Source organism: Polypterus senegalus, chromosome 17, assembly GCF_016835505.1.
Source record: "Polypterus senegalus isolate Bchr_013 chromosome 17, ASM1683550v1, whole genome shotgun sequence".
Lineage (NCBI taxonomy): Eukaryota > Metazoa > Chordata > Cladistia > Polypteriformes > Polypteridae > Polypterus > Polypterus senegalus.
In genome coordinates, this window is record NC_053170.1 from 93,219,974 (window position 1) to 93,358,974 (window position 139,001).

The window sequence follows — 139,001 nt, forward strand, 5'->3', positions numbered from 1 at the left end:
ATAGAGACAAGTTTGTCAACTTTATTTTCCACCTGGACAGCACCATATTAAGTGAAATGTGTTAATTTTAACTTGGAGAGTTGACAATAAGAGTGGTTTTTGCTTTTGCTGTTTTTGCTGTACTGAAACAAAGCTTCCCATTCTTAGACTGCACTCCGCTCGAAATCAGCCCACACATGCATCAAGGACTGCAGACGTTGTTGGACCGCTCTTCCAGATAGCTGGGTGACAAGCTTCCCATGGCAGGCTTTGGAACTTTTTTCTGGATTGATTCCTAGAAGACAATTACAGTATGTGCCAAAGTCACAAAAATATGAAATCAAATAAATACAAATAACTGTTGTGTCCAATTGTTAAATTATTGTTTTTACTTAAAGAGGCTTTTGTTATGATTTCCCAAACAATTACATTTCATGTAACTCGACATGCCATTATGAACAAGTCTTTTGACAAGAAAAAGTTCTGTCAGAATAACACAGAATATGCTGAACCAAACAACGAGCAAAAAAGGAAGACTGAATAGTTTTCATCCATCCATCCATCATCCAACCCGCTATATTCTAACTACAGGGTCACAGGGGTCTGCTGGAGCCAATCCCAGCCAACACAGGGCGCAAGGCAGGACACAAACCCCAGACAGGGTGCCAGCCCACCACAGCTGAATAGTTTTGGCACCCCTTAAAAGTGCAAAAACATCGACACGAAAATCATATTCTTCTAACCTGCTGAATCCGAACACAGGGTCACGGGGGTCTGCTGGAGCCAATCCCAGCCAACACAGGGAACAAGCAGGACACACAAACACACCAAGGCCAATTTAGAATCGACAATCCACCTAACCGGCATGTCTTTGGTCGGAAACCCACGCAGACACGGGGAGAACATGCAAACTCCACGCAGGGAGGACGCGGGAAGCGAACCCGGGTCACCTAACTGCGAGGCAGCAGCGCTACCACTGCGCCACCGTGCCTCCGCCCAATTAGGAAACTTAATATCAATTTTTAAAACTCCGATATCTTGTCATTATCAAATTCCAAAGACTTACAATATCAGAAATTTTTATATCAAGAAAAACGATTCAATTCTGAAAAGGCTTCCCATATGCGAATCCCGTTGTCCGCACCAGCGGCAGATGACTGGCAGCTTTCTCCACCTCCTCTAAATCCTATTGGATAGTCTTAGCAGCCTATCGGGTTCTAGTACTGGGCTCTGTAGTCCCGCCCCCTATTCGCAAGTTGGGTGGGTGCAGTCGACTACGTGAAAAATTAGTGGAAAACGGGCTCACCTGTGCGGGGGGCGCCGCCTTCAGCCTTTCACGCTGACCGGTCAGACGAAACGCTCTTTAATGTTTTTGCTATGAACTTTAGAAGTTTTGCAAAATTATTAAAGTTTAGTTGTGGAGAGACGGTCGGGACCTGCTTACTTTCCTAATTTTTAAACAAAAGCCAGAAGCAAGAAGAATTCGGGTCACGTCAGCAACGCGAAACAGGTAATTGTTGTTATTATTATTTGTATTATTTTGTAGTATTACATTAACTGAGTCAGATGGAATTCTGCATCATCTCCTGTGCTACTGTGGTTGTTGAAGCTAATAGAAGGCGCTCATCCGAATGAGCCGTCAGCACGGAAGATCAGGTGACAGGTGACAGCCCACGCAGAGCTGCAACTGAGCATAATAATGTAAAACTGGGACAAGTGGACAAATGTCGAGTCTTCTGGCTGGCACGCATTGTTTCAGTCACATGGACGTGTGTGATGTGCATGACAGGCATGCCGTTTAGTTTTGAAGGGGAGGTATTTCTCTCCCCCTTTGTGTTAATAAGGAAGTCTTCTTTTTGGTAACGAAGCCGAAGTCTTAAATTCTGAGTTATAATCGTGATGACGCTGTCCAGAAGACCGGTATTTGTCAGTGGACAGGTCCGAGCTGTTAGATCTCGAGTTGTGTTTTTGAAGTGATCGTTCCAGGTTCCACTAACCCTGCTCTGCTGAACGAGACACTTAAGGTGGGTTTCTACCCACAGTTGCCAATTTGGCATACGAGGGCAGAGGCCGAGGTCAACTTACTGACTGGAAAACTGTAGTTCGTGTATTGTTACAAGGTAGTAATCCAGTCGACATGCGACATCCCCCGTTTTGAGGGCCCCCACACCGAAGGGGAGACCAGTCACCACGTACTGGGACTCCTCAATTGAGCACACCGCTCGTCTTTGTGAGGCACACCACCAAGTTACGGGAGAACATGCGGAGTGCACTCGGATCACACTGTGTGTTCGAGTCAAGACCCCATGAGCTCTGCCTCCTTCGAGATTCCCTGGACTTGTTTCTGTTCAAGTTGCTTCGCCGCGTTAGGAGCTTTAAATAACGGGACTGTTTAGAATGTTAATATGTTTTATTTGAATGTATCATGGATGGGAAACAATATTTATAATGCCGCACGTTCATGATCAACCGCTATTGACAAACATAACAATTTTATAACCCCCTTCATGCTCTAGTGCCTGTGTTGTCCTGTACCAGAGCGTATTAAATGTGATTTAAATGATTTTTGCATCAGCTTTTTGTGTACAGATTTTGTGCCGTACGTTTTCTACCGACATGTGACACAAGACACTAGCGGGAAAACCTAACATTACAGTACACCGATGTGCTAAGCTTGTGTATGACTTCGGCTTTAGTTGTCCCCTCTAAGTGTTAGTTCAGCAGGGGGCGTTTCTATGTCAAAGTTTAATTGGATGTTGGCGCAGAAAAGGGCGTTTCTGTACGTCCATCTGCGAAGCCTATTGGAGATTCGAGTAACAGGCGGGTCTTTCCTTCTGCTTCTAAATTCTATTGGATACTGGACTAACGGCGTTTGTGCTCCGCCTCTTTTGGCTGTCAGTAAAACGCTGACTGCGCCAATAAAAGGGAATAAAAAGGCGAAAAAGAGCGAAACGCTAGGATTTGAACAAATGTTTGAATCGGGCTGCTGTTGATATTCGTTTTGCAAAAACATATTATTATAATGAGTAAGTAAACAAGGAGGAGCTGATTGAGAAGTATTGAGCTGGATGTTCTGTTTTGTTAATTAATCATCATAAATCATTTTGAAGAGAAGAACAAGAAATTTGACAAACGAGAGAACACTCGGTCCATCGAGCGCGTTTGTTTAGCTAATAGCTTGTTTTCCAGTATTTATCTTTTATTTAGTGTTTTACGTGGATGTTATTTTGTATCTAATATTGTGTATTAACTGTTGCTTTTTCTAAATTCCTGTAAACGCTCATTGAACATAGGAAAGGTGATATATAATTAAAATGTATTATTATAATTTTTATAGTTTTTATTTACCTCACTTTACAAATGCATAATGCTCAGTTTTCTTATTATGACTAACTATTAAAAGTAACTTTTGGTTTCTGTTTTTCAGGTCATATTTTCTTCTGATGATGGTAGGAGGGGGGATTCGAGCCCAGTGCCTGTTTTATCTTGGTTGGTGGGCCTGAAGATGTTTATCCCCAAGAGCTACTCTTCGAGCCCTTTTCGTTTCGGAGTTTCAGCACTTTTAACAACTCCTCTCTCTATCCACACGTGAAATAAAAGAGAGAGTCTTTCTGGATCTCGACTCGGGGCTCCCCGTCGGTCTCGATCGCGGGGCCGACTCGGTCTTGGCTCATGGGGGCGTTTGCTTATTTCCTATGCCACCACGGGGTCCCCTTTAGAAAAAAGGTATAGAAATCATTTATACCGTTAATTGTTCGGTGGCCACAGCAAATAAAGAGGCTGCCTTTTTATTTTAGATGCTGCTATGGTTTGGGGGTAGACTCGAACCCGCACTTTTCCAGCTTGATGTGAGGGGTCTAACGGGTTGAGCTACCGAGTCTGACAGGTTAGCACGCCGACCAGACGCATTTAATGTTAGCAACAGGCCTGCGGACCCCTTAAATAAATGGTTTGGCCCCTTTTGTCGGTGGAAGAGGACGGGGCTCGAACCCTGCACCTCCCCTTTCTAGCGGGAGAGCTGAATCGGCACGTCTGGCTCGGTGAGCTAATCCTCCGTCGAGAAGTATTCAGAAATCTCTTATATCATTAACACAATGGAGGGCGCTGCAAATAAATAAACACTTTGGGCAGCTGACCCCTCCGATGGTGCTTCGGGTTATGCAGCTTCTGCACGGCGGTTGGTCGTCTCGATCTCGGGGCCAACTCGGTCTTGGCTGATGGAGTCGCCGGTTTTCTTGTTACGCCACCACGGAGTCATCGCTCGAAGAGTGATATAGAAATCATTTATACCGTGAACTCGTCGGTGGCCACAGCAAATAAAGAGGCTATGGTTTGGGGGCAGACTCGAACCCGCACCCGTCCACCTTGCGTCAGCGGCCTAACGGGCTGAGCTACCGAGTCTGAGTGGCTGCTACGATGACCAGACGTATTTAATGTTAGCAACAGGTCTGCGGACCCCTTAAATAAGTGACTTGGCCCCTTATGGCGGCGGGAGAGGACGGAGCTCGAACCCTGCACCTCAGAGTTTCAGCTCGTTTACCTCGGTGAGCTAATCCTCCGTCTGGAAGTAACCCGAAATCTCTTATATCATTGGCAGAATGGAGGGCGCTGCAAATAAATGGACAGTTTACGTGTCTTTTCACGATGTCGCACTGCCTTTAGCGGCATACACTATAAACAATTTCATTTGCAACCCCTTCTAATAAAGAGACTATCGGCTATATTAATATCCCGTTATGCGGGTTGGGGTTCGTACTCGCACACCTCGTGCTCGGGTGGGTTCCATCAGTGGTCTACCCGGTTGAGCAATACGGCAACAGACTCCCACGCTGCCGGTCACTCGTGCTTTATACCTCAGACAGGTCAGCGGACCCCTTAAATAAAGGGGTCCTCTACTACAGAGACAGGCCGATATTGTAGCGCTTTCTTGAATTAGCCCGTTTATCGGGGGGAGCTAATTCCCTGCTGCGAAGTCTTAAATATCATCGGAAGTTGGAGTGCACTGCATGTGAACTGGCAGTTAAGAAATAATTTGAAGTAAATCCTCCATGGCCGGTACGGGCGCTTGAACCCGGGACTTTCGTGTCGGAAGGAGCGCTTATCGTCCTGCGCTACACGCCAACTCTCAAGTAACCTCAACGACTCCCAAGTGTTGTGCGACACCGGAGGACACAAAGGGCGCTCAGCAGGCGACGCGGGCACGAAATCCGCTCGTTATTATCAGTTCATGTAAACCGAATAGCAACGGCAGACCGAGGTAAACAATCCTAGCGTTTTGCTTTTTAAACTGGTCAGTCAAATAATAACGGATAATACGCCCGTTGTGGTGTTGTGCTTACAGAATCCCACTTTCACATTCCGTCCATCCCTATGGTTGTATGAGCGCAAACCCCCCCCACTAATTTTGTGGGACCCCCAGCGAGTGAATTCAACTGCCTGTGCTGCAGCCGAGGAGCCAATTGTGTGTCGAGTTCATAAGCTCGCCGGCCGACGTTCATGATGAAGTCAATAAGAACGAGCTGATGGAAGAACAGCACAGCCGGCGCTTTTGTTTTTAATCCATTGTTCATCTTTGTGTTTCTTATATGTGTGTTTATTTAGTGTTTTATGTGGATGTTGTTTTGTATCCCATTTTATATATTTCCTGCTGTCTATTTTGTAAAGCACTCTGTGCACGGGAAAGGCACTATATACACTCACCTAAAGGATTATTAGGAACACCTGTTCAGTTTCTCATTGATGCAATTATCTAATCAACCAATCACATGGCAGTTGCTTCAATGCATTTAGGGGTGTGGTCCTGGTCAAGACAATCTCCTGAACTCCAAACTGAATGTCAGAATGGGAAAGCAATTTTGAGCGTGGCATGGTTGTTGGTGCCAGACGGGCCGGTCTGAGTATTTCACAATCTGCTCAGTTACTGGGATTTTCACGCACAACCATTTCTGGGGTTTACAAAGAATGGTGTGAAAAGGGAAAAACATCCAGTATGCGGCAGTCCTGTGGGCTTAAAATGCCTTGTTGATGCTAGAGGTGAGAGGAGAATGGGCCGACTGATTCAAGCTGATAGAAGAGCAACTTTGACTGAAATAACCACTCGTTACAACCGAGGTATGCAGCAAAGCATTTGTGAAGCCACAACACGCACCACCTTGAGGCGGATGGGCAACAACAGCAGAAGACCCCACCGGGTACCACTCATCTCCACTACAAATAGGAAAAAGAGGCTACAATGTGCACGAGCTCACCACAATTGGACAGTTGAAGACTGGAAAAATGTTGCCTGGTCTGATGAGTCTCGATTTCTGTTGAGACATTCAAATGGTAGAGTCAGAATTTGGCGTAAACAGAATGAGAACATGGATCCATCATGCCTTGTTACCACTGTGCAGGCTGGTGGTGGTGGTGTAATGGTGTGGGGGATGTTTTCTTGGCACACTTTAGGCCCCTTAGTGCCAATTGGGCATCGTTTAAATGCCACAGGCTACCTGAGCATTCTTTCTGACCATGTCCATCCCTTCATGACCACCATGTACCCATCCTCTGATGGCTACTTCCAGCAGGATAATGCACCATGTCACAAAGCTCGAATCATTTCAAATTGGTTTCTTGAACATGACAATGAGTTCACTGTACTAAAATGGCCCCACAGTCACCAGATCTCAACCCAATAGAGCATCTTTGGGATGTGGTGGAACGGGAGCTTCGTGCCCTGGATGTGCATCCCACAAATGTCCATCAACTGCAAGATGCTCTCCTATCAATATGGGCCAACATTTCTAAAGAATGCTTTCAGCAGCACCTTGTTGAATCAATGCCACGTAGAATTAAGGCAGTTCTGAAGGCGAAAGGGGGTCAAACACCGTATTAGTATGGTGGTCCTAATAATCCTTTAGGTGAGTGTAAATACAATGTATTATTATTACATTTGTGTAATTGTTAGCATTTAATGCTGTCTGGCCTGGCCGGCCGTCAGGGGGTGTCACTTCACGCGGACCCCCCCCCAGGACCATCTTCTTTTAACAGGCCCGTTCAGGGTTCCGACAAAAACGTTGTCACTCCTTGCGACGTGTTATTGTTGATTTATTATTTTTTTGTGAGATCTTGATGGGCGATTTCTTTTCTGTTTAATGACGACAGTGAGTGTATCATGTGCTGTAAAGGGGGTCCCACATCCTAATGGGGTACTTTCACAGATTAAAAAATAAAAAATCTTTTTAGGTCCCTCATCCCATCCCGTGATGGTTCAGTTCCCTATTGCTGCGATCGGCATGGGCGCCTCTGGCTGGCCAGGATAAAGCAGGTGTAGACGATGGATGGATGGGTGGTCCCTGTTCGTCTCTTGGGTTCCCATCTTCTCTCTGTGTCTTTTATTGCACTACTTTGAACTGGCAAAGACGTTATGGCTGGAGACACCAGTAAGGATGTAGCCTGCCAGACGTTAGCTATGCTTTGGAAGCAGTAAGATCACCGCACACATAAACTCTTGTTTTAGATTTATTTTTGACTAGCCATGTGCGCCCAACTACGTTGCGCGTGTTAAAGTTGTCTGTGAAGGGCTCCCTGTTTAAACGCCACTGGCAGTTGTGATCTGGGCCCTTCGTCACACAGCATTATGATTTTTTATAAGGGAAACAAAATTACAAAAGAAAACCCTTGGACATTGATTGGATAGGGACGGCCTACTCGGAATCACTGTCCGAATCGTAATTATGTGCTGGTGTAGGAGCATTTCTGCTTCTGTCCGTTCACAGTCCGTCTCGTTTTCACAACGCTGTCGTTTCCTCTCACGATGTCTTCTCAACCTTTCTCCAATCTCGCAGGTTGCTTTGTGGCAATCCAAAGAGTAAGGCAATATACACGGAGCAATGGTTATAAAAGGGGGACACATAGGTATCGAGGCTCTTTAAAGCATAAAAAGGGATCACTTCACTGACATGTGAGCAAGCCACAGTACAACTGTGAGACACGCAGCACTCGCCGGCTACAACGTAACTATAATCATTTCCAGACCGTGCTGTTACATTGTCATTCATTTTACCCACTGTCTGTCTTTCATTCATATGTTACGTAGGCACGTACCTTTTATCTTCGGCAATCTCATTCTCTAACCAGGCCTCAGGAGCTAACCAGCGTAACACTGCCCACCACCCCTTTCGTTATTCCGGCGCATTGTTGACATCCGTGAGTAACAACAACGTACTAAACTGGAAGGTGGTCTACGCATGCGTGGAATTCGCGGACAAACAAAGATCAAGATCTAAATGAAGATTATATATAAAGATTAGTTAATTTAAAGCCCAACAATTTGTTTAGTTTGAATGTCTGTGTTTTGAGGTGTGACTGGAGTACTACAGTCTTCAGTAGTATAAGCCTGGAGGAGATTCTTAATGCAATGCCTATGTTTTAGCTGTCTCTCTGCTGCCATCTAGTGCTTCTTCTAATTCATTCGCGGACAAACAAAGATCAAGATCCAAATGAAGATTATATATAGAGATATCTCCAGATGTAGACTGTACTTAATCTATCCATTCTGAAACTTTAAAAGTGTATTTTTTTCAGGGAAGTCTTAGTTTTGCTTTTTTTTTTTTTAAATACCGTTGAAGGCCCAACTTGAACTGTGTTAATAACAACAACAGCATAAATAAAGATTACAGTTTTATACATTGCGTTTATACAACCATTCCATGTACGTAAAATACTGAACATCTCTTACAGGCACGCCAAGTCAGTGAGAGAGACGTACAGTAAGCGCATCTTCAAAAACAAACACAATGAAGAACAGTATTTATGTACTCGATGTTGTATATCTCGCCCTGTGGTGGGCTGGCGCCCTTTGTTGGGTGGGATTGGCTCCAGCAGACCCCACCCTGTAGTTAGGACATGGCAGGTTGGAGAATGGATGGCTGTTCAATATGTTGAAAAAATTGCCTGTGGCAAGCATCCAGCGTTCTCCCCTCATCTTTTTGTAGCTTTTTAGTCCATTATCATTTCTGGCCATGGACTCTCCTATCTTCACCATTTATTTAGACAAACATGAGGGTCTTCACCGGCCTATTCTGTGTGGCCAGCAGCTGCGATGGGAGCTCTGGCTTGTTTGTCCTTATTGTGCTAAGCATTGTTGCCTTCCTCTTGAGGAGCTGCTGTCCCAGTTTGTGTAAAAGTTATTGCATATGGCGTTGTGGCCATGCAGCTTATGTCTCATCCAGGGCAACCCGCACAGGAGTTCCTCCATCTGACTTCCCTTTGTTAATGAAATGACGTCCTCTGCTCTTCTGCATCTCTCTGCTTCCCCATCAGCACGTTCAGCATAGCTTTGGACTGGCTTATCATTTTATGCACATGATGCTTAGATCAAGTTTGGTGTTAAAAGTGCCACCTCATCACAGCCTTCTCAGCTCGGTGAAATTAAATTAAAATGAAAACCGGAACAGAGCAAAACTCTTTCAAATTAAATTGCAACCTAACTGAACTCCTGCAAAGTGGCACTCAAGTGTAACTTAAGAATCTCCTCTTCAGCCTTTCTTGGTGATGATCTCATCAGACCTTCTTGGTGTCACTTTGAGTCCATGTTAGCCACATTAGGAAGGGTCCACCTGTGTCACATTTCTTATGTTTGCTCCTTTTCTAATGCTGAGAATCCCGTCCCTGCTTTTATCTCATCCCACATTGATTATTGTAAGTCCCTACTGGCAGGGGCCACTTGGCATCTTCTATCACAGCTCCAGCCGATTCAAAACTCAACTGCAAGAGTCCTGAGACGGACCACCAACAGCGAGCACATCCCAGCACAGCCATCCTTTCCCCATCACCTCAGGTCAAGAGTCTGGGTGTCATCCTCGACAGTACTCGATCTTTCTAATCTCACATTAATAACATCACCCGGTCTGCTTACTTCCACCTACGTAATATTAATGGCATCCGGCCGTCCCTCACTCCCCATACCACTGCCATTCCTGTTCACAGTCTTGTTACTTCTCATCTCTGGACTCCTCTTTGGTCTCTCTAATAAATCTCTCCATAAGCTTCAGCTGGCACAGAATTCTGCTGCTCACGCCATTACTTGAACCCCGTCTATTCACCATATCACTCCGGTCTTGCAGCAGCTTCATTGGCTCCCGATTTAAGTTTCAAATTGATTTTAAAATTCCGCTGTTAACATTTAAGGCCATTCATAACCTCGCCCCTCCATATCTGTCTGACCTTCTTCATGTTGCCATTCCCTCCTGTAACCTTAGATCCTCTTCCTCCGCCCGTCTGACCACCATGTGGAGCGGAGCTTTCAGCCGTTCTGCTCCCAAGCACTGGAACTCATTACCTGCGGATCTCCGAAATATCAAATCATATTCAGCTTTCAAATGTAAACTTTGTTTAAAATGGCCTTTTCTTCTTCTTCCTGATTATAGTGGTTTTGTTTGGTTTTAAATTTTAGATTTTCTGATGTTTTTAAGTTATTTATTATTGTGTCTTTTATTTATTTATTGTTTGTTTGGTTTCAGCTAATATCACATTATAATGTGACCTTGAGAGATGCTCTGGACACAGTGGCTCCCCTAAAAACAAAAGTGATCAAAGCACATAGAAACTCTCCCTGGTTTAATGAAAATACTCGAGCTCTTAAATTAGAGTGTCGAAAACTGGAGCGCAGATGGAGAACAACAAAGCTACATGTCTTTCAAATTGCATGGACAGAGAGTGTTAATAAATATAAAAAAGCTCTCTTTAAAGCTCGCTCAGAATACTATTCTACATTAATAGATAGCAATAATAAAAATCCTAGGGTACTTTTTAGAGCAGTGGCTAAATTAACAAATGGGAATTCAGATCAACAGTGCAAAATACCAACAGATATTAGCAGTACAGACTTTATGAACTTCTTCAATGAGAAAATTAAAAATATAAGATCCCAGATCTCAGCATCACAGTACAAACCAAATACTAGCTTAGCAGACCCTGCCTCACATTGCATTCAGCACTTTAATAATTTTAATCCTGTAACTCACCAGGAAGTCTTAACTTTAATTTAAAATGAAGCCCACTACTTGTTCCCTAGATCCAGTGCCAACAAAACTAGTAAAAGTGCAATGGATGTTCTTGCAGCCTATTCTAACCATTATCAATAGTTCATTATTGCATGGCACAGTACCTGATGCACTAAAAGTGTCAGTCATTAAACCTTTACTTAAAAAGTCAGACCTAGACCCACACATACTAAATAACTATAGGCCTATTTCAAATTTACCATTTCTCTCTAAAATACTAGAGAAAGTAGTCGCCAGTCAGCTTCAGTCACACCTTACGCATTACAATTTATTTGAGAAATTCCAGTCTGGCTTTCGCACTGGTCATAGTACAGAAACGGCACTAACACGGGTTGTAAATGACATTCTGATATCCTCTGATGAAGGAAATTCCACTGTAATTATGTTGTTGGACTTAAGTGCAGCATTTGACACCATTGACCATTCTATTTTACTGCACAGGCTAGAAAACGATGTTGGGCTTACAGGCCCGTGCTCGCTTGGTTCAGTTCTTATTTATCAAATCGATTCCAGTATGTACAGAAATGTGCTGACAGTACTCCATCATTATACACAGAAGTTCAATATGGTGTCCGCAGGGCTCAGTACTGGGACCTTTACTGTTTTCACTTTACATGCTTCCACTGGGATCTCTCATTAGGAAACATAATGTTAATTTTCACTCGTATGCAGATGACACCCAGTTATACCTTTCATTTAAATCAAATGAAGTTTCTCCGATGTTGTCTTTAATTAGTTGTGTTAGTGAATTAAAGGAATGGATGAATGAGAACTACTTGTCTTTAAATACAGATAAAACAGAGATGTTAATTGTTGGAGGGAATGACGCTGATCACAGCAATATTTTGTCGTCATTTAACTCAGTTGGAATCCCAATTAATTTTACTGAATCAGCCCGCAATCTAGGAGTTATCTTTGACTCTAGCATGTCATTTAAAGCGCATATTACAAAGTCGTCCAAAACCTGTTTTTTCCATCTTAAAAATATTAGGAAATTAAGGCGCTTTCTAAATAAACAGGATTGTGAGAAATTAATTCATGCATTTATCTCTAGTAGGATTGACTACTGCAATGCGGTGTTCACTGGCTGTTCAAACTGTTCTCTATACAGCCTCCAGTTAATCCAATGACGCTGCAAGAATTATTACAAGAACAAGAAAATATGAACACATAACCCCAGTTCTTAAATCTTTACACTGGCTCCCAGTTAAATTTAGGGCAGATTTCAAAATCCTCCTTTTAACATATAAAGCATTAAATGGCCAAGGTCCGCTTACTTGTCTGAACTTATCATGACTTACAAACCTGAGCGCACATTAAGATCTCAAGATGCCGGTCTGCTTAGGATTCCAAGGATTAATAAAATAACAGTGGGAGGTCGAGCTTTTAGTTACAGGGCCCCTAAACTGTGGAATGGTCTTCCTGCTTCCATAAGAGATGCCCCTCGGTCTCAGCCTTTAAATCCCGGCTGAAGACTCACTACTTCAGTTTAGCATATCCTGACTAGAGCTGCTGATTAACTGTACATACTGCATCTCTGTTGTTAGTCATTAGCACTATAACATAAGTAACATGATAATTATATTTGAATACTAACCCTCACCTATTCTGTTTCTTTTCTCGGTACCCAAATGTGGCCATTGGTGCCACGGCCCACCTGCCAAGTTGTTTGCCTGCCTATGGTAAAGTCATCCCTGATGGAGGATCACAGGAATCATGGGAAAGAGGGGTCCTTTCATCGGAGCAACGTTTCAGCCGTGGCATGGCCAAATGGGGAGGCAGCTAGATGGATGAGGTCTCCAGGACTCTAAAAATATCCAAACCTAATTATGTCATATCATCTACTGTTAAACCGTAATTCTAAAATTTTTATTATGCTGTCTTAAGGAATTGTTCTGTTCTGTGTATTGTATTGTATTGACCCCCTACTTTTGACACCCACTGCACGCCCAACCTACCTGGAAAGGGGTCTCTCTTTGAACTGCCTTTCCCGAGGTTTCTTCCATTTTTCCCTACAAGGTTTTATTGGGAGTTTTTCCTTGTCTTCTCAGAGAGTCAAGGCTGGGGGGCTGTCAAGAGGCAGGGCCTGTTAAAGCCCATTGCGGCACTTCCTGTGTGATTTTGGGCTCTACAAAAATAAACTGTATTGTATTTCCTTGAGTTCTCTGAAAGGCGCCTTGTATAAATAAAATGTAGTATTATTAGTATTATTATTATCATCCTGCTGCACCTTCACGGCTCCCTGTGCCTTACAGGACTGAATATCAAATTCTGTGACTGACCTGCCACTGAGGTCTTCTCATTCTGTGCCCCCCACTACCCTGCACTCTGGGGGGACAGCAGGACCGTCAGCTCTATGAAGCGCCCTGACCTCCCTAACTTACCGACATCACACACACCTGACATTCGGCCCCGTCCGTCCGGGTACTCGGGGTTTGAATTGTTGTCACAATTTATGTTATTTGTTCAAGAATGTTTTGCAGTATTATACAGTATGTTGTATTTTAGTCTTTTATTCTATTGCAATGGTTTGTATATCCTCTATTTATCTTTATTTAGTGAAGGTATTATCTGCAGCCAACGTTCTATCGGTCCTGTTGTTCTTTCTGAATTTTGGGCATAGGAAGGTTGCTATATAAATAAATCGTGTTATTAGGTGTTTAGTATTTTTCTTTTTCTTTCTTTTGATGGCCCATCGTTTATAATAATAATAAGTGACAAAAACTAGAGCAGTTCTATATAAGGCAGTTCATATAATTCAGTGTAGAATATGTTTTGCCGTTTTCTTCACATACATGTTTAAAAATATCAGATTGGCTTAAATGTTACCGCATCTCACAAAGGGGAGTCCACCCCTGACATTTTTGTAAATATTTTATTCTAGATATGACACATTGATCCAATGTACAGCAGTCCGTGTGCAGCTCGTATCACGGTGTGAATCTGCTGTCCCCTCAAAACAAGTCAACACGCAGCCATTAACGTCTAAACTGCTGGCAACAAAAGTGAGAAGACCCCCAAGTGACAAACGTCCAACTTGTGCCCAAAGTGTCAATTATTTCCCAGCACTGCCTTAACTCTCTTGGGCATGGAGTTCACACGAGCTTCACAGGTTGCCACTGGCATCCTCTTCCTGTCCTCCATGATGACATCACGGAGCTGCTGGATGTTAGAGACCCTGCGCTCCTCCACCTTCCTATGTAAACGATACTGTTTTAAATGTTATTGTTTTTTCATCAGAAAACCCGGTTTCCACGTCTACCTCTATTAGTTTAAATGGCACTTTTGCCACTCGCAATATGGCGGACGCGCCGACGCATCATGTTGACTGGGCAACACAGTGAATGCGGCGTCTACCTATATATGTCTGTGTCTACAACTGCGGTGACGTATGGTGCTGTGGCTCTGCAAGTGGATAGTATTGGGGATAAACAGGCGGGCAGGAGCGTGTTGGAGAGCCGCCGCAGTCTTTTGACGTCAGTAAGGCCCCTCCGTCTGCCTAGGGGGACTTTCATTAATTGATTGACTGATAAGAAGGCAGTTTGATTATGGAAGGCCACTGTGGTACGTTTTCATCTATTCTTCAAATATCATGCCGTCTATAAATTAATATGATTTGCATTTGTAAATGAGAATTAATAATGGAAGACTGTGTTGCCAAGTTCAAAATCCAGCCTCGTCAAGTTGAAGCCTCAACAGTTTTCAAAGAAAAGATTTAAGAAAGCGCTCAGGGTGCCATGCTGACCAAAAAACACAGCTATAACATTTTCTTAATATGAAGAACGAGTGCTTTAATTTATCACTGTATGGAGGCATATACATTAAAATATGAAACAATTATTGGAATACATTTGTTAGATCGAATTAACATTAACATTGTTAGTGGCAGGGATTACTGCTGACCTCTGGGAACAGGCAGTTCAGAAAACCAGGAATGTTGTGATGAGAAGAGGCCATTTGACCCAACAAGCTTGTGCATCCAATTTACTGAAATTCTCCAAATCAACATCAAGTCGCGATCTGAAGGCCCCTAAAGTAATAAAAGTAGCCGCAGTATTTATGATCTGGTCGGGTCGGCAGCCTGCTTGTTTTCAATGGCACTCGAGCCAAAACAATTCATCTAAACACTCAAATTAATAGAAGTTTTAAAAAGCAGCAACTGCACAGTGTGAACATCTAGTTTGGTTGTAACTCTTTTTATAACCTTCAGATAATATTGTTTTGATACAACGCACCAATCAGCTTCACTCGTGCTTGCTGGAAATCTATGGAAACCAAGAACTTTCTAGGCTTTTGTCCTTGCAGAGGTAATATAATTTCTCCCAGACTGATGCAACACAAAGGTGAAAGGAATAAGCAAGAATGAGTGATACATCTCTCTCTCAAATATATATATATATATATATATATATATATATAAAATCCGACATCTGTCTGTATGTCGGTCTGTCTGTCCACTTTCCATGAGAGAACCACTTAACAGATTTAGATCATTTCTTTTTTCTGGAATGGCTTGAACATTCCAGTTGATTTTGCGACTTCTCTCATCGCACTAAGTATCAGAGTTCACCAGCAGGAGCGACTCAATTTGCGCTAATCTGAGAGAGAGGCTGCGGGCCGAGGGGAGTGGGCAGCCGGGCAGGGCAGGGCAGGGCAGGGCAGGGCGTCCTCGCTGTCCTGTTTCACTTCGACGCGGGTGAAGCCACAGGGGACGGTTAGTTAAACATATAAAAAGGAACAGCAAGCAATGTAACATAACAGTATTTAGGAAAGAAGATTGTGCTGTGTGTTAGTATTGTTTTAAAGCTTTATATAATTTGTTGCTGCTAGGTTCTGAGATTTTTCAGGTATAAAACACAGACGTTTCACAGTAATTATGGCAGCAGAGAGTGGTCATGTAGTTTGAGTGTTGATAAGGACAAGCAAGTAAGAATTTCACTCTACTATTTACAAGAGTCATCCTGAGCTAGTTAGTACAGCGATGTGTCTGCATGAAGGCCAGAAGGTGGTGCTGTTGTGCAAAAATGTAATAAGTAATCCCCCTCATAATTTAAAATATTAAAAAAATATTTATAGCAAACTCAATTTAGTCATCACAATCCGATTTTCCCAGTTTTCCACAATAAGCTCAATGCAATTTCTTACCTTTAAAATATTTCCTGTTGGAGTAAGACGTTTTCTTAGCGTCTGGTGCTGCTCACTTGCTCCCAGTTTGCTCAGGTAGGCGATTAAAATCTGCAGGTGTTCTTGTCATTCCTTTACTCGGATTCAGCCTCAGCTTTTCAGTCCTTCCTTGTTGCTGAAAGACTGTGCCCTTTAACGCCAATCCATTGATTATTTTTTTGTGACATTTGATAGAACATAAGAAATTTAGCAAAAGAGTGGAGACCGTTCAGTCCATCAAGCTCCGTTCTTTAGCTAATAGCTAAGCTGTCCCAGTCTTTCATCCAGACACTTCTTAAAGGTTGTCAGCTGTGTGACGTTTGTTCCCGATTCCTACCATGCTGTCCATAAAGGGTTAGAGGCTACAGGAAAATCTTATGTTGGCCTAGCAGTCGAACTATAGGTTATCCTGAACGTTTGAATAGAGCAGGACCAGCCTGTCATCTCCTCAAACGGAACAAGAAACAGACTGATGGAAGTTGGTCCTTTCCAAAGTCACGTGTTGGAAGTCCTTGCCTATTATAACTGCATGAGCCAAATGATTTACCATTAGAGTGTTTGTAAGAGAGGATAGATAGATAGATAGATAGATTTTAGCGTAGTTGGCAGGATTAGATAGATAGAGAGCTGACCTAAACCTGATATGCCAGACGCTGTTTTAATGGCGGACAGATTTCGTCTTATTTGAGCAGGCGGAGACCCAGCGTGGTGTGGAGAAAGACAGGAGGGGTCTGGTCATCTGTGTGAATGTCGAATGGTGTACGGGGGAGCATATTACAGTTGAAAGCACAATTTGTAATTCTGATCACTGGAATTCCTCCATGTTTATTTGCCCAGCAACATAAGTTATCCATCCATCATCCAACCCCGCTATATTCTAACTACAGGGTCATGGGGTCTGCTGGTGCCAATCCCAGCCAGCACGGGGCACAAGGCAGGAAACAAACCCCGGGCAATGCAGGGCACACACACACAAACACCCACTAGGGCCAATTTTGGATCGGCAACGCACCTAACCTGCATATCTTTGGACAGAAACAGGGAGAACATGCAAACTCCAAGCAGGGAGGACCAGGGAAGCGAAACCAGGTCTCCTTATTGCGAGGCAGCAGCGCTACCCACTGCGCCACCCTCACCTACTGCGCCACAATTTCCACTTAATCAGTGACGCACTCCCTGCTGCTTACTTAATGCAAGTCAAGCTCTTGAAGGATATTCAATGAGAAGAAAGCAGAATCCGAGTGTTAGACCCCCCACTTTCCAATACCAGCTTTAACGCTTCAGTGAGTTGACCCTAATCACCCCTAGAGAAACGACTCTTTATTTGAATCTCGATATAATAGGAATGTTACTTCAAAGTGAGAAATGTCTCCTCCATCACAGTTTTTATCTTTTATAAACTACGAAAGCCGAGGAAAGGTAAACAGTTATTGCTGCCCTCACCTCAGTGCTGTGCTGCTTTTTATCTGTTTAAGCAGCGAGTGTATTTCTGAAACCGCGTAGTTTTCTGGTTTAATTTGTACATCATCTTTAAATGAGAAAAAGCAATGTTGCCTCATTGTGTGTCTGTATGTTTTAAGCAAGTCATTCCCACAAAAAGAATACGATGATATAGAGCTTATGAAAATGACAAAGCAGGGTACTTTGAAGAAGCTACAATGGCTAGGAGACAGTATCCCGCACCTGGAAGTTTTTAAATTGTATTGTGCTACCCATCTACAAGTTATCGATGTAGAGCTCCTCATGAACATTTGCAGTGCGCCATCTATTGGAATGCATATAGTAATAACATATAGGGTGGTCCAGATCTAATCATGCAATATTTATTAAAGTTTATTACATAGAAAATCACCCGAAAAATCCCAGACCATCGAGAAGTGTGCGAACTGACGACATGAAGAATCGTCTTCGCGCCGAACTGGAGTCGTCCCCGCATAAATCAAAGTCATCCAGATATCTGGATCTGCATAATTAGATCTGGACCACCCTGTACATTGCATTGGTCATTCCAGCAGATGGCGCATCACAAACATTCGTACTAATAAGGTGCATTACTGTAAATGTTTGTGACGCACCATCTGTTGGAGTGACAGAGACATAGCAACTGGACCGATGCACAGACCCTTAACTATTTATTAAGGTGGACAATATTGAATCATAGGGGCTTAGTGTCGCTTTTTTTAACAATGGTTAATAGAAAAAGTGAAAAGCTCTTTGCAGAACGGTCTGAATTAATTAAAAATATAAAACACAAAATAACTAACTACATAAGTATTCATCCCCTTTAAAATCTTCCTCTTTTGGCTACTCCCCTTAGGGGTTGCCACAGCGCATCATCTTCTTCCATATCTTTCTGTCCTCTGTCTCTTGCCCCAAATTATCAATTGTGCACCCAATTTTTTTTTAGCGGTCCGGTGCCGCTAAGATTCACACCGTCGGTAAGACTGACATTTATTTATTTCTTGTTTTGGTGGCGATTCCAGGGACGCACTCGGCCTCGGCCCGACCCGCAGACACAAAAAAACAACCGGTAATAAAACAACAATTAAAGAATGTATTAAACACTAATAAACAAAATACAACCACACACTAAACAATCCCACCCCAGTTCCCCTTACGGCGACGTACAACAAACACAAACACACACACCACTCACTATAACGTCCGTGGAAAACAGCAACGGATGAAATGCAGTGATGGAGTTAGATAGTCCAGAGATCAGCACGTTGAATGGGAATGTACAGACAGTCCTACCGGTATTTCCCGATCAAATGAAGACGGGTGACTGGGACGAGGAGCACTCTGTTCTTCACTGGATGACAACAAATCCTCGGACAGTCCTCACGAGCAGGAAGACACCAGACAGGCCACAGCCCAGAACAAGAGACGACCGAGAAAAAAAACCGAGAACCCACAGGTATCAGACCAGAAGGGAGACTTCCACTCTTTTGGTATCACTGGCCCTCCTTGTACCCAACAGCCCCTGCACCCTCAGTAGATGACCAATCGGAGCCACTGCAGGGACTGCTGGGAGCTGAAGTTTCAATCTCCAGTAGCACCGCTACAAAGTCACACCATTAGTTCAGTGGAGATCACCTGCTTTGGGGTTTCAGGTGACGCCGTGTGAGGAAGGCCCGTCCAACTTGTGGTGAAGTCAGTATTGTGGCCTGTCCTACACAACGACAACAACAAGAACACTCCCAGTACGTCCGTGAAAAGATTTAGAGAACAAATGTCAGGGAATGGATTGATACAAGAGCATATCCAAGTCACTGAATCAATCAAATGCCCCAAGCCACTTGGCAGACATCAACTGTTGCTCGGGTGCTTCACCAGTCAGTTTTATGGGAAAATGGCCGAGAGAAAAAAAACAAAACACGTGACATCTCAGCAGACTTTGAACTCAACCTGATGAAAGTCCTACGGTCTGAGAAGAGCAAAACTGAGCTTTTTGGCCAGCAGACTAAGCACCAATATTATTACAAGAACCGTGAGGCATGGTGGAGAGGCAACATCAGGCCCTGGGCAGCTTCTGAGGTTCAAATGAATCCAGCAAAATACAGGGGAACGCCTGATGGAGTCTGCAAGAAACCTGCGCCTTGGGAAAAGATGCGTTTTCCATCATGACAAGAACCGCAAGCGTAAAGGCAAAACGACACCTGAATGGCTTCAAAGCAACAACGTCAATGTCGTGAGGTGGCCGAGTCAGAGCCCAGATGTTTGTGGCTGCACTTGACAAGGCCGTCCGCTCACAGTCCCCATGCTGCCTGACAGAGCTTGAGCAGCTTGGCAAAGAAAAAACGGGGAAACAAATGAAGTGCTAAGAACTGCACACAGACTCAAGGTTGGCATGGCTAGTGGAGGTGCACCTACTAAATACTGGCATGAAGAAGGTGAATATTTATGTGATCAGTCATTTTGTGTTTTATATTTGAAATTCATTGAGACCACTCTGCAGAGATCAGTTTTTACTTTGATATTAAAAAGTGTCTTAAGTTAAACTAAGTTCACTGGGATTCAGTGTCTCTCTACAGGGTGGTCCAGATCCAGATCATCTGGATGACTTTGATTTATACGGGGGACGATTCCAGTTCGGCGTGAAAACGATTCTTCATGTCGTCAGTTCGCACTCTTTCTCGATGGTCTGGGATTTCTCGGGTGATTTTCTATGTAATAAATTTAATAAGTTAGAGTGTAATGAAAATTGCATAATTAGATCTGGACCACCCTATATTATAATAAAAAAAATCTTGGGTCGAGACGCGATCTTCTCAGAAAGACACTTTGACGTCCCGCGAGACTAGACTTTACAACCTTTGGAAGCAAGACACGTGAGACGGTGACTTTTGCACGTCACGCCCGACTTACAAACAATTTAAAACAAGATCACGGACATCTAACTTCTCAGTTGTTGAAATGCTTTTGGCAGACACACTTCATGTACTCTCAGTTCTTAAAAATGTTATACGTACGTTCTAGATGGCACGTCATACGACTAAGCGAAGAAGAAAGAGTAGTGCGTCAAAAAGAGGCACAAAAGAACAATAATATAATCTATGTGCAAATTCAGAAAATAAGGAAAGTTAATAATCGGCCTGGACCAAGTGGAACCGAAAACTTCGTAGGTCCAATCGGGGTCAGAAATAAAAGATTTCATGAAGACGTTCAAAAACGTTGGCGCGATACACATGCAGAGCAAGTTAAAGAATAGGAAAGGAGTAACATTCAAAAGTATCAGAAATAAGAAAGTAAAGATTGCATTAGCGCAAAGAAACAGAAACTATTACTCGGTGAAATAATGGAACAGCAAAAAGAGATTGAATATATGGACATAAGTGATAGGACAGAAGTATGTAGATATTGTTCGGCTTTAGACTTGAAATCTTGTAAATCGTCTAATTCGTGTTGCCATCAGGGAGAAGTAGTGTTGCCTCACAGTGAAGAGGCGTATCCGCGAGAATGAAAAGATTTGTTGTTGGGTGAAAGTGAAATCCACAAACACTACAGGCAAAACAGCCGAGTCTACGATAAACTTTTCGCGTTCGCATCATTCAATGCTCAAAACGTAGATTTACACACTAATGGACCATACGCTATGAGAATCTGTGGTCCTGCAACAATTAAAGCGGCACTGTAAAAAAAACAATAATAATAATAATAATGTTACATTTACGGTAGAATACTGGTAGCTGGGTTGCCAGAATTTTACTGTAATAAATAAGGTGACAATATTTTTAGGTCTACGGTATAACTTTGTAGTAAAAACTGTTTTTTCTTTGTAACACATTGCAACAGAAGGGAACGTTTAACCATAGAAATTCATGCAGTGTAATAAATATGCCAATCAATAAACCATTAGAAAGAAAGTACTGCCAGGGTCAAACCCCAGTGCACAGCCTGCATCAGTAAAGTAACGTCAATCAACGGCAAATAATGCATTATTTAATTATGTATATTGAAAAGAATTCCATTTTTAAGGAAGCTATGGCACATTGTCTGATGGGGAATTAAAGTTTGCTTTTGTGGTGTATGGTGCCCTACAGGCGTGCCAGCTTATTGAACACAGCCCACCATAAATCAGCTTCCATAACCTCAAAAAACCTTCAGCACGCAGGGACAAAGACGCCTGCTAACTGTGTTTAAGTTTTTTACCCTGTTATTCAAAGGTATGCGCTTCACCAGGAGCAATATGGGAAAAGGGGGCGTGTCCTTATGCAAATACTGTAACTTCAGTTTCACTGACACAGCGTTTCACGGTTGTTTACCTTCGCTATTTAACAGTTTTACACTGTAAAATTAACAGATTTTTTTTCAGTGTAATTGTCATTAGTAAACGGTGTTTAGTATATGTTGAAGGTAGAAAAATATCGATTTTACAGAACTTGGCTGTAAAAAATAATGAAATGTATTGTTTGAGATATACAGGTAATTTTCAGTAGGTATCTTTTCTTTTTTTCCAGAAAAGGTCTTTTACTTTACCCATTTACAGTTTTTTTACCGTTAAATTTACTGAAATGTTTTACAGTGTACGACAAGTTTAATTTCGAAGAAACCACAATTCGGTCGGCTGTATGCTTATGATCACAGAGAAGCGATGCAACATAGAATCGAAAGAGTATGCAACAGTTCCCATGAAAATAACAATCTCTTTAAATTATTCAGTATATCCAGTTAACCAAACCCAGGGGTGGGCGAGTGAAGCGATCAGGGGGCTGAGCTCCCTAGTTGTATAACAAAAAAATGTTAAAACTCCCAAAGGGGAAATGACTACAGTGATCCTTCCTCAATCGAGAGAACCCAACCCTGCAAAAGGTAAAAATCCGCAAAGTAAAAAACATACGTTTATATTGTTATTTTTATATTGTCACGCTTGGGTCACAGATTTGCACAGAAACACAGGAGGTTGTAGAGACAGGGACTTTAAAACACTGCAAACAAACATTTGTCTCTTTTTCAAAAGTTTAAACTGTGCTCCATGACAAGACAGAGATGACAGTTCCGTCTCACAATTAAAAGAATGCAAACATATCTTCCTCTTCAAAGGAGTGCGCGTCAGAAGCAGAGAATGTCAGAGAGGCAGAGAGAGAAAAGCAAACAATCAAAAATCAATAGGTGCTGTTTGGGCTTTTAAGTATGCGAAGCACCGCCGGACAAAGCGGCCGCAAGTAACGGGAGCAATGTGAAGGTAGTCTTTCAGCATTATTTAGAGGAGCGTCCGTATCCTCTAGGCCAGGGGTGTCGAACTCCAGGCCTGGAGGGCCGCAGTGGCTGCAGGTTTTCATTCTGACCCTTTTCCTAATCCGTGACCAGTTTTCACTGCTAATTAACTCCTTTCCCCTTCAAATTAATAGCCCTGGTTTTAAGGATTCAGTCCTCTGAATTGATTTGTTTCTTCATGAAATGGCAGCCAAACAGAAATGAGACGTGAAACGAGCCAACAGATAACCAGCTAAACTGGGATTTCAAACTCCAAACCATTTCACTCCAGCCAATCTATTAACGAGAAGCTGATTCCTGCTGTTAATTAAGCCCGTTATTTCATTTTGTGGCCTGTTGCTGCTCTCATTCTGCCACAGCAGACATTTCCAAAACTGTTGATTTTATGTTCGTCAAAGTGTTTTGGCGACCTAAGACATCAACCTTACCGAGACCTTCACTTTTCTTTATTTTCAGATATTGTGTGATGGGCACAGGTGAGCTGGTCATGTGGTTGCTCATTGTGTGTCTCATTATTGTTTGGCTGCCTACTAAAAAAAAGAGACAACTAAGGGGCCTGAGTTAAGTTAATTAAAACTAAAGCAAAAGAAGTTAATTAGCAGCAAAAACTGGTCACTAATGAAGAACCAAGATGGTTAGAATGAAAACCTGCAGCCACTGCGGCCCTCCAGGCCTGGAGTTCGACACCTGTGTTCTAGGCCAGTGGGTGAACAGCCCGACCGTCAGGAGCAGAGAATGTCAGAGAGAGAGACAGAGAAAAGCAAACAATCAAAAATCAATACGGGCCGTTAGAGCTTTGAAGTGTGCGAAGCACCGCGCGGGAAGCATATCATATATCATTGAGGAGTTTTATTTAATACGTAATACGTGCTCCGATTGGGTAGCTTCTAAGCCATCTGCCAATAGCGTCCCTTGTATGAAATCAACTGGGCAAACCAACTGAGGAAGCGTGTACCAGAAATGAAAAGAGCCATTGTCCGCAGAAACCCGCGAAGCAGCAAAAAATCCGTGATATATATTTAGATATGCTTATATATAAAATCCACGATGGAGTGAAGCCGCGAAAGTCGAAGCGCGATATAGCGAGGGATCACTGTATTTATAGGCACCGTTATCTTTGTTTCTCAATAAATGAACACCTTCAACTCACATTCGTTTTGGCATTTGACTTTTATTTGAATTCACGTTTTTGGCTCCCAAAAAGAAGTATGCAGCATTACATACACTTTTGCATCAGCCTGTTCAGTGCCTCCCTTGTGCAAAGAATTCCAATACAATGCGGCCAACTTTGAAAAGTACACCTTTTGTAGGCTAAGAATTAAAGTTAAATCCGTAAAAAGATAACAAGAGAAAAGGCAACAGTCAGAGCCATACTATGCCCGAGAATTTTCTCTTTACAGGCAGCTATAGCCTTTGTAACTATGGAGATTGTGCATTTGTCACAAAAAAAAAGCAGGAATTGAAAAGCTGCAGTACAAAAGAACTGCCTTGGCAGCATGTAGAATTGAAAATAATTGCATATTCGGAAACCTGCGATTAAGTTTATCCTTACCTTCAAGCACTTGGGGCTCATTTGAAAGTGAAAGCTCTCTGCCTAAAAAGCATATACGGTACTTACAAGTTGAAGCTCTTTTTTTAAGGAATACTTGTTATTATTCATATTTATTCATGAATGGCACCGGAAAATACTTTTTAAAACCGATGAACTCGCTCCCTGCTGCGCTGCCTAGCCTTTTAAACACTTGAGCTCTCCTCACGACATAATGGCACATAAACAGCTGATGTATATTTAAAAGATTGTGTTGTGTTTTCATATCCTTTGGTCCGCTTCTGCTCCATAAGAACGTGCCGACGTTTTCGCTTAGTTTCACACTTAAGGAGTTGTGCTCATCTGTGACAGGGACGGCCTTTATTACACACGCAGTGATTTACAGGTAATGCTGACACTCGCACTTACAGTACTGTCTTCTAGGGGCAGCTGAGGGGCTCATGATCAGCTCTCATTTTCTTAAAAATGCCAGTCCAGCCGTCTCTAAGAAGAAGAAAAGAGCAGGTAGACAGAGAGAGAGAGAACAACCAAATCCCTCTGTTTCCACAGACTCAATGCCGGGGTGAATAAGCCACTGAAGGGCCTGGCCTGGCCTGGCTGTCACAAAGCCTTGGGAGTGTGTGGCGCACTCGGAGTTATCAGAATATGCATATCAAGCCGGAAAAGGCAAAAATTACAATCCCGTAAAACAGTTCTGTTACCCTCTTTGTTGCCAATCACATTTGTGACGATATTTCAAGGATGTGTCTCTCTCAATCTGAATCTCAGCAATAACTATTCACTGGCAGTGCCAACAACGGCTCCCGCTCATCTTATTTTTCTTACCCCGCAGGCGAAGACGACGGCACTTGTGTCTCCTCAGAGTGGAAAGCAGCGAACATCAAACAACATGCCAGCTGATGGGGTGAGGTCTACACAGCGTGGCTCACTTCCACTTGGCACCAAGTTATCCCTCTGCGACTCCAACCAGGAAAGAGCAGGTACTGTAAGACTAGCGAAACGCAACTCTGGAAAAAAAAAGAATTCCTTTGCAGGCTGTTCTTCACAATCCCAAAAAAAAAAAAAAAGAAAATGGCGCATTCTAGCTGAGCACCGATACTTTCATGCACAGAGCAACCCGAAGGATCGCGTGTGCTGAATTTATAGAAATGCAAGACCTTCATTCTTCATTTTACATTTTATAAAAAAAACAAAAATCATTTGCTTCAAGAAAAACAAATAGCAGCAAATGTGCTTTTAAAGATCCTTCCACTTATTGTATATTGCACCGAATTAACCATACCACAAAAATGACTCCAACATAAAATTGAAATGCAAACTAAGTTTACAGAAAAAAAAATATATATATATATATATATATATATATATATATATATATATATATATATCTCAACTTTTCAGCTAGGCTCAGAAAAAGAAAGCCTAGAAACGTGCATAAAAGAACACAAACCACGCTGTCCTGCAGAGTGGAGTATCTATGGGAGTCGCTTCCAGTTTGAAATTTGAATTTCCATTCAGATGAATGAGCTCGACATCTGCAGACACCACCCTGTGGCATTGGTCACCTTGTTCCTCCAAATTCCTGATCAAAATAATGAAAATCTCGATTCTTGCTCTCCTGGAGATCCCCAGTGCTGCTGTTTTTGTCTTTATGGTGATTTTTAGTTTAAATAACTTTCTCATTGCGCTATATACAAAACTTTTATAAATTAAGTTAGTTCATTTTCATCTCATTCTAATTGCGAAAAAAAAAAAAAAGTTTTATGGAAACGGGTTCAGACATCTGGGTGTGGACAGAATGCTTGACATCACGTTCTCTTCTTGCTTGGGCACCATTCAGTATCTGGGTAGAGACGGCAGTGGATTGTCTTGAACCTGGAAAGAAAACCAAAGATATGGGTCAATTCTAAACGAATGACATCAAAATCGATTCAAAAAATAAATTAAAAAGACAAAAGCATCAGAATATAATTAAAAACAATTTTGCCTGCGTCAAACCAGTATAGAGTCAAACAGAGAGTGGAGAGGTTAGGATCACCCGTTGTGGCACCCACCACAAGACAAACCACCTGAGGATCCCAAATCAGGACTCGGGTGCAGCCATGCAGCGGGTGACACCTCAGCACCACACCAGTTCAGATGGAGTGGAACAGTGGGAGGTTGTTTATGGTGGCTGGAGTGCCAATAGTGCCACCAACCCCCAGGTTTTCCCTGCAGGTTGGAGGGCCGACAAGCAGGGCTGGATGCAGATTAACGTCATACTCTGGACAGAGCGATTGCAGGTTATGGGCCCAATGGAGTAGAGTCACTTTTGCCGTTTATGGGATTCAAAGCGACAACCTTCCTATTGCCAGTGCAGATCCCTAGCCTCAGAGCCAGCACTCTGCCATGAAACAGGATGTGTTGACAAACGTATTCTAAATGTTACAGCCAAACGTCCATCCATCCATCATCTAACCCGCTATATCCGACTAACTACAGGGTCACGGGGGTCTGCTGGAGCCAATCCCAGCCAACACAGGGTGCAAGGCAGAAAACAAACCACAGGGCACGCACACACACACACACCAAGGATAATTTCGGATCGCCAATGCACCTAACCTGCATGTCTTTGGACTGTGGGAGGAAACCCACACAGACACGGGGAGAACATGCAAACTCCACGCAGGAAGGACCCGGGAAGCGAACCCCAGGCCTCCTAACGGCTACCCACTGCGCCACATTGTTGCCCACAGCCAAACGTTTTTAATTAAATTCAGGGTCACAAGGGGGCTGAAGCCATTCCTGACAGTATGTTTCTGTTCAATAAATGTATATGATCAATTATTCAAGTTAAAGAATGATATTCACTTACCTTGAAGGGTCCTCCTGCAAAGAAAAAGCTCCTCCTATGCTGACGACATTTCTCCTGTTTTCAATGCCACCATAGCTTAGCGTTACCTGCAAAAGTATGAAAACTCTGGCGTTAAGTAAAACTCACACTAGAAGTCCATAATATTAAGAGGAGATTCAAAGATGATCAGAATAAATCCAGTTGAACAGAATCGGCATTGGGACAACAACATTAGCTGTAAGTTTTCCAGTCTGTTCTTCAGAGGTTATTTTCTGCCCTTATAAAACGTAGACGTTTTCTTTCCCATTCAAGTTCTGAGTTTTTGTAGACTTTGAAAATGCCTTTACTGTGAAAATCAACTACCAGCCAGGTCATGCAGGTGACTTTGAGTATACATGAATAAACGTATTTTATGACTTATCGTAGATACTCGCGTATAAGTCGGGTCTTGAAACCTGAAAAATCGATCATAAAATCAGACACTGACTTATACGCCCGTTCAAAAATGCAACACTTTTTTTTACATCTTTGTGCCTCCTCCGATCTCACATCAGTTTCTCAAAAACATCGAATTTTGTTGCAGCAGCTCAGTTACCGATTTCTTTCACCACTTCAATGACATTTAATTCAAAACCAGCTTCATATTTTCTTCTGATCGAAGGCTCCATCATAGATAAAGGAGTATGAGGGTGTGAGATACAAAAAAAAAAAAAAACAGAAATCATTGCAAACCCCAGTCCCAAAGGTATCACGTCCTGGTGAGCTGAATGACTTCCGGCTGGTCGCTCTGATGTCACATGTGATGAAGACCATGGAGCGGCTGCTGCTTCATCACCTGAGGACACAGGTCTGCCACGCCCTCGACCCTCTGCAGTTCACATACCAGGAGAAGGTGGCAGCGGAGGATGCCATCATCTATATGCTACACCGATCCCTCTCCCACCTGGACAGAGGCAGTGGTGCTGTAAGGATTATGTTTCTGGACTTCTCTAGCACCTTCAACACCATCCAACCTCTGCTCCTTAGAGACAAGCTGACTGAGATGGGAGCAGATTCACACCTGGTGGAATGGATTGTGGACTCTCTTACAGACAGACCTCTGTATGTGCGTCTCGGGAACTGCAGGTCTGACATTGTGGTCAGCAGCACAGGAGCACCGCAGGGGACTGTACTTTCTCCGGTCCTGTTCAGCCAACATATATCGGACTTCCAGTACAACTCAGAGTCCTGCCACGTGCAAAAGTTCGCTGACGACACTGCTATGGTGGGCTGCATCAGGAGTGGGCAGGAGGAGGAGTATAGGAAGCTAATCAAGGACTTTGTTAAATGGTGCGACTCAAACCACCTACAACTGAACACCAGCAAAACCAAAGGAGCTGGTGGTGGATTTTAGGAGGCCCAGGCCCCTCATGGACCCCGTGATCATCAGAGGTGACTGTGCAGAGGGTGCAGACCAATAAATACCTGGGAGTGCAGCTGGATGATAAACTGGACTGGACTGCCAATACTGATGCTCTGTACAAGAGAGGACAGATCTGACTATACTTCATTAGAAGACTGGCGTCCTTCAACATCTGCAATAAGATGCTGCAGATGTTCTACCAGACGGTTGTGGAGAGCGCCCTCTTCTACGCGGTGGTGTGCTGGGGAGGGACGCCTCACGCCTGGGCAAACTGGTGAGGAAGGCAGGCTCTATTGTAGGCACGGAGCTGGACAGTTTGACATCCGTGGCAGAGCGACAGGCGCTGAGCAGACTCCTGTCAGTCATGGAGAATCCACTGAACAGGATCATCTCCAGACAGAGGAGCAGCTTCAGAGACAGACTGCTCTCACCATCCTGCTCGACTGACAGACTGAGGAGACCCCACACTATGTGACTCTTCAGTTCCACCCGGGGGGGGCCAAACGTTAACATGATACAAAGTTATTGTCTGTTATACCTGCATTGTTATCACTTTTTAATTTAATATTGTTCTTTATCAGTATGCTGCTGCTGATGAAGTATATAAATTTCCCCTTCGGATTAATAAATCTATGTCACTTCAGAATAGTTTGGGTATCACCGTGTGGTCACAATACATAGAAAACAGTGCCGTGTGCTCCATGTTTCGGCTCTCGGGTTGGCGTTCGCAGATCATAATCCTTTGGACCAATAGCGGGAGTTTTCTTCATTCGACTTATATGACCGACATTATAAAATACCAGAAATTATCCGGTAAAATCAAGTCCCGACTTATCCGTGAGCATATACGGTACTTAAAAAGCTATTCGCTGATAGCTCTCAAGAAAGCAAATCTGCAACAAGCTAGTTTGGATAAACAAAAAAATGACCGAGCTTCTCTTATGCAGGATGCAGTTTTATCTTCAAAGAGTGTCTTCCAGTTTAAAAGCTATTAAGGTATTAATAAACATCCACAAAACACATTTCACTGTTCCTCCTGAATCCGAGGGACTATCCGGCGGACCCTCCTCTCCAGAACCCCGAATAGACTTTTCCAGGGAGGCTGAGGAGTGTGATTCATCTCAACCAAGACAGTCCTACAACATATTTGACCACCTCGGTGACTTCAGTTTACTTATGTGCATATACTCTGCGGTACCTATAGCTGCCTCCAGAGACCCACAGGACAAAAAGTCCTATAGGAAGCACACAGCTCCGGTCAGCCGCCTCAACAATAGAGGCACGGAACATGGGACTCAATGTCCCCACCTCCCTCGGGGCGTGGTTGAACGGAGGTGGGAGTTGAAGCTACTTCTGACAGGGGACTCTGCCAGCCGTTCCCAGCAGACGTTTGGGCCTACCAGGTCTGACCGGCATCTTTATATCAACCTGAGGCCTAGGGTGTCCTGGTGCCAAGTGCACATATGAACACCCTTATGCTTGAACATGGTGTTGTTAGAAGTCTCCCAGCAAAGCGAGGGAATCCCAGAAGGTATGCCCTCTTCAGAGACTCCAAAAGGGTGGATACTCCAAACTGCTGTTTTACGCACAAACAACAGTCAGGACCCTTCCCCACCCGAGGCGGAGGGAGGCCATGTGCACAGTGGGGGCTCACTTATGAACACTAAATTATAAATAAATAGAGAGACAGATATTGACAAAAAAAAAAAAGAAATACAACATACCATCAATGCAATACATAGGGTTGAAACAAGAGCAATGTGTGTGTGTAGATGGATTAAACAGAGTAGATTGTACTTTACTTACCCCAAAGGAGAAATGTAGCTTTTGACAGAAGCTGAATGCATATTATAACAAAAAAATAAAAAAATAGGAGTCTTGTCCTCCTCCACTCCGGACTCCAGCTCGGGCGGAGGGACTTCTTTACAAGACGTAACAGTGTTGTATCTGGGAAGCACTTCTGGGTCAGACGGAACGGCCATATGACAGGGGAGCTCCCTACTGTGACACCCAACTAACCCAATAAAACTACAATTCCCATGGAGCCTTGGGTTGTCCAAATGTGTGCTCCTCCATCAGATCGATCCTGTCACCTGATCCAGGGAAATATATAGTCCCGGGAGGCAGTCTCCCACCATCCACCCGATATATTGCACAAGTGGAAAACCATCACCATGGCCCAACCTTGCCTTCGATGGCTATAAAGTAGATTTATTATTTATTGCACGCTCATACATATTGGGGTTTTATATGCAAATGTCAAATGCTTTTGGTTAACTGAAGAGAAATAAATTCTACACAAACAATACCAATTTAATATGGATGACAGACAACTTAAAGCGTGTCAGTATTATAAACTTACGTGAAATAACCTTATTTAAAGCAAATCATACAGACAGAGGAAGCAGTTGATTGAGGAGTAAATGTAATTCAGTATAAGAAACAAATAATATTACACACTACTTAGTGTCAAAGATTCCATAAGTAATTAGCTCAAAACAGATCATGTAATATAGTAGTAACAAATGAACCTAATAATCACTAAATAATTTCACTGCAAATATAAACCGCAGTCTGCAACTGAATAAACAGGACGGATGGATAGCATAACAGAAACCTGTTAAGCAGTTATTAGTAATTGGTGTCGTTTTGTTTTGTCTTGTGTAGAAAGCGTGGCACGGTGGCGCAGTGGGTAGCGCTGCTGCCTCACAGTTACGAGACACAGGGTTTCCTCCCACAGTCCAAAGACATGCCGGTTAGGTGGATTGGCGATTCTAAATTGTCCCTAGTGTGTGCTTGGGGTGTGTGTGTGCCTTGTGGTAGGCTGGCGCCCTACCCGGGGTTTGTTTCCTGCCTTGTGCCCTGTGTTGGCTGGGATTGGCTCCAGCAGACCCCCCGTGACCCTGTAGTTGGGATATAGCGGGTTGGATAATGGAGGGATGGATGTGTAGAAAGTACAGTGAACTTTTCACTTGATTATCCAGCCAACATGTCGGACGTTACCGTTCTCAGGCACCTTGATAAACAAGAATGTGCTCCGGGGGAGTAAATGCTAACATTAATTTTATTTGTTTCATTTTTATTACTATTTCATTTAATATTGTTTCTTTGTATCAGTATACTGCTGCTGGATTATGTGAATTTCCCCTTGGGATTAATAAAGTATCTATCTATCTACTGTATCTATCTAAAGTTGCTTCTTAATGAGAGGACTACATAAAACCCATTTAGTATTTTTACAGTGTATGGTTTATTTCGGTATAAGAGACTTTCCGCTGAATGTAGCACAATAAATAGAGTGGTCATTAACCTTAGGCATTTAAAACGTTTAGGAAAAATGAATAAAGATTTAACACTGCAAAGTAGATAAGACTATTCCTCCACATGGATTCACCGCCAGTAAGGAGGAGGGTGGAAACTTATGCCAGGCAGATCTGGACTGGCAACACCTTGGCAGTGGAAACTGGCTCATGGAGAAAACACACACGGCCTTATTAGAAGGGAAGGGACCGGATCTTGTGTGGGAAGTTAAACAGTTCCACCTAAATAAGGAACAGTGTGACTCATCTGCACATCATGTGCTGGCTCTGGGACAAAGCTCTGTATCACAAGCAGTCCTAAAGGAGAGACTGTGAGCAGGTCTTCTATTGCTCAGATGTGCCCTTCACTAGTGCCATACTTGGAAGATTTGTGTTGGACCCTAACAGTCACAGAGTAAAAATTTGAGTGTAATTTTAATGTACGCACCTAACACGTACAGTATTTAGAGTATCGGGCCTTCTTCATGCTTGCAATGCTTAAAAGGGTACCACACTGTGAGGGCATGTATAACTGGTGTGGTGGACGGCCAGGACTCCCCTTCGCTATATGCTCAGGGGGAGCAGCCATGGATGGTGCAATACCTCCCCCTGGACACTAGATGGCCACCCCCCTGGGTTGGAGTGGTGCCCGAGTTTCCTGCAGGGCTCCATGGGAATTGGAGTTGGGTGCAGCCATGTTGGGTCCCGCAGGTGCTGCCAGGGGGTGCTGCAGCTTGAACTCCTGGGCCCGTATGGACACTGTATTCGCCGCACCCGGAAGAGCGAACCCGGGTCTCCTTACAGCGAGGCAGCAGCGCTACCCACTGCACCACCCCCTTCGGTAATCTACTCTACTGTAATTATATTGAATTTTGAGCGATCGAACAGCTCAACTCCAGACAGATATCCTTCATTATTTTCGTCTGCTTGCAAGGGTGCAAACCCAAAACACATTTCCGAAAACTTCAGTGCTGGGGCCTTTTTAAGATATTGTGTTGTTTTATATAAAAACAAAAAGGCAAACTGCTCAATTTCTGACCTGTCGAAGTACAGCCTCAGTGGGAAGTCGCTGTAGATTCTCCAGGTGAGAGTGGAAGAGATGACTGTGAATCATTTGAACCTCCAGTAAGGCCTCAATAATGTAGCCAATGGTGCAGTCGTCAGGAAGCCGAATTTTCTCTGCAGTGCTGATAAAGTTCCCCAAGCTGCAAGGCAACACGAGACATGTTTTATGGCACACTAAACCTTAAAAAAAGCAAACAAGTGCAAACAGACACAATGGCCGTCAAAGGTTCAAGAGCAGGAGAACTGGTTTTAAAACTGACTTCCAAATACGTTTTCTTCCTTGATGAAGCTTAGCAGCTGTTAAATTGAGACGGGGTTGCCGTTTGTGTCAGGATTCAAAATCAGCTTCTAATTGATTCTCACACGTGCAGAGCAGAGTGAAGTTCTTACTTGCAGATGGCCAACAAACCCGTGAAAACAGGACATCTTTACTCCACCCAGTGGGCTTCTTCAAGGACTTCTCCCTGCCAGTCTCTCCCACGTACAATAATCATGACTTTATCTTGGCGGACATCACTGAACGTTCTTGTTTAAAACGAGGGCATATCAGACTAGAGACTGACATTACATCCAGTCGATAGCCTCATCTTTTTCACTGATGTTCAATGACAGAAATTTCTCAAACTTATTTAATGTGTTTTGGAAAATGGAATTGTTACCTGGCCCAAGGACTCATTTTTAGGGCCAATCCACGGCTTATGCAGAATCCAGCACCACCTGTTGCAAACCAGAATTTTACCGATACCTGTAAAGTGAGGGGGAAAAATGCAAAAATATTAATAAAAATTAATAAAGAGCTATAACTGTAATGCTTTGAGTGGAATTAAAGCATTTTCTTCTAAATTAAGGAATCCAACAGGGTGTTTGTTGTGGAATTATTTACAGTGTCATGATGGGCAGAAAATAAAAGTTGCCTCAAAAAGGTATACACAGTATAGATTTTAGTATTTCATATAAAATGTAAGAGAATGATAGCATTTTGCTGGTAAATATCTTAATTGTTTAAAATATCAACAGAATGGCATACACATTGATGTCACAGGTCATGTGGCCTGGTAGCAAAGGCTCTAGTCCCAAAGCCATTTACCGTATATACTCGCGTATACCCGTATAAACCTGAAAATCAGACCCCGACTTATACGCCTGTTCAGAAATACAACACTTCATTATTACTAGGCTGACCCGACTTTTAAGTTGACCACTTCTTAAGTCAATTCAATATGTAGATCAATTTGATATTTTCTACAAACTCATTCATTTGGTTATATTGCATTTGAGCGTTATTACTTTAATACTCGTAGTTTCTGTTATTTTTGTGATGAAATTGAAACTTTTTTCCTATATTGAGGTCGCCCTTTTGAACCCCCCTGATATTTACTACGCGGTGAGGCATTTGTACTCCATCAACATTAATTATTTCCAGAGACATAATTTTGTCTATTTTTCCAGCGCATCGCGCACAAAAGCAAGGGAACGATGGGAGCACCAGAACTCTGCTCACATCATGTCGCTTCGTACCGCAAATAGTAAGTGTATGGTAAGCAGAATACCGCTACGCTTTCCGCTCACGGGACGGAAGGACAATCCCGACCGCTTTTATATAGTAAGAAAGAAGAAAAAGATATCGCAAAGTCTGGAGTAGAAAATCATCTTTTACCTGGACAAACGAAACTACAAATCCCATCGTGCATTGCAAAATGGATGGGGCGTGTGTGAAACTCCACGCCTGCGTAGGACTCACGGGACGGAAGGACACCCGACCGCTTTTATATAGAAGGATTATTATTATTATTATTATTTTTACATCTTCTTGCCTCCTCTAATCTCACATCAGTTTCTCAGACGTATCGAATTTTGTTGCAGCAGCACAGTTGCCAATTTCTTTCGCCACTTCAACGCCATTTAATTTAAAACCAGCTTCATATTTTCTTCTGATTGAACGCTCCATCGTAGATAAGGGATAATTTACGGTAAAGGATCATGAGGGTGTGAGATACAAAAAACACAAAACAGTGCAGACGTCACTTCACAATAGTTTGGGTATCACCATGTGGTCACGTAGACACAATACGCAGAAAACAAAAAGGCAGTGAGTTCCGTGGTTACTCTCTCAGGTGGGCGTCAGCATATCGTAATCTCTTGGACCAATAGCAGGAGTTTTCCACATTCGACTTATACAATGACATTATAAATTATATGGTAAAATCAAGTCCCGGCTTATCCGCGGCAGAACTTAAACGTGAGTATATACGATAACCTTTTAAGTCCATTTGTACCACTATAAAAGGTGCTCTATAAAATAAACGTGGCTTGTTGCTAATACATACTGGAATGGTTCGGAAAAAATTTCAAATGCATGTTTCATGTGTAAGCATCGACAAAGTTCTTTACATCGATCGATAGATAGAGAGATAGAAAGATAGAAAGATAGAGAGATAGATCGATACTTTATTAATCCCAAGGGGAAATTCACAAAATTAGTTAGTGTCTAAACTTGGAGCTGGAGAAACCTCTTGCAGTTATTAGCAATAGTAATTTTTAATTCAGCTGATGCCCTCAACTAAGGTGACTTAAAAGTAAATCCACAACATCAGTAATTATAAAGTACTGTACGTCGCTTGATTTAGTCATCCACCAAAGATGAAGGAGTTTTAATTCAGTTCAGAATCGTGGAGTGCCAGCCAGAGACAATTCCTACAAAGCAGGAACCAACTGGTGACAGGGTGCCAATCCATCACAGGGCATTTTACATTTTAGTGCCGACCTAATCTCAACTTTGACATTAATTGAGCACCAACCACAGTATCCTTACATAAGTATTTTTAATACGATTATTTTAAAATACATTTCCCATTGTTTGCTTCCACTGTATTATTTTTACTGTGTTTTAATAATTAATTGCAGTAGCAAGTTGGGTCAAGATATAATGTTAAGGTCAGCTAACATAGGCGGCATGGTGGTAGCACCTCTGCCTCGCAGTTAGGAGACCTGGGTTCGCTTCCCGGGTCCTCCCTGCGTGGAGTTTGCATGTTCTCCCCGTGTCTGCGTGGGTTTCCTCCCACAGTCCAAAGACATGCAGGTCAGGTGCATTGGCGATCCTAAATTGCCCCTAGTGTTGTGGGTGTGTGTGCCCTGCCCGGAGTTTGCTTCCTGCCTTGTGCCCTGTGTTGGCTGGGATTGGATCCAGCAGACCCCTGTGACCCTGGAGTTAGGATATAGCGGGTTGGAAAATGACTGACTGACTGATACATGGATGACGGCCATATTTACACAGGGGTTAAGATTTTGAGAATGAGGGAGATGACAAAAATACTAGAATAGGAATAGATCAAGTTCAAGCACTTTATTGTCATTGTGTAACACAACGAAATTACTTTTTGTGACAGCCCCAAGGTGCATTTAAAGAGAAGAAAAGTCAGATAATTAAAAATATGTCATATACAGTGTTAAGTGATCAAGTAACCAGAGCAAATTATTATTGCTCAAAGTACAGCAGCATAAATTGTAATTGCACCTGTTAATGAATAGTACATTACATATTATATATTGTACTAACAGACTACCCAGTGGCTTCACTCCCTGAGTGGAAGGGGAAAATGTGTGGCTCTCATGAGGCAACGGCATTAATGACCCAATTCTATGATAGATTTGCTCCCGCATTTTAAATGTCCACATAAAGCCAGACTCCACGGTAGCAGCCATGGTGCCAAACGATGTCATCTGAAAACACGAATTGTACTTCCTAAGGTTCTGTAGAAAATGAGTTGAATGTGGATTTGCATCAGAAATAAGAGACAACAACGGTTCAGGTGGATGGCTTAAAGGTGTTAATTTCACCATGCCGTCAGAACAACGCATCCCACGTGATTCAAATGTAACCCTCTGTGCCTGGCAGTACTCACACATGATGTCCATTTCTCTTATGGCAACTTTTGGATGTAGGCAATAATCTTTTTCAATGTTATAATTGAATCCCTCCATATACAGACCCTGACCCTAGTGTGACATGGTAGCCTGTGTATACTGCATCTGTCGATTTCAATTCTGTTCAGCATATTGTTCGGGTGTTTGTGAGGCCGTCGATTGTGATTGTCGTATACGCTGATCAGCGGGCCTGCGAGCCTTCTCTCTCGATCTGCTTCTGCCTCACTTTCTCTGTGTAACCTGACTGTTGTGGTCATACGTAATTTCTGTTTCAAACGCGAGTGCATTATAATATGTTCTGTGGTCAAACGGAATTCCTGTTTCAAACACGAAAAGAATTTTATATATATAGATTACGTTAGTATATTGCACATTACCAATACGTATAGCTTATTGCACATGTTCAATTAAAAATGATCTCAGACTGAGGAGATTCTGAGTTCAGAAAGTTTATGGCAGATGGAAAAAAGCTATTTTTGAGTCTGTTTGTGTGAACACGGATTGACCGAAAGCGTCTTCCTGACAGGAGGAGCTCAAACAAAGAATTTCCAGGATGAGTTTTGTCCTTGAGAATCTTTTTGGCCCTTCTCACACAGCAAGTCTTATATGAGAGTTCGAGTAATGGCCTCTGTTGTTTCTAACACAATAATGGTACAAGTTTATCATTGCTGTAGGACAGGTTTCTCACCAGGCCATCACTTTTGACTCTTTCCGGTGCCTCTATGGGGTGATCCAGGCTGGGCCGCCCAAGATACACATCTTGAGTGTGGGAATACCTGGAGAGTAAGCGTATCAGACTGACCAGGTTGACGTAGTTGTCATCGTCCACATGGCAGAACCACCTACATGGAAATAAAAACAAGTATGGTCATACTGTGGCAACTCATCCTCACTCATAATTTGCTACAGCATAAAGATATTCTGTTTGTTTGCTTTTTATGCAGGTCACTTGGGAAGAATTAGCAGCCAAATGCTTGCAGGTTTTTCAATTTTATGGATGTGGTTTTAAGACTCTTTTAAAACAGAAGTATCTTAATGGGCTGGGGGGAGATGATTAGCACAAGTTGGGATGTGACTTTTCCCCATGCATATATTTTTTTTCTTATAGAATGAAATGGCTATTATGTGGATCAAGAATAGATTCTTCTTTGGCCGACTCCTGAATAGGCTTCATTTAGGGAATAAACAGCATTCAATGTTAAAATTCAGATGATAAAAGAATCAGTCCAATGTAGAATAAAGGTGGCATGATTTGCATTGCAAACTGAATATATCAAAAATTTAAATACAGAAAACACTTGCTGCATCTGAAAATAGAAATGTTTGGGAGTGTGTATACATTTACCGAGTGATCACTTTATTAGAGCCACATACAGTTTGGTTAGATCCGGAAACGTGCTTGTAATCCAAAGCACTCGTATATCAAAGCGAATTTCTCCATAAGAAATACTGAAAACTCAGATGATTTGCTCCACAACCCAAAAATATTCATATAAAAATACAAAATATAAAGTAAAAATACATAAAACAAATTAACCTTTGAAAAGACTCATGGCTGGTGTGAGGGACACGAGAGAGGAGGGTTATTGTGTAGGACGACATTGATGCTAACTAACTGAATCCCTGCTATCGGTTGGCTCGCTGGAATCTTCTTTTTTTTTGCAACTTTAACAGAGAGCCTCTCCAATGACAGTTGTTTTTGCCTGAAGAGTCGCTACACTTTGGCACAAAATAAAAAAAAATGCTTTACGTACTGTAAGATTTCTAAACTCTTTTGGGATTCCAACCAACGGGACGACACGCAGAAGAGCGTCCCGAAGCAACCGCAGGCTCCCAGCACTGTAGCAGTTCGCCGTAAAAGCGAATCTGAAAAGATCGCGGACATGCTACAGCACCCGTCGTTGATGGGTGACACGAGGAATATTATAAATGCAGGGCACAGTATTACTTGGCCACTAACCTGGTCACGACCCTGCCTGACTGCTATGTCTGTGTACAGGAGAGCGGCAGATCCCGCTACAATAAACAACCGTGCTGTTCCCATTTCACGCTGAATAAAGCTGGTGTTGCTAAAGTACTGAGACTCAGCTTCGTGTTTTGGGGTGCAAGACAGGGACTCACATGTCACAACACACACACGCGGTCAACATGCTATGGTAAACAGTAAACGCTCATACGAGTGAGGCATGCTGACTGAGAACGAGTATGGGAGACAATTACCCACAATCCCGCAGCGAGAGAGAGAACCATCAGCTCAGTTGTGATCACGTGATGCTCGGCAGACAAAGTGTATACGTACTACTTGTATTGCAAGACCGCGCTCGTTTATCAAGTTAAAATTTATTACAAATTTTAGCTTGTCTTGCAAAACACCTTCGCAGACCAAGTTACTCGCAATCCAAGGTTTTATCGTACCGAATACCAGGAGAACCCATTTACTTCAAGGAACAGCACAAAAAGTGGCTGGAAACAAACGTTTTTAGTCTATGCTGATTCAATAAAAAAAAGTTTCAGCGAACCTTCTTTTCTGTCCAAACTGAATTGAGATCGGGGTATTGTTCTGGCCATTGGAGAACACTAAAGTCACTGTCACGTTTGTGGAACCAGCTTGAGATGATGTGCGTTTTGTGAATGGGGACGTCACCCATTTGAAAGAAAGGTAGACTGTGACCATAACAGGATGGTCAGCAGCAGTGCTTAGGTATGGCTGTAAAGATCATTTGCTATAAAGATGCCAAACGTTTGTCAAGAAGACATTTCTTACACCATTGCAATGCCATCACCAGCCCGCACTAGTGACACAAAGGGGGATGGATCCATGAATTCAGGCCTTTCAAACTCTATCACCTGCATGTTGCAGGAGAAATCAAGATTCTTCCAACCAGGCAATCCTTTTCCAATCTTCAGCTTTCCAGCTTTGGTAATCATTTGCAGTTTTGAGCTCACTGGAGTGGAGTGCTGTATGGCCTTCTGTTGCTCAGGCTCACCCACTTCAAAGTCCAGCGTGTTGTGCATTCACACTTCACTTCTCAACACCACTGCTGTAAAGTATTTGTGGTATTTCTGTAAGCTTACACTCGTGTGACTGCTCATTAATAAGTTGTTTTTGCCTACACAACTACGTACCTCTCACTGGACATTTTGCGTTGATCATACTATCTTCTGTTTGCTCTCCGAGATGATGATGCACACTAAATCCCTGTTCTTTACAGCTTTTACTTTAAGTTATTGCAGCCTATAATGTTTTCAGAGTAAATTATCTTCATGGAGAGTCTAGTTCAGTATCTTGTCTGTAAGATATATATTACTTTTATTTGTGAAATTACAACTAGCTTCTACTTGGTTAGTTGATTTCTCTTTGTTAACATGTAACGGCCGACCCCTCACCCAGCCGGCAGCTACACTACCAAGACCTGTGGCCTGGATGAATTACTGAGGCAAACCTACGGTTTCCTCCCACAGTCCAAAGACATGCAGGTTAGGTGCATTGGCGATTCTAAATTGTGGCTGTGTGTGCACCCTGTGGTGGGCTGGTGCCCTGCCTGGGTTTTGTTTCCTGCCTTGCACCCTGTGTTGGCTGGGATTGGCTCCAGCAGACCCCCCCCGTGACCCTGTAGTTAGGATATAGCGGGTGGGATAATGGATGTTGTTCTGCCAAGTATGGTATGAATTTCAAAAATGAAAGGTGTGTAGTAGTAGGAGTAGTAGTAGTGTAGGATACACAGGTCCAGTATAAACTGACACAGCCCATCAAAAGTGTGGCTCCTGGCAGCTTCTTTGGCATTTTGTCTAACGAGTGAGCAGCGAGTCCCTACCTGTGATACTCACTTTTTCCCAGATTCAATGAACTTGTCGTATTCCACAGACATCTTGCAGCACAGGGCCTGGCGAGTGTGAGCAGCTGAACAGTTGGTGTTAATCAGACGATCTCCTGCACAGGAAGGGAAGCTGGTAAGTGGATGCATCTACTGGAATAATGTTAGCATTAATATGAGACATATTTACAGAACTAGGGTGTTGTACCCTGTTAGCCTTTATGAATGTAGTGAGAAGTCACACAGAATGACCCCTTTTATTGGCTAACTAAAAAGATTACAATATGGCAGCTTTGGAGGCAACTGAGGCCCATTCTTGAGGTGAGATGTAACAATTAACATTGGATTACATGGATTACTTCTGGTCTGAAGAAGGGGCCCGAGTTACCTTGAAAGCTTCCATATTGTAATCTTTTTAGTGTGTCACTGAGGTTGATTTCTTCCCTCTTCAGGCAAAGATGGAATGACATATTTACAGAAAGATCTTTCTTGCAGTTCAGGGACAAGAAGAAAGAAGAGGATACTAAAACCACCTTTGATCAATTTAATGAAATCAACTAAATGATAACTACTTGCTACCCATAAGACATATTAAAAATCATTGAGTCTATTTCTCATCTAGATAATTCTAAGTGGGATCATGTACTGCACAGGACAAACAAAATCAGACAGATATGTGAGAAGCACCATCAATGTACCATAATGCTTCAGAATGAAGATCCTTCATGAATTAGACTTATTACATTGCTGCTGTGCCAAACTTTTCACTTAAGACCTAGATCAGTAACTAACTCCAGGCTTGGTCTTTGATTCATGATGCATAAAACAAGAGAGGAAAAGGTACTGCTCCATGAGGCTGATAATGACCTACTGAAGTCAAATTCTGTCATTCAAAAATGTCAAGGCCATGTGTTTACACTTGTCAATTATATGTAACCATCAAAAAAAGCACCCTGGTAATTTCCACCAGACATCCTAAATATGGGAAAAAAAAAAAAAAAACAACAACTGACATGCCCTGCCAAACTGTTAATTAAAAAAAAAAATAAAGAGTGCAAAATCCACTGGTGCCTCCACCACAGAAGACATTTACTGTTTCTGACCACTGACTGGAGAAGTAACGACGCCTCAGAGAGACAGAAGAACTTCTCTGTGGTGATGACAGTGAAAGCAGGAGGGCTGTGAATTATATTTAAAAATTGTACCTGCTTTTATTCTGAGGTCTTTGTCTTCTCCATCTGTAAATATGAAAGTCTGAAATAAAAGAGAGAAGATAAAGTTAAAGGCAGAAAAAATGTATTTATGATAGTCCAAAGGCTCCTACAGTGCAATTCATATGTGGGTGCCATTTAAGGAAGACTTCAGGGCTGTGGAGTCAGGAGATAAATCCTCCGCCTCCGACTCCTTAGTTTGCGGTACTCCTGACTCCTCTGTATTTAATATACTAATGTGTTTTCCGTGTTGATTGAAGGGAAGCAACACACACATCGTCCTTTAACCACCGAACAACTGGCTAGGAAGCGGACTCTCTACCGTATTGGCCAATTTAAACGAAAGACAAGAACCCCTGAACACACATCAGGCCACAGCACACACCTCCACCCACGTCATTACACTTGTTTACACTCACATGAACTTGTTAAACACATTATATCTGAAATACAATTAAAAAAAACACTTTTTGTAATGTAATCCAGATTACAATATGTGAATGTCCGGTTGTAGAATCGCTCAGCTGAACTCCACACCAGTAGTAATACAACTATGCACTGGGCTTTATTCTTACACTAGCAAAATACCTGCACTTCACAGCGGAGAAGTAGTGTGTTAAAGAAGTTATGAAAAAGAAAAGGAAACATTTTAAAAATAACGTAACATGATTGTCAATGTAATTGTTTTGTGACCGTTATGAGTGTTGCTGTCATCAAGGATTTGATTCTCATTACTTCTTTCAATGAGGTTCGTATTCGGAGGATGTGTTGTGTTCAAGTTACATTCCGTGTTTGTCAATCGTTGTAAAGATGACAGGTTTCATTCATCGAAGTGTTCACTACCCAAATCGCTACTCGTGAATCTAAGATGTTTAACAGGCATTCCCGGTATTAAGTTGTGGATTTGCCTGCGAATATTTAGCGGCAGCGTGTCTATGAACGTAATTTAAACTTAAGCTTTACACCTTGCTTTCCTATGGATATGTCTACAAATGCTTGTTCAGATTCAGAGGGTTGTTCCTTTCCTACTGCATCAATAAACAGCTCGTCTTCCTCTTTATCTGAGACATCACACACCGCATGCACGGGTTTACCTTTCCCAGTCCTGCAAAGTCAGTTCACGTGAGCTGCTTGGAGTACATGCATCGAAGGTTCTCAGCTGTGCTTGTGCGATCTCGTGCGATCTTGCGTTGTCCACGGCTTTATTTAATGTTAGCTCAGACCCGGCACTTAAAAGTTTCTCTCGCACTTTCGCTGAGTTTGTGCCAAACACTATTCTATCCCTGACCATCTCATCTTCGTTTGCAGAAGCACAGTCCTTCACCAGCAATTTTAACTTTGTTACAAAGTGATGAAAAGTCTTTATACCCTGCGTCCTCTCATTAAAATTGTATCTCGCGAATATCATATTCGTCTTAGGCATGACAAACAGCGTGGGAGCGTGTCTTTAAACTTAATTTAAATTTAAGGTTTCCACCGTGTGCTTTGTTTCCGCAGTAGCTGCACTTATGAATATGCTTGTATGCGTCACTCGCTTCATATTCTTTTGCTGCCTTCTCAATTGTGTAATGTGTTTTTTTGTTGAGCGCTCTTTGGAGGTCTTGCTTTTTGTCTGCGTACTGCATTCACAGTCAGTTCATGTGAGCCGCTCGGAGTACATGCATCGAAGGTTCTCACCTGTGCTTGTGGTATCTCGTGAGATCTTGCATTGTCCACGGCTTTATTTAATGTTAGCTCAGACCCGGCACTTAAAAGTTTCTCTCACACTTTCGCTGAGTTTGTGCCAAACACTAGTCTATCCCTGACCATCTCATCTTCATTTGCATAAGCACAGTCCTTCACCCGCGAATATTTAGCGGCAGTGTGTTATTGGATTGCTGCTGACGGACGGCCTTATATGGGCAGGCACTCAATTACGTGGGAGGCGTGACGATGAGGGAAGCAACTCCACCTCACACGGCAACTGAGCTGCAGGCTATGGCCGTATATATGTATGTAAGTAGGTTCCCGTTATGACCGTTACGTGTAGAATTTCGAAATGAAACCTGCCTTACTCTTGTAAGTAAGCTGTAAGGAATGAGCCTGCCAAATTTCAGCCTTCCACCTACACGGGAAGTTGGAGAATTAGTTGTGAGTATTGTGAGTGAGTCAGTGAGGGCTTTGCCTTTTATTAGTATAGATCAGAGAAGTACTTCATTAGGACTATATCACCTGTCACATGGCTGCACTCGGGTCCGAATCTGGATCCTGAATTGGTTTGTCGTGTGGTGGGTGAGGCAATGCGCTGTATCAGTGTGTGCTTCTAACCTCAAATTGTTTGTGAAATGGGACATTTGAACTTGCTGTATTTTTTTTTCATTTCAATTTAAATTTATTAGGAGTTGGCATCAGTACATTTTTGACGACTCCGACTCCAGGTACCCAAAATTGCCTCCGACTCCACTGCCACGGATCTCTTGTCAGAACCCTGGATAGTGATAGAGTGCGTCCATCAGTCCCCAGCTTGTTGCTTGTTCACCCAAAAGGGAAAAACAAAATGCTTAAGTTTCACTCCATAATTATAGCTATTACTGTTATATTTCTTTAAACAACCAATGAGATAATAACCCAGCATTATAGGATGATCCATCCATCCATCCATTATCCAACCCGCTATATCCTAACTACAGGGTCACAGGGGTCTGCTGGAGCCAATCCTACCCAACACAGGGCGCAAGGCAGGAAACAAACCCCGGGCAGGGTGCCAGTCTACCGCAGGGCCCACACTAGGGACAATTTAGATCCATTAAAGTATTTTAAGTATCGCAGTATAAGAGAAGACTAAAAAAAATAGCCTAATCTATTAGGCCCTTGGACACAAGTTCACTACAAGGCACAGATGATTCTGAATTACGCAGGCGTTAATTTAATATACACAACTGTGGGACAAAAGAGCAAACTGGAACACTTACAGAAAATGTGTGCAAGCACAAAGGATACAATTTCATATTATATTCTTTGTCTGCTTGGATTTTTTTTTTTCCAACCCATTTCTTTTGATCAGATGCCCGCGCCACCTCATCTGAGTCTTCTCGATGCGGAGGAGCAGCGGCTCTACTCTGATCTCCACCCAGATGACTGAGCTTCTCACCCGATCTTTAAGGGAAAGCCCAGACACCCTGCGTAGGAAACTCATTTCAGCCGCTTGTATTCGCGATCTCGTTCTTTCGGTCACTACCCACAGCTCATGACCATTGGTGAGGGTAGGACCGTAGATCGACTGGTAAATTAAGAGCTTTGCTTTACGGCTCCGCTCCTTTTTCACCACGACAGACCAATGCAGAGCCCGCATCACTGTGGACGCCACACCGAACCGCCTGTCGATCTCACGCTCCATTCTTCCCTCACTCGTCAACAAGACCCCGAAAATTAATTTACAATATATTAAAACAGATAAGGTGCCATTCAAAAATGTTTGCATTTTCATTTGAAGCTGTTTTATGTTTTAGAGTAGAGAGTTCAAGAACTGGCAAATTGTAAACAAATTGTAAATATGTGAAAGTACATTTTGAAATGTCTTAGCGCAAATCTGATTTACAGTATATGGTCAACCTTTTTAATTTATACAGTACGCTCAATTTTTAGATAAAGCAACTTGAAGTTCGAACACTCTATAGACGAGCACAGGCCATTCAGCCTAACAAAGCTCACCAGTCCTCATCACTTATTTCTTCCAAAATAACATCAAGTCAAGTTTTGAAAGTCCCTAACGTCTTACTGTCCATCACACTACTTGGTCGCTTATTCCAAGTGTCTATCGTTCTTTGTGTAAAGAAAAACTTCCTAATGTTTGTGCGAAATTTTCCCTTAATAAGATTCCAACTGTGTCCCCGTGTTCTTGATGAACTCATTTTAAAGTCACCGTCTCAATCCACTGCACTCATTCCCTTCATCATTTTGAACACTTCAGTCAGGTCTCCTCTTCATCTCCTGTAAAGGCTCAGCTCTTTTAATCTTTCTTCATAACTCATCCCCTGTAGCCCCGAATCAGCCTAGTCGCTCTTCTCTGGACCTTCTCTAGCGCCGCTCTGTCCTATTTGTAGCCTGCAGACCAAAACTGCACAGAGAGTACAAATTGCTAATTTTACAGAGCCAGTAACCACAGCAGCATCAAACCCAGGTCCATAGTGTTGTGAGGCTGCAGTACTCACGATTACTCAGACATGCTGCTTATATGAAAAGCTGAGTGTGCCAGACTTTCAGTGCCATGCAAGCTCCTTTCCGAAATGTGATTATTTTCTTCTTCTTCAAACGTTTGCCACAGATGTCAGAAACATCTTATCTGCAAATGCATACTTTGTTAGTCTCCCAAGTCAAAGCTCAACGTTTTTTTCACAGCAGCTTCCTTTCAGCTCAGTGCAACTCATTCTTTCACTTGTTTAACTTTAGTTCCTGGTCTGGAAGCAGCCTATTAATCATGTCCAGAAAACCAGCAGACATTAAGCATACAGAAAGCTTTCCTAATCAAATATGCTTAAAGGAGACGTGGGAACAATGCCGGCTAAACAAGGTTTAAATGTCAAAAACAATCATGTTTAACATTTATACGACGTACTGTAGGTCACTAAACATATTTCTACATATACAAAGTACAATATACAGAGTTTATAAGCTTGAAGCACCTGCCATGATCTGGTATTGTTATTGCTGCATTTGTGCTTGACACACAGGAACGCGTTTTTGGAGATCTGTTTCTTTTTGAAGTTAAATTCACATTTCTTTACTATTTAATGTATGCGCCTGCATCCGTGAAGTCAAAATATAAGACAGGATGAACGCAAATCCCGTCCCACTTTGTTAAAAATTATTAGTTTCAGTTGCTCTGTTTGACAAAACAAGAGCTAAAAAAAAAAACAATTTCAAGGTTTATTTACCTTTTTCTGCTGTGCAAACAGACTTTGGCTTTTCATTATCATTTATTGCTTTTTCTCTACTTTTAGACATTCATCCTAAAGCAGCAGATTTCGGTGCACTCAGTCTATCTATTATCTACTGTGAATTTCTCCTTGGGATTAATAAAGTATCTATCTATCTATCAGGAACCCATTTTTTCCTTTTCTTTTGAATTTAATGAATTTTAATAATTTATTGGCTTATTAAATATAAAATGAGTTTTTAAATGTAGAGAGCAAAACGGCACGCGGTTTTGACCTGGAGACCATGCACATTGAGGAAACTGGTTTTCTTAACTATACAGACATCTTGGATGAAATCTTCAAATTAATTTTTCCCAAGCATCCACTATAAGTTACTCATTATTTAATAGTTTATTATCTTCTAAATGGAAAAATCTAGACAGCAGCAAACAAATTTGACCAGATTGACCATCGAGTTAGAAGACCTGGGATCGCTTCCCGGGTCCTCCCTGCGTGGAGTTTGCATGTTCTCCCCGTGTCTGCGTGGGTTTCCTCCCACAGTCCAAAGACATGCAGTTTAGGTGCTTTGGTGATCCGAAATTGTCCCTAATGTGTGCCCTGTGGTGGGCTGGCGCCCTGCCCGGGGTTTGCTTCCTGTCTTGCGCCCTGTGTTGGCTGGGATTGGCTCCAGCAGACCCCCCGTGACCCTGTAGTTAGGATAATGGATGGATGACCATCAAGCTTAAGAGAACCAGCATGTTCTACCTGCACAAAGTAATTCATATAAAAACAAACACATACAAGTGAAATCTTGGAACATATTTTAATGTTTAATGACACATACAATAACCGAGCTTAAATGAATACTTCGCTCCAGTACAGGCTTAGTTAAAAGCTATAACACGACCAGTTACACAGAATTTGATTTGGTGAAAGTCACTGCAATAAAACTTCAGCTAAAATGAGAATTTTAGAGAAATGACGAAAACAGGCCATTCAGCCCAGTAAAGTCACGCCCTAGACCCTCTGCAGTTCGCATACCAGGAGAAGGTGGGAGCGGAGGATGCCATCATCTATATGCTACACCGATCCCTCTCCCACCTGGACAGAGGCAGTGGTGCTGTAAGAATTATGTTTTTGGACTTCTCTAGCGCCTTCGACACCATCCAACCTCTGCTCCTTAGGGATAAGCTGACTGAGATGGGAGTAGATTCACACCTTGTGGCATGGATTGTGGACTATCTGACAGACAGACCTCAATATGTGCGTCTTGGGAACTGCAGGTCTGACATTGTGTGCAGCAATACAGGGGCGACGCAGGGGACTGTACTTTCTGTGGTCCTGTTCAGCCAACATACATCAGACTTCCAATATGACTCGGAGTCCTGCCACGTGGAAACGTTCGCTGATGACACTGCTATCGTGGGCTACATCAGGTGTGGACAGGAGGAGGAGTACAGAAAGTTAATCAAAGACTTTGTTAAATGGTGCGACTCAAACCACTTACACCTTAACACCAGCAAGACCAAGGAGCTGGTGGTGGATTTTAGGAGGCCCAGGCCCCTCATGGACCATGTGATCATCAGAGGTAACTGTGCAGAGGGTGCAGACCTTTAAATACCTGGGAGTGCAGCTGGATGACAAATTGGACTGGACTGCCAATACTGATGCTCTATGTAAGAAAGCTCAGAGCAGACTATACTTTCTGAGAAGGTTGGCATCCTTCAACATCTGCAGTAAGATGCTGCAGATGTTCTACCAGACGGTTGTGGCGAGTGCCCTCTTCTACGCGGTGGTGTGCTGGGGTGGCAGCATAAAGATGAAAGACGCCTCACGCCTGGACAAACTTGTTAAGAAGGCAGGCTCTATTGTAGGATTAAAGTTGGACAGTTTAACATCTGTGGCAGAGCGACGGGCACTAAGCAAACTCCTGTCAATCATGAAGAATCCATTGGATCCACTTAACAGGGTCATCTCCAGGCAGAGGAGTAGCTTCAGTGACAGACTTTTGTCACCGTCCTGCTCCACTGACAGACTAAAGAGATCGTTCCTCCCCCACACTATGCGACTCTTCAATTCCACCCGGGGGAGTAAATGCTAACATTAATTTTATTTTTATTTTTTTTAATTTTATTTTCATTTTTATTACTGTTTAATTTAATATTGTTTCTTTGTATCAGTATACTGCTGCTGGATTATGTGAATTTCCCCTTGGGATTAATAAAGTATCTATCTATCTAAAGCCTGCCAGTCCTGTCCACCTAATTTCTCCAAAATAGGCTAACAGGGGTGCTCAAGTCAGACCCTGGAGGGCCGCAGTGGGTGCAGGTTCCTCTTCCTGCCACTTTCTTAATCATTGACCAGTATCTGCTGTTAACAGACTTATTTTCCCTTCATTTTAATAGTCCCAGTCATCGGAGTTGCTTTTTCTTTAAATAGGGAAACATTTCCAAAGCAAAAATTCAAAGGCTACAAAAAAAAAAAATGATTCCAAATTGTGATTTTTGCCAAGGGGCTAAACTCCGCAGGGTGTCCAATCTTTTGCAGATGCCACGTTTGCTTTGATTTTTTTTTTTTTTTACATTTTTCTAGTTTCATTTTTGAAAAACTACAATATTTGAGTTTATCTTGAAGCAGTCAACAAAATATGTATTTTGGCCAGGGGTGTCCAAACGTCTGCTTGAGACTGTATATGAACCCATTATTTTTCACCTTTTAGAGATCTTTACCTGAACTCCATTATCTAATGGCCGTAACCACTACAATGGACAGACATTGGAAAATGATTCTATTCATAAAATAAAAAGTTTATTTAAAGACTTTCACAAGACATCTGTGCAAAAGTGAAATGGTTTACTCTGAGTCACACAGAAGTGAGAATTGATACAAAATCCTTCTGGTTTAAAATGCCGTTATAGGACACTGCAGGCCTGATGTGGCTGTGCTCCTTGTCCGTTTCATGTGGCTTTGTCGTTATTAACTTTAGACGCAGGCCATTTTCTCTCTTTTTTAATATGTATTCTGCTATTTAAAACTTTCATTACTTCCACCATAGTAGTGATGCCATCATATTCACCCTTTACGATGGTCTCACTTTTACAATATAGTCTTTTTTTTGCAATTTTATATTGTAACAGTATAACAAAAGAAAAACTGCATTACCAAACTGCTGGTCACAAGAACGAAAGCTCACTTATTGTTTTTTGGTTTTACTGTCAGAACCAGGTCATTCCACGGACTAAACAGCTGGCTCACTCTTTATAGACATCTGGCTTTTTACATCACTTCAGTGAAATAAACAAATAAATAAATAAATAAATAAGTTACTTGATGCATTTTTTTCTGAAATGCTAACTTTAAATGTTACCGCAACAGCCCGTCATTGCAGATTTTTAAATTCCAAACAGCAAATGACCAAGACAGGCTGCCAAACGTTCTTTCCATTTCATTTTCAAAACAATCTTTAGCTAAACCAAACCAAAAGAAAAAAAAAAAAAAGCAGTGAGAAAGAAGCTGAATCTGCAAATATGTGTTGTGTGACTTAAAATTAGAATGTCGACGGGCTACTGTCTTTGGCTTTTTGCCTTTATATGTCTGAATAGTTGTGGTCGCTGCTTATCATTTCAAAAAAAGGAAAAACACTAAAACATGCACACTACTTACTAGCCACTAAAAATATAATAATAATAATACATTTTACTTATGCAGGGTGACACAGAAAAACGGGAACTTTTGAAAAACCCAATAAAAATAGAAGAAATCCAACAAAAATATTTTATTGACAGCAATTGAACCACCACAACTTGCCTTTTAAGAGACAGTAATCCAAATTATCAATGTCTGAAAATGATGTCCTGTAGATGGCGTCCTTTTGTACGTATGCATTCTTCCAATCTGCTGCTGAGGTTCCCCATTGATCGATCAATATTGATCAATATTCTGTGGATTACGAGCACTTCTCGGTCGTCCTGTTGGTTTCTTTTTTAGAGCCGATCCAGTCTCTTCAAAGTTTTTAATCCAAGTTTTTATCGCGTGTTTCGAGGGAACCCGACCATGACAACCTAAGTTGAAAAAACGTCGGAACTCCCTCTGCGCACCTTCCAAACTATCATTGTTTATGTAAAACATTTTTATGGCGAAAGCACGCTGTTGACCGTTCCGCTGATCCATGATTACTAAATGGCGAGATTATTTACAGCTGAAGGTCCCTGTTCCGCAGTTCAGCCAACTGTACATGGCTGCCACTACACATTTCAAAAGTTCCTATTTTTCTGTGTCACCCTGTATATATATATATATATATATATATATATATATATATATATATATATATATATATATATATATATATATATATATATATATATATATATATATATATATATATATATATATATATACACACACACACAGTGGTATGAAAAACTATTTGCCTCCTTCCTGATTTCTTATTCTTTTGCATGTTTGTCACACAAAATGTTTCTGATCATCAAACACATTTAACCATTAGTCAAATATAACACAAGCAAACACAAAATGCAGTTTTTAAATGATGGTTTTATTATTTAGGAGAAAACAAATCCAAACCTACATGGCCCTGTGTGAAAAAGTAATTGCCCCTGAACCTAATAACTGGTTGGGCCACCCTTAGCAGCAATAACTGCAATCAAGCGTTTGCGATAACTTGCAATGAGTCTTTTACAGCTCTGGAGGAATTTTGGCCCACTCATCTTTGCAGAATTGTTGTAATTCAGCTTTATTTGAGGGTTTTCTAGCATGAACCGCCTTTTAAGGTCATGCCATAGCATCTCAATTGGATTCAGGTCAGGACTTTGACTAGGCCACTCCAAAGTCTTCATTTTGTTTTTCTTCAGCCATTCAGAGGTGGATTTGCTGGTGTGTTTTGGGTCATTGTCCTGTTGCAGCACCCAAGATTGCTTCAGCTTGAGTTGACGAACAGATGGCCGGACATTCTCCTTCAGGATTTTTGGTAGACAGTAGAATTCATGGTTCCATCTATCACAGCATGCCTTCCAGGTCCTGAAGCAGCAAAACAACCCCAGACCATCAAACTACCACCACCATATTTTATTGTTGATATGATGTTCTTTTTCTGAAACGCTGTGTTCCTTTTACACCAGATGTAACGGACATTTGCCTTCCAAAAAGTTCAACTTTTGTCTCATCAGTCCACTAGGTATTTTCCCAAAAGTCTTGGCAATCATTGAGATGTTTCTTAGCAAAATTGAGACGAGCCCTAATGTTCTTTTGCTTAACAGTGGTTTGCGTCTTGGAAATCTGCCATGCAGGCCGTTTTTGCCCAGTCTCTTTCTTATGGTGGAGTCGTGAACACTGACCTTAATTGAGGCAAGTGAGGCCTGCAGTTCTTTAGATGTTGTCCTGGGTCTTTTGTGACCTCTCGGATGAGTCGTCTCTGCGCTCTTGGGGTAATTTTGGTCAGCCGGCCACTCCTGGGAAGGTTCACCACTGTTCCATGTTTTTGCCATTTGTGGATAATGGCTCTCACTGTGGTTCGCTGGAGTCCCAAAGCTTTAGAAATGGCTTTATAACCTTTACCAGACTGATAGATCTCAATTACTTCTGTTCTCATTTGTTCCTGAATTTCTTTGGATCTTGGCATGATGTCTAGCTTTTGAGGTGCTTTTGGTCTACTTCTCTGTGTCAGGCAGCTCCTATTTAAGTGATTTCTTGATTGAAACAGGTGTGGCAGTAATCAGGCCTGGGGTGGCTACGGAAATTGAACTCAGGTGTGATACACCACAGTTAGGTGATTTTTAACAAGGGGCAATTACTTTTTCACACAGGGCCATGTAGGTTTGGATTTTTTTCCCTAAATAATAAAACCATCATTTAAAACTGCATTTTGTGTTTACTTGTGTTATATTTGACTAATGGTTAAATGTGTTTGATGATCAGAAACATTTTGTGTGACAAACATGCAAAAGAATAAGAAATCAGGAAGGGGGCAAATAGTTTTTCACACCACTGTATAATATATAATATATATATTTATTATATACAGGGTGACACAGGAAAACGGGAACTTTTGAAAAACCCGATAAAAATAGAAGAAATCCAATAAAAAAATTTTATTGACAGCAATTGAACCACTACAACTTGCCTTTTAAGAGACAGTAATCCAAATTATCAATGTCTGAAAATGACATCCTGTAGATGGCGTCCTGCTGTACGTATTCATTCTTCCAATCCGCTGTTGAGGTTCCCCATTGATCGCTGCAACATCTCAGCTAGGATACCACGAATTTTGTCTTGAATTCTTTGTTTCAATTCATTCAGTGTCCTTGGCCGAGTTTTGTAGACCCGACTCTTAAGGTCGAGTAGAGCCCCACAAGAAAAAAAAAAAATCATAAACGGACAAATCCGGTGATCTTGAGGGCCAGGGAATGTCACCGAAACTTGAGATGACACGGTTACCGAACAATTCTCGCACGGCTGCCATTGGTTGCCTTGCAGTTGATTACTAAATGGCGAGATTGTTTACAGCTCGAGGTCCCTGCTCCGCAGTGCTGCCAACTGTACATGGCTGCCACTACGCATTTCAAAAGTTCCCGTTTTTCTGTGTCACCCTGTACAAGGCGCCTTTCTAAGAACCCAAGGACACCGAACAAACAATAAATAAATAAAAAACATTAGAAACAACTTAAAACTACAGAAAATAAAATTAAAACCAAACAAAGCCATTGTAATCATAGAGAAAAAGTCATTTTAAACAGATGGGTTTTAAGTTTACATTTGAAGGATGAATATGATTTGATATTTCTTTTTTTGTATTAATTAATGTTTAATTTTTAACTTATTGACTTTTAATTAATTTGACCATTTCCTCAAACAAATGCATGTGCTAATTTTTCAGAAAACTGTAGATTTGTGGTGGAAATGTATTTTAAAGGTTAAATAAGCTGCGTGTTGACTACATTACTTGCTTTGCTACAGTATGCTGCTAGAAATGTCCGCAAAACACATTCAAAGAAATAATAACATTAGCTTGTTTCATTGAGTTGATAGCTAGAAATTCACATTTCTGATGAAAAATATTCATGTTTTGTTTTCTAAAGTGACCTCCCAGTCAATGGTCATAAAAGAAAACCGAGATTTATTCTAGCAGCAATACGTACAGAGCCGGGATGCGCCCTTGATGGAATTCCAGTCATTTGCCCTGTAAATTCATTCTCAGTTACTCACTGCTGGGGACATTTATTTTTATTAATTTTATTGTAATCATTCCATACAAATCGATCAATTTTTACAAAAAATAGGATTGAGAACAAGTCGACCCCCACCCCTAATGATTTGATATTTCTAAGCTCAGTAGGTAGCGAGTTCCAGAACGGCTGAATGCTCCGCTCCCCGTGAAGGTTAGACGGGCGAGAGGGACGGTCAGATGGATGGAAGAAGGGGATCTAAGGTTACAGGAGGGAATGGCAACATGAAGAAGATCAGACAGATATGGAGGGGCGAGGTTATGAATGGCCTTAAATGTTAACAGCGGAATTTTAAAATCAATTTGAAACTTAAATCAGGAGCCAATGAAGCTGCTGCAAGACCGGAGTGATATGGTGAATAGACGGGGTTCAAGTAATGACGTGAGCAGCAGAATTCTGTACCAGCTGAAGCTTATGGAGAGATTTATTAGAGAGACCAAAGAGGAGTCCAGAGACGAGAAGTAACAAGACTGTGAACAGGAATGGCAGTGGTATGGGGAGTGAGGGACGGCCGGATGCCATTAATATTACGTAGGTGGAAGTAAGCAGACCGGGTGATGTTATTAATGTGAGATTAGAAAGATAGAGTACTGTCGAGGATGACACCCAGACTCTTCACCTGAGGTGATGGGGAAACAACGGAGTTATCAACAGCAAGTGAAAGATTATCAGCTTTGGATAATGAGGATTTCGAGCCAATGAGGAGAACCTCAGTTTTGTCAATGTTTAATTTAAGAAAACCAGGATTTCATTTCAGCAATGCGGTCAATAAGCGAAGATGGTGGAAAAGAAGAGGTGGGTTTACTAGCAAGGTAGAGCTGGATGTCATCAGCGTAACAGTGAAAATTAAAGTTATATTTACAAAAGATATTGCCAAGGAGAAGGTAAATAATAAAAAGACGCCGCCCCAGGACAGAGCCCCAAGTCTTGTTTTACCCCCAAAAGAGATTCAAGATACCAGATTTTCAGAAGCAATCCACTTTCACAAGCAACTGTGTTAGTTTTCACAAAAATCAAGACAGGAGTACTATTAACTCGCATCCAAGACATTCAGTTTTGTTTTTTGACACCTGACGCGTACAAACTTTTTTGGTTTGCTTCCCGACATGAACAAAATGAGACGCACGCCTATGACTCTGTAGCTCAAATAATGTGGAAAGAATAACACAGAGTCTTATAAAAGCAGCTAAAGAAATTATATCTACAAATGCACATCATCTTATTTCCAGAGTCACGCACACACGCGCGTTTAGGAGGCAGCCAGCCAGCAAACCCTAAGGTGAGTAAAGTCTTGCAAGATGAAAGGGTTTTAATGGGTACTAACGCCTCTGTTCCTTTAGGGGGCGATAGCTCCCTAGTTGGAATAAGTTCTTGTGTAATTGCGGCGTTTTAAGTAACCCGAAACTATATAGATATAATGTAAAAAAGGCGATATCCCTCCCATAGTTATACGGCGGTAAAAATCACATAAGAGAAAATAACTTTGCTTTCTTTAATGACGATTTACATGGCATAACAGACGAGGAAGCCATGACAACACTGCGCTGAAAGGATTTTCAGGACAGATAACGTTACCACCCATCCGTCCATCGGCTTCAAAGTATTTGGCTGCTGTCCAAGCCTTTTATACTGGTTCCTCCACGTGCAGGCCCCCACGTCAGCAAATAGTCCAATTCCAAACAAGGAAAGAAGATTTTGTGCTGACTTTTAACAGAGGACAAAATAGTATACACCCGTCTTTAGGCTGACTATACATTCCTCCAGCTGTCTTTGTCTATCTTGTCCTATGCTTGGCCCAGCAATTCTAAACGCCGAGAGCCCCTGTGTGCTAACTTGGGCCTGGCCTGTACATGTGAGTGGATTTATAAAATAATTTTTGTACAGAGCACAGTGACATTAAACTTATATTCTTATTACAGCCTCTCTTTCTCCAGAAACAAAGACGACAAATAACTGCACTCACCTCTGTTCCAGAATCCAAAAACAGCTGCTCCACCCTTTCCACTTCCGTCACCGCATTGATGATGTCACTCCCAGTCCCGCCGTGATGACATCATTTCCTGTTACCTCATTTCCGGTAGCCATCTTTTGTTTGTATAAATACCCCTCTGTACCTGAACCTGGTGTCGAATGTTTGAATCTTATTTCAAATCTCATTTTGACCGGTCCACTGGACAATATACGGGGCTATTCCCCAAAACTTTGTGACAAGTTGGAGTCAACGATTTGTTCTCTTGCAACAGTTAACTTGCCTAAAAAATGCCAAGAGGGTAGCTTTATGACCCTGTACCTGCTACAGTCCGCTTTTACTCCTTTAATGATTCACTTTTACTCCTTTAATGATTCTTTAGCCCACTGGCCATTATTTCAAAAACACTATAAGTGGAGTCTTACTGCTCTGGATGATCGACTGCCAGCATTTCATATTTATGAAAGCCCCCCTTCAGAGCAACACTTTCAAACAAAACACAAGCAGTGCTTTCAAACACACCCAGGCAAAGCCGGAACGGAAAACAAGGCCATTCAACTGAATGCTTTGACCCACAACTCGCCTTCTTATCTTGAGCTCCTAATCAGAAGCAGAAAAATAACTGCTGTGAGCTCGTGTTCTCTTAAAACTCCCACTTGTGCACCATACAGCATCAAAACAACACTTCCCTCATTTTTAAAGGAATACTCCACACAAAAATGATAATTTACTAATATGTTACTTATGACGTACCTGATGAAGTTTGTAGTGATGACGGGAAAAACATTTCACTCTCATGTTTTCATGCAAAACAGAGATATAAAAAAAAACTATTTCTGACAGAAGAGAAGTCTATGGTGACCAACTTTGGACAACAGCAACCAATAAGAAAACATCCATCCATCCATTATCCAACCTGCTATATCCTAACTTTAGGGTCACGGGGGTCCAATCCCAGCCAGCACAGGGCGCAAGGCAAAATGAAAACACCCATTAAAAAAAAAATCTCGTTACTTGTGTTACAAAATCTCTTTTTCTGCAGTGGGAGTCGAGTCTTGTTCTGCTCTTTCTCCCTTTGTATTTCTATTTTTCCTTTGTTTTCTCCATGTTGATTTTGAAGTAAATGGTTGTATCTGTTATTGTTTAGTTGAGTACCATGCCATTGTAATGATGCTCTTTTAAAAAATAAAATTAACCTCCTTGGTATTTGTTGGGGCGGCACGGTGGCGCAGTGGTAGCGCTGCTGCCTCGCAGTTAGGAGACCCAGGGTTCGGTCCTCCTGCATGGAGTTGGTTCTCCCGTGTCTGCATGGGTTTCCTCCTGGCGCTCCGGTTTCCTCCCACAATCCAAAGACATGCAGGTTAGGTGGATTGGCGATTCTAAACCGGCCCTAGTGTGTGCTTGGTGTTTGTGTGTGTCCTGCGGTGGGTTGGCACCCTGCCCAGGATTGCTTCCTGCCTTGTGCCCTGTGTTGGCTGGGACTGGCTCCAGCAGACCCCCCCGTGACCCTGTATTCGGATTCAGCAGGTTAGAAAATGGATGGATGGATGGATGGTATTTGTTGGGCTTAGAATTCTTCTAAGGTAATCCCAAGTAGTACCCGAGTTAATTCATTTTAGTGAGGAATGGAGTGTTATGCCCAAATAACACTTGGAACAATATTCTGCTGCCATCTAGAAGATGAAATGACATCATACTGCAAAAAAATCATGAATTATTCTATGCATTCTGCCACTGTATAGTAATCTTCATACATAATACGCTACCATGGCCGTCTGACTGTCTGTCTGTCCAGGATTTTAAATCATCTTTAGCTCACAAAGCATTTGACTGACTGACCTGAAATGTGGTACACATATACTACGTGACGTCTACTATCTGCTTTCGGGGTGAAGATTGACCTCCAAGGTTATTCCTCTTTTTATTTTTATTGTAGAATCAACTCTCGGCAGTGGGCAGCAGGGCACATGTGTACCGGCGTCATTCTCATCCCCACCACCTTCGCCGTCACTTCCCCTACCACTTCATATCTTAAATCATTCTTGAGGCACATTGAAGACTTAAGTGCCAGCTTAAGGAAAACATACTAAGTAACTGCAACACAAACATTGACTTAATCAGTTTTAACGTGAAAGGATGCCGACGAAAGAAGAGAAAAAGCAGGCCACTAGGGTGGAGAAAAGAAGAGCTGCTCAGGAAGGAGCAAGTGCATCAACCTCTGAGCAAACGAATGATAAGCGTACAGAAAAAGAAAGAGGATGAAAACTAAGAATGCTCAAGTCAAGTGGATTGCGCCCGTTACTGGTTTATCAATATTCGTGAATGAATTGGAGCCTTCAATAAAAAAATACAGTAGACTATGAAAGAAAAGCTATAAAGCCAGTTGTGAGCCAAGTGGTAGTGATGGCAATGTGAACTGTTCATCAGACTCTGACGCGGATAGTGAAACTGGTGCATACGCCGCTGGATGATCCAACTGCCGCGATATGCCTGGTGAGTTCAGCCCTGTGAAGGTTTACGGTGGTGCAAGTAGAGCTGTGTGACATATAAAAGGAAAAATAATTGCAATCAAGTAGATGGACAAGTAAGATGTTAGCCCTCTAACTGTTCGCTACACTGCACTTTTCACAAAGCAGCAACTGTTAATGTTTATTTCAGAGGAAATGTGAAAGTTCCTAAGCCTTGCGCTGTGGTAGCCTACAATAATAATGGGCAGCATCAAACGTGTGGGTCAGGAACAGAAAGAAATCCGGATGCGAGCGTCATTAGGTTTTGTGCCATAGGAGCCAAATTACCTGAACTATTAATTTACCATTTCAGTAACTATTTACAATACAATATAATTTATTTGTGTATAGCCCAAAATCACACAAGAAGTGCTGCAATGGGCTTTAACAGGCCCTGCCTCTTGACAGCCCCCCAGGCTTGACTCTCTAAGAAGATGAGGAAAAACTCCCAAACAACCCTTGTAGGGAAAAAAATGGAAGAAACCTTGGGAACGGCAGTTCAAAGAGAGACCCATTTCCAGGTAGACTGGGCGTGCAGTGGGTGTCAAAAGAAGGAGGTCAATACAACACAATACACAGAACAGAACAAATCCTCAATACAGTATAAAAATAAAAAATACTAGAAGTATGGAGTAGAATTTAACAGTAGATGATATCACATAATATGATTTGGATTTGTTTAGAGTCCAGGAGACCTCAATCATCAAGCTGCCTCCCCCATTTGGCCATTCCACAGCTGAAATAGCGCTAATCCGATTTACCACTCTGATGCTGATCTTTCTGATCATAAAATCGCTCATTACGATAGCAATTGACAAAACAAACTCATAATTAATTCTAGAATTATGGTATTTGAGGGATCCTCTTGAGTCCCTCTTTCTCTTGCATAATTTGTCCCAAAAACTAATCAGCACATCGTCAACTCATAACAAGCTTATGTTTCGACTTTGGTATTTTTCCGTCCAGCCGTTTTAGCTCTAGAGCATCCTCAAGAAACTGTGACAGAGACACACACACCCATTACGAGACATCGATATTTTCGGTATCTGGGGGACCCTAAAACATCGAGATCCATCGAAAACCAGAGATTGAAATTTTTGCCGAATCTAAAGCTTTCGCTCTGCCCCCATAGATGATAGGTTATGGTGCGGGAGGGTGCAAAGCAAAAAGAAAAGAAAATTGTGCAAAGAAGTACGCTTTGCATTAGTAACCGTTTCAAAACGTGTCACATGAAGGACGTGTTCTTGCAGTGGACACCAGACTGCATTTATGTTACATTTTATTATTTATATTGTAGCAGTGCTACTATAAGTTAAAACTGCAACTCCCAGCAGTCCCTGCAGAGGCTCCAATTGGTCATCTGTCTGGGGTGCAGGGGCTGGTGTCCAAAAAGACGGGGAGTGTTTTTTTTGTAATGTGTTCCATGTACCTGTCTACCTTCCTTCTGCTGAGGAAAAACGTGCTTAGTCGTTGTGTCCTGGATTATTTCATTGTTGGGGTCCGGATTGTCTTCTGTCTACCTGTGTGCCGAGGACTGATAGTGGATTCATGGCCTTCCTGCAAGAAAAGGAGCGCTCCTGAACCGTCCACCCGTCTTCACCATTTCAGGGAGTACCGGTAGGACTGCCTTTTCATTCCCTTTCAATGTACAGATCTCTGGACTTACTATCTTCATCATTTCATTACATCCAGTGCCGTTTTCCACGAACTTTGCTGTGGGGGGTTGTTTGTGTTTATGGTTTAATGTAATATCACCGTAGGGGTACAGGAGTGGTTTTGTTGTTTTCATTTATTTCATTTACTTTCATTATATCCTTTAATTGTTGTTTGATTCCAGTGTGCATTATTTTGTCTCTGTTTGTAAGTGTGTGCAGGTCGAGTCAAGGCTGGGAGCGTCCCTGGGATCTCCTCTATAAAAACAGATAAATCACCGTGTCAATCTTAGCTGCACCGGACCGCTACAATATGTTTCTGTTACACACAATAACATTTTTTTCTTGTTGAAAAAAATTCAACATTATTGGCTCATTTTCCTGGAGTTATACTTAATGCTAAGGAGGTTTAAAACAAGAGATTGCATGAAAACAAGAGACTGAATATTTTTCTTGTTCATTACTACAAACTACATGGTGTAAGTAACATATAAAAAATGATCATTTTGGGTGAAGTCTTACTTTAAGGTTCAGTATGAACAGCTTCAAAAAATTATGTGACAATGCAAAAATGAATCAACCTTTGGGATGTTCAGTAGGGGCAATAACAAACACATAATGAACCACGTTACATTCAAAAGGAAATGAAGAAAACATGGAATATGGGAAGCACATTAATGCTATTACTAAATGTAGAAACAGGCAAAGACATAGGCAGAAATTTGGAAACCAAACATTTAAGAAACATTGCCGCGTAAATAATGATGAAACAAGTTTACATATGAGATACTAGGAGAAGCCTAGAAAATGGCTTAGCAACATGGATCAGAACATTACTTCCAAAACTATCATACCCTGCAATGGTGTAGGTCTGAAGTGGTTTTTATAAATTTTAAGTCAATCACAGTTGACATTTTATACATACTAAACAATACTAGATCCAAACCTTTCCTTTCATTATTTAATCTTGTCCCCATTTTATTTTCTTAAACATGCACCATTCCTTAAATTTCCCCTCTTATGCAAAATGAAAGCAAAGAGGATCCATCACGCAGCCAGAGTGCTGAGCTAAATGAATGAATGATAGGTTGGTTAAGGAAAGAGGCCCCTGGAGACGAGCTGCCCGCTCCCGACGAGTGCTTAAAAAGCCGCTAGCCTGTGTCAGCAGCTGCTGTGTGGTTACTTCCAACAGCAACACTCTTCAGTAGTTGAGGCCAACATTCCTGAAGTAAAAGGAGTCTAGAAAGGATGGGTCACACATGTGGCTTTCTGATTTAAGGGCTTAGAGGAATTTCCTTTTTGTCATCGTATGAAATGTTACCATTTCCTTCAAATGGAAATTTCAATTTTAAACATTTGTGGAAAATTGCAGTTGAGATGAATGCAAATTCAGAAGTTGATTTTGCCAGCTAGAAAACATTCTTTATTGATTGCGCCTCAATGGAAGAAAGGATGAGGTAGAAACAGTCTACTCTTGTCATTTTCATCAGTAATTGGGCCTACACAGAGACTGGTAAAAGGAATGGTGATAAGCAGAAGTTATTTGTGATATTTGTGATAAGAAAAAAAGTTAAACCTCATCTCTCTATTATAAAAAAACATCTGGGAAGGAGACGAGACGTGATTTTCTCGGAGAGACACATATGTGTCCCGCAAGAAAGAGATTTAACCACGCCCGGGGCCATAAATAAAGAACAAAGAGTACATGACAAAGTAGAATATCGTACAGAATTCAAAAATGCTGGCGCGGTACACATGCAGAGCAGGTTAGAGATAATGGAAATATCAAAATTCTCAAAAAAAAGGATAGGAAAGATCTCATTAACGCAAAAAAAAAAAAAAAACGGAAATTATTACTCGGTGAAATAACAGAACAGCAAAAAGAGATCGAATATATTGTTCAGATTTAAACTCAAGTCGGAGACTTGTAAATCGTCTAATTCGTGTTGCCAGCGAAAATTAAAAGATTCCAAAAACGCTGCCACGGTATGAAGACCCGTGAGCCGGAGACTTTTAACACGAGATTCTTTCAAGTCACGCCCTACTTACAACTATTTTCAAACAAGAACAGGTCATCTAACATCAGTCGTGTGAATGCTTTTGGCAGACACACTTTCTGTGCTTTCAGCTCTTATAAATTTTATCAGGGCAATAATTTTATACGTTCCAGATGACATGTCAACGACAAAAGAAGAAAGAGCATGGACAAATATTCGAGAAAGTCATTTTATTTATTATAGAGAAAGAAACGATTTTCACACACAGGCAGTTGTACGTTGCATTGTCACGATGTAAGTCCAAACACGGAATCAAAATTCAATGCGATCTTGAAGAAAAGTTAATTCCAAATATTGTTTTTACTAAAGTTTGAAAGTAAAAGTGAAAATAATGCAAACCGTATGTAACAATTCCCATGACAATAACAATCTGTTTAAATTGTATATCCTGTTAACCAAACACAGGGGTGGGCAAGCGAAGCGAGCAGGGGGCAGAGCCCCCTAGTCCATACTAAAAGAAAAGATCAAATAACAAATCTGCATATAAATACAACGTAAAGGAGCTGTGCAGTTGTGGATTTTATTGTATTATGTACTGTACATTAAAACACACATAACAATAAACCTGAACTTGAAAAAAATGCAGATCATGCGCATATCAGTGGTCAGTACTGCTGCCTCACACGTCCATGAACTTTGATTTAAAAGCCAGCCCAGTCAGGGTCAGGGTTCAAGCAAATTTTCACAATGTTTTCATCCCATGATCCACAAGAGGGTTGGCTGGTCTGCGGAATGTAAGAGAATGTCCTGCATGTTCAAGAGTACCCTGCAACAGACATGTGTTCCACCAAGGATTGTCTTCCAGTTTGCATGTGATGCTTACCAGAATAATAATAATAATTCTTTGCATTTTTATAGCGCTTTTCTCACTACTCAAAGTGCTCAGCAATTGCAGGTTAAGGGTCTTGCTCAAGGGCCCAACAGAGCAGAGTCCCTTTTGGCATTTACGGGATTCGAACCAGCAACCTTCCGATTGCCAGTGCAGATCCCTAGCCTTAGAGCCACCACTCCAGAAAGTACCCTCCAGAAAGTACTGTGCTAAGAATTCAAAATTACAATTTTTGATGTACTCTCAAGTGGTTTATCTTGAGGTGAAAAGACGTTAGCCAATAATACACAGGGTGCCTTTAAAAAGTATTTATGTCTTTCCAATTTTCACATTTTATTGTCATACAGCATTGAATCACAGTGAATTTAATTTGGCTTTGGCACTGATGAACAGAAAAAGTAGTCTAAACTAATTATAAACATAAAACACGAAATAACCGATTAAGCATTTCACCCCCTTAACGTCAGTATCAGGCAGATGACAGCCATCTCTCTCGCTAATAACTCTGCCATTTTTCTCCCTCTTCTTCCTCACCAAATTGCTCAAGCTCTGTCAGGTGTTAAGGAGATTGTGAGTGAAAAGCCTTTTTCCAAAAAATTCTCAATTGCACTGCGATGTGGCCTCTGACTCAGCCACTCCATGACATTCATATTGTTGTTTGAAGGCTGTGTAGCTTTAGCTTTACACTTGAGGTTGTTGTCTTACTGGAAGACAAATCTTCTCCCCCGGGTACACGTTTCATTCAGATTGCATCAAGTTTTCCTCCATGATTTCCCATAGTTTGCTGCATTCATTTTAGCCTCACAAGACTTCCAGGACCTGCTGCAGAAAAACATCCCTACAGTCTACCATTATTAGGATGGTGTATTTTTGGTAATGTTCAGTGTAAAATGGGTTTTAGTCTGATGGCCAATAAGCCTAATTTTCTGTTTTCATCAGACTACAGAACCTTCTTCATATTCCATATGGTGTTCCACAAGGCTCCTGGGTCCGCTGCTCTTTTCGATTTATATGCTTCCGTTAGGTCAGATTATCTTGGGCATAACGTGAGCTACCACAGCTATGCCAATGACACACAACTGTATTTATCAATAGTGCCTGATGAGCCCAACACTCTTGATTCACTGACACAATAACTTACTTGTGTTTCTGAATGGATGAGTAGTGATTTTCTCAAACTAAATAAGGGGAAAACAGAAATTTTAGTGATTGGCAATAATGGATATAATGAGGGTATTAGAAATAAACTTGATCCATAAGGATTACAAGTCAAGACGGAGGTAAAGAATTTAGGGGTAACTATTGACTGTAACCTGAATTTTAAATCACATATTAATCACATTACTAGGGCAGCATTTTTTTTCGCTTAAGAAATTGAGCAAAAGTTAGACCTCTTATAACATTGCAAGATGCTGAGAAATTAGTTCACACTTTTGTTTTCAGTCGACTACATTACTGTAATGCACTCCTCTCAGTACCACCCAAAAAAAGACATCAATCGATCACAACTCGTGCAGAATGGAGCTGCTAGAATCTTAACTAGGAAAAGAAAATCCGAGCACATCACCCCAGTTCTGATGTCACTACACTGGTTACCTGTGCCTTTTAGAATTGACTTTAAAATAGTGCTTATGGTTTACAAAGCCTTAAATAATTTCACTCCATCTTATATTTCAGAATGTGTGTCACCTTACACTCAAACCGTAACCTTAGATCTTCAAATGAAGGTCTGCTTAGAATTCCAAGAGCTAAACTTAAAAGAAGTGGTGAGGTGGGTGGCCTGCTGTTATGCACCTAAAATGTAGAATACCTGACCGATAGCAATTCGCCAGGCTAATGCAGTGGAGTACTTTAAAAAACTGATAAAAACTCATTATTTGAACATGGCTTTCTCATAACTTCATTTTAGTTTAATCCTGATCCTCTGTAAATTCAGATAATTATCATTATCATTCCTGGTGGCTCCAAAATCCATACTAACCCCTACTTTCTCTGCTGTTTTTTTTCTGGTTTTCTGTGGTGGTGACCTGCGCCACCACCACCTGATCAAAGCACCGTGATGTCCCTACATTGATGGATTAAAGGCCAGAAGTCCACGCGACCGTGATCAAGTTCTTCCATGTGAACCCTGAATACCATGAGGACTGATCGAGGTCATTTATGTTAGGCAGAATGCCTAGAGGGGGTAGGGTGGTCTTGGAACCCCTGCAGATTTTATTTTTTTCTCCAGCCGTCTGGTGGTATTTTTTTGTTTTTTTCTGTCCTCCCTGGCCATTGGACCTTACTTTTATTACATGTTAATTAGCATTGTCTAATTTTATTTTCTCATATGTCTTTTTTCTCTTCCTTCATCCTTTAAAGCACTTTGAGCTCCATCATTTGTATCAAAATGTGCTCTAGAATTAAATGGTGTTGTAATTCTTTCAGCTGGCTTCTTAGTCTCTCATGTCTCTTTTGACAAAACGCTAGCTAAGATGTCATCTGTGTTTTTTTTTTTTTTTAATATAGGGGCATCTCTGTCTCAGCCACTGTAGCTTGCGATTCCTTCAGAGTTCTTACAGGTCTTTTGGTAGCCTCCCTCACAAATGTTTTTCTTGCACAATCGCTCAGTTTTTATAGACGGACTGCTTTAGGAAGATTTACAACTCTGCTATATTCCTTCTAACTCTTAATGATTGACATAACTAGACTCCAAGGTATAATATTCAGTGTCATGGATACTTTCTTGTCTCCATTGCCTGATGTCTGCTTTTCATGGAGCTGCTTATTCTTTTCTTTTGTCTTTATTGTGTAGGTCAGGCCAACTTCAGACTACAATCAACCAAAACCCCAGAGAGGTGATCTCCACTGAACTACTTATGAGAGGTCTAAGCCCAATTGGCTGTCCCAGTGCTGATTTAGGGGTATCATTTTAAAGGGGGTGAATACTTATGTGATCGATAATGTTTTGTTTAATATTTGCAATTAATTTAGACTTCTTTAAAGAAATCTATTTTCACTTTGACATTAAAGAGTATTTGTCTGTTGATCAGTTTCAAAAAAGCCAAATTAAATTCATTGCAATTCAATCTCTCTCTCTCTCTCTCTCTGTATATATATATATATCTATATATCTATATATCTATTATATATTGCCTTTCAAATTTATCTATCTATCTACATATTATGTAGCGCCTTTCACATCTATCTATCTATTATATATTGCCTTTCAAATCTATCTATCTATATATCTATCTATATCTGTATCTATATACACATATATACATACACATACATACTGCCTGGCCAAAAAAAAAAGTCGCCACCAAAAAAAAAAAAGTTCACACACTCTAATATTTTGTTGGACCGCCTTGAGCTTGGATTACGGCACACATTCGCTGTGGCCCTGTTTCGATAAGCTTCTGCAATGTCACAAGATTTAGTTCCATCCAGTGTTGCATTAATTTTTCACCAAGATCTTGCATTGATGATGGTAGAGTCTGACCGCTGCGCAAAGCTTTCTCCAGCACATCCCAAAGATTCTCAATGGGGTTAAGGTCTGGACTCTGTGGTGGCCAATCCATGTGTGAAAATGATGTCTCATGCTCCCTGAACCACTCTTTCACAATTTGAGCCCGGTGAATCCTGGCATTGTTATCTTGGAATATGCCCGTGCCATCAGGGAAGAAAAAAATCCATTGATGGAATAACCTGGTCATTCAGTATATTCAGGTAGTCAGCTGACCTCATTCTTGGAGCACATACTGTTGCTGAACCTCTAGACCTGCCAGATCATAGCACTGCCCCCACAGGCATAGGCACTAGGCATGATGGGTGCATCTCTTCGTCTGCCTCTCTTCTTACCTTGATGCACCCATCACTCTGGAACAGGGTAAATCTGGACTCATCAGACCACATGACCTTCTTCCATTGCTCCAGAGTCCAATATTTATGCTCTCTAGCAAATTAAAGCCTTTTTTTAAGGTTTGCCTCACTGATTAGTGGTTTTCTTACGGCTACACAGCTGTTCAGTCCCAATCCCTCGAGTTCCCTTCACATTGTGCATGTGGAAATGCTCTTACTTTCACTATTAAACATAGACCTGAGTTCTACTGTTGTTTTTCTTTGATTTGATTTCACCAAACGTTTAAGTGATCGCCGATCACGATCATTCAGGATTTTTTGCCGGCCACATTTCATCCTCGAAGACGATGGGTCCCCACCATCCTTCCAGTTTTTAATAATGCGTTGGACAGTTCTTAACCCAATTTTAGTAGTTTCTGCAATCTCCTTAGATGTTTTCTCTGCTTGATGCATGCCAATGATTTGACCCTTCTCAAACAGACTAACATCTTTTCCACGACCACGAGATGCGTCTTTCGACATGGTTGTTTAAGAAATGAGAAGCAACTCATTGCACCAGTTGGGGTTAAATAACGTGTTGCCAGCTGAAAGATAATCGCCCATGCAGTAATTATCCAATAGGAGGCTCGTACCTATTTGCTTAGTTAAATCCAGGTGGCGACTCTTTTTTTGGCCAGGCAGTGTATATATAAAAAAGTCAATATCTGTATGTGTGTATGTGTATATGTTCCAGGATCAAATCCAAACGGCTGGAGCGATTTACATGAAACTTGGTACACACGTTTCTCATTGGTCAACTAAAAATACTGTAGGGTGAAATCAACCCTAAATCACCCCCTTCTGGGTAGGGTGGGAGGTGATCTTGCGGTCTTGTATTCATGTTATCATCTAGTTGACACTCAGAGCGATCACTAGAGGGCGAAGAGGAGGTGATAGCCAGCATTCTTCATGTTTGAGGACCACCACACCCGCCTGTTGCTTTAAAAATAAAACAGAGTTGGCCGGTTTCGAGTATCAACTGGATAACATCATACATACAAGGCCGCAAGACAAGCACATTAGTATGTCTTCATTGTTTGTTAATTTATTTTTATTTTTAAAGTTGTGTGTTTTTTTTTTTATTATATTTTTCTCAAATGATTTAAAAAAAAAAAATGCTTTATTTTCTTCCCGGGCAGCGATGGTTATTTCATCTAGTAGTGTATAAAAATAAACTAAGAAAAACTTCCAGGGGGTTAGACCTCTATATCTATATCTATGTATATCTATCTATCTATCTATATATATATATCTATATCTATCTATATCTATCTATATATATCTATATATATATATATATATATATATATATATATCTATCTATATATATCTATATCTATATATCTATATATATCTATATCTATCTATATCTATATATATATATCTATATCTATATCTATATATATTAGACTGCTTATATCACTGAAAGATGCTGAGAAATTAGTTCACACGTTTGTTTTCAGTCGACTAGATTACTGTAACGCACTCCTCTCAGGACTACCCAAAAAAGACATAAATCATTTGCAACGAGTGCAGAATGCAGCTGCTAGAATCCTAACTAGGAAAAGAAAATCCGAACACATTTCTCCAGTTTTGATGTCACTACACTGGTTACCTGTGTCATTCAGGATTGCCTTTAAAATTCTGCTTATGGTTTATAAAGCCTTAAATAATCTCGCCCCATCTTATATATCGGAATGTCTGACACCTTATATTCCAAATCGTAACCTCAGATCCTCAAATGAGTGTCTCCTTAGAATTCCAAAAGCTAAACTTAAAAGAAGTGGTGAGGCGGTTGGCCTTCTGCTGCTATGCACCTAAAATCAGGAATAGCCTGCCAGTAGGAATTCACCAGCTAATACAGTAGAGCAGTTTAAAACACTGCTGAAAACTCATTACTTTAACATGGCCTTTCTATAACTTCAATTTAATCTTAATTTAACTTAATCCTGATACTCTATATGTTCAATTTCCTCATAATAACTATTCATGGTGGCTCTAAAATCCGTACTGACCCCTACTCTCTTTTCTGTTTCTTTTTCCGGTTTCTTTGTGGTGGTGGCCTGTGCCACCTCCACCTACTCAAAGCTTCATGATGCTCTAACAATGATGGACGGATTAAAAGGCAGAAGTCTACGTGACCATCATCATCATCAAGTCCTTCCGTGAGAACCCTAAATCCAAAGAGGACTGTTTCATTTATGTTAGGTAGAATGCCCAGAGGGGACTGGGCGGTCTCATGGTCTGGAATCCCTACAGATTTTATTTTTTCTCCAGCCGTCTGGAGTTTTTTTTGTTTTTTCTGTCCCCCCTGGCCATTGAACCTTACTCTTATTCGATGTTAATTAATGTTGATTTATTTAGTTTTATAATTGTATCTTTCATTTTTCTATTCTTTAATATGTAAAGCACTTTGAGCTACTGTTTGTATGAAAATGTGCTATAGAAATAAATGATGTTGTTGTTGTTGTTGAATCATTTTTATATATATGTTATGTTATCTTTTACTTTGGCACACGTCTCAGAAATAATACATTATTTATCCTGTTCTCCCCCATTTCATAATGAAACTACTGGAGCAACTGTCTGCTAGTTGTTTCTTATTCATCAGATGGTTATGAATGTGTAGTGTGGATGGGAGTCTGTGTGCGTTCCTTTGATGCTTTGCTTGGGAGGCAGGGAGCCCAAACCAACATGAGGACCAGAGAAAAGTCCAAAGGAAAGCAAGCAATTTGTTTGCCTAGAGGACAGAAAACTTCTGTTGAAACCAAAACACATAAACTAGGCACAGAAAGATCAACAATTTGGAATTTCATGAAAAGAGAATCAAACCACTGTCTGATTTGGTTGGCCAAGAAAATTAAAATTATATGAGCTCTTAACAGGAACTGAAAAACAACTGGCGCTGAAATCACGAACATTATCCACAGCATAGTGGAGAGGTTATCATATCATACTACTCAAAGAACATATTAAGAATAAAATTATAAAGCCACACTCTAAGATAAAAAAAAAAAAACTCTCATAAGCATCAAAAATAGAATAACCAAACAGGACTTTTCTAAAACATTTTTCTTCTTGTATAAAAAAATCATTTTATGTTCCTTTAACTATAGTTGCATAAAACTGCAGAGTAGCTCAGACATACAGCCGCCACAAAAACTCTACACACAGTTTTCGAAATTGTGTTAAGGTAATGACTGCAGTAGTGGGGTGTTGTTCCACGTTAGCCATTAGGGATGCAATGAGAAGTCAAGCACGACGACACCATTTACTGGCGAAGTAAAAAGATTACAATATGGAAGCTTTTGAGGCAGCGCAGGCCTCTTCTTGAGGTGAGATGTAACAATTACATCGGATTACATGGATTACTTCTGGTCTGAAGAAGGGGCCCGAGTTGCCTCGAAAGCTTCCATATTGTAACCTTTTTAGTGTGTCATTGACGTGGATTTCTTAAGGTAAATCATCTCAACACTATTTCACCATCCGCAAACAAATTTTATAGCCAACAACATTATGGTGAAAAACACAAATGTTTGGATGCACTGGACGCACCCAGAAATGTTCATGTTTTTGATAGAAACTGCTATCTTTTTTTATCAAAGTACCATTAAATTGATTTAAAAATACAGCCAAGACACTACTAGTGTTGCTAATGACTATTACTGATTCAAATCGCCGACTTGTAGTTTATTATTCACATATGACTGCAAAGCCCCATTATCAGCAGCCGCTCCTTCAGTGTCCTAATAATAATAATAATAATCAATCTAAATAATCAATATCAGTTCTAATAGCTATAGCTGCATCATAATAACAACAATAATAATAATTTACATTTATATAGCAATTTTCTCACGACTCAAACCACTTCAGTGAGTGGGGAGCCACTTCAACCAGCACTAAGTGGTGATGTGACGGCAGCCATTTTTGCACCACATTGGCCATTAAGTGGTGACAGAGTGATAGCCAGTTAGAGACAGGGGATGATTTGGTGCCTGAATATTGAGCTACAACCATCCATCCATCCATCATCCAACCCACTATATCCTAACACAGGGTCACGGGGTCTGCTGGAGCCAATCCCAGCCAACACAGGGCACAAGGCGGGAAACAAACCCTGGGCAGGGCGCCAGCCCACCGCAGTTTCTACAGCACTCGGGGTTCCCAGGCGGCCTCCCATCCAAGTACAGGCCGAGCCCGAGCGTGTTTAGCGGACAAGGTCAGGCACGTTCACACAGGTGTGGCCGTAAGCGAGCTACAGCCTACTCTTTACAAAGGATGCCCAAGAATCTCGGTTTTACATCCCATCCAAAGGACGGCGCCATCTTTACAGCACAGTGTGTTCCTGTCACTGCACTGGGGCATTGTGATCCCCATACAGACCGCAGGGTATGCACTCCCTGCTGGCCTCACCGACACGTCTTTTAGCTTTTCCTAGATGGTCTCCTATCCAAGTACTGGCCGGGCCTGAACATGCTTACTTCAGGTGGATGGCCTGTTTTAAAGTGCATGTGGTATGGCTAATGGTCATCTCCCTTATCGTATTCTTAATTAGTCATGTATAAATACTAAATGGTTATTAAAAAAGGCTTTTGCAATTACATTAGCACCACTGAAACCTGTTATTCTGTTCACTTGGGTTGTAAAGTTCTGGCATTCCCACAATTCACTTCTGGATTCAAAAAATAACCAAAATGAAACAACTTTCTCAAGAAACATGTCAGTCTGTTGTTTTTAGTAGAATGAAGATGACTGCATGCGACAGATTGCCAAGAAATTAAGGATGACAGAAGAGAGCAAACTGGATCTAACCAAGATAGAAAAAGAAGGGGAAGGCCCAGATAGGAAACTGCAAGGGAGGACTAGGACATCAGAGTGTGTAGTGTGGGAAACAAACGGCTTACAGGTACTCAGAGTTGGCTTAAGTAACATGCCAAATACAAGTGACGTCTGCAACAGTAAAGAGAAGACTCCGGGGTGACATGATCGAAGGGTTTAAAATCGTTAAAGGAATTGGTACAGTGGATCCCAGTGTGAGAACGTGGGAAAATCAGCTCTGCAACAAGAACACAGGGACACGGCTGGAAACTTGTTAAAACGCAGATTTTGCAAAGTGTTAGAAAGTTTTTCTTCATGCAAATAACCACAGACATGTGGAATAAATTACCAAGTAGTGTGGTGGAGACTATAATATTAGGGAGCTTGAAACTGCGACTTGATGGTATTGGACAATCTGGGGGATTCTCAGCAGAAGTTCTCCAGAATGGGCCTAAAGATTATTCACTTTAATTACTATATTTTCCTTGTCACCCTGCCAGGAATATTTAATATCCTTCATATCATCAACTGATGTACTGTACGCTTATTCAGTTATTAGCCATTGACCTCTGGCAATGGTTGACCTTTCAGCGGCTTCTATCACAGCCCCTCCTTGTTTGGATGCTGATTTTTCAAGGACATCTTTTTCTAGGCAGCGTCTCAGCCCTTTGATGGGGCTTCTGTTTCTCAAGCGGCGGTGCTCAGCTGGATATCCAAACACACATTTTGTAATCTGTGTCTGTTTTAGTTTGTGCTTTCTTACTTTTCCTTCAGATTCACTGTGTAACCGAAACAAACTGGAAAATGTAATCTGGTAAGTGTGTCAGTGACCTCAATGGTGCTCAGGTTCAATGGTGCTACTTATATTCATATCAGTCTTCTTATGTAACGTGGCTGTCCGTTTTAGCTGTCCAGGATTTTAAATCACCTGTAGCTCACAAATCGTTTTGACCGATTGACCTGAAATTTGGTACACATATACTACGTGACGTTTATTATCCGCTTCTGGAGTGATGATTGACCTCCAAGGTTATTTCTCTTATTTTATTTTATTTAATTGCAGAATCAACTCAGGGCGGCTGTATGGCGCATGCGTATGGGCGCCATTCTCATCCCTACCACCTTCGCCATCACTTCCCCTACCTCTTTATATCTTAAATCATTCTTGAGGCACATTGAAGACTCAAGTGCCAGCTTAAGTGAGAAATTAAGGAAAAACGTACTAAGTAATTACAACACAAACACCGATTTAATCAGTTTTAACACAAAAAGATGCCGACAAAAGAAGAGAAGAAGTGGGCCACTAGGATGGAGAAAAGAAGAGCTGCTCAGGAAGCACCAAGCGCATCAACCTCTGAGCAAACGAGTGATAAACGTACAGAGAAAGAGTCTGAAATCTAGGAACGCTCAAGTCACGTGTATAACGTGCAGTGTGCCGTTACTGGTAGCTTAACTCGGGTTGAATTAGACATTAATAGGTACATCTGAGGTGGTATGATGGTATTGTTTTTGCATGGTTGCCCTGGTATTGAATTCTGGACCAGATACTGTCTATGCCCAGTCTGTTCATTCTCTCCACGTGTACACATTTCTCTCTTTTTTTTTTTTTGATATTGCATATACTAGCAGGGCTTACAAATTAACATGATTTTGTGTGTTTTAGTAGAACCTCCATTTAGCATTTTTCTAGGGCCCGACAAAAAAAAAAAATTTAAATGAAGAGAGTCATCACCGATTTTTCAGGTTCGCTGTGTTTTCAGTTATTTGCTTACAGTTTCGCTGCAATTATTTTTGCAACTGCTAGTTATGATCCAGTTTGAACATGTCCTGATGTGTTCTGTTTAATCTGTAAAATTACTACTGGCCTTTTTGTTGATGTTTCAGATCATTACTCCTCTTCATGAATGCCGCCGTGTTGTCGTTAGCAATAGTGCTGCTGTTAAGCCAAGAGTGCCTGAAGCCCAATTGCAGCTCAGCACGTACAATCATGGACTTGATTTTAGAAAACAAAACACAGGGCTATTCAAAATGAAAGAGCAGATTTTAAACAAAATGTAGAAGGCAGAAACACATTCCGCACATCACTGGATAGAGGAACGTTCAAAGTTTGGTCCTGTGGTCCTCGAGGTTGCATGCACTCAACATGAACGCCTTGTGTAGCACGACAAACATCATTTCTTACCACACACGAGTCAATTGGTCCCTAGTTACTGAATTCACAGCTTCCTCAATTCGATGTTGAAGTTTAGCGGGCATAGGTGGAACAAACACTCTTTCTTTAAAGTACTCCCATAGATAAAAATTGCAGGCGGTAAGGTCTGGAGACCTGGGAGGCCATAGACCACAGGTGTCGAACTCCAGGCCTGGAGGGCCACAGTGGCTGCAGGTTTTCATTCTAACCATCTTCTTTAGTGACCAGTTTTTGGTGCTAATTAACTTATTTTGCTTTAGTTTTAATTTACTTGACTCAGGCCCCTTAGTTGTCTCTTATCTTAATTAGCAGCCAAAAAATATGAAACACAAAACGAGCTGCCACATGACCAGCTCACCTGTGCCCGTTACACAATATATGAAAATAAAGAAAAGTGAAGGTCTCAGTAAGGTTGATCTCTCAGATCACCAAAACATTTTGACGAACAGAAAATCAACAGTTTTGGAAATGCCTGCTGTGGCAGAATGAGAGCAGCAACAGACCACAAGATTAAAAACTGGGCTTAATCAATTAACAGCAACAATCAGCTTCTCATTAATAGATTGGTTGGAGTTTGAAATCCCAGTTTAGCTGCTAATCTGTTTGCTCGTTTCACGTCTCATTTCTGTTTAGCTGCCATTTCGTGAAGAAAAAAATCAATTCAGAGGACTGAATCTTTAAAAACAGGGCTATAAAAATGAAGGGAAAAGGAGTTAATTAGCAGCGAAAACTTCTCATTGATTAGGAAAAGGATCAGAATGAAAACCTGCAGCTACTGCGGCCCTCCAGGCCTGGAGTTTGACAGCCCTGCACAACGCCGGACCTTCATGCAAGATGGTGCCCCACCTCATTTCCACTTGGAGGTCCGGCATTACCTGAATGACACCATTCCAGGACAATGGATTGGAAGAGGTGGACAACAAGATCTTGCTCATCGTCTATGGCAGGGGTGTCAAACTCCAGGCCTGGAGGGCCGCAGTAGCTGCAGGTTTTCATTCTGACCCTTTTCCTAATCAATGAGCAGTTTTCGCTGCTAATTAACTCCTTTCCCCTTCATTTTCATAGCCCTGTTTTTAAGGATTCAGTCCTCTGAATTGATTTGTTTCTTCACGAAACGGCAGCCAAACAGAAATGAGACGTGAAACGAGAAAACAGATTAGCAGCTAAACTGGGATTTCAAACTCCAACCAATCTATAAATGAGAAGCTGATTCTTGCTATTAATTGATTAAGCCCAGTTTTTAATCTTGTGGTCTGTTGCTGCTCTCATTCTGTCTATGGCCTCCCCGGTCTCCAGACCTTACCCCCTGCAATTTTTATCTATGGGGGTACTTTAAAGAAAGAGTGTTTGTTCCACCTATGCCCGCTAATCTTCAAGATTTGCAACATCGAATTGAGGAAGCTGTGAGTTCAGTAACTAGGGGCCAGTTGACTTGTGTGTGGCAAGAAATGGTCTACCGTATTGATGTGTGTTGTGCTACACATGGTGCTCATGTTGAGTGTATGCCACCTCAAGGAGCATAAGACCAAACTTTGAACGTTCCTCTATCCAGTGATGTGCAGAATGTGTTTCTGTCTTATATAGTTTGTTTGAAATACTTTTTCCAAATCTCTTTCATTTTAAATAACCCTGTAAGGCTAAGTTCACACTACAGTGCAGGTTATTTTTTTTTCTCCCACATGATACACAGATCTCATCTTTATTGAGAAGTGTAATTAGGAAAAAAAAAAAAAAAACGTGGACTCAACTTTCCAGAAAAACGATGTGCTGGCCTCGCTTTACACTACTTTCACAGCCAATGCTTTGCATTCAAAACCTCAACATCTCGCTCTCACCAGTCCTGGGTCTTCTTTTGTGTGTCTACAGGTTTCTGCGCACAGATGCAGCAGTGATAACTTTGCTCAAACCAACACCTGCATTTTTTTTTGTTTTCCATTTTTCTTACTTACCATCGTTAAGCGGACAAATTTGCAGAAATTCTGTGCTATAATTGTATTGAAGTAAAGCAGCAATATTTTTCTTATTCATTTTGCTCATGTTAACTCATGAACAATAGATTTGTATATACACTCATATTGGATTTAAATGACCCACAAAGTTAATTTGAACTGTCAAAAAAAAGATAAGGCAAAATAAGTTTTAGCTGTAGAGTGAATATAACATTTGTTTAGACGAGAACTTTTTTTCTTGTTCTAAAACACCATACAAAAAAAAATGGTAAATGCAGAAAAACATTCAATATGGAAATGTTAAATCAGAGTTCAACAGTAATTACACACAATGTTTCTTGTAATTTTGTTGTAGTTTAGCTGAACTGTGTGTTGGTAGGCCTGTAAGTCATGCACTGTGCCATTATGTGTAACATTATGGCAGTCAATCAGACCACGTGTTAAATCGGAACACTGTAAACATTTATAAAAGACTAGCTGTGTAAGCCCATACTGAAAAGAGACCGGGGTCATAGAAACTTTGAAATTGTCAGAAAAAAAATTGGAATGTCGAGATGTCAGGTAATTGAAAGTTTCTTCGGAGGTTTCGTTTTGCCGGCATGGTCGTCTCACTTGTGTATTAGCTAGTGGTGGGAGGAAAAGTAAAAGGGATACCATGTGCCGATGTGCTCACCTCGCTTTTGTATCAGTGACTAAGCGAGTGACTTTCTTCAGAGGTTTCCCTTTGCCGATGTGCTGGCCTCGCTTCTGTATCAGCGACTAAGTGAGTGACTTTCTTCGGAGGTTTCGTTTTGCCGATGTGCTGGCCTCACTTCTGTATCAGCGACTAAGCCAGTGACTCTTCGGAGGTTTCTTTGCCGAGGCTGGCCTCGCTTTGCCGATGTGCTGGCCTCGCTTCTTTATCAGCGACTAATCAAGCGACTTTCTTCGGAGGTTTCCCTTTGCCGATGTGCTGGCCTCGCTTCTGTATCAGCGACTAAGCAAGCAACTCTTTCTTCGGAGGTTCGTTTTGCCGATGTGCTGGCTTCGCTTCTTTATCAGCGACTAAGCAAGTGAATTTCTTCTGAGGTTTCGTTTTGCCGATGTGCTGGCCTCACTTCTGTATCAGCGACTAAGCGAGTGACTCTTTTTTCTGAGGTTTCGATTTGCCTGCCTGCTGGCCTCCCTTGTGTATCCTTGGAGGTGGAGCCCTTACACCGACTCCACCTCTCACTTCTGGGCCAGACAAACACACACATCCACGTGTAGACGTTTATATATAAGATTCTGCCAAAGAACAAATAATTCTTGAACAATTTTCTAAAAAGAAATTAATTTTGGTAATGACAAACCAACCTGTTTTTGGAGAACAAAGCACAAGCTATGTCTTTAAAATAAGCGTGCCTTTTTTTTTATTCTGTTTATTTTTATTAATTTATCTATTTACTTATTTTTAGTAGCTTAAAGTTTTACTCAGCTGGCCTAGCTCTCTTTCTCATGAGTGGGGGTTGATTTGTTTTGAACAAAGTCTTTTAAAACTGGACTTTTTTGTATGAAATGTTATTTGATTTTAATGGAATCAATGAAAACCAAAAAAATAATAAAATAAATAAATAAAATAAGTGTGCTGACAAAGACGCAAATAACCGGGTGTATCATGTCACATCACAAACATTTAATGAGAAATTCGCTAAACATCCTAGGATGTACGTAGTTTGAGTGGAGCTCTGGAGGTCTGCAGCTAGTCTCTATCGGGCACTCTCTTAAAGTCTGTGTGATTTCTAGTATCTGAAAGCTATGCATGTTGGTAATTCTTCCAGTATTTATGGTGTTCATTTGGAAAGGCAACATTTAAAATAATCATTAAATGATTAATATTTTAAATACAAACTGGCCTGAAGTACAAAGCATATTTGAAATGCATAGAAAGTAATGCTGTAACTTGGTTACAAATTTGTTCATACTCAAAGCATTGATGCCTTGCCACTTACTTCTTCGTTGGCTCTCGATATCCAAGTCTGAAACAGCAGATCTAGCCGAGACTTGTGGTATTTCCTTGTTGTTTTCACAGCAATAAAAATGTCCTCTAAATGTAAGGGTTCATTACTGGGCAACTGCTGCTGGTTGTTTAGATCCAGTGCGCCTCTCCTAGGAGGTGCATGACCACTGACGTTTCTGCCCATGAATTCAGAGTTTCCAGCCTTACTTTTTCTTCCCCAGGTTACAGCTATAGACTTGTCATTGTGGATTTTCAACCCCACCGGAGTCCAACTGCTGCTGCCTCCTTGTCCCCCGCCTGACTTATTTTGAGGCCTTGGCTGGGGAAGGTGACCTGGTCTTCGCAGAGGCTGGAGGCCAGGAATCAGGACCAATAGGAAGGCAGAAAAGGCGAGGGACAGCAAGAAACAGAGTTTGCTGATTACAACCCTGGAGAAGTGCATTCTTTGCAGCCCTGTTCAACCACCGGGGCCAGCTTCATACTCCACTCTGCTTCCCATAATGGTTATGCTTTGCACTATGCACCTGTGGGAAAGAGAAAAATATATTAGAAATAAGAAACTTTATTTAAGAAATTAAAAATATCACATAATGAATCACACCCTTGACACACTAAAGTTTCTAATTGACAAACATTAGAGAGAAAAAACTGTGGTGGAATTCACACATCCATTCCATTAAAGGTGAAGTTTTGGTATATTTCATGTGGAAGTTATTTTTTTTTTCTCACATGTGGCATTATTGTGTTCTAAAGTAAGCTGTTTTTTATAAACAAATTTGTTTAAAGCAAAAAAACTGTGGATCTCCAGAACTGAAGCTGAGAACCCCTGGCCTAGAGCAACCTCAAGCTAGTCAATGTTCTTGATACATTACAGAACTGATTCCCAATGAAGGTAAAGTGTTTACTTAAAATATTCTCTATAAGGGAGCATTTTCTGCTAAAATTATGTTATTTAATTCAATAAGGAGTTACATAAGCATACAAAGTGTTGTGATGTGAAATTTTGCATACAAGCTGATAAATATTTTGTATGTCTTTATTTGTAACTTAGACAAGCAATGTAATATTAGTGTTACATTATAGATAATAACAGCAATGGATTGATGATTAAGAACCCCTTTTAGGACCGAGTCTCCTTGTAATTTTACGACAGGGTTGGGGTGAAGTGCCTCAAACAAGTTTGGCTAATATTTCTCTGCCAAAGTCTCTCAGTCAACCCCCACAGGAAAGCCAGGCTGCCTAACCATAGACATATATAGATAGACGGTGCATTCACTGTGTTGCCCAGTCAACACGATACGTCAGCGCGTCCGTCATATTGCGAGTGGCAAGTGTGCCATTTAAACTAATACAGGTAGACATGGAAACCGGGTTTTCTGATGAAAAAACAATAACGTTTAAAACAGTATCGTTTACATACAACAGATTTTGGCGAATCATGTACATGCAATTATTTATTTTCATTTATACACTAACAATGGCAATTATTAAATAATAATAATTATTATTATTAAATAATTCCTCCCATATAAGTAACATTTCTCGGTCTGCCTTTTTCCATCTCCGAAACATTTCTAGACTTCGTCCTGTTCTTATGCAACACAGTACTGAATTATTGGTTAATGCCCGAGTCACCTCACATACAGATTACTGTAATGCTATTCTATCTGGCATCCCACAAAAACGTATCCATCGCAAACAAAGTCTTCAAAATTCTGCTGCCAGGATAATAACCTGCCATTCTAAATCCACTGAACATATCACACCGATTCTCTCTCAACTTCACTGGCTCCCTGTTAACTACAGAATACAATACTAAATACGGCTCTTAACATTTAAACCTCCTCCCTACCTCACATGTGGCGCGTTCTTCCCGAGGGTGATCCGGCTCATAAGATCCTCATTGTGGCTGGACCAGGCCAAGGGGTTGCCCACGTAACACCTGGCTGTGGCAGATAGATGCTCATTTCTAGTGGGTGGAACTGGGCCACGTGTCTGCCTGGGGGGTTGCCAACCGGGATCCCAAGTTGTTTCGTCGCGGCAATGTGCTGTACCAGTGCATGCTCCCCAACTTGACTTTGACTTGTGATATTGTTATAATATTTCTTGAGCTTCTGTAAAAAGCCAAATTTCCCCCCATGAGGAAAATAAAGTCCATCCTATCTATCTATGCTAGCATCAATGGGCAAAAGTAGGTGACAGTCCATTACAGAGTACACTCCCCAAACCCAGCATATAGACAGCAATTCATCTCATATGTATATCTTAAGTATGGAAGAAGAAAAATGGAGTACTCTATCCAGCCAAAAACTAAATGTGCAAACTCCACACATACAATGACTGTTCTATGACTTAAACTCGTCTCCAGGAGCTACAGATATAAAAAGTCATTACTGTCATAAGTACAGAGTTCAGGGAAATCCTTCCTTGAACAACATGTCAGCACTCTCCAACCTATAAGGTGCTACTATGCTGCCATTCTCAAACCTGCTTAAAGGGTCATGGGAAGCCTGGGCCTATCACAAAAACATCAAGCACAAGGCAGTAACAAAGTCTGCACTTGGCCATCAGTCCATATAATCAAATTGTGATATGTCTATTAGTAACACAAATATCTGTGGGATGTGAAAGGAAAACCAAAGTAGCCAGTAGAGAAACTGCACATAGATAATGACCATCCCAGAATTTAACTCCGTCTCTTGGAGCTATGAGGCCGCAGCACTAATTACTTTCACACTTTACCTCGTTCCTCTACAGAAATATATGTTCTAACTCAGATAACCGGTGCTCTGCACCTACACTCTATCCAACTACAACATACAAAACGACTGCTTAAACATAAGAGATGCATAGTAATGAAAAATGCCGTCAGTAGCAGACACACGTAATGTAGACAATAGGGCAATAGTAGCGTCCTTACATAATATTTGCAAAGCATCTACAACACTGAAGTGGTGTGCCGTACATGCAATAAATTCATTCTCAACTAACTCATGACTTAGGATGTAGGAGTCATAGTGGACTCTAAGCTATCAACTTTCCAACAGTGTTCAGAAGCCATTAAGAAGGCTAACAGAATGTTAGGTTATATAGCACGATCTGTGGAGTACAAGTCACAGGAGGTTCTGCTCAACCTTTATAATGCACTGGTGAGGACTCATCTGGAGTCCTGTGTGCAGTTTTGGTCTCCAGGCTACAAAATCGACATAGCAGCACTAGAAAAGGTCCAGAGAAGAGCGACTAGGCTGATTCCATGACTACAGGGGTTGAATTATGAGGAAAGATTAAAAGAGCTGAGCCTTTACAGTTTAAGCAAAAGAAGATTAAGAGGTGACATGATTGAAGTGTTTAAAATTATGAAGGGAATTAGTCCAGTGGATCGAGACTTGTATTTTAAAATGAGTTCATCAAGAACACGGGGACACAGTTGGAAACTTGTTAAGGGTAAATTTCACACAAACATTAGGAAGTTTTTCTTTACACAAAGAACGATAGACACTTGGAATAAGCGACCAAGTAGTGTGGTAGACAGTAAGACATTAGGGACTTTCAAAACTCGACTTGATGTTTTCTTGGAGGAAATAAGGGGATAGGACTGGTGGGCTTTGTTGGGCTGAATGGCCTGTTCTTGTCTAGAGTGCTCCAATGTTCTAATGACTTGCTTCTTCTTTCGGCTGCTCCCATTAGGGGTCACCACAGCGGATCATCTTCTCCCATATCTTTCTGTTCTCTGCATCTTGTTCTGTCACACCCATCACCTGCATGTCCTCTCTCACCACATCCAGAAACTCTTAGACCTTCCTCTTCTCCTCTTCCCTGGCAGCTCTATCCTTAGCACCCTTCTCCTAATATTCCCAGCATCTCTCCTCTGCTCATGTCCAAACCAACGCCATTTCACCTCTCTGACTTTGTCTCCCAACCGTCCAACCTGAGCTGACTCTCTAACGTCCTCATTTCTAATCCTGTCCATCCTCGTCACACCCAATGCAAATCTTAGCATCTTTAACTTTGCCACCTCCAGCTCTGTCTGCCGTACCACCATCTCCAGCCCATATAACCGCCCTGTAGACCTTCCCTTTCACTCTGACTGATACCCGTCTGTCACAAATCACTCCTGACACTCTTCTCCACCCTGCCTGCACTCTCTTCTTCATTTCTCTTCCACAATCCCCATTACTCTGTACTGTCGATCCCAAGTATTTAAACTCCTCCACCTTCGCCAGCTCTACTCCCTGCGTCATCACCATTCCACTGACCTCCCTCTCATTCACACACGTGTATTCCGAGTCTGGGGGCAAATAAATCTGCAATGCATGTGACCATTCTGCAGATGCACAGAATGTTAGCCCCTTAAAGAGGAGGCATGTGGTCGCCACGCACTGATCTTTAAAGGCGTACTTGACACCACCATGACGAGTTCAGAGAATGCATAAAAGGGGCCCTGCCATGTGAAAAGGGGTGGATGGCCCTCCTTCATCTCAGCCTCCACTACAAAGCCGAGAGGACAATGAATGCCTGCAGTGCATCCCTCCCCGCTGCAAGTGACCATTTCTAGCACCCTCAAAACGTCAAGCCTCTCGATGGCAAGCGTGCAAATTCGTTTTGATAGAATTAGCGCCCACTCTGGTCGAGCACGTCACACAAGCCCTTCTTAAACAAAACAAAAAAAAAAACAAATACATTTTCTAGCGCAATCCAATTTACAAAGTACACGGCTCTGCACCTTTAAAACCGAAAGCTAATCCACTAGCTCTTCATTTTAATCTGCATGCAAATTAGTCAAAGTCGCGGTCTTCTTAATTCGCCCTTGGGCAAAGTCAAACAAGGAAAACAAAATGACTTTTCTACGCTTATTTTCTTTCCATTGTGCGTATTCATCACAAATTGTTGTATAGTTGTTCCTTTTTCAGATTTTAATAAAACGACGCACATATATTCTTAAGTAAAAGGCAATTTCTCACTCTCAACAATGCAGCAGCTGCGTTTAATAAAAGCCTATTTACAAACTCCATCACTCTTGCGATAAAAGAATCCAGGAATTTTGATCCTGAAATGATTAAATAGTGACTTAATGCTTTTTTGCTTCACCCACACGGACAGATTAACATCAGGAAATTTTGACCAGATGTTCACAACTGCTCGATCAATGCAAGGCATTGTGAGTCCAGCATGTTTTATTAGCTCAATGCCTGCTAAAAAAAAAAACACCAAAAACCCAAGCACCGCTAGTCTCGCTTCAAGCAATTTTAACAAGCCTGAGTTAAATCAATACACTTCGAAACACGCATGGCGGTGAAACACACAGTGAGTCTTGTTGTTTGCGCTCATGATTTCATGTTTTCTATAGTTTGTGTTTTAAAACGTCAAGCGGAGGCATAAAATCAACTCAAAGCCTCTCATTCGATCAGAATTTGTCAGCATGTCAAGGTTCACCCCCACATAAGAACATTCAAATGAAAAGATATTTTTTTGGCACGTTACACAGCCAAAATGTATTTCTCAGATACATTTTTGTTCCAGGCATATCCATAGCACCAACCTGGGACTGTCCAAGAAAAACAAGCAAGTTAAATTGGGTATCATGTGCAAAATTACAGTTTCCAAGTGCTTCTAATAATAATGCCAGCTTCTCATCAGAGTCGCAATGCTCTAAAAAAAAATTACATGGAACTCAGACAAATAAAAATAAATGTGGGATCTCTTTTGTAATCATGTAAGAAGTAGTGAGTGACAAAATCATGTGACTAGGCAGCAGCAATGCCAATTCCTACGTGGCTACAAACGCTTTTGCAAACACATTTAATGGAAAAAAAAAACACTCATTGAAGAACGAACATCAAAAGCAATATAAATAATATTCTGGCAAAATATTAATAATTGAAAAGGCCATAAAGCTCCCATCACAGCTGGAGTAATCCGAGAGTCCCTGCGGTTGCTGATTCTGCACAAAGGTGTTTCAATGCTGGTCGAACAATCCTCAGCTATGACATACTGCATAGTTTTAGAGAACCAGTTTTGTTTTACATTGTAATGTGACGTGCCTTATAGCGCCTTCGGTAACTTGGGCAGCACTAAGAGGTGAATAAGGCTCCCTTCATTTTTGCATTTTATGTATACCCCTTACACCTTTTAGAGTTTGCACATCCAAAATGCTGCTTGGATTTATGGATTTGCTAAGCCGATCAATCTAATTCCGTGTCAATTTATGATAAAAGATAGTGATTTTTTTTTTTTCATTTTCTTATATTGTACAAATATCCAATCATTCACTTTTTGAATCCCACGTAATTGGTTTTCGGGGCGCACAGATTAAGACTTAGCCCTGGACGGGATGCCAGTGTCTCGCACGGCTGATTCACTCACACACCCCTGTAGCCGAGCCAATTCAGATTCGACACATTTTATAGCAGCGTAGCGTCAACACTTCCACAAAACATTGTTTAATACAAATTTGACTAACAAGACCACCCCGGCACTGGTATACGTGTGCCAGCATAATAGCTCCAATCCTCACCCCGGCCACAAAGAAAACTCGGCTTCAATTGAACTTTTCCGTAACTGGCAAATTTTTTAAGTTCTAACGAGTACGAGACAAGACAAAGAGAACCCCTTTACCAATCACTCACCACTACCGTACGTGTCGACGAATGCCTGCAGCTGGTAGCTGTCACTCGCTGGCGACGAAGTGGCCGAGCTCAGGCTGGCGAGTTGATCGGAGCTGCGCCGGCGAGTGCCTATACTTTCAACTTTTCATTCCGAGTCCCCCTGCGCACATTTCTCGTTTACGCACGCGCGTCCACCGCCAGGCCCTTTCAAAACTTTTCCTCCTCTCTTCTTTTTGAGGAAGCGCGTTAGAGCTGAAGAGTCTTACCAAACAAAGCTCGATAAAGTGTCACATCCCACACGTTCCGGTCGTCCGGCGGTGGCTGCATCTTGCCGGCACACACGGGCTCATTGTTTTCGCTGCCCCATCTACCCACTAATGCCCGCTGGATGTTGTCGGGAATGACATTTTAACTCTGGATTTCCACAGGCATCTCCACTAAGATTTCAGTGTTCTTTTTGAGACCTTAAAACAGAGACGTCCGTTTCTCCGACTATAAAAAGCCGTCGATTTCAAGCGCTGACTCCCGCGACCCTAATTGCAAGCCAGAGAGAGAGAGAGAGAGAGTACACAAAATGAAACGCAGCGCCCTCTTGCCGCTGCTCCTTGTATCGCACCAGTGAGGCGCCCCAAAATGTTTTCTGAACATTTCACAGGCCTGCGACATTAAATTAACAGAAATTGTTTTAATTGTGAAGTTTTTAGTAGTATTTGCATTCATGAACACAATAAAAATACAATTTTAATGTTTCCATCATGTCACATTTTAGTAAAAAACTGAAATTTAATTCAATTTAACTATTTACATAATTTATTCTTGTATATGACATTGTTCTAAAATTAACATAAAAACATGTAGACAGTTTTATATTTTTAAACATATATGTAACAAAAACAACAATACGTATTCACTCGCTTACATATAACTTTTCTAGTTTTTTCACTTTTTTGTTTGCTGGCCTGACATTTGTCCACTTTTTCCGGTGCCTCCCTGTGACTCATCCAGCAGTAATCCACCGTCCCACTAACATTCTGTCATCGCTGATACCTTTTTTCCATGTCCTTGATATTGCGATGAAGTCTTTCACCCTGCTTTCCACTCAGCATTCCAAAATTTCCATGGAATAATTCCAAATTTAAATCCAAAAATTAACTTTGAGATTGCAATCATTTTATCCATCATTTTTCTCAAAAATGTATTAATATAAAGTATTAACAAATGTCCTTTTATCGGTTATCACTTTCGGCTTCATTGCCTGGTTTAATAGTCTGACAAACCAAAGTTCTGAAAAGCTCCGGCAGATTACCAAACGTGCAGCAACACCACATGCACTTCAGAACAGGCCATCCTCTTGAAGCTAAGCTTATTCAGGAGAAGCTTGGGTTGCTCCAGGAAGACACATTGACAAGGCCAGCAGGGGGCGCTTACCCTGTGGTCTGAACGTGGTTCTCAATGTCCCAGTGTAGAGACAGGGACATCATGCTGTCAAAAATGGTGCTGTCCTTCAAAGGAGATGTAAAACTGAGGTCCTGATTCTCTGTGGTCATCAAAGATCCCTGGACATCGTTCATAAAGAGTAGGCTGTATCCTGATGTAACAGGTTAAACTGCCCTCTATGGCCTAGTCATTCCGGCCCCCTAAACATCCCCTGCCTCTAAGTGGCTAACCATCTCTCACCCCTTCACCACCTAGCAACTAATGTGTTGTGAGTGTACTGGTGCCAAAATGGCTGCTGTCACATCATCCAGGTCAGGGGTCTCCAGCTCTGGTCCTCGAGGACCACGGTGGCTTCAGGTTTTCATTCTAACCCTTTTCTTAATGACTGACCTGTTTTTGCTGCTAATTAAATTCTTTTGACTGCGGTGGGTTGGCACCCTGCCCGGGATTGCTTCCTGCCTTGCGCTGGGATTGGCTCCAGCAGACCCCCGTGACCCTGTGGTTACCTAGCGGGTTGAAAAATGGATGGATGGAAATTCTTTTGAACTAATTTTAATTGGCTTGCTCTTGAAGACTCAGACCCCTTAATTGTTTCTTTTTTCTTAATTAGCATCCAAAAAATAATGAAATGCAAAATGAGCCAAAACAACTGGTGTCCATCATGCAATATCTGAAAAAAAAAGAAAGATGAAGGACTGCTGATCTGCTCAGGTCCACAAAACATTTTAACAGAAAAGAGAACATCAACAATTACAGAAATGTCTGCTATTGCACAATGACAGAAGCAACAAGCTACAGAATTAAAGAACGGGTTTAATTAACGACAAGAATTGGCACCTCCTTAAGCAGCTGGTTGGAGTTTGAGGCCTTGACTTAGTTGGTCTTCTGTCGGCTCCATCATTTCTCATTTCATTTCTGTTTGGGTGCCATTTAAGGAAAGTAATGAAGCAAATCAGAGGAACGATGAAGAAATTCAGGAGAACAAATCTTAAACAAGCAAATCAATTAAAATAGATAGATAGATAGATAGATACTTTATTAATCCCAAGGGAAAATTCACATAATCCAGCAGCAGCATACTGATACAAAGAAACAATATTAAATTAAATAGTAATAAAAATGAAAAAAATTAAAATAAAATTAATGTTAGCATTTACTCCCCCAGGTGGAATTGAAGAGTCGCATAGTGTGGGGGAGGAACGATCTCCTCAGTCTGTCAGTGGAACAGGACGGTGACAAAAGTCTGTCACTGAAGCTACTCCTCTGCCTGGAGATGACACTGTTCAGTGGATGCAGTGGATTATTCATGATTGACAGGAGTTTGCTTAATGCCCGTCGCTCTGCCACAGATGTTAAACTGTCCAACTTTAATCCTACAATAGAGCCTGCCTTCTTAACAAGTTTGTCCAGCCGTGAGGCGTCTTTCATCTTTATGCTGCCACCCCAGCACACCACCGCGTAGAAGAGGGCACTCGCCACAACCGTCTGGTAGAACATCTGCAGCATCTTACTGCAGATGTTGAAGGATGCCAACCTTCTCAGAAAGTATAATCTGCTCTGACCTTTCTTACATAGAGCATCAGTATTGGCAGTCCAGTCCAGTTTATCATTCAGCTGCCCTCCCAGGTATTTATAGGTCTGCACCCTCTGCACAGTCACCTCTGATGATCACAGGGTCCATGAGGGGCCTAGGCCTCCTAAAATCCACCACCAGATCCTTGGTCTTGTTGGTGTTAAGGTGTAAGTGGTTTGAGTCGCACCATTTAATAAAGTCTTTGATTAGCTTCCTGTACTCCTTCCTCCCGCCCACACCTGAAGCAGCCCACGATAGCAGTGTCATCAGCGAACTTTTACACGTGGCAGGGCTCCGAGTTGTATTGGAAGTCTGATGTATATAGATTGAACAGGACCGGAGAAAGTACAGTCCCCTGTGGCGCCCCTGTATTGCTGACCGCAATGTCAGACCTGCAGTTCCCAAGACGCACATATTGAGGTCTGTCTGATGAATGAAAATGAAATTCACAAGAAGTTAATTAACAGCACAAACAGGGCACTCATTAAAAAAAAAGGGTTAGAATGAAAACCTGTAGCCACGGTGGTCCTCCAGGACCGGAGTTGCCGACCCCTGCACTAGACTGGGGTGGGCAAAGTTGTGGCTGCAGGTTTTTGTTCCAACCCAATGGCCTAATAAGGAGCACTTATTGCTCAAGTAACAATTCTGCTTCATTTTTGTTGTCTCACTTGTTAATACGTTGAACACTTATTGCTTATTTTGGTCTTAAACAGCTGTATTCTCAGTTTTTAGTTGCTCCTTATTAGCAATAAGATGCAAATGACAGAAGAGAACGGCATTTCTTGATTTAGCTTGTTACTATTTACACCTGTGAGTATTTATGATGCACTATTGGATTTAATTAAATAATTGGAAGCAAAGTGAAGAGAAATTGTATTCTAATTAAACAACTGGGTTGGAACAAAACTCTGCTGCCACTGTGGCCCTCCAGGACTGACTTTGCCCACCCCTGCACTAGACTGACTAAAAAGAAAGAAAAATTGACTGAAGGTTAAAAGACCGGTCACACTTTCAGTGAACCATATACACTCACCGGCCAATTTATTAGGTACACTCGTTCAGCTGCTTGTTAACGCAAATATCTAATCAGCCAATCAGAAGACAGCAACTCAATGCATTTTGGCACGTAGACATGAAGTTCAAACCAAGCATCATAATATTGAAGAAAGGTGATTTAAGTGACTTTGAATGTGGTGTGGTTGTTGGTGCCAGATGGGTCAGTCTGAGTACTTCAGAACTGTTGATCCACCTTTAGGGTTTACAGAGAATGGTTGAAAAAAGAGAAAGCATCCAGTTAATATCAATTCTCTATGAAAATGCGTTGTTGGTGCCAGAGGTCAGAGGAGAATAGCCAGACTGGTTTGAGCTGATAGAAAGATAACAGTAAATCAAATAAACACTCGCTACAATCAAGGTATGCAGAAGAGAATCTCTGAACACACAACACATCGAACCTTGAGTCAGGTGGGCAGCAGCAGCAGGAGCTCATACTGGGTGCCAGTCCTGTCAGCTAAGAACAGGCAACTGAGGCCACAATTCACTCAGGATCACCAAAACTGGACAAGAGAAGATTGGAAAAATGTTCCCTGGCCTAATGAGTCTCAATTTCTGCTGCAACATTCGGATGGTAGGGTCAGAAATTGGTGTCAACAACATGAAAACATGGATCCGCCCTGGCTTTTATCAAAGGTTCAGGCTGCCAGTGGTGGTGGTGGTGTTATCATGTAGGGGATCTTTTCTTGGAACACTTTGTGCCCCTTAGTACCAATTGAGCATTGTTTAAATGCCACAGCTTACCTGTGTATTGTTGCTGACTACGTCCATCCCTTTATGACCGCAGTGTCTTTTTATGGCAACTTCCAACAGGCTAGCGTGCCATGTCACAAAGCCTAAAACATCACAATCTGGTTTCGTGAACATGAGAATGAGTTCACTGTACTCAAATGGCCTCCTCAGTCACCAGATCTCAATCCACTTGACCATTTTTTGGATGTCGTGGAATGGGAAATTCACATCATGGATGTGCAGCTGACAAATCTGCAGCAACTGCATGATGATATCATGTCAATATAGACCAAGATCCCCTAGGTATGTTTCCAGGACCTTGTTGAATCTATGCCACGAAGAACTGCAGTAGTTCTGAAGGCAAAAGGGGGTCCAACCCGGTACTAGCAAGGTGTACCTAATAAAGTGGCCAGTGAGTGCATATGTGTGTATAAAAACACATTTTCCTTTTTCATATATTTAATAATTAAATGACTACTACCATACAGTATAATTGGTTTATTATATTATGTCTTTGTGTGTGTTTCTGTGTTTACCCAGTAATGTCCAGGCAATGTGCCTGGCTTGCTCCCAATGCTTTCTGGGTTAGGCTCCTGCTGCTCCACAACCCTGCTCAGGAATAAAGCAGATTTAGAAGATGGATGGATGGATGAATTAAATTTTTACATACTTGCCTGTTAATGTTAGAGTGAAGCAGGGCCGCCGAGAGAAAATCCGGGCCCCGGTGCAAGGAAGGTGTGTGGGCCCTCGTGACTCAGAACGCGGTGACTACGTGACGTACTTGTTTGCCAGCTGATGACTTTTTTCTCACTGCGCCCGGAACCCCTTCCTCATCCTCATCACCTCCCACCGAGCGGGGAATACCCTTGTAGGCCAAGTGACTTCTCTCCGAGGGCGGCCTTCATGAATGTCTCTCACATCGTAAACTGTTGACCGCTGCTAAGTACCCTGTGACCCACATGCCTTTTTAATTTTTTGAAACTAAACAGACTTGCAAAATTAAAAAAAAATACAATAAAAATTAAATGAATTAAATAAATAAATGTTCAAATTATAATAAAAATTATGGAACGCGTTGAGCTTCACGGGCCCCGGAGCGATGTACCGGCTGCACCCCCTCTCCTTGGGCCTGGAGTGATGATCAAAGAGATAAATTGTTGCTATTATTATTTGGATGACAACTAACCACATTACAAAGAAATCAAATCATAAAAAGCTATACAAAGTATTGTGCAAAAAAAGTCAAGGCCTCTTTTCTGAATACCGTACATGCAAATGAAGCCCAGACATGTCAAGTTGCTTTATTTTAGCAGTAATCTGCATTCACTCTCTGAAAAACAGGATTTTAATTGTAAGTTAGTGTGTGGCTGTGAACTGCAGCAATGTTAACCCGTGTAATACGTGAACAGACACACTCGTCCACCACGGTGACCTTTGTCTCTTATGTCTATGCCATCGTTTTGTCAATTTAAAATTACTTGAAGCAGGTATTTATTAAAAAAAGCATAATCGTTACTTTAAGAATTTAAGATAACAGTGAAGTTAGAGCCTTGATATGGATTTTTACCATTTTTTGCATGCCCATCAAAACTGAATGCATTTCAAATGTAGTTAAACATTAAGATGGTTGTGCCCTCATTTTTTAAACATGCTGTGGTGCGTCCTGGTCTAAAAAAGGCAGAATTAGATCCCAGTGTTTTAGCCAATTTTCGCCCGATTTCCCAATTGCCATTTCTGGCTAAAGTATTAGAAAGAATTATTTATAATCAATTGGCTGATCACCTTAACTCCAATAATTTATTTGAGATCTACCAGTCTAGCTTTAGGCGTTATCATGGTGTTGAGACGGCCCTCCTTAAAGTATTCAGTGACATCTCTATTATTGCTGACTCAGGCGGAGCTGCAGTCCTTGTCCTCCTTGACCTGTCTGCTGCCTTTGACACTATTGACTATGAGATATTGCTGTTGCGGCTTGAACATCTTATTGGGCTTAAAGGTGCTGCTCTTAACTGGTTCAGGTCATAACTAACTGGTAGACACTTTTCAGTGACTTTAAAGTCCTCCTTTTCATCTACTGCTCCTCTTAAATTTGGTGTTCCTCAAGGATCTATTTTGGGTCCTGTCTTATTCTTTATATACTTTCACCCTATTGGAGCTATTTTTAGGAAATTTAACATTTCTTTTCACTGCTATGCTGATAATACACAGGGTTATATTCCCGTCTGGAACTCTGCAATGAATCAACTGCACAACTGTCTTTCTGAACTAAGATCCTGGATGGCTAATAATTTTCTTGATTTGAAAAAGCTGAAATTGGTCTTGGACTTCTGTAGTAGGCTGATGCCCTGCCCGGGGTTAGTTTCCTGCCTTGTGCCCTGTGTTGGTTGGGATTGGCTCTAGCAGACCCCCGTGACCCTGTAGTTAGGAGATAGCGGGTTGGATAATGGATGGATGGATGGATGGTGTTGGACTTCTCGGCTCTTTCTCTGTCTTTTGCACACCTTAAGTCCGCAATCTTGGTGTTATTTTTGACAGTAACCTCTCTTTTGAGAAACAGTTTAATTCTGTAGTCAAGAGTTGCTTTTTCCAGCTTCGTCTATTAGGTAACATCAAGCCTTTTTCATCTGCTAGGGATCTTGAGAAAGCTACTGGTGCTTTTATCTTTTCTCGCCTTGATTACTGCAACTCGCTGTATTCTGGGATTAACAAACCCCTGATACGCAGGTTACAGTTGGTCCAGAATGCTGCCACTCGCTTTCTGGTTGGGGCAAGAAAGTCTGATTCTGTTTCTCCAATATTAGCTTCTTTACACTGGCTGCCTGTCAGTTTTCGAATTGATTTTAAAATCTTGTTGCTTGTTTTTAAATCTTTATATGGCCTTGCTCCTGCCTATTTATCTGAATTGTGTGTTTTACACCAGCCATCCAGAGTGCTTAGATCTTCTGGTCAGTTGTCTCCTGTTGTCCCTTGTACCAAGTGTAAAACTAAGGGGGACAGACAGGACTTGGGCAGCTGCTGCTCCTCGCCTGTGGAACTCTTTACCTCGTCACATAAAGGAGTCGTCTACAATTCAAAACGAGATTAAAATTATTCACTTGCATTCCATGACCTTCAGTAATAATGATGGTTTCCTAATTGTGATTATGTAATCTGACTTCTAGTTATTATATATTTTATTTATGTTCATTTATTTTATTTCTATTTATGTTTTTATGTTAATTGTATTTTTTTTTCATTTGATTTTGTAAAGCAATTTGTCCACAGCATTTCTATGTTGTTTTAAATTTGCTATATAAATAAATTGACATTGACATTAAGTTCATTCATTTTATGTGCATTGGATTCGCGAATCGCTGCCTTTGCAAAGGTTTTACGTTCTCTTTGTGTGAGCGCGCTTCATTCTCTAGGGTTATCTGGTTTTCATTTCTCATCCAAAAGTGTGTGTTTGTGTGGACACTGCAAAACATCACGTCCATTCCAGGTTTGGGCCTGGTGATATCATTATTATGTGTTATTTTTGACAGCGATCTTACTCCATTGATTCGTTGATCGATTCTTGACCACCCATGCCTCTGGACTGCATGAATTAGTTTACAGAAAGTTACGTTTTTTGGTTGTTTTCTTTCCTACAACTTATTTAACAACATAGATTGAGAATATCATTATCGTTTTCCTTGGGTTTGATCAAAAGTATTATCTCTTCTTACATGGGAATATTCGTGCAGCTAAAAGTAAACTACTAATCTCTGTGAAAAAAAAAAAACATTTTGTGTGTAAAATATTAAAATTACAGGATCCCTTTACTGAGAGCGCTGATGGTGGGGCTGAGGGGCTGGCTAAACCATAACCCTTGAAAGCCACACTGAATCTCTAACACCCACGTCTCTGTTTGCAGTAATTATTACAGACTTGTAAAGGGAATTCCTCCTTTGTTTGATGATTTCGTTCGCGATCCTGCGCTATCATTGCCCCTTTTGAACTTGTAATGCTGAACATCTGACGTCGGGGTTTCACACTCTTATGTTCTGCTTCTCATTCCAGTATCTTATAAGTACTATCCAGCCTCACAGTAGTCCCAGAGATGGAAGAGAACGATCCCCATTGATTTAAAAAGCTTTAATAGCACGTCGTGGTTCGACTCTTCTAAACCATAGACACAGAATTACTACACGCCGCATGACAAGCAGCATCGTACGTCAACGTCGCCGCCATATTGCGAGTGGCACTGCTATGGAGTGAAGTCATGGATAATGTGCTGCTTGGGATTGTACAAACCGCTGTACGCTCCAAACCAGATCCCGGGGGATTACATTTCATAGGTAAGGCTAAACAATTGTTTTGGTTATATTTGGCTATTAGAAAATCCCATTTTATAATCTTAGCACTCAAGGTCACCTTACAATAAAATTAAACAACAGTAGTAAAATGAAAACAAGAGAATGATAAATCAAAAAGCATTAATTAGCAAACAAACAAAGATAACTGGCAGTAACAGTGCAAAATTCACAATTGGTATGCCAGTTTGAAAAGATAAGTTTTGAGGCCAGTTTTAAAATGTGTTATTGAATCGAGCTGACGGATATGAGAGGGGAGAGAATTCCCGAGTTGATGAGCACAATGAGAGACGCTCGAGCTCCCTTAGCACTGAGTCTGATGTGCGGTACAGAAGGTCGAGTTGCAGAGGAGGATCTGAGTGAGCGAGACAAGTGAAAGTCTGTAGGAGATCAGTGAGGCCGTGGAGAGCTTTAAATGTTAAGAGCCGTATTTAGTATTGTATTCTGTAGTTAACAGGGTGCCAGTGAAGTTGAAAGAGAATCGGTGTGATATGTTCAGTGGATTTAGAACTGCAGGTTATTATCCTGGCAGCAGAATTTTGAAGAAGTTGTAAGCGATGGATACGTTTTTGTGGGATACCAGATAGAATAGCATTACAGTAATCTATACGTGAGGCGACTCGGGCATTAACCAATAATTCAGTACTGTGTTGTATAAGAACAGGACAAAGTCTAGAAATGTTTAGGAGATGGAAGAAAGCAGTCCGAGAAATGTTACTTATATTGGAAGAATTATTTAATAATAATAATAATTATTATTATTTAATAATTGCCATTGTTAGTGTATACATGGATATAAATAATTGCATGTAAATGATTCACCAAAATCTGTTGTATGTAAACGATACTGTTTTAAATGTTATTGTTTTTTCATCAGAAAACTCAGTTTCCACGTCTACCTGTATTAGTTTAAATGGCACTTTTGCCACCCGCAATATGCGCTGACGTATCGTGTCGAGTGGGCAACACCGTGAATGCGGCGTCTACCTATACTGTATATATATCTATGTTCTAAACCACCCGAACACTTTAAGCCCCGCCCTCTATGTCACGATCACTCTTGTTCTAACCCTCCCTGCACCTGACAGTGTGAAGTCACCATTTCTGTGTCTTTAGCACCTCTGTGCGCTCATCGACAATTGAACTTTTTTGAAAAAAGGGAAAAATAACAACGGGAAAAGTTTAAGAATCTTAAAGAGATATTCCTCCATTCTGTAAAGGATATACCCTTGCTCTGTTTCGTAAAGAAAAACCACAAAACATAATGTTTGATTAAATAGTGAGAACAAAATCAAGCTAAATTCAAAACAAAGTTCACTTTGCAGCATTGCATTCCTCATTATTGTTATTGAAATATGTTATTGTTAACTGAAAGTTACTTTTAAATTATTTCTTGACAAGTGATACATGCTGACATATGGTTCTAAAATAAAGTTCAAATAAAAAACAAAGATAAGGATCTGTTGAAGCTTCTTATGTTTTCTGAAGAGTAACTTCTCTCGGTTCTCTAGAAGTCAGAATGTCTTTAATTTCTTCAGGTAGCTCATCTAGAGCAGGTAGAACATTTGGTTTTCAGCATCAAAAAATACAGTGTGACACTGATCACTTCGCTAAGGTAACTTTGATAAGTAGTGATCTTAAAGAAACTTCAATATAATGATGTAAAAGGAAAACATTTATATGGTCAGAATTTTTGAGAATTTGGCAGTCTTCTCAGTTGTTACTGTGAGTTTATGTCTCTGGGGTGTTCTTGTAGTGTGTATCCTGAAAAAGTCCATAAAGAGAATTCTTTACTGTAACAGCTGGGGCTAAGTCACTTCAGTTGTGCTGGTATTTCTCTTCATAAACTGTACTTGTCATTTGTAAGACCCTTTGCATAAAGGGCAGACTTCGGACTTTAGTCGCTGAGGTTGTGCTCCAATTGGAAAACCAAAATAAATGGAAACAATTGTATCTCAGTTGTTGTAAGTCACCTTGAATAAATGTGTCATCAAAGTAATAATGATAATGAAAATAGATTCTAAATCATTCTGCTGGCTCATGCTAACATTTGCTCTACCAAATAATCCATCCATCCATTATCCAACCTGTTATATCCTAACTACAGGGACAGGGGGTTTTTGCTGGAGCCAATCCCAGCCAACATAGGGCGCAAGGCAAGAAACAAACCCCGGGCAGGGCGCCGGCCCACTGCAGGGCACACACACACATCAACCACACACTAGGGGCAATTTAGGATCACCAATGCACCTAACCTGCATGTCTTTGGACTGTGGGAGGAAACCCACGCAGACACGGGGAGAACATGCAAACTCCACACAGGGAGGACCCGGGAAGCAAACACGGGTCTCCTTACTGCGAGGCAGCAGCGCTACCCACTGCGCCACTGTGCCACCCTCTACCAAATAATGAGCATCTTATTCACAGCAGCTCTTTTGTAACAATTTACAATATTTCTGCTGGCATCATGTGATCATTCACACTCTGCCTCATGGATTATTTTTAATGTAATGCTGATACTGATCTACCCATACAAACATTGTCAAATCTACTTTACATTTGATTATGGACTAAATAAGGATCCTATGAGCCTGAACAGGAAACAGGAAATAATTTAAAAGTAACTTTCAGTTAACAATAACATATTTCAATAACAATAATGAGGAATGCAATGCTGCAAAGTGAACTTTGTTTGGAATTTAGCTTGATTTTGTTCTCACTATTTAATCAAACATTGTTTTGTGGTTTTTCTTTATGAAACAGAGCAAAGGTACTGTATTTCCTTTACAGAATGGAGGAATATCTAAGATATTTAAGATTCAGAAACTTTTCCCATTATTATTTTTCCCTTTTTTCAAAAGAGTTCAATTGAGCGCACAGAGGTGCTAAAGATAGATAGATAGATAGATAGATAGATAGATAGATAGATAGATAGATAGATAGATAGATAGCCTGTAGGGGGATGTGTTGAACCACAAACCCCACACAAATGACCATAATTTAACTCTTTGGTTTAACTTTAAGACCTTTTAACAAAATACTTTATAAAAAACAGGTTTCTTCCAGAAAAGCACAATTCTTTTTATTTTCCGTTTCCTCCGAATATCCTACGCAGGCTGGTATGGTCATCATCATCCCTGTTCCTGCCCTTATCTTCTTCCAACTTCAACTCTATTGGGTGGGGCAGAGTGGCTTATTTTATGCCAGACCCAAGACTACGTCCAGTGCCATAACATCAGATGAAAATGGAGAAGTCCTCTCCATGGCAGCACCCAACTACTCTTAACTACAACTCCCAAGTAGCCCTGAAGGATGTACAGAGGAGTCCCAGAAGATGAATGCTGTTGCCTGACATGCTGGGGGAGCAAACAGCCCAGTAAGACAATCTTCCTCTATTCTTCTAATATGTCATCCCGACCCAGAAAGAGAATACCAACCATCCTGGGCAGAATGTCCATCCTCTGACATTCTCTCTCTCTCTGACACACAAATTATTCAGCAGAAGTGTGTCAAGAAATGCTATTATGGCTCCTTTACACCAACAGCAATATATTTGTATAGTGCCTCTCTGTCACTGCTGTTTTTATCTTAAGCCAAGTCAGAAGTTTGTATTTCTATGTAATCATTCTGGTGTGTATTTGAAAGGGAAGTTGTTGTTTGTCATAATATTATTTATTGACCTTCTGGAAAAATTCAACTTTCCCTATAGGGACTAATATAATGCTATCTATCTATCTATCTATCTATCTATCTATCTATCTATCTATCTATCTATCTATCTATCTATCTGTTGTGGACTATGGTCGGCCATTCATTCTGGCCAATACCCCCAGACCACCAGAGGGAGCCCTCCCTGCAACATGGAGCTGCCCCGAATTCCAGCAGGGCATCATGGACTATGTAGTTTTAATACACAACCCTGCTGGATAACGTCAGGGCCGCCAGGAGACGCTGCAGGGAGGCTCAGAGATGTTTATTTTCCCTATAGCCCGGAAGTAAATTTTAGGCGCAGCAACAGAGGAAATGACGTACTTCTGGGATGAAAAAGAAGAGTTTTGATCTGACCTGGAAGTGCTAGGTCGTCACATGGACTGAGGGTTCAGAAGCACTTCTGGGTCAAGAACTATAAGAGACTGTGAGAGATCCAAGATGGGCGAGCTGAGTTGGGAGGAAGGGAACAACGCCTCTGGGAGTGGAGGATTTTTGTGTTGTGGATTATTATTGTTATTGATTTATGAGTATAGTGGAGTGGAGGGTGCTTTGTGCACATTATTGTATTAATAAATCCAAAATTTGGACTTTTATCTGGTTTCTGCCATCTGATCTGAGGGTTCAAGGGGACAACAGCGACCCCCTGTCTGTCACACTATTTATCTATTTGGCCATCCATGTTCAAATCAGTATAATTTTTGGTAGTTTAATAAATTAACACCCCATAACATTGTGCTGGATTGAACAGGTCAGATGATGTATAGCTACTAAATAAGGGCTGAGGGACTGATGACCAAACACCAATATAGCACAAAGGTTAATCCTGCCATCTCACAGAGCCAGGTTTATATTTTTTGCTGATCTTCCCTGACTGCTGTGGTTTCAGTCCTACGCCCAACATGATCTGGTCATTGATAGGATGCTACTCCTTTGTTATAGTCCTAGAGAATACAACACACTCCAGCAGATTAGGCAGCATATGAGGTTGTTATAAGTGACCGTGTGTTTCTAATGTGCCTGTCACTCCTCATGGGTATGTCATTTGCACCTTATATAAAAGGATGACTCGTAATACAGACTGTATCATGGTGAAAGAATGAGTCATCATGAGGAATCTTGGACAATGGAGTTTTCATAAACAGCCCTGCTGGACCCCAGGGGCCGCTAGATGGAGCTGCAGGGAGGAGCAATGAATATCATTTGCCCTACGCCCCGGAAGTACATCCGAGTCACATGGACAAGGGGAATGATGTGCTTCCGGGGTGAAGAAAAGACGAGTTTTGATCTGACCCGGAAGTGCTAAGAAGTCACATGGACTGAGGGTTCAGAAGCACTTCCGGGTCACGGACTATAAAAGGACCGTGGCAGCTCCCAGACGGCGAGCTGAGCTGGGTGGAAGGGTGGCAACGTGTCTGGGAGTGGAGGATTATTTATTATTGTGTATTATTGTGATTTGGAGGAGTATAGTGGAGGAGAGGGTGCTTTATGCACTGTGTTGTAGAAATAAAGTCAACATTTAGACTTTTACCTGGTGTTTGGAGTCTTGGACAGGGGTTCAAGGGAGCGATACTGCCCCCTATCTGTCACAGGTGCAATGCTGGAACAATTCTGGATGTGGTACCAGTTTGCCAAAGAGTAGTCAACCATATATATACATTTTAAAAAGTTTTGCCAATTTGGGACACGAAGCTCTATTCAGTGTTCTACAAATGGCACTATAAATATGACAATCTGGAGCTATCTTGATTTACCAAAATGTTTCAGATGAACAATACGTATGGAAAACTGGGCAGAAGACAGGCAAGCACAAAATAAAAAACATGAAATACTGCATACACCATAACTTTGTATCATCACTGCACGTAAGTGGTGTGTGTTGTATGCAAGCGCTTGGGGGAGCATTAAGGCATCTCTTAGCTCTGTTAAGGTAGGGCAGTCAACCACAGCGTGGGGTGAAATTGATTGCTAACCACCTCTTCTCCGTTCGTCGCAGACCAGAGGACAAGTGCCCTCGATCATAACATCATTTCTGGAATAGCCCCAGGAGTCCCATGCCTTCCACGCTGGGAGTTATGTAAACCCTGAAGGAACCAGAAGACAGGGTCCATTTGGACCACACTCACTTAGCATTAAGAACTCCATAAAAGAGAAGCCTTTTATTACTATGACAAGAACCCTAGACGTCCCTATTGTCGCTATTTTTCTTTTCATTTTGACCTTATTTATTAAATTAGTTTCCTGGTTGATCCCCAACTGTTTATGAAATTCTGTTCAACTATTTTTACAGAATTATATGAGATAGATAGAGTCATTCAGCCTGATGCAGTTCTGCTCCAAAACTAATCAACAACATTAGGAGCCTCTAATGTTTTACAAAAGGCTTTAAATATGGCACTTAGCCTCAGATAGATAGCACTTTATTTATTTTTTTCCCTAAGAAAAAAGAGCCTGCTCTGTCCTTTCTTTTTTAGCTCCTCTGTGTTACAAGACCAGTCACTCATGTGGACCCCCAAGTACTTACAGCAATGCACCGCCAGGCCCGGTCTTAGGTATTATGGGGCCCTAGGGGAAAGGGGGGTCCAGGGGCCCCCCTGGAAGCTCTGCGAAATGTGTGAAAATTAGACCAAGGAGACGTTTTCTTGTAACGTTACGAGGTCATCACCCTGTGTCCCTTTTTAGCCCGGAGTAGTTAGCTGCTACAATTTAGCCATTTCGATGAATGATGATGGGGGCTGATTCACTAATGTGAATGTTCGACCCATAAAGATCTTGACTCAAACCGCTCCGCTTTTATAGACAGCCGCTCACGCGGACACGCCCCCGCTGGCCCTCGTGATTTAAACATGCGAGGGGAGGGGCGGGCTGGGGGCCTGGCTGACGTCGATTCGGGGCCCCCTGGACGCCGGGGCCCTAGGCAGTCGCCTTCTTCGCCTATGCCTAAGACCGGGCCTGGCGCCGCCTCTACATGCACTCCCTGAATACTGCGGTTGGACACACAGACTCTTTGGTGCAGCAAGAATCAATAACTGGTTCCTTGCTTATGCTGATATTTCTTTCTGCACCAAGAAACAAAGTTCTCCACCAGATTCCTCTCCTCCATCTCATCTCCCTTGTCAACACATTCCATTAGTACAGAATCTTCAGGGAATTTCTGCAAATAGCATGATCTAGTGTTATATTTCTAGTCCAAGGTGCACAGAGTGAAGACAGAAAGTGACGGTACTGATTCTTGTGGTGCTCCAGGGTTTCTCTCACAGTCCTCGAGTCTCACAAACTGTGGTCTGCCGGACCGATAGTCCATTTTCCATTTCCATATTACTACACAGGCTCATCTACTTGATCCCTTAACATGAATGGCATTGAAGGCACTGGACAAATCAAAATGATAACTCTCACCATGCTGTCAGCTTTGTCAAACTTTGTGGAGCTGATAGATAATTGATATTGTGGGATATGTGCTACATAAGTGTCAGCCCGACACAGACTGACAACAGAGGCACAGGTAAAAATCAAACGAAAGGTTATATTTTTCTTCAGCGGGGGGGAGACGTCTTCCCCATGTCCTTCAGCACTAACACAGTCCCAAAAACACCACCAAAGAAAAACACCTAAAAATCACACTCTTCTTTCTCCTCGGCAGTGGCACCCTGAGGCGTGGCTGCAGGCTCCTTTTATAGCCTATTCTGGAAGTGCTCCAGGTGGTAATTGGTTTAATTAGGCCAGTATTTCTAGTGTTTCCCACCCTCAGTCCTGTGGCTGCAGGTTTTTGTTCCAACCAGCTTCTGTTTTTAAATTGGACTCCTGGCCTAATTAAGTGATGTGTTATTTCCAAAGCTCTGTGTTTTGGGAACAATATAGAAATTAGAAAACTGAGTTTATTTAAAAAATATATTAAAATGTACCAAGCAGTTTATATAGGAATAATGTATTTTTTTTCTTTTAACAGTATTTTCATCTTAATTTTCATTCTACTTTTCTAGGTGTTCTAATCGTTTAATTAATCCATCCAGCCATCCATTATCCAACCCGCTACATCCCAACCACAGGGTCACGGGGGTCCTCTGGAGCCAATCCCAGCCAACACAATGCACAAGGCAGGAAATAAACCCCGAGCAGGGCACCAGCCCACCACAGGGCACACACACACACACACATCAAGCACACACTAGGGACAATTTAGAATCACCAATGCACCTAACCTGCATGTCTGTGGACTGAGGGAGGAGACTGGAGCACCCGGAGGAAACCCATGCAGACACGGGGAGAACAGGCAAACTCCACATAGGGAGGACCCGGGTCTCCTAACTGCAAGGCAGCAGTGCTACCCACTGCGCCACCGTGCCGCCCTTAATTAATCCATTATTTACTAATTAGTGGGTCTGACACTAAAGTAGCTGCAGCCTTTGATTATTCCGTGTTGTTTGCCTGGGTGTCTGCTCTGCTCGTTTTAAATTGTCATTAATAAGATTCAACGAAGGGGAAAAACTGCACAGAGAAAGGGCAAAGTAGAATGAAATCATCAAAAGCGAGGTAAGCATTTAAATCAATAGCAAAAGCAGAAATATTTCTAAATGTCTTATAAATGTAAAAATCATGCTTCTGTGCTTTTCTGAATGTAGAATAAGACCAGCTAATTAAATGAGCTCAGCGCTATCAGGTGTTGTCACTGATTAGGAATCCGGCTGGAACAAATACCTGCAGCCACAATGGGGCCCCCAGGACCGAGTTTGGGAAACACTGGACTAGGCTGCACTTCCGGGTGTGGCTGCATTCCAACCCACATGGGCTAGTTAGGCCGTGCAGTTCCTCCAGGTGGTGGCCACGGAGCCCAGCAGGTCTGAGCCCTGAAACCCCATGCCTGTGACCCCGATATAACCCAGGAGAGGTGCCACCACGCATTCCGGGGGACGTAGTGTGCATCCCATTGCTGCTCCCCCGGTCCCAGTGTCAAAGGGGCGTCCCGGCCTTCTCCACAATAGATAGATAACTCCAATCTTTGTTGAGTATGCAAACTGCAGAGGATCCAGGTTGTCCTTTGCAAGAAGACTTATATAATCCAGGACCAGCCTCTCAAAAGGTCTTCATGATGTGGGTAACAAGTGCCACTGGTCTGTAGTCACTGGATGAAGTTATATTAGTTTTCAGGGTCATTACTGTCACATGTATAGAGTACTCAATCTTAGGTTCTCATTTTTGCAAGCAGATGGAAGAAATAATATATTGTCATATTGAAAATAAAGGTGCATTTCAATTCTTGTCATTGAATTTTGAACAAAGAGAATGCAAATTGTGATGCTGTAGTCTAAGTGAGTCATGATAATGAAAATCCTTTACAGTTGAAAGAATTTAAAGTGGTGGTGTACTTTGAAAGGCATTTTATTGTTTTTGAACAGAAAGCCTGCTGATTAGGTCAAGTAAGTTAGCTGTGGGAGTTAGAGAAGTTGAAAAGATCTTAATTCATTTCTTCTTTCTGGTTGATTTTCATGCAGCAGCAAAGGGACATCGTAGTTAGAAGCGCTGCGTCCCAACTCCAGAGTCCTGGGCTCTGCCTCTGTGCCTGCACATGATTTACGTAAGTACCTCTCGCATCCCAAAGATGTGTGTGTATGTGTGTGTGTGCGTGTGTGAAGTTGTTTGACAGTGCTTTGCATGAGTGTGTCCTACTTCATGCCTGATGATACCAAGATAAACTGTTGGTTATGCACATGTGTATGCATGTAAACAAATGGTAAATGCTTCTAAATCAACAGTATTAACATCATGAAATCATGAAAGGTTTTGGGCAGCCACCCGTAAAGATTCCCTGGCTGCAAAAGGGTTTAAGTTTTATTACAATGTGTACAGGTTTGAGTCCAAAGTAGAACTGCTCAAATATGGAGGAAGAGGGTTTTTTATAGTTGGTTCCCAGGAAGTGACGCCGTCGGTGCTGGGACAGGAAGTGATGACCTCTGCGCCTGGACAGGAAGTGATGTCTACTATTTGGTCTGCGGAGAGAAAATAGAGAGGTTTAGCACAACCCACCATCCTCTGGCCTGGCGTGGAATTGACATTTTCCGGTACCTTTGGTTGACTCCCAAGCTCACGTTTGTGACGATATATAAATAAAGTAAAAATATATAATGAATGGCATCAAATTAGAAATTAAAATGTTTGGGAGAAAGGCAGTGTACATAGTTATTCTATGACTGGAACTGGGGCATTGATGCATGCATGATGATGGAGGAGAGCTGTTCCACACATAGTGCCATTCCTTTAGGGTGCTTTTCAACTTGTGGCAAAGTGGTCTATAGGTAAAGAATTTAGGGTGTATATGAGGGGCGGCAAAGTGGCACAGTGGGTAGCGATGCTGCCTCGCAGTTAGGGATTCACTTCGCGGGTCCTCCCTGCCATGAGTTTGCATGTTCTCCCCGTGTCTGCGTGGGCTTCCTCCCACAGTCTAAAGACATGCAGGTTAGGTGCATTGGCGATTCTAAATTGTCCCTAGTTTGGTGTGTGTGTGTGTGCCTTGCGGTGGGCTGGCGCCCTGCCTGGGGTTTGTTTCCTGCCTTGCACCTTGCGTTGGCTGGGATTGACTCCAGCAGACCCCCGTGACCCTGTAATTAGGATATAGTGGGTTGGATAATGGAGGGTGTCTACGATAAAGTCTTGCTGGAAATTGCTCTTCTTGAATAATTTTTCTCATGAGTTACACTGTCTTCTTAATCATTGGACATACACTTACATTTACTGACTTACAAGATGCTTTTAACCAAAGGGACATACAAAAGATGTCAACATAACTGAGCGAATATTAGTTTGCAGAATGTTTGGGAAATAAGTGGTATAGTGGTATGTCTACAAGATTGGCCATCACAAGTGAAGAGCTCAGAACAAAATAAGGGTTTTTTACTTTTCATAAATTACAAAATCTAATATATTTAGACACAAATTCACTAAACAGAGGTGTCTTCAAACGTGCCTTTAACACATTGAAGGAGTCCAAATTTTGAATGGAGGTGGGCAGCTCATTCCACTAGCAGGGAAGCTTACAGATACAAGGAGTTTGAACAGGGATTGGATGCCATGCAGAAGTGGCATCACCAGACACCATTCAACAGCACACCCAAGTGGTCGAGAAGGAGCACAGGACGTCACAGGAAGTCTCTCCATAGATATAATAGGTGCAGACCCATTTTCTGTTCGGTAGACATATGCATGAAGGTTCTGAATTTAATATGTGTCGCTACAGGAAGCCAGTGTAGTGATCTGAAAAGGGGTGTGACGTGCCTACCTCGGCTGGATGGACACTAGACATTCCACTGCGTGTTGCAGTAGTCCAGACATGAAAACACCAAAGCCTGGACAAGGAGTATATTTGATCAGATATGGTCTGATTTTGTGGATACTGTACGGAGTAAATCTGTAAGACAAAGAAACCATAGTAACAATGTCCTTAAAGTTTACAGCTAGTCACCACCCCAAGGTTGCGTACCGACTTGGCAGGTGCTAGTGATAGTGAACCACCCTGAACAGAGATGGGAGGATGAATAGACAGGACTAGCTGGGATAATACCAAACAAAATTAAACATGTATTTAGTTTTGCTAAGACTACTGATTGACAATAAATGTTTAATCAACGGAGAAGCGCCTAGGACCGCCTTGTGCCTAGTAAAGTAAGGTAGTGAGGCCCCCTGGTGGTTACAACATTCAATATTAAACCAGCAGGCTGCTGGTGCTATCCCTGCCTCCTCATTACTGAGTGACTCTGGTTGACATTTACCATGTCTTTTGTCAAAATATGTAAAAAAAAAAAAATCGTATCCTTATTTGTAAGTGGTCTTTGGTAATAATGATAATAATTCATCCATTTCCTGACCGCATTTTCACATGGTAAACTATGAGGGAAAAACGTTAAGCACTGCGCCTCTGTGCTGCTTCGGAGAAAAAAAAACAGCTATTCATCCGCTCTATGCAGTCAGATGCCGCCAAGGTGCGTAAAATATGGAATTTAAAGAGAAATGAAGATTCCATACTCGCTACTGTATCTAATGTTAAGCGGCGTCACAGAATGCGCGTCCCTGTACTCGCGCGGTGAACCGTCGTGACGTAGCCCTGCGTGCGCGTGCTTGTGCGGCTTCCTCGCTGTTGTGTGCTCCGGATGTGTTTTCGAGTGCTGGGTTACGGCCGTGAGAGGAGGAGGAGGAGATGCCTCTGCCCGTACAAGTCTTTAACTTTCAGGTAAACTATGATTTCCTTTTTCGAAATTTTTTGCAATGAACCTTCTATATCGGGCGGGTCAGTGACTGGTGGGGAGTGGGCCGAGGACGGGCAGCTTCTTGTCTTTGGAGTTGACAGGCGCGATGAGCCCGCTTCTATCCTAAGGGCCTCGGACGCCAGGTAAAAAGCTTTCCTTAACTTTGCGTTCAGATGAAGTCTTTACAGTGTGGTGACATTGTGAGCCAACGTAACTTGGACATTTTTGATTGGTTCAGACACACCCCTTGGAAGGCACTGGGTAGGCTCCGTGCCGTGCATTGCGGTGAAGTAACCGCCGGTAATTGCAGCTTCACACTTTCCATCTATAGATCGCCTGGCGACTACACAAACTTCTCGCTCCTTGTGTTGCACTATGAAATCCTTAGGACGTACAAGGCAAATGCAAGCAAATAAAAAACACGTACAGTTTTCACATGAATGTATCTCTAGTCATACGCTTCATATGATCTAGTCATGTATTCTGTACCTGTGTACATACAGAATAAACAGTCCGACCTTCATCCTTTCGAGTGACTTAAAAGTAAAGCTTTAAAGATCGAACCCCAAAATATTGACAGTATTATTACATGCGAAATTATACTAAAATGAAGGCTATGCAAGCAGTCAAAATATTACTTTAGGTTTTCTCTGAAACTGGTGGATTCAATTTGTACTGTTAATATTTTGGAGGAAGTCCAGTCAAGGAAGTTAGAAACAAAATAAATAAAAAAATAAGAGTTTTAAGTGATTTTCAGTCACTGTATGTGGTTAAGTGTACTTCCTTTGCATTCAAGATTCCGCCCTTTGGAAATGTTACACAGTGGGGAGCAAAAGCTTGTTAGGTTAGTCAGGATGCCCCCAGAGGACAGCAACCTAATGTACAGAGCCTTGAAAAAGGATTTGTCCTTTTCCCAATTTCCTCTATTTTTGTATGCTCCTAACACTTAATTCTGATATCCAAACTAATTTAATGTAGTACAAAAGACAATACACAGTTTTAAAATGAGCATTTGATTTAATGAAAGACAAAAGTTCACCATCACCTACAACATCCATGTGATAATGTAATTGTCCCCTTATTGAGTTTAACCATCACTTCACTGGAACCTTTCCAGCAATATAAATTTGGCATCCGCTAACCCTGCTTTGATCAAAAGAAATTCCAGAAGACCTGAAAAAGACTGAAGTAGATCATTTGGGACAGGGTTACAAAGCAACCACCGAATCCCTGAGATACAGCAGTCCACTGTGAAAGCCGCTGTCTCAAAAAGGAGAAATCTTGGAACAGTGTTAAATCTGCCGAGGAGTGGCCAGCCAAGGAAAATTACTTTAAGAAGCACATAGAGAGCTCATTCTGGAAGTCTCAGAACAACCCAGGCAGACATCTAAGGATGTGCATGCCTCTCTCAGCTTAGTGCTAATGATTCCACCATTAGGAGGGCACTGGGCAAAAATGGTATCCATAGGAGAGCTGCATGGCGAACACCACTGACAAACAAGGGGAACATAAAGTCTTGTCTAACACTTGACTGAAAACATCTTGACTTTCCTCAAAACGTTTGGGATAATATTCTGTAGACCAATGAATCCAAAGTGGATTTTCTTTGGAAGATATGGGTCACATTACGTCTGGCATAAAGCTAACAGAGCTTTCCACAATAAGAACAGCATGCCCACAGTCAAACAAATTGCGATGGCTTGACGGAACCATGAATTCGGCTCTATACCAGAAAGTACTGAAGGAGAATTTCCGGTTATCAATCTGTGATGTGAAGCTCAAGTGCAGCTGGGCTATGCAGCAGAACAAGGACCAGAAGCACAAGTGCAAGTCCAAAATATATATTTTTTCCTTTAGTAGATCCAATGGCTATTTAAAACGTGCATATTGTGGTTATTCAGGTTGCATTTTTTATTATACTCAATTCGTTTGGAGATAGGAAACAAGTGTTAATGAAAAGCAAAAATAGGAAATCATGAAGGGCTATTTACTTTTTCATAACGCTGGGAGTGATTGGAACAGATACAAAATAAATATGAGATGCTGTCATATTTGAAGTGTTGGAAGAGAGTATGATTAAAAAAGATTGAATAGTTTACAATTTTGAACTTAACAAATGTATATCTATGGCCTTTTGAGGATGCTCAACAAATTAAATCCTTTACTGAGTGTTTTAATGAGGTCAAAGCCTGGAGGGCAGAGAAGTTTCTTTGGCTTAATGAAATCAAAACTGAACTGATTGTTTTTGGCAGTATTGATAAAATCAGGAATTTGAATTTAGTCTTTGGATGTAGTATGCCCAACTTGACTGGTAAGAGTTTTGAGTTTTATTTTTGAATAGCTCACTCTCTTTGAAGGACTTTTAGTCATGTAAGCCTTTATTACCTCCCAATTGTCAGTCAGTCAGTTATTGTCCAACCGGCTATATCCTAACACAGGGTCACGGGGGGTCTGCTGGAGCCAATCCCAGGCAACACAGGGCACAAGGCAGGAAACAGATTTTGTGCAGGACACACACACACACACACACAAGGGACAATTTCGGATCGCTAATGCACCTAACCTGCATGTCTTTGGACTGTGGGAGGAAACCCACGCAGACACGGGGAGAACCTCCCAATTGGATTATTGCAATGCACTTTACTGGGGTTGCTAATCAGTTTGTGTTACCTCAGTTACAATTCGTGTAGAATGCACCTGCTCGGATGCTCACTGGTACTAAGAAGTTGTATTGAATTTTGCTAATTTTTGCAACGCTCCATTGGTTTCCTGTGAGGTACCGAATTCAGTTTATACTTTAATTTGTGGTTTAGAAGGCTCAGTATGGTCTGGCTCCCCTTTAACTCACAGAGCTACTTTATCCAGCCTCAAGGTCTTTGAGGTCTTCAGGTCAATCACTTCTGAATGTTCCCTGTTCTTGTTGTACATTAAAGGGAGACCATGCTTTTTAGCAGTTGCCCAGCTACTTCAGGACACCCTACTCCAGTATATCAGGACTGCGTCTTCTATTAGTGCCTTTATTGCCCAGCTCAAGACCTGTTTTTTTTTTTTTCTCCAAGGCTTTTCTGTGTTCTTGAGCCCTTCCTTTTTTTTTTATTTTATTAATTAATGTGTTTTGTTGGCGAGCATTTTGATTACATATTTTGGATTTGCTTTCAGTTGTATTTTTAAATTGCTATATTTTATTATACCTTACAGCACTTTCATTTTTAAAGGTGTTGTAAAACTATATTGACATTAAAACGTAAGTGTAATGAAGACATCTTATTAGAGCGATGTCTGATGGAACATGGACACTTTTAGTGCCCTTTTTATTAAATATTTTTTATAAAGGTTGTCATTTCAATCCACAACAAACAAACTGCTGTGACCCTGCGTAAGTCACTTAAGCTGCCCGTGCTCCATTGTGAACTAGGTTGCCAGCAACTTTAATGAATCCTGATTTTATAAGTCATGCTGGTTAACGGCAATCAAATATGCTGTAATCGTGTCATGGTATGGGTATAAATTCAGTAAAGTTGTAACAATTCCCTTAACCTTCCGACTAGGGATGCTACACACTCTGTTGAATCTAAACTGACATAATTGTTAGAACTAGGACAATAGTGATTTTGCATAATGTGAAAGCAGGACACAAAGGAAGACAGTTACATTACAGTTATAAAAGGGTAAAAATGTATTAATGAATTGTATTCATCAACAGCAGTGCCTCCCCAAGTTACATTTAAAAAATCATTCACATATACAGTACATACATATTTGATTAGATAAAATACTCCTTCAGCACACCGTGTCCTGGAATGAAGAAAGCTACCACACATTAAATGTATGGCAGCCCAGGCAGTGACAAATGACACACATAAGACAGACATTTGTACAGCATGCTTATGTGGCAGTGCTACAAGGTCACTAATGTTGCAGATTAAGTAAGAAGAGCTTTTAAAAGCAATAGTCAAAAAATAGATGTGACTCTGGAAACCGAGCATCTCAGACAAATCTGAAAATGCACATTTTGGCTGTTTAGAAGCTTGTATACGTATCCATTTTAGCATATACTTTATGGGTTCCCTAACTGAATTTATTTTAACTAGGGGCTTCATTTTGCAGATGTTTCAGTTTCTTTAGCGTAGTAAAAAAAAAAAAAGATGTCCCCTTTTATTGGTTTAGTTTGTTTTCTGTTTCTTGCAATATGTTGTTAATATGTTTCAGAACTTTTTTTGCTTCTTTTTAAAATATGTCTTGAGCTTACATTGATTTTTCATTTTGCAGGCAATCTCTGAGTCAGGGCAGGGGTATGCAGATCAGGAAAAGTGTCAGGAAACAGTAAGAGATATAAGAGATAGCTCCTCTGCAAGTTCTGCATCTTCATCACAGACAGATCTTTCCTCTACTCCACAAAGCTGTTTTTCCGAGGTCTGTCTTCCTAGCCAAACCTTATTATTTTGTCAGTCCCCTGGTCTTCCAGGTGCACAGTGAGGTAGAAGTGTAGCACCCAAAGCTTTAATTAGTGTATACATCAATCTAGAAAAATACTGTACTGTCCCACCTTGTAGAGGCATTTTTGTAGAGACACAGTGGGGAAAATAAGCATTGCACACGTCACCGTTTTTCTCAGTAAATATATTTCTTTTGGGGCTATTGACATGCAATTTTCACCAGATGTTGGTAACAACCCAAGGAATCCACACATACAAAGAAATCAAAACACATAAGTCCCTAAATTCAGTTATGTGTAGTAAAGTGTAATGAACACGCTTACTGAAATGTATTTAATACTTAGTAGTAAAGCCTGTGTTTGATAATGAGAAACGAGTCGCATGCATTGCTCAGGTGTGATTTTGGCCCAATTCTTCAAATCTTGATGGTTTCCCAGTGGCCTCTTCTATGAACTCTGATCTTCAGGTCTTTCCATAGATTTTCAGTTGGATTCAAGTCAGGTGATTGACTGGGCCATTCTAGCAGCTTTATTTGCTTTATTCTCTGAAACCAATTGAGAGTTTCCTTGGCTGTTTGTTTTGGGATCCTTGTCTTGCTGAAATGTCCCCCCTCGTTTCATCTTCAGCATCCTGGTAGATGGCATCAGATTCTTATCAAGAATGTCCCTGTGCATTTCTTCATTCATCATTTCTTCAATTACATGTCTGCCGGTGTTTTTTTGGGGTGATATGCAGTGCGGTCTCTCCTCCAAACATGGTGTGTGCTGCGACATCCAAAGAGTTCAATTTTGGTCTCGTCTGACCAGACTCTGTTCTCCCAGTATTTACAAGCTTCAGCATGCTTTTTCTTCAGCAGTGAAGTCTTGAGCGGTGAGTGTGCATAGAGGCCATGGCGGCCGAGTTCATTACTTCTTGTTTTCTTTGAAACAACTGGACCTGCTAATGCCAAGTCTATCTGAAGCTCTCCGCCAGTGGTCCTTGGCTCTTGAACAGCTTATTCTTTTGACCCCTCTGTCAGAAATCTTGCAAGTAGCACCTGACCGTGGCCGGTTTATGGTGAAGTGATGTTCTTTCCACTTCAGAATTAACGTTGCTCCCTGGAACAATAATAATAATAAATTTTATTTATATTGTACTTTATATTTTTAGCAATCTCAGAGTGCTACAGAGAAAAAAAGAAAAATAATAACACAAGAAAATCTATTTATGCTTTAACAAAATATCTTTCTAAAATAATGAGTTTTTAGATTCCGTTTAAAAACATCAGTCGACTGTGGGGCTTCTCAGGTAGTCAGGGAGGGCGTGCCACAGATGAAAAAGCCCTATCACCCATACTGCGAAGCTTGGTTCTAGGGACTTGGAGGGTGTTAGTGTGTACAGAGCGGAGGGTGCGTGAGGAGGTATGAGGGGTAAGGAGTTCCTGTAAGTAAAGGGGGCATGTCCATAAATGCACTGATGGGTGAGGAGAACGACCTTGTACTCTATTCTGAGTGGGACAGGGAGCCAGTGAAGGGTTTTCAGGATTGGGGTGATATGGTCATGCTTTCGCACCCTCATCCCCTCATCAGGATCCTGGCAGCGCAATTCTGAATATACTGCAGTCTCTGAGCTCTGAGTCTCATTCAGAAGTTTAGAGATATGTCTGTCACCGATGCCATTAGTATGTTTTTCAACAGTAAGGCTGTGAAAGTCTTGAGAGAGCTGTTTGCTTTTACCCATCATGAGCTGCTTCTTGGTGTACACCTTGGTAATGAGAAACCTTTTTATAGGCCATCAATTAGGACTAAACCAGCTTATGTTCATTTGCACTGATAGGGGTCCACCAGGATTGTTTTCTTAATTCTGACAGATGCCCGCTGGTTTCTTGGCCTTCCGTTCCTTTTGGCACCTCCCTTTGTTCATGTGTTCAATGCTTTTTCCCTGTGTTATTCCACTTTATTCCACATAACTTATGGACTTGTTTTGATTTCTTTGTATGTGTGGATTACTTGGGTTGTTACCGACATCTGGTGTAAATTTCACGTCAATAGCCCCATTAGAAATGTATTTCCAGAGACACACGTTGACGCGTTCAATACTTATTTTCCCCGCTGTAAATAATATGAGTCTTGTAGAGTTGTTTGAGTATTTTTTTTTTTAAATGGTTGCTGTGTTCTAGAAAATGATGTAAACAAAGTCATCTCAATTTGTTTACGTTCAAGCTCCTTTAATCAGACAGCTTTATATTTGCATAGACATTGTGAATAAAGCATTGCTTTTTATCCTTGAGCCTGTTTATATGAAGAGTTGTCATTCTGCTACTTCTATGTCCTGTGTGATCTATATTTTAAATATATGCGAGTATGTGTTAAGAAACACTCTGCTGTTACATGAGAAATGTTTTGTCTTACAGCTAAACAGATTTACTTTTATTAGTTCAGTTGATGTTTCCAGTATTAGTTAATCAGTTGTTCTTCTTCTAGTACTTAGTAAGAATATTAGTGTGTTTTTCCGCATGAACGTGAGTTGTCAGTTTGTGCCGTTTGACTTATGATCTCTGCATCACGTTTTCTAAATTCTGTCAAAAATATGATTATTGTTGAATAAAGTCGTTAGAACTTGAGGTGTTGAGGAGGAGAGAGTTTAGAAGATTTATGTGTTTTAATGAGTTCATGTATTACCTGTGCTTGGGGGAAAAATGCAGTTTATTTGATTATGATACGTTACTGTATTATAAAATTATTGCTGATGGTGGAGTCAAATCAATTGATGGTTTTGCCAGCGCAGGGCATTCATCTGTCCAAAAAAGTCAACTTCGCTAAAGATAATATTAGTATGTGCAGTTGAAATAAAAGCATATGTCTGTATGTAAAATATGTGATCTTGATTATAATATGGTAAAGTTTCAGTGCAAAATAGCATTTTGTTGTGAAGTTATTTGGAGATAACCGAGTATATTTTTGGTAAATGCACTTTTATAGCCCTAGAGGCAGGGGCTGATTTCCTTGAGTTTGAAAATTTTGTCTGTTATCTTATGGGTTTTCTTGTTTGATAGGTTAATTAGTAACACTAACATGACCTGTTATATATGAGTAAGTGCATATATCAGCATGCCCTGTGATGGACTAGCTTACAGTAGATTTCTTTTTCTATCCTGGCTATATGTTTGTGCTATTAAGTTTGGTTCCGCCAATGGCTTAATTTATTCCAATAATAATAAGATGCATTTATAGAGCATCTTTCACAAACTCAGGGTCGCTTTACATACAGAGTAAAAAAAAAAAACAAATGGACATCATTTTTGGAAAGTAGTGAATGAATGGGCACTACCTTATGTTTGTGTAGTAATTCTATACATTTATCTGTAGGGGGCGGTGGAGCCCATGCAAATAGATGCTGACCCCCAAGAAGACCAGCAGAACGCTCCAGATACCAATTATGTAGTGGAAAATCCAACACTGGTAAGTTTATTCCATATGTATTGCAGTTTTGTTTGTTTAGCATTTTAATCCAAGTAAAAATTGTTTATCTGGATAATTAGAAAATTGAGTAGTATTAACAGAAGCATAATGGTTTTGTTTCCAACTGCTAAAATCTTCTGTTTCTTTTTTGAACCATCAGCTGTTAACAAAAGATTTTTATTTATATGTATGTATGTGTGTGTGTGTATATGATTTTGGTTAATTAACTTATTATGGTTAATTGTTAGTGTAATATTTAAAACTGCGTTAATTGACACTTCATTGCACTCCTTAACACTGTTGCCTTATAATGCGTGATTTCAAAGTTACAGGCAGGTAATTCATTGTTTTGTTGTGTTTTGTAATAGCCACATATAACTTATGAGCTTTTTGTTTCACTGTGTATGTACAGTGTTTATATTATACCAGAGGTCTGTAGGGTTCTGCATTGTCAGTTAGTCAGCCCTTCAGCACACATAGGTCGGTGGGGATTTGGAACAAATAACAGCTATGTAGTTGAAGCAGAGACACTTAACAGCTTTTTGAAACGTAACTGGATGTGATACATCTACAATAATACATGTAGCTTGGAGGATGTAGTGGAGAATGTAGACTTTATAGTTCCTTTTTTTTGTTAACCATTTTGTTTATAATTGTTTTTTGTGGAGATCGAATAGCCAATTGTTTTTGTGATGTAATGAATCAAAAGGTCTTACTTGCTTTGTAGTTACACTAAATGGTTGTAGATACACTGCAATTAGTCAGTGGTATACAAGTCAATAAATAAATTGCCCTAATATCAAGACATTTTGTGATGCCCCCTGTAAAGCTGTAGTCAGGTCTGGAGCATCTTAAGCTGTGATCAGACCTGCACTTTTAAACCCAGGCCAGCCTCTTCAAATTGTTACACAGCTTGACCAGATGCTGATGTGAGATATTATTGCTAAAGGCCATCCAGCCCACATCTGATGATTTAAGATTTCTTGGAGGCAGTCACTGATGACCTAAAATTGGCAAATGTCATCTTGGCTGTTGTGAAGAAAGCTTGCCAGTACATTTACTTCCCCAGACTTATGAGGAAAACTTGGATGTCTTCATCCATTTTCTTCAACATCTATAGATGCACAGTGGAGTCCATCCCTGCTGGCTCCATAATATGTTGGTATGTCGGCTTAGAATATTTCTAGTATACAGATCTTTTTTTATTGGTATCTCATATACTGTTTATCATATGATAATTATTACAGACCTTGGCAAACCTTCACAATCACTGTTCTCCTTTTCTGTAGAGGTTCATTTACACTTGCATCACTAGATTTAGGGACAGTTTTATCCGCAGGTCATAAAGCTTCACAACAATCGTTATTCCTGCTGACACTTGCTTTAGTGTACATGTTGTGTTCATAATCTGTGTTATATATTAATTGCCTGTTTTGTAGCAAATACTGTCAACTATGCTTGAGTTGTTGATCGCAGTCACTGATCTTGTCGCTGCACCATGTCAAATTACACAACTGAAAATCGCAGCCCAGGTCAGATTAACTGACTGAGTCACTGATCTTGTCGCTGCACCATGTCAAATTACACAACTGAAAATCGCAGCCCAGGTCAGATTAACTGACTGAGCACCAGTAGTCCGGTGCAGTCATGCTCAACCCTCTCTCTGACAGCCAATAAATACCGTGCTGCCTGACGGAGCTGGTGCTGTTCGAAAGGTTAACAGTTGCAAAGTTCAGCAGCAATTTCTTCCTGTATTTCTTTTTTCAGTCCTGTTAAGGCATGTAAAATAAGAGACATCAGATAGATGAGTTTCTATTCTGTTTGTGAGGTTCACAGCCCCCGTGCTGCTTGACTGAGCCAGCACTATGTTTTGGAGACATCAGAGAGACAGGCTTCTCTTCTATTTGTAAGGTTCAAAAGCCACATGTCCCTTATCCCTCATTGCTACATTTCATGTATTATACTTCTGGATGAATTTTCTTTGGTTGTCAGCTCTCCTACATACAGCCCGCCACTCTGACTAATGAGAAAATCATACGGGCTTCATTTTATCGTGCTAGGGAATAGTTGGTGTCAGTTGTTAAGCATGTCACATTAGGCAATCATCTTCACATGAGTGTGCTACCAACTGCCTCTGACCGGCTAAAATTATGTAAAAGAAGGATTTGAATGAAAGTTACCAGAAAAGTCATGTAATGTGACTTTATGTGTATATATATATATATACTGTATTTATATGTATATATTTATATGTATGTATATATATTTATATGTGTATATATATATGTATATATATATATATTTATATGTGTGTACAGTGGGATGCAAAAGTTTGGGCAACCTTGTTAATAGTCATTATTTTCCTGTATAAATCGTTGGTTGTTATGATAAAAAATGTCAGTTAAATATATCATATAGGAGACACACACAATGATATTTGAGAAGTGAAATGAAGTTTGCTGGATTTACAGAAAGTGTGCAATAATTGTTCAAACAAAATCAGGCAGGTGCATAAATTTGGGCACCACAAAAAAGAAATGAAATCAATATTTAGTAGATCCGCCTTTTGCAGAAATTACAGCCTCTAAACGCTTCCTGTAGAGAGAGTCTGGATTGTGGTTGAAGGTATTTTGGACCATTCCTCTTTACAAAACATTTCTAGTTCATTCAGGTTTGATGGCTTCCGAGCATGGACAGCTCTCTTTAACTCACACCACAGATTTTCAGTTATATTCAGGTCTGGGGACTGAGATGGCCATTCTAGAACGTTGTACTTCCTCTGCATGAATGCCTTAGTGGATTTTGAGCAGTGTTTTGGGTTGTTGTCTTGTTGAAAGATCCAGCCCCGGCGCAGCTTCAGCTTTGTCACTGATTCCTGGACATTGGTCTCCAGAATCTGATGATGCTGAGTGGAATCCATGCGTCCCTCAACTTTGACAAGATTCCCAGTCCCTACACTGGCCACACAGCCCCACAGCATGATGGAACCACCACCATATTTGACTGTAGGTAGCAGGTGTTTTTCTTGGAATGCTGTGTTCTTTTTCCTCCATGCATAACGCCCCTTGTTATGCCCAAATAACTCAATTTTAGTTTCATCAGTCCACAGCACCTTATTCCAAAATGAAGCTGGCTTGTCCAAATGTACATGAGCAGACCTCAAGCGGCTCTGTTTGTGCTTCCTCTGCATCACTCTCGCTAAATAAACTTCATTTCACTTCTCAAATATCACTGTGTGTGTCTCCTATGTGATATATTTAACTGACATTTTTTATCGTAACAATCAACGATTTATACAGGAAAGTAATGGCTATTAACAAGGTTGCCCAAACTTTTGCATCCCACTGTATGTGTGTGTGTGTGTATATATATATATATATATATATATATATATATATATATATATATATATATATATATATATATATATATATATATATATATATATATATATGTGTGTGTGTGTATCTATATATTTGGCTTGCACCACCACCATCTACTCAAAGCACCGTGATGTTCCGACAATGATGGATGGATTAAAAGCCAGAAGTCTGTATGACCATCAACATCAAGTGACTCCGTGAGAACCCTAACTGCAAAGAGGACTGCTTCATTTATGTTAGGTAGAATGCCCAGAGGGGACTGGGCGGTCCCATGGCCTGGAGCCCCTGCAGATTTTATTTTTTCTCCAGCTGTCTGGAGTTTTTTTTTTTTGTTTTTGTTTTTTCTGTCCACCCTGGCCATCGGACCTTACTCCTTTTCTATGTTAACTAATGTTGTCTTATTTTAATTTCTTAGTTTGTCTTTTATTTTTATTTTCTTCATTATGTAAAGCACTTTGAGCTACTTTTTGTATGAAAATGTGCTATATAAATAAATGTTGTTGTTGTATGTGTATATATGTGTGTGTGTGTGTGTGTATATATATATATATATATATATATATACCTGTGTGTGTGTGTGTATATATATATATATATATATATATATATATATGTGTGTATATATATATATATATATATATATACCTGTGTGTATATATATATATATATGTATATGTACATGTATATGTATATATATATGTATATGTATATGTATATGTATATGTATATATATATGTATATATGTATATATATATATATATGTATATATATATATATATATATGTATATGTAAGTATATATATATGTGTATATGTATGTATGTATATGTGTTTGTATACTTAATGTACATTTTTTTTTGTGGCCCAGGATAAAGTAATGTAAAATACTACTGTAAATTCTGTATGGTATTTTTATGTAGTCAGTCATCAAAATACATGTAGTTGATGTGATACATAAACATGTGTAGTACATTTTGCTTTATCACCTGTTGTAAGATATAGTTAGCATCTATTTCAGTTTATTCAGTCTTTATGTAAGAAAAGAATTTAATCCACATTTGTTGGCTTTGCTCCATTCCTTCTCACCTTGAAGGGGTAAAGTCATTTACTCCTGCAGCTGTTGCAAAATGCATAGAATATGGTAGACTAATTTTGCAAGCTTATTGTACAAGAGGCATAAAAAAGAGACCACTTTGTGCCTGTTGCTTTCATAATAAACTGGTTCCTTATGACTTGATACTAGTTTAAGCAGTTTAAAAAAAGCATGATTGTTGCACACTTAAACCCCTGTCTGAGCGGATCTGAACTATATATTTTATTTATCAGATTTGGGCAGTGTTCAGAACTCAAAATCCTTAATTTTATGACTTGTGTGATAATAGTTAGATTTTCCGGTATGAAATGTTGGTAGTGGTGAAAAGAATTGTAACCTTTGAAACTGGTAGTTTTTTTTTTTTTTTTCTTTTTAATTAAGAATCTCTTTTCATTAAAGTGTTTATTTAAATAAACTGCTTTCATGCTAAGGGAATGCTGCATTAATATGACAGGAGTATGAATAATGCTCTATGTTAAATTGAAGAACTCTTTAAGCATATGATTAGAATTTTCTGCAAAATCCACTGACTTATTGTAAACTTCTTTTCTTGGCAATACGCATAAATTCAGCTTTTTCAGCTATTAATAATGACAAAATTGAATATAGAAGGTTGAGTGGTAGATCCTTTTATGTAGACATTTAAGCTTATTTTAGAGATGAATGTTAATATAATTTATGAATACTTTACATTAATGCATGATCCAAAATGCAATATGAATAATGCATACCAAGAAGTAGTAAGCTAGCATGTAAAATGCATTTAGTACCTTATTGATACTGAGCAAACATATGAACCAGTAAAACTCTCGCGTATAGAAATAGATTGTTTTGTACTTGTTCCCTCATAGGTAATATTTCTTTTTGGATTAAGTGCACTCTCTGGAGATTACAGCTGAGGTTTGTTGTGCCACACATACTTATTTACCTACCCAGTAATGCTGTTGCACAAAATACTAGAGGAAAGATAGAAATGTTTTTATATTGATGAAGCTAATACATATCAGCATAGGGTTTCAAAAATAACCTTTATTTGCATGTTAATGTACGGTTTATCTTGCAGCATATTGTAGGTAGTTTTGGTTAATTTAATTTTGCTGGCAACTTCTTTGCTAGAGATCCTGCACAGCCTAAGTCAGTTGTTTTAATGTGACTGTTACGCTTGCACTGATATGCCATCGAGTTAATGTTTGTTTATTTGGTGCTCCGTTATGACGCTCATTTGGTCTTGGATGCAGAAATCTAAATTTCTATTACACTAAGTCAGCTTAAATATATGTAAAGAAATATACTTTGCCTCCTATGTTTCCTGTAGCTCTCAGGTAGTAAAAGCAGTCTGTTAGTGACTCAACTGTTCAAACATTGATACGATAAAAAGAGTTAAGTTACTTTTCAGTATTTTATTTGTACTGTTTATGTACATTTTAGATGTAACACTGTGTGATTTTTGTAGTCTTTATTTTGAATCACCAAGAGTTAATTCTGTGTTAAACTGTTTATTTAAAAAAAAAAAGAAAATCCTCTGTTTTAGCAAAAAGTATGTTTCTCAAGAATGCTTTAGACAATAAGCTTTTGTTTATTTTTTAAACATGCCAAACTGTATCTGTTGATTTGAAATCCTCCCTTTTGTCTACTAAACTGATTTATTCTCAGAAGTCCTGTCTATATGATGACCATTCTGTTCTTCTGCGGTAGTGGTGAGCATTAGGGATGGATACATATTGTTCATGTTCAGTTTTATCTACTTAAATATTCTATATCTGCAATAAAAAAATACGTACACAGTATATTTTAAAAGAAGACATGTAGGTACACTTGCTTTCTTCTTGCTGGTAGGCTTGATGTATCATGCCCCTTTCTGGAGTAAATTATTGATGGAATCCTTTTTGATAGTCCATACAAATATTTCAATTCACTTTCTTTTTGGTTTACTCACTGTAGGCAATACCAGCAGAACAAGGTGCTAAAGACGTCTTTAGTATGAAGTATGTGAATGAATTAGGGGTTTGCACACCCCTAGCCAAACATATTTTGTTTACATTTGAAGTAAAAAATAGTTAATATAATTTTGACAGTAAAAAAAGTAAAAAAAGCATTTTTATGAAAATGTTAATGTATAGTTATGATTAGTTGATGAACTAAAATTAAGCAGTAGATGTGTCATTTGCAAAAGTTTTTATTATATGTTGCAAATTTTTGAGCAGTGTAGAGCCAATGACCAGGCTCATGATTTTGAAGCTTTAATTTATTTTTTCTTATATAATAGAACAGCAGATAGTGAGAAACTATTGCTGTATTTACTTAATATTGGAAGTGAGTTTCTATTTACTTAATATTGGAAATGAGTTTCTAAGTAGGAAATTTCTCATAAAAATCATTCCAGTGGTAACTCATTGTGGTATAGATTAGCTATGGCTTTTACATATAGACTAGGGGGCAAGCCCCCCGGTGCCTTTGGCGCCCAACTCTCAGTTGCGTCCAGTCTGCCGCTCACGTTGTGAAGAGGGGCAGAAGCACCCCAAGGAGACGCGGTTGCTCCTCCAAAACCCCCTCTTAAACGGTGATACAATGGGAAACAAATAGTTTTTTTTTTTTTACCTCCTCTTTGCTTAATCAGCTGCTGGATGGCTCCTGCTGGCTCCTGCCGTGCCATATGATCTGCATCAGCCTGTACAGCAGAATAAGAATCATAATAAGCATAATAAGAATCTGAAAATCTAATAACATCACATTAAATTCTGATAAATTCCGAAAAGAATGATACCAAACATATATATGTGGGTTTTAAAGTAAGTCCGATTTAAAGCGTGATAAAAACGTCACATAAAATCGTTGCACTTTTAGGCTTAGGATTATATATATATATATATATATATATATATATATATATATATATATATATATATATATATATACTGTTCATAGATATAGATATATACTGTGTGTGTATGTATATATATATATATATATAGAGATATATATATATATATATAGATATAGAGAGAGAGAAGATTTGTGAAGTTGCAACATAACACTGACCTCTCACCTCACTTCATTATATAAAATTTTCAAAATAATAGTACATCCAAGGAGAAATAATATTTGGATTTGAATGACCTCTTATTTTCCTTAAAAATTGTGAACAATTTTAAGTTTTTTTTGTACAGCTTTACCTGCACATCAGCAGCGGCTTCTTGTTTCTCCCAAAACTCTGACTGGATAGATAAACAGGATGAAGTGAAGTGCTTTGTCATAAATGGTAAACTTGAAAATCTGTTAGTGTTATCCCAGGTTAGCTGATGCTGTTGTTAATGTGGTAGGATCATGGAGACATAATAAACACTTATGCTTAGCTGGGGATTTTATAATAAATGTTTGTTTACATTAATATTCTTAGACTGCACTGATCTTTTTCTTAATTGCATAACTACTCATGCTCCATGAACGTTAGCAGTTGAGATTTCCTCTTTTGATTGTGGACTTCAATTTGTCTTGTCTTATTATATTTTAGGATCTTGAACAATATGCATCTAGCTATAGTGGCTTAATGAGGATTGAAAGGCTACAATTCATTGCTGACCACTGTCCTCAGCTGCGCATTGAAGCTCTTAAAATGGCACTTTCATTTGTCCAAAGAACTTTCAATGTTGACGTATATGAAGAAATCCATCGTAAGCTTACTGATGCCACCAGGTATGGTAGATTATTAAAATTTTGACGCTATATTACATAGAATCTTGAATGTGTATTGCTTTTGTTTTATATTGATCTGTGTACTCCTCTTACAAGCATTGGTGTTTTCCCAGTGCTTTACCAGTTTTTATGCCTTTTTGTTTTAAATAGATTTCATTTAACATTTGACATTTTTGCCAAATGTCAGTATTATTTGTGTTGTGAAAATATTTTTTCCCTTGCACTTTCCCTCTACAAAGTGATATCCATTTTATGATCTTTATTTAAAAATCTGTGATTTTTTGTTATAATTCAGCAACAAATTTGTGATTGTATTGCAGAGAAATACAGGCGGTCCCTGATGCAGTCCCTGAAGGAGGAATTGAACCCCCCCCACTTGACACAGCCTGGGCAGAGTCCACACGAAAAAAAGCTTTGCTTAAACTCGAAAAACTGGACACTGATCTGAAGAACTACAAGGGAAACTCAATCAAAGAAAGCATTAGGTGATCAAGATTCTTCTGTCTGCTTTAGCAGTGACTCCCACTATAGAGCATAATAACATGGAAATATAATTACAGATAAAAATGGTAAACTGGAAAAGTGTAGTGAAAAGAGTGATTGACTGGAATCATAAACACACTTAACTTGAAGAAGGGGTGCACAGCTTTCAGCATACCCAAACAGATGATGCTGAAGAGACTATAGTATGGGGTGTTGTGGGTGGAAAAATGGAACAAGAGCAGTTGTAGCCTGTCTTAATCACTGCTCTGTTTCCTTGGATGACACAACATACACAAAATGCTCTTTAACACTTAGGATACATCAATAGAAAATGTTTCTCCTACAGTGAAAAAAGTGGCATAGGATGCTTAGAAGAAGATGCATCCATCACACATTGAAAGCTGACTTTAACCAATTTACTGTAAATAAATCTAGCATAAAATTTCCTAGAAAAGACAGAACCTTTAAGTAATTTCTGTTTCATTAAATAAATAGTGTTTCTGAATGTTGGGTAGCACAGTAATGTATTGATTAGTGTTATTGCTTCATGGATCCTACACCCTGGGTTCGAATCTTATGGGCAGCAGTTCTCCATGTACATTCTGCATTTTCTTCCAATGCAGTTGTGTGATTTCCTTACAAATGGTTGAGTAAGTGAGCAAGCGATGGATGGATACATACATACATACATACATACATACATAGACTGTCAGCTTCCACATTGACCTTTACATCTCACTTTCCAACAGTATAATCCAGCAAACTATTATGGAACAATAGATTGTATGTTTAAAATTGTCACTATAAAAGGTATAACCATGTTTATTAAATGCCAGCTTCAGCCAAGTTCATAAAATACATTGGTTAATATTCCTGTTTGGGTAGACTTTAATGGTTAAGCTTTACTTTTATATGTTGTATTAATATGTTTTGTTTATGTGGTTCACTGATTTCTAGGAGGGGTCATGATGACCTAGGAGATCACTACCTTGATTGCGGAGATCTCAGTAATGCACTGAAGTGTTATTCCCGCGCGCGAGACTACTGCACCAGCGCCAAACACGTCATCAATATGTGTCTTAATGTTATAAAGGTAACAGCAGCATGTCTGCTTTGTGCGTACAATTAGTAAAATATTATTTAAAGTTGTTAAATAATGAATATTCTGACATGTGTATCAAAAAAGGAAACATTGTTCAGCTGTTGTAGCTCTTTGAATCTTAAATCTATGAATTTTTCTTTATTTTCTATTCATTACCATTTTTGTCAGTTTCACAAGCTTTGATACTTGTATTGAAAACATTTAAGCTAGTTAGTTTATGGCTTACATTTCTAGTTTGTCAGAATTCGCCATATTATGTACTGAAACTTTTCGGAACTTCTGTTTTTTTTTTCTTCTTTGGATTTAAAAGGTAGCAAATTTTTTTTTTTATGTTTCTATTTTAAGGTTAGTGTTTATCTTCAGAATTGGTCTCATGTCCTTAGTTATGTTAGTAAAGCTGAGTCCACTCCAGAAATTGCAGAGGTGAGTCCCATTTAAGTAGATTGTATTTTATATTTTTCTGAATTTTAATACACTTCTAAATTAACATTTTCCTGTGCTCAGTATTCACTGCATGTATATTCATTTTCAGCAAAGAGGAGAAAAAGACAGTCAAAATCAAGCAGTCCTTACAAAACTAAAATGCGCTGCAGGTAATTATTACACTTTTGAGTAAATTTTTTTCATATGAAAAATAATCTTTATTAATGTTTTTACTTACCGTATGTTGCTTCTCTATTAGATTTGAGTAGATTAGCTGTTAGTTGTGTTCATTAGAATGATGTTGTAATTAATTATATAAACTGCTGTTCTGTGTGTTAAATCATTTTAACAAAGCACGCTAGACTGTGATTGCAAACATTTTGCCATTGCTATTTTTTCTTTTTTAGGTTTGGCAGAATTGGCCTCTCGAAAGTACAAACAGGCTGCTAAGTGCTTTCTGTTGGCTTCATTTGACCACTGCGACTTTCCTGAGGTGAGACATTACTACTTGACAGGCCACAATAGCAAGTAATTTGGGTCTCTGTAACTTTCTAAAGGAAAACATGGATTCAGAAATTAGTGGATGTACCTTTTCTTTCAAAGTATACTACAGAATTATAAAAAAAAATGTAGTAAACTTTGCAGTAGGGCCAGCTTAATGTGGGATTTTAGAATTCTGATGGTGATATTTTCATATCAGAATAAACTTAAGTATTTGCTAGAATTTCTCTGTCTGTTGATTAGCATGCCTAGGTAGTTTATCAGTCTTTGCTTTAGTTAAAAAGTACTTGTTGCTCTCCTGATTTGAACTAAAAATTTAATAAATTTTTTTCATTTAAAATTGTAACTTTATAACACAGGTAGTTAGCAATGACTTGCATATTTGCTTTTAAGTTGTTGTGTCTTTACCACTAGGCACAACAGTAAACTTTATTGTGTTTTCACCTTGTAAATATTAGATTCCAATTTAGATAAACTTTTTCATTCATATAGGTCAGTGGAAAGTCCATCAGCTCTTCATATTTTGAACAAACAATGCTAGTGGTATTGTTGCACTTTCTGATGGTGTCTTTGCTCCAGACAGCAGCATGAACAAAGAATTTAATTTCCCAAACTGTTTGGCAGCGTGCTGTCGTTTTAGATAATACAGTTGTCAGTGCCATGAAAACACATCCCCTGATGCGTGTAATGCTGCTCACTCAGTCTTGATAACAGATAGATGGAACGGTGCCACCGATTTTTTGAATATAATCATAAACACATATTGTAGCTTCACGTTGCAGTTTGTACTTTTTCCCATGAACCTTTATCAACAGCAGTTTTACAAACTGTCTAAAATAAGCCAACATAATCTGGTAATATTGGTGGTGCCCTATGGCATTGGATTATGCTATACACCTTTGGCATGTTTGTATAATTTGTAATGTAAAGCAACTTTTAGCACCACGCTTAAAAAATACTAGAGAGAGAATCAAGTTTAATGTTCAGATTTGTTAAAAGATCTGCAATGGCTAAATATGCCCTTCTATTCATGCCAATTGGGTCAGTACTGTGGTTTTTACCAATTCTGTGGCAAAAAACAGAGTATGTTGGTTTTATAGCACTTCTATTTTTTCTCTATACTGTGAAATGTATGTCGTTGGCATGGTTTGCATACTTGCACTATGGTTATCATGATTGCCCTTCACGTCTGACTTCCCAGTTTCTGATGCCCTTGACTCTTGTTATGTCTCTGGTACTTTTGTAAAGATTCAGCTCTGGTAATTTTTCACATTAATGATGCTACATTTTATTAATTTCATTGTGACACTGTGATTAATATTAATTAACCTTAGTGCATTGTTTCTTTCTTTTAGCTTCTTTCACCTAGTAATGTAGCAGTTTATGGCGGGCTTTGTGCTTTAGCAACATTCGACAGACAGGAACTTCAAAGGAACGTTATTTCTAGCAGGTATGGCTGTAATCATTTGAGTTTGGTAATCACTTGTTACAACCACAATTGACACAAAAGCAAGAAATATACAAAAAATGTTTAACTGAACTAATTAAAAAAAATCACAAAACTGGAACAGGAAATTTCTAGTGCTGCATTTCTAGTGCAGCGGTCCTTTGTCCCCAACCCCCCCTCAAGTGGACATCTTTATACCATATATGCCAAAAGTGAATGTGTGTGTAAATGTATGGAGATGGGGAAAAATGTAGTCTGGATGGGTGAACCCCCCGATCATTTTTCATTTCCATGCAGTTATACTGTTGAACGTCCTGCCCAGTGAATGAGTGTGTTCAGTCAGCCAGTGTCCTCGTGTGTAGCTGATTTGTTTCCCCCATTCCCTGTTAATTCAATTTAATAATGAAGTGAATTCGTGCATATTCATATTGACTCTATCATGCCTGGTTTCATTGGTTTACACATATTTTGACTTTTTCTTCTTGTTTTAATAAATTAAGTCAAGCCCAATCCCTGCCTGTTTTTCATCTTACACTAAGAACATGATTGACTGAGTGTATAAGCGTCCTCTGTTGAAGATATTTTTGTCTTACTGGACATGTTGTACATTGCAGTAGTTATCTGGGGCCTGGGGTGTCTACACTGCTTTTGAGTTGTATAAGATGACATAACTGCTGTGATTCTGTAAACTGCTAAAACAAAAAAAAATATTGATGGACACAACTGAGTTTCCGGCATTTACATGGCACTGAATTAACTGATCAGGGAAACATAACATTTTATCTACAAATAAATCAATTGTAGCCAGTATGATAACTTTTAATTCATAAATTTCTTTTTGCACTTGAAATGGCCTGCTACTTCAATAAAGAAATAATTTAAACGCTAATTGTTGATAAGAAGGTACATCAAAAAAAATAAGACCTATGAATATAAATAAAAATGTAATTCGCACACAGAATCAGTAACTATTTAATTGGTTTGGTTACATTTATTTCTATAGCTTTTTGTTTTTTGGAAATATTTTAAATGTTCTGTCTTGTTCATTAAAGGTTGTGTGAGTTAAAAGTGTGAAAATGTGTGTGCTAAATGCATTTTACAGCCTTATAAGTATTGTGTGTTTTCTTTCCTTAAGCTCATTTAAATTATTTTTGGAATTGGAACCTCAAGTTCGTGATATTATCTTTAAATTTTATGAATCAAAGTATGCCTCCTGCCTGAAAATGCTTGACGAAATGAAGGTGAGAATTTGCATTTTTTTAGCACTTTCTTCTAGTAAAGTTTTTATTGATATGTAAAATATGAATCATTTCAAAGACAGAAAGCTTTGCTGAAATAGGAATGTACAGTATGTTTAAACTTCAGAATTATCATGGCTGTAAACTTCTTATTTCAGGTAAATCTTAAAAAGTGGTTCAGACACAATGAAGTAAAATACATGTATTTATGTATTAAAGTTTAATATATTAAAGCTATTAATCTATAATACACATATACTACTGTTACTGTGGGAAATTAAAAAAAAATGTGTTTAGAACTGGAACTTTTTAAAAAATGCATTAATACATATTTTCAGACAGATCAGATTGGTGCAAAATATTCTATTAATGGGAGCCAGTGAACTGACCATTTTTCTGATGTCATTATCTTTGCTATTAAAGGAATACTTCACCCAAAACAATATTTTCTAATACATTACTTTTACTGTATGTACTTTGTTGTGGTGGGCAAGAAAATTTTTAATCTTTTAGTAAAGAATGGAGAGAAAAAAATTTATATATAATAGGAACTAATAGTGACCAGTGCTGTACAACGGCAAGCAATGTGAAAAACATCTGTAGAATAAAAGTAAAAAATATGTTACTTGTGTCGAATAATCCATGTTGGTTATCCAATTGTATGCTCAAAACATGCAAAATGTATTCTTTTTGCTATAACAGTGTTAAATAGTTACTTCTAGAATAATCCACACACATTTTAAACCTGAAACTAAAGCCTCATGGGAATCATGTTTTCAATTGTAGACGTAACTCTTGACCAACAAAAGATGGGGGAAGTGGTGGGTCTTCATTTCAAAATATGACTGATATGAGGAATTAATTTCATTGTTTGATTACTTGGTGATTCAAAATTCAACTAATAAAGGTGTGTGTTTGAGTGGAGCCTCTGATAACCTGGCACTCCATCCAAGGTTGATTCCTACTTTACACTCCGTGCCAGTTCCAACTCTAAATTGGATTAAGATTGGGTTTTATTCAATACTAAAAGATTTGGGATCCCTTTTCAGTTACTAAATTTCATTTATTTATTTTGGAATGTTTCATATGATTACTCAAAATTGCTGTTTATAGCTTTTATTAATGTGATTTGTTTTATGTTCTTTAAGTGTATTGTGAAGCAAAGTGAATTTCATATTTTATTTCTAATGTTCTTTAGGCACTTAACTGCTTTTATTTGTTACACTTGTTTAGCTCCTTATGCCAAAAGTAGCTAATCATTGCTACTGTTTAATAGGTGGGCATTTCATTTTACTAAATTGAAGTTAAAATAACTAACCTGATAGAAACTCAATACTGATATCATTTTTCAATTATAATTAGGACAACCTTCTGCTAGACATGTATTTGGCACCTCATGTGAGGACACTATATACACAGATCAGGAACCGGGCTCTAATACAGGTAATTCAGCCTCCTTTTTTTAAATATTCTTAAACATTCCTTGTTGCAAGCAAAACATGTTTCTTTGATGGAGTTGGAGTGGGTGGTTGCATTTAGTGTACCCTAAGAAAATGTTATATTGAGCACATCATGTTATTCTGCTGGGCGTAATTAGGTGTGTTAGATGACTTGTTGGTAAAGCTGCATGGTAGCGGTTAAAAACAAAGTCATTAATATCTCAGGCTGTGTTGGAGACAGATTTTACAATGTATTTGTTACCTTCCAGAAGTCTACTTACAAACAGCATAATTTACAGATAATATGGACATTAAGTCATCAGGATAGCACATACAAAGAAAATAGGTCAAAATGAGAAGATTACATTTAGTACCTTCTAGAATGTCAGTTTTTAAAAACATCAGAAAGCAGGCAGTATTTGGATATTGGGGCCTGAGCATCATTATACATAGCATACAGAAACAAAAACACTTCATATTTGACTGGATTTACTAAGGGTACTGTCATGAAGTGTTAGAACTGTGACACTGTTAGCTTTTGGGAATCCCATTTGTTGCACAGGTTTATGAAAGGTAAACAGAATCGTGTGATGTTTGGAAATGTTACATTTCTTGGATTTGTAACGGGGCCTAAAGGTGATATAAAGGAGTATATTATTGGGGGTCTACATACTAAAATTCTGTTCAATTTAGGCTATAAAAATACTTTTTTTAAAACGGCCTAATAAGTAAGACAGTTTTCATGTTAAGCCCAATAAATCGCATTTCTTATTTATTTATTTATTTTTTGAGAATGTCTTGCCCTTTTAGTATCCTCCAGATTCATACCTTGTAGGAAAACTGCATGGTCATCATGGCCAGTGGGGTTGGGTGCTTACTTGGTGGGGTGGTTTGATTAGTTGATGGCACCCCTTGGAGAATCATGGACGATCGTAATGTCAATTATTTAATCAACCTGCAGTGGCCCACTACGACCCATCATCATCAAATACAACAGTAACTTGCAAAAAAATGCGACCCATAGTTTAAGAAACCCCTCAATAAATACCATTTTGAACTGAAGGGTGTATGAGAGAAAGGTATCAGTAGAGCTAAATGGTATTTGTAATAGAGAAAACACCTTGGAACAAGTTTTCAGTTTAATCCATTTTTACTAGGAGTTAATGAAGCCGAAGCACATTGTTCATGCCCAAAACTACACAGCAAGGGGTGTAAGATACATTTATTGTTTGTTGTCTAGTTTCAGCATTTTAATAATAATAGAGTGTTTCACTTAAAATGTGACACAGCTGTGCTGGGTGGAACATTTTAGTGCTCAAGTGCCTTGACTAATGTTTACTACACCCTTAAGCTCTCGATTAAATCAACCAATTTCCTTTCTGTTTTTAAGACGGTCTGTCTGAACATTGTGAACTTGTTAAAGTATATTGTGTGTGTGTGTATATAAATATATATATATGTGTGTGTATTTATCTCTTATATATATATTTCTCTTCTGGTTCGTCCTGCTTCCACTTCAAAACCGGTCCCTCCCACATGCAGCCGACACGGAATTTCTTTATTCCTTTTCGTCCTTTTCCAAACCCCTTCCCCATGCTGCCTGTGGCTTCCGATACACCTTGCTATTTTCGTTATACTGCGACAGTTGTTTCCTAAGCCTTTGTTATAAAATGAACGACAGTATTTTATCTGTCAATGGGTTTTTGTACAACGTCATCTCTATTCCGGGATCCAGCAACTGTCGTCTCCAGCAAAGCACCTATTCACAACTTCACAGGGAGCCAGTGAAGTTGAGAGAGAGTAGGTGTAATATGTTCAGGGGATTTAGAACAGCAGGTTAATATCCTGGCAGCAGAATAGACATACATACACACACACAAGGGGGTGCACCCTGCTTGCTTCGCCTAAACACCCCCTCACCCCTGGAGTGCGCTACGCAAAGAGAAGGGCTGAACGCATACTAAGGAGGTGCGGTCGCTCCTCCGAAACCCACTTTTAAATGGTGATACAATGGGAAACAAATACATTTTTTTTTTTACCTCCTCTTTCCTCAATCAGCTTCTGGCTTGCTGCTGCAGCTGCTGTGATATGTGATCTGCTTGTCGTGCAGCGCTTTGAACATTTAAAAGCCTGTACAGCAGCTGTCCTTTTGTCTCATTGCCATGTCTCGCAGGATGTTAAAGTGTCTCCAAGAAAATCATGTTGCATCTCCTTCCAAGATTTTTTTTTATAATATGTGTGTGTATATATATATATATATATATATATATATATACACACACAGTGGAACCTTGGTTTGCGAGCATGATTCGTTCCGGCAACGTGCTCGCAGTCCAAAGCACTTGTATATCAAAGTGAATTTCCTCATAAGAAATAATGGAAACTCAGATGATGCGTTCCACAACCCAAAACTATTCATATAATAATGATTAATACAAAATATAAAGTAAAAATACATGACTTAACCTGCACTTTACCTTTGAAAAGAATCGTGGCTGGTGTGAGTGAGTGGGATTCCACCCAACGGGATGACATGCGAAGAGCGTCTCAAAGCAATCGCAGTCTCCCAGCACTGTAGCAGAGACACACACACACACACACACGAAGAACCATCAGCTCAGTTGTGATCACATGACGCTCAGCCGACAAAGCGTATCCATACTGCTTGTATTGTAAGACCTCGCTCGTTTATCAAGTCAAAATGTATTAAAAATTTTAGCTCGTCTTGCAAAACACTCGTAAACCAAGTTAATCGCAAACCAAGGTTCCACTGTGTGTGTGTGTGTGTGTATATATATATATATATATATATATATATAATGTCTATATATTTTTATATTACTGTATGTACAGGCATAATGATTTCTTTGTAAGTCTGCATGTTTAGAGGCGTGGGTTAAATAAAGAGTGGTAAAGGTGTACCATTAACCAGGGAAGCTCTGTGAAAACCTAGCTATATATATGGTTTTGCCTGTCCATTTTGAATCAACAGGTGGTTTTCTTTGGGGAGTTTGACAGTGATGATTAGCTGCAGTGGCCCCACAGCCGTGTGTGTAATATTTCTTTTCTTTTATAGTACTTCAGTCCCTATGTTTCAGCAGACATGTATAAGATGGCCACAGCATTTAACACCACAGTAGGAGCACTGGAAGATGAGCTGACCCAGTTGATTTTGGAAGGGTTGATCAATGCAAGAATTGATTCACATAGCAAGGTGTGTAGAGTATGAAGAAATGCAAACAAACTGATTAATTGTGAAATGAGAAGACATTGGCGTATAAATAATTGTTAATTATTAAAAATGATATATTTAAAAAGCATGAAAATGATGTAAGAGTACATTTTGGATATTTCAGGTATCACTGTAAATGTTTACCCTTCTCTGATTTAGAAGTCACATTTTTTTGATCGTGTAACTCCTCCTTAGTTTTTCAGGTATACAAATCATTGTAACGGTGTTGACTGCTAAAGCGGAAGCATTTTAACCTATTATTTGTGGTTGTGTTCAGAAATGCTAGTTGATAATTTGTCTGCAGAAATCGCTTTCATTTTCTTTGCATGATATAATTATTAATTACTGGCTCATTATTTTAAACAGATTCTATATGCCAGAGATGTGGATCAAAGAAGCACAACATTTGAAAAGTCTTTGCAAATGGGAAAAGAGTTTCAAAGACGAGCAAAAGCCATGATTCTGAGAGCTGCAGTGCTGCGCAATCAGATACACGTAAAAGTATGATTTATTTTTTCCATGTTCTTTTATGATTTACTTGTGATCATATATATTTTGCAACAGTTCACAAGTATCAGCTTCACACAGAAATTTTAACAGTAATGAGCTCAGTATTTTGGCTTTAAATCCCTCATTGGGTGGTGTTTATGTTTTCCTACAATTTTTTTTTTTTACATGTTTCCACAGGCCCTTATAGAAGAAAATGTTATTTTATTTACCATTTCTTCCGTCCATTGCTTTGGCCATACTTGGCTATTATTTTTCCCATTTCTTCCTCAGACAACATTCTTCTTTTTCTTCTTTTGTCCATGTTCAGTGTAATGCACACAATGACACAATACAGCTGAGTGAGGACTTTGCTCAGATGGACTGAGTGACTGATTATAAGACTGAAGACACCTGTGACACTAATTAAAGTAATTAGACTGCTTCCGATATCAATTAACTTCTCAGGAGTCCTAATAATTAATGTCCATGTCATTTTTGTGTGTGTGTGTTTTTTAATAATATGGTTTTAAGACCTTCGTCAAAAGAAAGGTGTCTGCTCCATGGAATATGCAATAAAAAATGGTGGATGCCAGTTATTTTGTCACTTTCAGCTTTTTTCGCAGAAAGTGGGGAATCTTTTTTAAAAAGTGTAAGGGTACCAACTCTTTTGGCCTCATCTTTGTTCCAACATATAACTGTGGTGGAATCAGCAGTACAGAGTAACAGGGGATTGTGGAAGAAAAGTGAAAAAGTGAAGGCAGGGTGGAGTGGGTTGTTAAGAGTGTCAGGAGTAATTTGTGACAGACGGGTATCAGCAAGAGTGAAAGGGAAGGTCTACCGGACGGTAGTGAGACCAGCTATGTTATATGGGCTGGAGACGGTGGCACTGACCAGAAAGCAGGAGACAGAGCTGGAGGTGGCAGAGTTAAAGATGCTAAGATTTGCATTGGGTGTGACGAGGATGGATAGGATTAGAAATGAGAACATTAGATGGTCACTTCAAGTTGGGAAACAAAGTCATAGAGGCGAGATTGCATTGGTTAGGACATGTGCAGAGGAGAGATGCTGGGGATATTGGGAGAAGGATGTTAAGGATAGAGCTGCCAAGGAACAGAAAAAGAGGAAGGCCTAAGAAAAGGTTTATGGATGTGGTGAGAGAGGACATGCAGTTGATGGGTGTGACAGAGCAAGATGACGAAGACAGGAAGATATGGAAGAAGATGATCCGCTGTGGCAACTCCTAACAGGAGCAGCCAAAAGAAGAAGAAGGTGCAGTGATCAAAAGTTTCTGGTCTATTGGCTTAAAGCTTATATGGAGAAATGGTTCCTTTTTGTTTGTCCTATTATGGTGACACATAGCAATGCGTAGACAAATAAGCAGGCAGAGATTTTACATTATTACTAAATGTGGTAGTTCCAGTATCGTTAAATTATTCAAGCTGGCTTCTGTCTTCATATAACACAGAAAATAACACCCAAAGAGTATTTAAAAAAGAAAAAGGATTTTCCTTGAACTTTTTAGGCCAGTTCTGTTTCTGCCATTATCTGAGCAACTATCTCTTAACAATGGAGTGTATTATAGCATGGTTAACACAAGATACAAAGAGATTTTCTATAAAAGGTATTTTGTTCTGTATATTGGGTGTCTTGACAGAGCAGTTGGCTCTTTATTAATATTTATATAAATAAATTTATATTATTATATTATTAATATTTATATTTATTATAAGCACTTTGAGCTACTTGTTGTATGAAAATGCGCTATATAAATAAATGTTGTTGTTGTTTATTTACTGCCTTGAGCTCTATAAAGAAAGTCTTCAGTTATTTTCACTATTCACTGTGGTTTTTGGTTGCAACAAATTTTATAATTCAGCACTGTCCATAGAACATTTTGACCTTGAGAGAGAGTATCATGAAAAACTTTATTTAAATGTCACAGTATGAGTTGATTCGAGACGGTTGTCTAATTGATGGAAATGGACTTCAAAAATATGTCATGAATTAGACCAGCCAATAAGCAGAGCTTATTCAAACATATCTAATTAATACATTTTTGTTTTCTTTTGTTTTTTTGCAGTCCCCTCCTAGAGAAGGAAGCCAAGGTGAACTCACACCTGCAAACAGCCAAACACGAATGAGCACCAACATGTGAAGATTTTAAAGCAGATGCCTCTGTGCAGAAACAGGGCCCAGACAGCATCCCGGACATTGGTCCTGATAGAAATAAGCAATTTTCTTCCTGAAAAAAAGAATGAAACAAAAGACTTTATTTAAATGGGAGGATGTTGTCTTGGTTATCTAGGTTAAGGACAAGAACAAAAGGCCTGTTGCTTGAATGAAAAAAGTAAAGTTTTACAGCTCTTAAGCTGTGCCGTCTCGCTGTTCTTTGTTTAAAGATGCAGTTTCCTTTGTATCTTGTGATGAACCTTGAATACACACAGAAACCTCAAAACTGAAACCTAGCAAATTATCTCATTGATTTTTTTATGATAAACTTGAATTAATACTCAGCACCTTTTAACAAGAATTTGGTTTTGATCCATCATAAGTATATCTTTCAGGTGGCACTTTGAAAACACACATTTGTTTGGAATCGGTAAATGTTTCTTTATTGAAGCTGTGTCGATGAGCCTTTACTCCAGAAGCTTTGCTAATAAAGCATCTTGGTGCCTCTTAGGTTAATGTGTTCTAATCTTTTTGATTGTACCATGGAAAACAAAACTCACTAACAGCATAAAGTAATATCATCTAATACGGAGTGACTAAATGGTCACGGAACACAGTCTGTGATGCTTTGTCACATTTTGTATGAACACAACATTCTTAGCTGCTCTCAATTCTTAAAATGGATAACAAATTTAAATATTAGTCACTATATAGTATTAGTATTTATTCTACACAAACATTGGTTTTGGTCATAAAATATTTTCCACCTTGGCTAACAGTAATTTAGGTTGGTTTACTTGGTGTATTACATTAGAGCAGCATTGTGCTTGTTTGGTAGCAGCAAGTCAGAAAAGAGCTTATAAAAGAGAATTCGGAGTAACAATTATTGGTATGTGGAAATGTTAAACATGACAGTTGTAACTGGCAAAAGCCATAAAGTGTTTTAATCTTGCAAAGAATGATTTCTTTTTTGTTTTTCTTATTAATTAAAGAGAGAAGATTAGAATTTAGAAGTCATTTATCAGAGTACTAGGAAATGCTCAGACCCCTGGTCCTCAGGTAAAGCAAGGTGATATGTGCCATTTTGGGAAGACTGTTTTGTTTTCACCTTGAAAAAACTACAACTTCACTGATATCGCTGATCTTTTCTACCGGCAGGTGGTGCTGCTTTTCTACTCGATCTGTCAATCTCTTTAGTACTCAGATTGTCATGAAATTTTTTGACTTTCCAGAACATATCAGTTAATACATTTTTGTTTAAGACCAATAGCAAAGATCTACTCCCAGTAGTTCATGAATATGGCTGTGGCAAACGTGTTTGATGGTCATTGGCTGATGTATCTGTAGTTCTTCTTCCATCACGTAATTGGCTTCTACATTTTTTTTAATGCATGTCAGATGTTGCCACTCTTCTTTTTCCTTCTTGGTTAGTTTGGCCTAAGAAAGACACAGTCTTTGATAACACCAAAGATGGTGCTATCCAAATTTTTGCCTTGACCACCACATATGAGTTTTTATTTATTTGTGTATATATATATATATACACACACACACACACTAGGGGGTTTGCACCCACCCTGCTTGCTTTGCTGGCCAATCCCCAGCAAAAACCCCACCTCCAACCCCCCATCCTGCACTACGTGCCAGACATTTCATGTCTCTGCTGCTCACGTTGTGAAGAGGGGAGCTGAATGCAACCCAAGGGCGTTGCAGCTGCGTGTGCAGCTTTTGACTGGTACTGTATCCATTTAAAGCTCTCCCTGTAAATCAGTCATGGTGATTGGCTGTTTACTTAATTGGCTGCGGCATAAATGGAGCACAGCATGGCAGCTAACGTGTGTTTGTTTATTAAGAAGCATATCGCATCGTGTTGATCAAGATGGTGGGTCCCTGTTGTCCTTTGGATGCCTTGCTGTGCTGAGCCCGGCTCTCCATTTTTACAGTATGTATTGTTGCTGTCTAAACCAGAATTAGCTTCTATTTTGCTGTTTTCCCATCTCATATTTTAAAGTGCTGTTGGCAAATGGAAGTAGCACTAAAACAATTAAGGCTGATTGGCTTCATGAGATGTTCAAATATTGTGGTAACCCGCTCAACGTGGCCTGGTGATTTGTACTTTGAAATGCAGTGTAGTGCTGGAATGTGGAGAGAGAAGAGAAGAGAAGAGCTAGGGCGGTGGGCATAGGGTTGCCAGATTAGAAAATTAGAAATATGGGACACTCTTAAAATCTCTTTCTATATTACTATATATAAAAATGTATACATGCCCCCTACACACCCAGACCAATGTATTATATAAAAGTAGAGAAATAAGTTAAAAACATAAAGCAAGGATTTTGATGGGTAATGGGGAAAACAAAAGTAAAATAATTTGAAAATGATTTAATACAAGCTAAAATACATTCTGTAAAAGCAAAATCATTTGAAAATATCTACCAATCCTGGGCAGGGTGCCAACCCAACACAGGACGCGCACAAACACACCCATACACCAAGCACACACTAGGGCCAATTTAGAATCGCCAATCCACCTAACCTGCATGTCTTTGGACTGTGGGAGGAAACCCACGCAGAAACGGGGAGAACATGCAAACTCCATGCAGGGAGGACCCGGGAAGCGACCCAGGTCTCCTAACTGTGAGGCAGCAGCGCTACCACTGTGCCACCATGCCGCCCCAATAATTATTATTATTAAATAATAATAACAGTAAGACTGTCGCCGTCCTCAGCCAACCATAGCAACTGAACAAGCTGCAAACAGGCAGCACACACTCGTTTCCTCGTTACGTTTGGGTTATTTTCATCAAGAGAATCTGAGAAAAGAAAGTATAATTACTTATAAATTTACAAACTAAGTACCTACCATAAGACGGTAGTAAAAATATATTTTTATTATGAAATTTGATAATGAACTAAATACGGGACATTTGGGTGTCCCTGAAAGGTCAGTACGGGACAGGGGACAAAATGATCAAATATGGGACATGTTCCATATATAAGAGATGTCTGGCAACCCTAGGTGGGCAGAGAGTTTATGTAGTGACCTGTCAACCTGCATGTTAAAAATGTCAGCAGGATATTAAATGCGTTTTGAACCAAAGCCTACTCTTTGTCCGATTTAAAGCCTGTCAGTCAGGCTGTCAGTCAGGCTGTCAATAAATGGGCCAGATTTTACAATTTTTGTATGAAGGGAGCAGCCCCATCGGGGTGTAATGACAGATTGGCCACCGGATTCTGATCCGTGGTGGGTTGAATTGTTCGGGCGCCCCTTGATTAGGGTGTCACGTGGGTGCTATATTAGATTAGATGAACTTTATTAATATCTGGGAAATTTAGATGCCTACAGCAGCGGAAATGTAAAACAAAAAGAACAAAGATAGACACACAGGACAAATAATACAATCACTCAATCAATAGATAGAAAAATAATAAACCCATGTATATTGTGCAGAAATTATAAAAGGAATGTATAGTATAAGCTTTCATTTTGGGATGCCAGGAGGAAGCTTTTAGGGAAGAAAAGATGCCCCAGAAGCGAAAGGTAAGTAATTTGGCTAAATTTCCTTATCTTCCTTTCATTTATTTTCTAAATCTCCTTATTCCAGTACAAGTTTGTGTCCTGGCAGTACTGAATATAAGACAAAAACTTACCTCAAATGGGGATGCCAATGTCTCATCCCGTCTAAAGTACACCAGACATTTTTAGAGTTTAACCTGCACGTTTAGGATCAGGAAGAGCACCGAAGTAGGCCAGGAAAGTAGAAGTCGCCTACACACAGATGGTGCCTGGGCCTGGAGCTGTCAGTAACCAGTGTTACATCCAGAGTTTTTTTTATGACATGATTCTTAACTCCTGCTTGTCATTTCTCTTAATGTCCCCACACTGGAGAGGGATTTTGTGATTATTTTTTGTTTTATGGTCAGTTACTTCCTCCATTTCATTTTCCAGCTGCCTTTAAAGGTCTAAGTCAGCATAACTGATCATGAAGGCTTGCTGTTATTGTTCTCTCTTTCGTTTTGGCCTGACTACTTTTCTGATCGGCCCATCTATCTGTCTGTACAATGCTGTTAAAAAAAAAAAGAAAATAAAAAAGACAAATTATGGTGTTGGAGGCAGGCAGCCATTGAAGTAAGTATCCACGTACAGTACTTCATTTTGTCTGCCTAGGAACATTAAGTATTGGAACTGAGGGTCAGTGGAGCAATAAAGAAGGCAGACACAGCTGGTGCAGCATAAAAAGGGCCTTTGTTGTGCCAAAATTGACAATAATTTAAAAACAACACCAAAAATGCACTTAAGTGCAAATCTATATAATAAAATGCTAATGTGTGTGTGTTAAGGTCACTCCAAGTGGTATGGTGGCTTTGAGGCTAAGGATCTGTGGTGTTATCTAAAACGTTGCCAGTTACAATCCCATTACTGCCAGAAGAGATCCTACTCTGTTGGGCCCTTAACCTGAAAACTGCTTCAAGGGCACTTGCTGTGCAATGGCGGACTGCACTATGACCTCCAAAGGTCATGCGAAAAGACAATTTCCCCTCTGGGATTAATACAGTGTACAAATACCAAATTTCAACTATTGGATTGGTCCGTTTGGCAAAGGAGTTAAAATGAAACATTTCAATGACAACAATGTGAATAACTTAACCATGTAACGTTGAGTCGATAAATACTAACTAGGCACAGCCACGCAAGAATGTGGATGAGGTTTTCATAGCGGGTAATGGGAGCCCATCTACCACTGATGATGGCTAAACAGCAGGCAGGAGGAGAACAACGCA

General features: G+C 40.3%; 2 protein-coding genes across 4 annotated transcripts; one reads left to right on the forward strand and one right to left on the reverse strand.

Moving 5' to 3' along the window:
* Window positions 1-24,052: 24,052 nt before the first annotated feature.
* Window positions 24,053-85,167, reverse strand: rfng (RFNG O-fucosylpeptide 3-beta-N-acetylglucosaminyltransferase). Of its 3 annotated transcripts, none has more exons than XM_039739831.1 (9): window positions 84,845-85,165; window positions 77,966-78,497; window positions 41,994-42,042; window positions 40,802-40,904; window positions 37,662-37,815; window positions 33,709-33,794; window positions 33,024-33,189; window positions 27,305-27,390; window positions 24,053-26,325 (listed from the first exon to the last, which is right to left on the reverse strand). In XM_039739831.1, exons 2-9 carry the CDS (start codon window positions 78,413-78,415, stop codon window positions 26,259-26,261), a joined length of 1,161 nt encoding a protein of 386 aa, XP_039595765.1. In that variant the 5' UTR covers window positions 78,416-78,497; window positions 84,845-85,165; the 3' UTR covers window positions 24,053-26,258. The 3 variants fall into 3 exon arrangements, with proteins under 3 accessions (XP_039595765.1, XP_039595766.1, XP_039595767.1); XM_039739832.1 differs by lacking the exon at window positions 84,845-85,165 and adding an exon at window positions 84,600-84,832; XM_039739833.1 differs by lacking the exon at window positions 24,053-26,325 and having other exon boundaries at window positions 27,301-27,390; window positions 84,845-85,167.
* Window positions 85,168-105,523: 20,356 nt separating this feature from the next.
* gps1 (G protein pathway suppressor 1) lies at window positions 105,524-134,729 on the forward strand. Its single transcript, XM_039739688.1, has 14 exons — window positions 105,524-105,636; window positions 113,436-113,528; window positions 121,515-121,696; window positions 122,017-122,181; window positions 123,137-123,272; window positions 123,627-123,704; window positions 123,814-123,874; window positions 124,112-124,197; window positions 125,561-125,655; window positions 126,788-126,893; window positions 128,253-128,333; window positions 131,406-131,543; window positions 131,928-132,062; window positions 134,131-134,729. Exons 1-14 carry the CDS (start codon window positions 105,604-105,606, stop codon window positions 134,203-134,205), a joined length of 1,464 nt encoding a protein of 487 aa, XP_039595622.1. The 5' UTR covers window positions 105,524-105,603; the 3' UTR covers window positions 134,206-134,729.
* The last annotated feature ends 4,272 nt before the right edge of the window (window positions 134,730-139,001 follow it).

Excerpts from the sequence above, each read along its gene's own strand:
- rfng (XM_039739831.1), bottom strand. The coding sequence starts at position 78,415 with ATGCACTTCTCCAGGGTTGTAATCAGCAAACTCTGTTTCTTGCTGTCC. Across the intron at positions 33,795-37,661 it reads GAGTCAAAAGTGATGGCCTG|GTATCGGTAAAATTCTGGTT; the intron begins GTGAGAAACCTG and ends CTCACTTTACAG. Across the intron at positions 26,326-27,304 it reads TTGCAGGAGGACCCTTCAAG|GTTCAAGACAATCCACTGCC; the intron begins GTAAGTGAATAT and ends TTTTCTTTCCAG.
- gps1 (XM_039739688.1), top strand. The coding sequence starts at position 105,604 with ATGCCTCTGCCCGTACAAGTCTTTAACTTTCAG. Across the intron at positions 105,637-113,435 it reads TACAAGTCTTTAACTTTCAG|GGGGCGGTGGAGCCCATGCA; the intron begins GTAAACTATGAT and ends ATTTATCTGTAG. Across the intron at positions 125,656-126,787 it reads AGGAACGTTATTTCTAGCAG|CTCATTTAAATTATTTTTGG; the intron begins GTATGGCTGTAA and ends TCTTTCCTTAAG.